Genomic DNA, 101,521 nt, shown 5'->3' with positions numbered 1-101,521 from the left:
AGGCGTTAGGGTCATCTGTTGTGAAAATAGGGAATCTCTGGATTTCCTCACTTCCACGATAGAGGGTCTTGGCGAACTCTGGGAGGGATGTCAATTGGCAGTCGTTGGGGTCAACGAGGTCCCTTTCAGAAGAGTGTTGTCAGCTTGGGTGCCACCTCCACCTGTGGATCCCGCGCGCATACTGACCATACTCGGCAGACAAAACCCCAATCTCCGGACCAGCACATGGAATCTGGTCAGCCACAATCCGGAAAATGGAGGTGTTGCCATCATGGTGTCAATAGACACTCAGGGGCAAGAGTACTTAAGGACTCGTGAGGGCAAACTACACTTTGGTCTAGGATGGATCAGATTCCGCCTAGGACGAAAGTAGTGGAGGAACGGAGGCAGCAGCCGCTTCGCATAATGCAGATTAATCTGCATCACTGCAAAGCAGCTGCTGCTGAACTTCTTCTAGCCCTCAAGAAGTCTGAAGTTGACATCGTCTTAATCCAGGAGCCTTATTTATACAAGAATAAGGTTGCTGGGTTACGATAGCAACTACACCACCTTCGCCACATCCAACGGGGACAAGGTAAGAACCTGTGTAGTTGCTAAGAAGAGTCTTAAACTAATATTCCTCTCTAATTTCAGCGGAGGTGATATTACGGCTGTAAGGATGGAATGCAGCTCCCATGGAGCCACCATATTCTCGTCCATTTACATGCCATTCGAGAGCCCTGACCCACCGGGTAATGACGTGGAGAAGCTTGTCAAAGAGATGGGTAGCACTTGCCTCATCATCCTAGGATGTGATGCCAATGCTCACCATTTCCACTGGGGCAGCAGAGACACAAATGCCAGAGGTGAGTCCGTATTCGATTTTATCTTAAAATATAATCTCAGAATATGCAACAGGGGAAATGAATACACTTTTCAAAATAGAATCAGGGGGGAGGTTATAGACATAACCCTCACTAATAAAGACGAATCTAGTATCAGTGACTGGAGGGTATCGGAAGAATGCTCCTTTTCGGATCATCGGAAGATATTCTTCCAAGTCTCTGTTAATGGCATTCGACAGCCACCATTTAGAAATCCACGGAAAACCGACTGGAACAAATTCAATGAACTAGTAAGCTCCAAGCTGGGAGTGTCACGATACCCCCAAACAGCCACAGAGGTTAATAGTGCAGTGAATCACGTGACAGAGGTTTTGGTGGACAGCTATGAGACCGCCTGCCCACTCACTTACCCAGGCAGAAGATGTCAACCGGTCTGGTGGTCGAAAGATCTGGCTAATCTCAGGAAGATTAGCAGAAGGCTCTACAATAAAGCCAACAAAACGAAGTTGTCCACAGATTGGGAGAACTACAAGGTATCTTTCAATAAGTACAACAGCGAAATAAAGAAGGCTAAACGCAGATCTTGGGTCTGCTTTAGCGAGTCTATAGAGGGAGTAAAGGATGTAGCCAGGTTTCGTAGAGTACTGTCGAAGGACCCTAAATCCATCGGCAGTATCAAGCGGGATGATGGCACATGGACTAACTCCGGTCTAGAAACTCTGGATCTCCTGGCCAAAACCCACTTTCCCAACTGCATGGATGCACCAGATCGCTCAGCCGATCCACCAATGTGTAACCAAGCCACAGGGGAAGTGAGTGTCATCGAGGAGATCATAAGTCACACAAAGATAGCTTGGGCGATAAACACTTTTAAGCCTTTTAAATCACCTGGTCCAGATGGTATTTTCCCTGCAATCTACAAAATGCATTGGAGGTGTTGATCCCACACCTGAATCACATTTATAGGGCCTATCTACGTCTATCACTCACTCCGGCTCTGTGAAGGGAGGTCACTGGGACATACATCCCCAGAGCGGGGAGTCAAGTCACACACTTCCCAAAGACTATAGACCAATCAGCCTATCTTCCTTTCTATTGAAAACCTTAGAAAGATTGCTTGATCTAGGAATAAGGTCAAAGCTTGAAAACAGTGCTATAAGTCCTGCCCAACACGCCTACATCAAAGGCAGATCGGTGGAGACTGCACTAAATGAAGTCGTTGGTTTAATCGAGAGGAATGTGATGGGCTCAAATTATACGTAAGCAGCGTTTCTTGACATAGAAGGCGCCTTTAATAACGTCAAACTCGAATCCATCCACAATTCGCTCTTGAACTTAGGTGTTTCCACCACACTGATCAATTGGATCGATGGAATGCTTAGAGGCAGGATAATTAAATCAAATATCGGTGAGACCTCCATTCGGAAGTCTGTGATCAGGGGCACGCCACAAGGTGGCGTACTATCACCACTGCTGTGGCTCCTGGTGATTAACGAAATACTTAAGGAATTTGACCAACTACATATAAAAACAGTAGCTTATGTTGATGACGTGGTCATCATGATCACCGGGAAGTTCCCACAAACGCTATCGGAACTCATGCTAGGAACTCTAGTCAAATTATCAAGATGGGCACACAACAATGGACTTGGGGTGAACCCATCTAAGACAGAGCTGATTCTATTTACGAACAAGAGAAAAGTCAAACCATTCACCCTACCAACGCTGGATGGAATAGCCCTGAAGCTCTCTATAGAGGTCAAGTACCTCGGCATTATCCTGGACTATCAACTAACGTGGAAAAGGAATGTCGAAGAACGTGCCAAGAGAGGTCTTATAGCACTTTAATCATGCAAGAACTCTATTGGCAAGAGTTGGGGATTGAAACCACAGGTCATCCACTGGATTTTTACGACCATAGTTCGCCCTATTCTTACTTATGGTTCATTGGTATGGTAGAATGCATTGAGTTAGACATCCTTTCTCCACAAAATAAATACCGTTCATAGAACGGCATCTCTTTTAATTACCGGTGCCCTGAAAAGCACTCCACTGGCTGCCCTCAATGTACTGCTGTATCTTCATCCGTTGAATCTCGTGGTGCAAGAGTTGACAGCAAATAGTGATCTCCGACTCAAGGAGATAAATTCATGGCGCAACTCCGACTATGCTCACGGTGCTATTTTACGACAATCTACACTATCAACGGGATCAGAGTTAATCAGTGATTATATATCACCACAATTACACACTACGACTAAATTGAAGTTCGGATACCTGACTGAGAGGCCTGGACCCACAACTCCACTCCTCTACTCGGTATAGAGGTATATACAGATGGCTCCAAGATGTAAAGGGGAACAGGAGCGGGCGTCTACAGCGATACCCTCAACCTACGGCTCTTGTACAAGCTATATGAACATTGTAGTGTCTTCCAAGCCCAAATCTTTGCGGTCATGAAAGCAGCATAGGTGATAAGAAACACAGAAGGGGAGATAGCTGGATCGGTGACTATCTATGTGGATAGTCAAGCGGCCCTTAAATCACTTAGATCCCACTCAATCGAGAGAAATTAAAAAGCGGATGAAATGGCGCGTCGCGGTTCTGCGTCAACCGACATTGAAATCGATAACTCAATGAAGCCACCCTTGCGTCATTTCATGCGGCATTTAGAACAAGCATACCGGGACAAGGCTGATCAGATTTGGAGCAACGAACTTGACTGTAAGGTATCAAAGTCAATCTGGCCCAACCTCTCCAAGCGGAAAACTACATCTCTACTCTCCATGAAAAAATCCGACCTGAAATTTATGGTTGGAATAATCACGGGACACTGCAAAATAAGATCAATGAACTGCAAATGGAATAGAGATGACACTACGGACTACTAAAGATTATGCGAAGATGAAGAAGAAACAGAAACGATTGAGCACTTATTATGTCGTTGTCCAATGCTCATGACCAAGAGAGTTCGAACAATGGGTGAACACACAATATCATCACTGACAACGTTCTGCCAAGCCGAACCGACAACATTGCTTTTTCTCGCCAAGGGTCTGAAGTGGCTTCAACGTGAACGAAATACTGCACCTTAATATGGCAAACCAGTGTTCGAAAAGAAACAGTACACTAAAATAACGTACCGAACCAGGTACGGTATCACTAAAAAATATTTTAGTGTACCGTACCGGTACGCAACCACTAAAAAATATTTTAGCGTACCGTACCGGAGCACAACGAAAATCGTAGTGAACCGCAGTCGGTACACTAAAAAATCGTAGCGTACCGCAGTCGGTACACTAAAATATCGTAGTGTACCACTGGTCGGTTCACTAAAAAAATAACGTACCGGTAATGTACCACACATGTGTTTTTTTTTTTTAATTATGAGGAAATATGAATTGTTATATGCTTTCTTGGGAAAGAAGGCAAGTATAATAAATAAAATTCAATAAATAAATTAATTACATTTTAATCGTTTATAAATATTGAGAAAATTACTAGAAAATATAATGTTGTTTAAAAAAAATCGTGAATTATAAAATCATTTACATGAATGAGTAAAGAATAATTTTACTATTTTGATGTCATTAGCATTTTTTGGAAAAAGATTATTCAGAAAAAATTAATTTTTGCAATACAATCCACATTAATATTACCAGTACCAATAAAAAATACCCATCTATTTTGTTTGTAGCGAACAGTACTGTTCATCACTAAGGTTTTTTTCCAAGCTATGTTTATTTACACATTTAAAAGTATTTGTAGCCAAATTACAAATTTTAATATGATTTTTTCAATATGGAATGTATTTATCATAACACCAGTATGAGGTTACTAATTGACGTCATAAGGATGTTTAAAAATCCCCTCGTGCAAAATCATTATTATTGGCGGCACCAATAACAGAAAATCTATTCATAGCAAGGTAATGTGGACGATCAACGAGACTTTTGCCTGTTACTTTGTGGTACTACTGAAAAGGACGAAGCAGTAAAAATTCGTAGTTCGTATTGTTGGAACAATGAAAATAATATACATATCTGTAATATAACATACATGTGTTTTATGAATTATGAGAAAATGTCAAATTTTTAATGGTTTTTTGTTTTATTATGGAAGACTATATAAATTGACCCCATAATTGTGTTATATACATATGTATATCCAAAATATTTGTATGTCCCGGTCCACATTAGAGTGATTTCATTGAAAAATTGCATGAAATTATGCGTCTCTAGATCGACCTCCATGGTAGAGTAAAATCATAAAATTGCTGTAGTGGGGAATTCGATTTAAGAACACCTAATTTCATGAAATTTTTTAATGAAATTCACGCTAGTGTGGACCGGGACTATAAAGTAATAAGGAACGTGTTGGTGTCACATTGATGTTTTTGGGCCAAACGAACAGTGGAAAAAATACAGATATAGCGCTCCAAAACTGAAAAAAATCACATACGCCTATGTAAAAATTATTGGTGCAGTATTGATCTAAGGTGTCCACAGAATCTAACGACAGTTAAAATAATTTGTTTTACATCAGACAAAGCGGAATAACGTTTAATTTTTTGTTCAAAATTTATGGACTGGTTTTTATAATATATTTTAGTAGTAAATTTGCGATCGTCGTATGCAGTTTTCCTACAAAGTAATTTTAAAGCTTTTCGTGAAGACAGGTGAGTAAAAAATATTTTATATAATATGTTATTTATTGTAACTCGGATTTTACACATATGTAAATCACGTGACATCCGCTTTTCTTTCAAATTCTGTGCTTTGTTAAAGCTATTTAGTAGGTTCATTTTTTATTTTATTTTTAATACATATAGTTCTTACCGAATTTGTAAAGTTTTAGCTGCAACAAAATATTTTATAATTGTTTTTATTATTATTTTCTATCTAAAATTAGCGAAATTCGGGCGGTACCTTTCTATGAGGGCCATATCAAAACATGAACCTGTGCAGAAAATTCTCCGTCGGAATATTTTATACTCCCAACGTAGACTAATAGCCAAGTTTCAACTAATTCGGTTGGATAACGTGGCTACAACCTTCAAAATAATCAATATCGGCGGAACCGTTCTATGGGGGCTATATAAAAACGTGGACCTGTACCGAAAATTCTTATAGAATGCATGTATAACCCCAACGGACACTAGATACCAAATCTAAGCCATTTCGGTGGAATAATGTGGTAGAAATCTTTAAAATACCGAAAATCGGCAGGTACCGTTATATGGGTAAAAGTAGAAATTTACTAAATATATTAATAAATGAAGTACACTTGTCAATCTATAGCTGTTCTTATCTAAATTATGGACAAACGTAAATGTATTCTACCAGCAGAAAGTTTGAGTTTTTGAGGCATTATTCTCATATTCTTACCATGACAGAACTACCAGGTAGTGGTATCACACCAGCTGATCGAATATGAAAAGTAAAATCACTTTATAAAAAAATCATTTTTGTTGTAATTTCCCCAACAACATAAAGAAAGTTTTGCCATAACATATTCAAATTTTTACGATGCCGCTACCTGTGTAATTGTGGCATGATTCTTACCATTTTTTTGTTACCTATTACAAACGGATTTTATGTTTTATGCAATTTTATTTTAATTAATTCAAACATATCAACATTAAAACTTCAACAGAATAAACATATTAAAATTTTAAAATATATTAGCTGGAGACTCAATCTTTAGTGATCCGACTGTGGCTGTTTTGTTTGTTCATGTGGATTGGACAACAAACATAACCTTTCTATGAATTGACTTTTGCCGCAAAAAAAAAAAAAAAACAACCTTATGACACCAACATATTAACGTTATTCTTTTCCATTCATAGAAATGGTTTTATGATACATGCATTATCACCCCTTTTTACTTGTAAAAACTGTCTAATTATTTAACTAGGGAACAAATAATATTTAAAAAGCAGTGTTTTAATATGTACATTGACTACAAGGACCCTAATGAGCCCATAATAAAATTTTCTCAAAGCGAGTAAATAGAAATACTTACTTACTTACTTAGCTGGCCCATTACAGAACATTTGTTCTATAGGCCGAACTAAGAAGAGATCTCCATTCCTCTCTATTTGTTGCTTTGCACTCTGGAATACCGCGCCTTGTCATCTCATCATCCACTTGTTTGCGCCATCTATTCCTTGGCCTGCCAATTCTGCGTGCACCGCCATGTGGCATGTATTCATACGCCTTTTTAGCGGGTTCATCATCGCTCATTCTTATGATATGGCCTAGCCAACGCAATCGCTGCATCTCGATACGTTTAACAATATTGATGTCGTTGTATAGCAGATACAGCTCGTGGTTCATGCGACGTCGATATTCACCGTCAACGCAGATTGGTCCGTAGATCTTTCGAAGAATTTTTCTCTCAAACACACCAAGCACTGCCATGTCTGCTTGCGCAAGTACCCAGGCTTCGGAGCCATACATCAGCACGGGTAGTATCAGTGTTTTGTAGAGCGTTATTTTTGTTTGACGAGATGTGGCTTTGTTTTTAAACTGCTTACTTAATCCAAAGTAGCATCTGTTGGCCAATACAATTCTTCTTTTTATTTCAGAACTGATGTCGTTTGTTGTGTTTACGGAGGTGCCGAGGTAGACGAAGTCTTTTACTACCTCAATATTATAGGAACCAACTTCCACAGTCGATCCGAGCTCAATGGACGCCTTGCGCGTCGACACCATCAACTTGGTCTTCTCACCGTTTACCGCCAGACCCACCTTAGCAGATTCTCCTTCGACCTTTATAAAAGTATTAGTTACTTCTTTAACTAATCGGCCCATGATGTCTATATCATCAGCATAAGCAAGTAACATGTGACTATTGGTGTAGATTGTGCCACTTCTTTTGACGTTTGCCTCTCGTATAACCTTTTCTAGCAGGATGTTGAAGAGGTCACACGAAAGGCTGTCTCCTTGTCTGAAACCTCTTTTGGTACCAAACTCTTCGGAGAGGTTCTTTCCTATTTTAACTGAGGACCTCGTGTCAGTTAAAGTCATTTTACAAAGCCGGATGAGCTTTGCGGGAATACCAAATTCAGACATGGCTTGGAATACCTTTGAACGCAGCGGGCTGTCGAAGGCTGCTTTATAATAGACAAAAAGGTGGTAGGTGTCGATCTGCATCTCTTGGGTCTTCTCCAGGATTTGCCGCAGGGTAAATATCTGGTCAATGGTGGACTTGCCAGGTCTAAAGCCGCATTGGTATGGTCCAATTATCTCGTTGACCATAGGCTTTAGTCGTTCGCACAATATCCCTGACACGATCTTGTAGGCAATAGGGAGTAGACTTATGCCCCTATAGTTAGAGCATACAGTCTTATCTCCCTTCTTGTGGACGGGGCACAGGATACTCAGGTGCCAATCGTCGGGTACTCGTTCTTCCTGCCAGATGGTGCTAACTAGCTGATGAATACACCTTATCAGCGTGTCGCCTCCGGTTTTGAACAGCTCGGCTGGTAAGCCATCGGCCCCTGCTGCCTTATTATTCTTCAGCCGATTTATTGCTGTCTTTACCTCATCTTGGCTGGGCGGTATACATTCAATACAATCTTCTGGGATTAGGACTGTGGTATCTTCGTCGTCTTCGCTGCTATCGGATATCAACAGTTTTGAAAAATGTTCTTTCCATATCCTGAGTTCACTATCTGTATCAGTTACCAAATTACCTTGCTGGTCTCTACAGGAGGATGTGCCTGTACCAAAGCCATCAGTTTGATGCTAGACTCTTGGGTAGAATTTTCGGACTTCATTCTGGCTCCTGTACATCTCGATTTTTTCACACTCGCGCTTTTCCATCTCTCTATTTTTCCTGCGGAAAAGACGTTTCTTCTCTCTCCTTTTCTCCCTGTATCTCTCTCGTGCGCTACGCGTTGCTACGGATTGTAAAGTAGCCTTATATGCCGAATTTTTCTCTTCGGTAGCAGCACGACCATGGATTCATACCATGGATTCCTTGGTGGAGGTCTCTGGTATCCAAGTATGGATTTTGCGGCTGTTTGCATGGAGTGGGCAATGCTTTGCCATTGCGCTGATATGTTATCGGAATGAGGAGTGCTTTGATTAAGCAATTGGGCTAGGTGAGTGGAATATGCTGTGGCTATCTGTTGTGATTGCAGCTTACCGATGTCTTACTTTCGTGTTGTGTCTGTTCGTACTTTGTTTGCTACGTTTAAGCTGGTGCGTACCTTTGCTGCAACAAGGTAGTGGTCGGAATCAATGTTTGCGCCTCGGAACGATCGTACATCCAACACGCTCGATGAATCTCTTCCATCTATCACAACATGATCAATTTGGTTTCTTGTTTTCTGATCTGGAGACAGCCAGGTGCCCTTATGAATATCGAGATGATTAAATCTGGTACTGCTAACTACCATGTTTTTTGCAGCTGCAAAGTCTATCAGTCTCATACCATTGTCAGATGTTTCACTGTGGAGACTGAATTTCCCGACTGTTGGGCCAAAGATATTCTCCTTTCCAATTTTGGCATTAAAATCGCCTAGAATGATTTTAATGTCATGGGCAGGGCAACGGTCATATGTTTCTTCTAAGCGCTCGTAAAATATATCTTTGGTCTGTTCGTCCTTTTCTTCAGTGGGAGCATGAGCGCAAATTAAGCTGATGTTGAAGAATTTTGCTTTTATTCGAATTGCAGCAAGTCTTTCAGCTGGATACCAGATGTTTTAGTCTCCGACTAACTACGAATCCACAACCAAACTCATGCTTTACGTCATGGCAGCTATAATACAGTGCGTCACCGTTAGGTGTTGTTGTGACGCCTTTCCCAATCCATCGTATTTCCTGTATGGCAGTAATATCGGTCTTGTACTTTTCTAGTACGTCTGCCAATGCGAAGACTGCACCTTCTCTATAAAGAGTGCGAACATTCCAGGTGTAGATTCGCAGATCATGGTCCATAAAACGTTTGCGGGGTTCGTCAACTTTAGAGGGGTTTGTTTTTCTTTTCTTTCGTTTTTTCATAGTAGGCTGTTTTTTCTAGGGGATGGTTACTAACCCGACGCCCAAACCCAAGTTTTTAACGTTCTTATGGGTGAACGCGCGGCACATGTTAGCTCACTACCTTTAACGGGTGTTAAAGGCAGTTACCCAGGTGACACCACGGGGAGGTCAGTGTGCACTTGAGATGAAAGAGGGACCAAGAGGGACAGATGGCTCCAAGATGTAAAGGGGATCAGGAGCGCGTGTCTACAGCGATACCCTCAACCTACGGCACTTGTACAAGCTATATGAAAATTGTAGTGTCTTCCAAGCCGAAATCTTTGCGGTCATGAAAGCAGCAGAGTTGATAAGCAACACGTAAGGGGACATAGCTGGATCGGTGACTATCTATGTGGATAGCCAAGCGGCGCTTAAATCACTTAGATCCCATTCAATCGAGGGAAATGAAACATTGAAATCGATAATCGATTTGACTTGTCATCTTAAATATAAGCTTAAACAACAGCGAACAAAGATACAACGCTGATTCCAGATGACTTTTAGGGTCTCCAGCAAAATATTCATCACGCCATATCGCGCAAGTTCGACTCACGGCAAATCTGTCCTTCGGGGTTCTGTATATACTCACCAAGGGCTTTCATCTCCAATAGGAATTTTCCACCCCCCAGACTTTGAGCTTCATTTTGTTGCACAGTGTTATAGATAGGATGATATTTTACCGTCTGAACTTTAAAATACTTGTAAAATACAAAATGTTGCCCAACACTGTTTCGAATTGAAAATTAATAATTGAATTGAAATTAAATTTAAATTTTTAAAATTATAAGGTTTTAACATTTTTCGTTGCAAAAAATGAATCGTGAAATATTGCCGAATGTGCCAAAACCCCATATACGTTCAAGTAAGTTAAATGCCCATTGAAAGCAAATTCTTCAAGTTCATATTAATACTTAACCCCCTCCACCCCTTTACAGCCGATACCACACCGATTTGTTCGGAAAAGACAATTGTTTTTCTTTCCATCATTATACTCATCATAACCTTTCCCCTGTCCATATGGTTTTGCTTCGTAACTGTGGCACATTTTCAAAGAATTGTTATCTTTCGTTTGGGTCGATTAAGGTGTGACATATCCCCTAGATGCTCGTGCATAAATAACACCTTTTATTTATAAATCTTTCCAGAAAAGGTGGTGTTCGTGGCCCAGGTTTGGTCTTTCTCCTGCCCTGTGTCGATGAATACATTAAAGTTGACTTGCGTACCCAATCGTTTGATGTACCACCGCAAGAGGTTTTGACACGTGATTCCGTTACCATACAAGTAGATGCGGTGGTCTATTATAGTATACGCAATCCTTTGGATTCGGTTATACAAATCCGCAATGTCCATGAGTCGACAAAGTTATTGGCCCAAACTACACTCCGTAATGTTGTTGGAACTAAGAATTTAATGGAATTGTTAAGTGCCAAAGAATCAATGTCACGCACAATTGGTGTGATATTAGATGAAGCCACCGATCCATGGGGTGTTAAAGTGGAACGAGTGGAAATGTAAGTAATAATTTTCAATACCTATGCAGGTCAAAGTCTGAGGCTAAAAAGTCAATAAAGACTAGATATGGTGAAGATCTCCATTCATTGAATAATTTGAAGCGCGTCTAAATCCAGCTTGTTAGTCTCTTAATACCGATTCAACTAAGTTCAGTGTGATATTTATAATGATTTCAAATGTTTTATAAATGAGGTCGAGGAATATATTAATCGGATTTTGTATAATAATATTTTTTTCTTGTCCATGTTTTACATAGCTTCTCTTGTATCCACGCTTGTTAAAAGGAATATCTTTGCCCTTGCCATCGGAGATTTGTAGGTATTTTATATTCTCCTGGAGACTCGTATCCTTTGAGTTTAAGATTCACGGCTAGTGTTTCCTCAGCATCTGGTTATAGTGGAACTGAAAAATGCTTTCTGTCTATAGAACAGCTTTTGGAGAACTCTTCGTTTTATACCCTCCACCGAACTACCTGTTATTAGACGTTTGAGGTTCCCAGTAGTCACAAAATATTCCCACCAAAAATTTTCAACCTAGGTCCATGTTCTGGTATAGCCCATTTATAACGGTAAATCCCGATTTTAGGTTTTTCGAGAATTTCAGCCACCTTTTTTCGCCGAACTACCTATAATTAGACTTTTGAGGTTCCAGGTGATCACAAACCATCTGCAATAAAAATGTCAACCTAGGTCCATGTTTTGGTATATCCCCTATATAACGGTCCCTCCCGTTTTTGGGTAGTTACAGTTTTTGACCGAACTGCCTGCAATTTGACATTTAAGATTCCAATTGGTCTCAAACCATCCCCACTAAAAATTTTCTACCTAGGTCCGTGTTTTGGTATAGCCCCTATTTAACTGTACGTGCCGATGTTGGGTATTTAGAGGATTATAGCTACAGTTTTTGGCCGAACTACCTGTAATTTGACGTTTGAGGTTCCAGTGGTCCCAAAACATCTCCAACAAAAATTGTCAACTTAGGTCCATGTTTTGGTATAGCCCCCATATAACTGTACCTCCCGATTTTCGGTATTCTGAGGATTTAAACTACATTTTTGTTCCGAACTACCTGTAGTTTGACATTTGAGGTTCCAAGTGATCACAAAACATCTCCAACAAAAATTGTCAACATAGGTCTATGTTTTGGTATAGCCCCCATATAACTGTATCTCCCAATTTTCGGTATTTTAGCTACAGTTTTTGATCGAACTGCCTGTAATTTGACATTTGAGGTTCCAAGTGGTCACAAACAATCTCCAACAAAAATAGCCCACGGCAGCGGGTTCTTTCGTATCGGATTGACCCGGAACAACACAAAATCATCGTTCCGGCCAACGGCTGCCACCTCAGTGTACATATGTTTGTATTTTTTCGTTTTTCTGTGTTGGGAGCAGCCTATCCCGAAATGCCGGCTCCGAATTCTTTTGGTCCGTGCCGGGACGGAGGAAACCCCAGGACCAATATATCTGTGCTCAGTTTGTAACATCCGCATCTTCACCCACATCCAACCTTCGGTGAGATGCAATAGATGTCAGGAGTGGGTGCATCTGAGGGGTTGCTCTGGATTTGTCCACGTGAGGGACTACGACAGGGACTATGTTGCTTGTGTGAACACAGTCCCCAGTGAGTCGTCGCCGGATTACGAAACTCCCTCTTCGTCTGACTACGAAACTCCCCCGCAGTCCCTCGACAAAAACCGCACACTCAACCTTTAACACCAGCCGTTGTTGTCCCAATCCCAGAGAATGCTTCCTTTTTGCAATTTAATTGCAATGGACTCCGAGGTAAGATCGAGGATATAGTAGATTTCATGAGTGGAAAGAACATCAAGGTCGCGGTGGTGCAAGAAACCAAGTTGAACTACCAACACAGCTTAGAGCATTGTGATGGTTACAATGTGCTAAGGAAAGATCGCACCAGAAGTGGAGGTGGGGGATTAGCTTTCCTATTGCACCAGTCTGTCCAATACAGACCTATCTCGCTTGAGCCGGTCTCTAATGAACCGTACATGGAATGTATGGGGGTAGCAGTCAGGTGTGGAACTGCCGAGATAGAGTTGCTGAACGTATACATCCCGCTGAGAAATAGCTGTATCTCAGATTATAGGCCTGACATTAGCCCGCTCTTGGAAGGTCATAATCGTCTGGTCCTGGGAGACTTTAATGCGCATCATGAGATGTGGCATTCGGCCCTCGGAAACGACCAGAGAGGTACAGCGCTGGCTAAGCAGATTGATAGCACGGTCAATGAGGACGCCCCTACCAGAATTCGAAGAGAGTGTCCAAGTTCGCCAGACATCACCATCGTGTCACCTGGCCTGACAAATGACGTTACCTGGCAACCCGTCATTTCCCTTGGATCAGACCATCTCCCCATAATTGTCTCCATTAGCAGACCACCCGACTTCATCACCTCTGAACGCCGCACATTCGTCAATCATAAGAAAGCTGATTGGCCGAGTTTCAGAGAGTTCACCAGTCACGGCTTCAGAGAATTGCCCAATCCTTCTGATGTTCGGGTAGCGGATAGGGGACGTTCCGATACATCATCACTACTGCAGCCGCTCGCCATATCCCTGCTGGTCGAATACCCGAAGTAAGACCAAACTTTCCAGCAGAGGCGACGGGATTAGCAAATGATCGTGATGAGCTTCGTCGTGCCAACCCCAAGGACCCCAGACTCAAGAAGCTGACACTGGAAGTTAACAGGCTGGTCGGCGAGCATAAGCGGAGCAAGTAATTAAATCATCTGAATAGCTGCAACATTGGAGCCGGTATAGGTGAATTGTGGGCAACGGTTAAGTCACTCTCGAACAGTGGAAGAAAGGAAGATAGGACCTTAGTCATGTTTGGCGACGTTACGTTGACTGACCCGAAGAGGGGCGCAAGTAATTTAAATCGACACTTTGTCGAGCACCCCGAGGGTGACAAGGCGAAGAAAGAGTATTACGTCGCATCAGATCTCTTCCTGCCGAGGATGAACCAACACAATTTACAATGGATGATGTTGCAAATGCCATCAGAAAGGCAAAATCATCCAAAGCGTTGATCCCTGATGGAATCTCCATGGTAATGCTGAAGCAGCTGGATTAGCCGGGAGAGGAGTATCTCAGTAAGGTTCTCAACTTGTCGCTAGCCACCCTAGCGTTGTTTTGGAAAATGGGCAGGGTGATCTCACTACGGAAGCCAGGCAAGGATGCCAGCAAAAGTGAATCATACAGGCCGATTTCGCTTTTGTCGCCCGTAGCAAAGACACTTGAGGCCTTACTCCTCCCCATTATCAGAAATAGCTATCAAGGTGCCGATCATCAGCATGGATTCCGTAAGCAGCACGGCACGACAACAGCGCTGCAAGCTATTACCACATATATCTGTCAAGGACTCAACCAGTGCGATAGAACAGTGATGATGGCGCTTGACTTATCAAAAGCCTTTGATACCGTCAGGCACTCTACGCTGTTTGAGGACATTGAACAGACAACCCTCCGGCCAAGCTTGAAACGTTGGATAGTCAACTATATGTGTGGACGCCAGTCGTACGTGGAATTCAGGAATAAGAAATCCAAACCCCGTGAAACAGGGAGTCCCCCAATATATATATCCCCGGAACTGTTTAACCTCTACCTCTCCTGTATTCCATCCCCTTCAGACGGCATTGAGATCGTGACGTATGCGGATGATTGCACGATCCTGGCGTCGGGTATCTATCCTGATGACATCTGTGAGAGACTGAACAACTATTTAACCGATCTTACCACCTTTTTCCATTCGAGGAATATGCAGATTTCCGCCACAAAATCTACAGCCACTCTGTTCACCACATGGACAGCGCAGTTTGGACGTGAGTTGAATGTCGTGGTCGACAGTAGCAGAATTCCGTCCACAAACTGCCCTTAAATTGTAGGGGTCACATGCGACACTACATTCACGTCGTGCGCACACGCCACAGCTATCTGCGACAAGATGAAAAGTAGGAACAAGTTCCTCAAGTCCCTAGCCGGCAGAACTCTGGGTGCAGATAAAGAAACCTTGTTGGCCACGTATAATGCGATAGGTCGGTCTGTGGTAAGCTATGCGGCTCCAGTCTGGTCTCCGAGATTGTGTGATTCGAACTGGAAACAGACTCAAACTTGCCAGAATGCCGCCCTGAGAACAGCGACAGGGTGCCTCCTCAAATCTTCAGTGGACCATCTACATGAGGAGGCAAAGATTCTTCCAGTAAAACAACACAATGAGATGCTTTCGATGCAGTACCTGCTTGGATATTACCGTGTGAGCCATCCCAATCACCATCTTGTGGGTAGGCCCGACACATTCAGGCAGATCAGGAAGGATATCCATGCTTTAGAGGTCTAACGATACAGGAGAGAACCCCTACATCAACAAGCATATCAAGCAGCATTCACACGCCTTTTCAACTGCCCCGCCAAACCTACCCATCTAACTCCAGTGGACCTGTGGCTACATCCCATCGAAGCAGCCATATTTCTGGAACTGGAGATAGACCCAGAGCCAGATTGAACAGAGGAACGAACATACAAACATAATAAAAAACACTGTTACAACAACAACAACTAAAAATTTTTTACCTAGGTCCGTGTTTTGGTATAGCCCCTATATAACTGTACCTCCCGATTTTCGGTATTTCGGTTTCAGCTACATTTCTGGGCCGAACTACAATTTGACATTTAAGGTTCCCAGTGGTCACAAAATATCTCCATCAAAAATGATCCGCCTAGGTCCATGTTTTGCCAATTTTCGGTATTTTGGCGAGATTAGCTACAGGTTTTGACCGAACTACCTGTTATTTAACGTTTGAGGTTCCCAGCCGTCACAAAACATCTCCAGTAAAAATTATCAGGCTAGGTCCATGTTTTGGATAGGCCTCATATAACAGTACCTCCCGATTTTCAGTATTTTGAGGATTTCAGCTGCCTTTTTTGGTCGAACTACCTGTAATTTAGCATTTGAGATTCCTAGTGGTCAGAAAATAGCTCCAACAAAAATTTTCAGCCTAGGTCCATGTTTGGTATAGCCCCCCTTAAACGGCACCTTCCGATTTTCGGCATTTTGGTTATTTTAGCTACATTTTTGGTTCGAACTACCTGCAATCTAAAATGTAAGGTCCCCAGCTGTCACAAAAAATTGTGAACCTAGGTCCATGTTTTGGTATAGCCCCATATAACGGTACCTCCCTATTTTCTGTTTCAAGATTTTAGCTCCCTTTTTTGGTCGAACTACCTGTAATTGAAAGTTTTTTTTTGTGTGTATGAAAGCAATTTTTGAAAGGTCTTCCGTCTAAAGAAGACCTCTTGAAAAGACCTAAGACCATTTGAAAAGCTTCTCTGCCTGTAAAAAGCCTTTGGGCAGCTTTTATCTTCATTGAAGTCTTACTAAAAGGACTCATTTTTTTGCCATCTTTTAATGAAAGATTTTTTACAAAACTCCATGACCTCTGACGGGGTATTTCTTATAATTTTCCAGAAAAGATGTACGCCTTCCCATTGCCATGCAAAGGGCCATGGCTGCCGAGGCAGAGGCATTGCGTGAGGCAAAGGCAAAAATAGTGGCAGCTGAGGGAGAGTTAAGTGCTTCGAAGGCTTTGAAAGAGGCCTCAGATGTTATGTCCACCAATCCCATAACTTTGCAGGTATATTTTGAGATTTCATTAGCTAGGATGCTAAGATAGAATCTGATTAAGTTTTTCTCATTTCCTGTTACTTTTTAGCTGCGTTACCTACAAACCCTGTCCAATATATCCAGTGAACATAATTCGACCATTATCTTTCCATTTCCCATTGATTTGCTATCCTTATCGGGTCCTGCCATTAACAATTCTCCAGCAACACAATCACCAGCATCCAATTTGTAAAATTGCTTCCTATTTGTTCCGTTACAGTAAACAAGTCCATTTACCACGTCGCATGCAAAGAGCCATGGCCGCCGAACGTGAAGCAGAACGTGAAGCCCAGGGAAAAATTGTGGCAGCCAATGGTGAATTGGAGGCTTCAAGATCACTTAAAGAAGCTTCAGATGTTATGCGTGGAAATCCAATGGCTTTGCAGGTGGGTTGGTATTAACTTTAAATTGATCGGATTAATACGAATTTGTGGGTCCGTTACAGCTGCGTTATTTACAAACATTGAATAGCATATCCAATGAATACAATCACACGATTATTTTTCCATTTCCAACCGATGTAATGAGAAGGATGTTGGGCAAGTAGCGTGCAAGGACTCGTTATGGCATGTTACGCACTCAGGATCATGATTTCAACAGGGTAAAAAAAAATTGTACATACTTTTAGGCGAGTTTTAATTCATTTCCAAACATCCATGTTGGATAATGTGGCATGTTGAAATACTCAAGACCATGAATTCAATAGTGTATAAATAAATTTGTACATAAATAAATTTGTAATTTAAATAGAACACGGACCCACATAGGAAGAGACTGCAGGGCGGCACGGGTATAGTCATGAAGATTCAATTCAATTTCACCTCTATTTAATTAAAAATAGATCAATTACGAACCTTCCGGACAAATTAAATAACAATTAATTTTTATTAACGCACACTTTTCCTTTGATAATATTGAGCTTCTATGTAGGTAAATGAACTCCCATTCCTCTCCAGTGTATATTAAAAAAAAACCGAAATACATTTTGCGACTACAAAAAATGCTTTATTTCAGAAACATAAATTTTAATTCATTCCGATTAGTTGCAATGAACTGTTCACCGTTTAAGCGAAACGGGGACTCACAGTGATGGCTGTCATAGGTTTCATTCTTATCTTAATATTTCCATTAGTCTAGGCCTCAACTTCTTCTAGAAAATCTGCATTCAGTTTAACCAACAACATATTGTTCAAAACACTCTTTGGCAAGCGGGATTTTTCTTTCGTTAAAATAGTTGCGAGAGCACTACGTGTCCTCTCAACCGATGTCTGGCTAATACACACGGACAAGACCACCTTCATAAGTACATGGATCTCGGGATCTTTAATTTGCATTTGCTGCCAATATTCTAAAATATTGGCTGAATATGGAAGTCTCGGGCCCAACGCAATAGCCTCTAATTTTTGTCGAATATCAACACGTATTTCGGCGGCTGTTGAGTTTCTTGCAATTTGTGGTATTTCAGCTTCTAAAATGTTGTAGGGATCTTCGCAACGACCAATAAGTTTGGCATTGTTTTGAGCATCATAGTCATCGGATTCAAGTCTTGTGTCCAACTCCATGGTTTTCATAAGACTTTGAATGCGCATTATATGGTCCTAGAGAAAGAAAAAGTAAAGAATGATTTAAAAAATTGCGGTATTTTGAAAAGAATATTTTCAAATATAATATAATATCAAATAAATAAAACCACGTTTTGAAACAAAATATTTTTAATTTTAAATAAAATCACGTTGCGAAAAATATTTTTAAATAAAACAGAACTTTGAATTTAAATAAATCCACGTTTGGAAAAAATATTTTTAAATAAATCCACGTTTTGAAAAAATATTTTAAAATAAATCCACGTTTTGAAAAAATATTATAAAATAAATGCACGTTTTGAAAAAATATTTTAAAATAAATCCACGTTTTGAAAAAATATTATAAAATAAATCCACGTTTGGAAAAAAATATTTTTACATAAATTCAGGTTTGAAAAATTATTTTTACATCAATTAATGTTTAAAAAATTATTTTTAAATAAATCCACGTTTGGAAAAAATATTTTTACATAAATTCATGTTTGAAAAATTATTTTTAAATAAATCCACATTTGAAAAAAAAATATTTTTAGATAAATTCATGTTTAAAAAATTATTTTTAAATAAATCCACGTTTGGAAAAAATATTTTTACATAAATTCATGTTTGAAAAAATATTTTTAAATAAATCCACGTTTGGAAAAAATATTTTTAAATAAATCCACGTTTTCAAAAAATATTTTTTCATAAATTCATGTTTGAAAAATATTTTTAAATAAATCCACCTTTTGAAAAAATATTTTAAAATGAATCCACGTTTTGAAAAAAATATTTTAAAATAAATCCACGTTTTGAAAAATGTTATAAAATAAATTCACGTTTTGAAAAAATATTTTAAAATGAATCCACGTTTTGAAAAAATATTTTAAAATAAATCCACGTTTTGAAAAATGTTATAAAATAAATCCACGTTTTGCAAAAAATTTTTTAAAATAAATAAACGTTTAGAAATAGTATTTTAAAATAAATCCACGTTTTGAAAAAATATTTTAAAATAAATCCACGTTCTGAAAAAATATGTTAAAATAAATCCACGTTTTGAAAAAATATTTTAAAATAAATAAACGTTTAGAAAAAATATTTTAAAATAAATCCACGTTTTGAAAAAAAATTTAAAATAAATCCACGTTTTGACAAAATATTTTAAAATAAATCCAAGTTTTGTAAAAAAATTTTTAAAATAAATCCACGTTTTAAAAAATATTTAAAAAAAACACGTTTTGAAAAAATATTTTTAAATAAATCCACTTTTAGAAAAATATTTTTAAACAAATCAAGTTTTTAAAAAATATATTTAAAAAATGCATGTTTTGAAAAAATATTTTTGAATAAATCCAACTTTTGAAAATAAATCCACGTTTTGAAAAAATATTTTTAAATAAATCAACGTTTTGAAAAATATTTTTAAAATAAATCCACGATTTGAAAAAATATTTAAAATAAATCCACGTTTTGAAAAAATATTTTAAAATAAATCCACGTTTTGAAAAAATATGTTAAAATAAATAAAATAAAATATTTTAAAATTTTTAAACAAATCCACGTTTTTAAAAATATATTTAAATAAATGCATGTTTTGAAAAAATATTTTTGAATAAATCCAACTTTTGAAAATAAATCCACGTTTTGAAAAAATATTTTTAAATAAATCAACGTTTTGAAAAATATTTTTAAATATATTCATTTGAAACAATATTTTTAAATATATATCCATTTGAAACAATATTTTCAAAAAAAACACGTTTTGAAAAAAATATTTTTAAATAAATCCACGTTTTGCAAAAATATTTTAATATTAATCCACGTTTTGCAAAAATATTTTAAAATAAATCCACGTTTTGAAAAAATATTTTAAAATAAATCCACGTTTTGAAAAAATATTTTAAAATAAATCCACGTTTTGAAAAAATATTTTTAAAGAAATCTACGTTTGGAAAAATATTTTTAAATAAATCCACGTTTTGAAAAATATTTTTAAATAAATTTACGTTTGGAAAAAATATTTATGAATAAATACACGTATCGAAAAAATATTTTAAAATAAATCCACGTTTGGAAAAAATATGTTTAAATAAATCCACGTTTGAAAAAAATATTTTTAAATAAGTCCACCTTTGGAATCCCCTTATGAAAAAATATTTTTAAATAAATCCACGTTTAGTAAAAATATTTTTAAATAAATTCACGTTTGGAAGAAACATTTTTAAATAAATCAAAGTTTTGAAAAATATTTTTAAATAAATTCATGTTTGGAAAAGATATTTTTAAATACATCCACTTTTTGAAAAAAATATTTGTAAATAAATTCAAGTTTGGAAAAATATTTGTAACTAAATCCACGTTTGGAAAAATATTTTCCACGTTTGGAAAAAATATTTTAAAATAAATCCACGTTTTGAAAAATATTTTAAAATAAATCCACGTTTTGAAAAAATATTTTAAAATAAATCCACGTTTTGAAAAAATATTTTAAAATAAATCCACGTTTTGAAAAAATATTTTAAAATAAATCCACGTTTTGAAAAAATATTTTAAAATAAATCCACGGTTTGAAAAAATATTTTAAAATAAATCCACGTTTTGAAAAATATTTTAAAATAAATCCACGTTTTGAAAAAATATTTTTAAATAAATCCACGGTTGGAAAAAATATTTTTAAATAAATCCACGGTTGGAAAAAATATTTTTAAATAAATCCACGTTTGGAAAAAATATTTTTAAATAAATCCACGGTTGGAAAAATATTTTTAAATAAATCCACGTTTGGAAAAAATATTTTTAAATAAATCCACGTTTGGAAAAAATATTTTTAAATAAATCTACGTTTGGAAAAAAATATTTTTAAATAAATCCACGTTTGGAAAAAATACTTTTAAATAAATCCACGTTTGGAAAAAATATTTTTAAATAAATCCACGTTCGGAAAAATATTTTTAAATAAATCCACCTTTGGAAAAAATATATTTAACTAAATCCACGTTTGGAAAAAAAAATTTTTAAGTAAATTCACGTTTGAAAAAATATTTGTAAATAAATCCACGTTTGGAATCCACGTTTGGAATCCACGTTTGAAAAAATATTTTTAAATAAATCCACGTTTGAAAAAAATATTTTTAAATAAGTCCACCTTTGGAATCCACTTATGAAAAAATATTTTTAAATAAATCCACGTTTAGTAAAAATATTTTTAAATAAATTCACGTTTGGAAGAAACATTTTTAAATAAATCCAAGTTTGGAAGAAATATTTTTAAATACATGTTTTGAAAAATATTTTTAAATAAATTCATGTTTTGAAAAATATTTTTAAATAAATTCATGTTTGGAAAAAATATTTGTAACTAAATCCACGTTTGGAAAAATATTTTCCACGTTTTGAAAAAATATTTTTAAATAAATCCACGTTTTGAAAAAATATTTTAAAATAAATCCACGTTTTGAAAAAATATTTTAAAATAAATCCACGTTTTGAAAAAATATTTTAAAATAAATCCACGTTTTGAAAAATATTTTTAAATAAATCCACGTTTGAATAAAATATTTTTAAATAAATCCACGTTTGAATAAAATATTTTTAAATAAATCCACGTTTGAATAAAATATTTTTAAATAAATCCACGTTTGAATAAAATATTTTTAAATAAATCCACATTTGGAAAAATATATTTAAATAAATCCACGTTTAGAGAACATATTTTTAAATAAATCCAAGTTTGGAAAAAATATTTTTCAATAAATCCACGTTTGGAAAAATATTTTAAAATAAATTCACGTTTATAAAATATATTTTTAAATAAATCCAAGTTTTGAAAAAATGTTTTTTCTATTCTATCGAAATTCCACTCACCACTGCCTGCTTCCTCCTTTCCTCACTAAAATACGGCGAGTCTAAGTGATTAAATCTGGGATCAAAATAAAGAGCCGCATTAAAGGCCTCATTGTCGAGAAGACTTTGCTTGACCTCCAATACAGCCTCCAGCAAATGCATGGCATATTCATTGTCGGACATTTGTTTCAGCTTGGCTTCACAAACCAACCAATCGCGATAGAAATCTCCCACAATATATTGTGCCTCGTGTTGATGTTGCAACCATTCCGTCAAAGGTTTGTGGGTATCCATAAACGACTCCAACCAATCCATTTTACCACGATAGTCTGTATCAATTTCTCCATTTTCAATGAAATCTTTAAGGGATGCCATCATGTCAAAGGTGGATTGCCAACGGCCGTTGTTATCCAAGCTGGGTAGGAAAATGTGATTAATGTCCTGCTGACGTATCTCTTGAATAACGCTGCGACATTCGTTGAGATCGCATTCAATGGTGGTGAAAAATAAACGGGCCGCCAGTTCTATAATGTAGCAACCAGAATAAACCACAGATACGAAGGGTTTGAATGCCATATCCACATCAGATGAATCCTCCATGTCGTTGATGTTTTCATTGCATAGCTCCTCAAGATCTTGTTGTATCAACTGCAAGGCTTTTAGCGTCTTGCCACGACCATCACAGGTAAGGGCATACAATTGCCGCATATCAATTCCATACTCTTTCAGAGAAATCAAAATTGCCTCTTTCATAAATCTATGATTGCGATATTGACGTTTCTTAAGTTGCACCGCTCCAATGCTGTGCGACACCAACTTATAATTTTCCACATATTGTATGTGTATACCCATTACACTCTTTGCCTGGCTGCCGCTACCGACCACATCCACCTTAAGACTTAACAATTTTTTGTGAAATTTTCCCTGCATATGGGACTTGACACGCAGCGCCCAAAAGTCCAGACCATCGAGTATATTTTTACTATTCAACTGCAGAGAATATTCCTCCTGGTAGGGTTCTATGATTTTCCTAAAATACTGCTCATCATCGAAGATCTTTAGCGGAAGATTTTTCACCGTAATCAGGCCCACACAACATTTTACAAATCTGTTTTTAGATAATCTCAATATTTGATCATCTTTGGAACGTGTCAAGGTATTAATGTGAACCTTGGCCGTTGGCAAATAGTCACGGGTAAATTTGATGTTATGCATTGTCTCATAGTGACGTTTGATGTTACCGATTATCAGACCACACAATTCCCGGTGACACAGCAGACAAGTGGATTTGTTCGTGTCCTTATTGTAACTCACATAGTTTTCCTTTTTAAATAAAGTCGGACGCATTGCTGCTGTGAAGATTTTTCGCGTTGGGCACCGTTTTACGACTGAAACAACCCTTGGTCATGATGCTGGGATTTCGATGCAAACAATTCGCAATAAATTTGTGGCAATATCACTCAATGTCGTTTCACTCAATTGTGAGTTGAATTCATCTAAGGGAAAGAAAGTTTTTGGCCAATGAGCGTAACGTAAAAATGAATTGTTAGTGAATTTATTGCGAGAGGATAAAGGGAAGTTAAACGAAATGTTTTTTAACTCCACCTCTTGTCAAAATGGAAGGAAGGAAGGAAAGAATACGTTAAAGTCGAAATTGTTTAAAAGTTTTCAATAGAACAGTAACATACATTAAATTATGTTAAAAGTGAACCGAAGTTGGGTCTAAAATCTCGCATTCGATATCAAGTTTCTTTTGATAGAAATGTCATTTACATGAAACATCTCTAAAAGACCTTCTAAATGAAAACGACTTAAAACTTTTTATAGGCAGAAACCTAATGAGAAATTTGTATTTGTTTCCTTGTTTAGTCGGCACGGAACTGCTCGTCATCAAAATACGAGAATAGCCCGCAGTGCCCCAAATAGCATTACAACGGTAGTTGCTGTTCCAATCCTTGAAAATGTATCGTTTATAGTGTATAGTGGATTCTATGAGCCGAAAGAATATCATAATCGCGGCAGTGCAGGAAACCAAGCTTAACAACAACTGCAGCTTACAGCGTTGTGATGGTTGCAGCATACTGGGGAACGATGGCTCCAGAAGTGGAGGACGAGCTTTCATATTGCACCAGTCAGTTCAATACAGACTTATCTCGCTTGTGGCCGGCTCAATGTGTTGGGGGTACCAGTGAGGCGTGGAAGTGTTGAGGTCGAATGCTTAAATATCTGAACTGCAGCTTATAGGCGCAACATTAGCCCGCTTTCGGAAGGTCATAACCGACTGTTCTAAGGGGACTTTAATGAAAATTATGATTTCCGGCATTCGGTCGTAGGTAAAGACCAGATGGGTATGGCGGAGAGTACCACTGTAAATAAGGATCCGATATAAAGTAAAGACACAAACGTCTTTTATTGTTGAATGCTAAACATGCACTATTTATTAAAAGTAAAAATGTTCTTAATAACTAAATACAAAAATATTACTTAACCTACTTAAACTAGTGTGTAGAAAAGAGAAAGTGAGAGCGCACATATGTGTACGAACGCATCTGCCATACAATCTTATGGAGAGGTCGTAAAATACTCTTATCTTACATGCGCATACATGTAGCAAGCAACCACATGGTTATTAGACTGCTCATAGATTGCCTGTACCAATCTATTTCAGACATACCACATGTGGGAATGGAAATTCTTATCTCCTTTCTACTAACGACCTCCCACGATAAGGAGGTCTGCTTGCCACATGTTTACCCTTTTCCAGTGGACTGTATTTAAACTAGATCCCTATTTAACAAAATGATCTCTAATCTACACATGCAACCCTCACCAAGACATTCACTATCTTTATTACAAAACAAATATGTTCACGTGAACAACCACAGTTTGCCAGACCTGGCAATCTGTCGTTTCTTTTTGGTCAGACCATCTCCCCATAATTGCCTCCATCAGCAGTACGCCCGATTTTATCACATCGCACTATCACCAATCATGGAAAAGCTAACTAGCCTAGATTCAGAGACTTCATCAATCACCACTTTAGAGTACCTGTACCTGCTGGTCGAATACCCAAGAAGAACAAACTTCTCAGCAGTGGCGACACAACTAACAAGTGAACGTGATTAGCTTCACCGAGCCAACCCAAGTGACCAAAGATTTAGGGAACTGACTCTGAAACATATTGGTCGGTGAGACCAAGAATAAGTGGCTAGATCATCTGAAAGTTTGCAACACTGATGGTGGAATGTGTATAGTGTGCGCAACGGTTAAGTCACTCTCGTACCCTCAAATGAGGGATGATAGGAATTCCTATACGGACTTTGTTTGCTCTAACTATATACACGGTGCTCTTGAATCAAGTTTAAATGGAAGGTGCTTACACCTGAGAAGTTTTTGCGGATTCTGAAACTACAATGTTCATAGATGAGAAAAATCAAAAAAATCGCCGGAGCGCTTTTTAAATAAAACGCGATTTAAGTTGACATTTTTAGGGGTTGTTTAGGTTTTTACGATTTTGCTTAGAAACCGCAAGTCTTATCAAAATGAAACTGAAAAAAATGTTGTAGCTATCAAAATTCTCTACAAGATTGACCTTTACGGTGTTTTCGTAGGTTTTACCATTTTTGAGATATTGAAGTTCAAATTGGGATAATGCACTGACTCTATCGCCCCCTTATAAAACAATGTCATGAAGGGTGCGCCTTAACTAACTTTTAATGAAAACCGCTTACACAGGGGAAGTTTTTTGTGAATTCTGAAACAGCAATGTTCATACTTGAGAAAAAATCTAAAAACAAGAAAAAATCGCTGTAGGGATTTTTAAATAAATCGCTGTCAAAATTCAAATTTTTAGGTGTTTTTTAGGTTTTCACGATTTTGCTTGGAAACCGCAAGTCCAATCGAAATGGAGTTAAAGAAAATGTTGTAGCTGTGAAAATTCTCTACAGGATTGATGTTTATGATTTGTTCTCAGGCTGTACCATTTTTGAGATAAAGAAACTCAGTTTACATTTTTAGGTTTTTTTTGTTAGGGTTTCGCTATTTTGCTTGAATACGGCAAGTGTTATCGGCATGGGACCTGAGAAAATCTTATAGCTGTGAAAATTCTCTACAAGAAAATTCTCTATGTAATTTTTCCTAGGTTGTACCATTTTTTTTAGATATATAAGTTTAAGTTGGGAAATTGCAGTCATGACATTGTTTTATAAGGAGACGACACAGAATTGAATTGAATTTGAATTGTCCCAATTTCAACTTCTATATCTCAAAAGTTGTAAAACCTACGAAAATATCATTCAGGTCAATCTTGTAGAGAATTTTGATAGCTACAACATTTTCTTGATTCCGATTTTGAAAGGACTTGCGGTTTCCAAGCAAAATCGCAAAAACCTAAACAACCCCTAAAAATGTCAACTTGAATTGCGATTTATTTCAAAAGCGCTCCGGCGATTATTTTTTGGTTTTTGATTTTTCTCATCTATGAACATTGTAGTTTCAGAATCCGCAAAAACTTCCCAGGTGTAAGCACCTTCCATTTAAATTTGACTCAAGAGCACCGTGAATACGTTTGGAAAAGTGTCATCTCTTCAACACTTTTGAGATTCCCTTCAATTCTTTATATCGGAGTCGTCCAGCATCCATATGATCGCCCAAATATGGACTTGTGGAGGTATTTCCCCGTATGGAATAATTGACGTTTACAAAAGCAACACCAAAACTCTTCTGATTAAGTCTCCGAGTGATATATGTAGAAATTACGTGCAGTTCTGCTGTTGCACAGCTTGCGGAAACCCTGATTGGGTGCCATTCATTTTTTCTAGCCATACTCGAAGTCAGACTTTGAAAATGCCATATTAAAATTGTTTAGTTTGTTAGAGCGGAGTTAAAGGAGAGAGAATATCTCTGCTGAACCATTAACTCAATGGCGCCCAATTATAAGCACCGTGGTTATAAATATTGCCAAGCTTCTGATTGGAAATTGGATTATAAAAATTATTTCTCTCATATAAGGCAGCGCAAAGTGAACAACAGATTTGAGAGACTTTGCCATACTTTGGCGTTGTTATTGTTAAACGGGTATTCTCGAAACGTGATGTACTAAGTTCAGTCACTCTCGAACCCTGGAAAGAAGGTAGATATGACATCAGTCAAGTTTGGCGACGTTTGGATTACTGCTTTGAATCAGTGCGCAAGTTATTTTAATCGATTTGTCGAGCACTCCAAAGTACAACGTCATATTAGATCTCTTCCCACCGAGGATATACCACCACAATTGATAATAGATGATTTTTGCAAATACATTAGGAACGCTAAATCGTCAACAGCGTTGGGCGCTAACGGAATCTCTATTGTAATGCTGAAACAGCAGGGTGAGCCGGGATTTGGCCATACACATTTGAGGGGGTAGTTCCGCTACTGAAGCCATGTCGTCGCCCGTGGTAATGATGATGCCACCAAAGGTGAATCCAAGAGACTGATTTCGCTTTTGTCGCCCGTAGCAAAGCGTGTTGGGACTTGACTACTGGAGAGGAGTCAATGATGGGTCATCATGGGTTTTGGGTTTTGTAGGCAGCACACTTCATTTTCTCTCATATTTCTTAAAGATTCAAGTCGAAAAAGTCTTGCAATAAGAAAGCGTTGGTGGTGCTCGGCTTATGAAGAGTCTTTGCAACAGTGAAGCACCGCGCACAATTTTAGGACATCGAGCAGACTACCTTCCGGCCAGGCTTGGAAAATCAATTACCAGTCGTATATAAAATTCAGGAGCAAGAAGTTGAAACCCCATAAATTGAAAAAGGCATTTCTCCAAGGTATGGTGATATGTTCGGAACTGTATTCCACTGCTCCAGAGGCATTTAAATCCTTACGTATAAGAATAACCCTTACTCCGGTCGCCAGACGTACGCGGAAGTAAGGAACAAGAAGTCAAAACCCCGTAAAGTGAAACAGGACGATCTCTAAGGTGAGCTGGTATATCCTTCCCTATATTGCCTTCCCCACGTATGCAGATGACTGTACGATCTTGGCGTCGGGTATCTTCCCTAATGTCATTTGTAAGAGGCTAAACTTATATTTAACCATCCAAATCTGTGGCTACTCAGTTCACAACACACAGTGTCACGACCGTGGCCAAAAATGGTAAAAACTAAATACTTTGTTGAACAAATTTATTGATGAGGAGTGATAGAAAACATATTAATTAAGAAGAATCTGAATTTTGGTACTGATACGTGAAGTAGTTTTTGCTATATGAGGATTTAAATCCGACAATTTTAGTTAATACGTATTTTTGTGTTTTTTTTTCTAAAATTAATAAATTATATTATGCGTTAATATTTAAAATTTAAAAGTAACGGTCGCTGCAAAAGTGGTTTCTAAGTTCTCTTGGGATGTAATAAACTTGGCTACACTTTTGTTTGCATGTAAATATTAATCATATGGTGTTTACATTTACCCAAACATGTATTACTAAGTTTATTAATTTTCTGAAGTAAATTTTAAATTGAGTGGAGTGGGGAAAAAATTGTATAAAAGTGTATATCGATATTTTTTGCTGTATGAGTAGTAAAAAGTGAGTACTTCAAATATATAAAGGTCCCAGCTGCAGAGGTTTGCAGACGAATGTGTCATTTCTCTTTTTCAGCAACAACCTCACTGAGAGGATACCTCCTTTTTTAACAAATAGTTTTGTGGTGTTGGCTATAGCGCGAAAACGAATGAACCGATCATCATATATTTTTGTGGGCTTATTAAGTACCTAATAATCTTGCTTTAAAAGGAGAGAATTTTAAAAATATCAATTTTTTAAAAAAAAATTGTGGACAGCGAAAATCAAAATTCGATTTTTTACAAAAAATTGACCGTTTTTTGACCACTAATCGGTGAAAAAATTTTTTAAAGGAAATTTCTCATATATAAAGACAAGAGTTTGATATATTCAATATGCTCACAAACAATATAAAGACTAAACACCAAATTTCAGTCATATCGGGTGGATATTGAGGCCACAACACTCAAAATACCGAAAATGAGGAGGCACGGTTCTATGGGGGCTATAGGAAGACGAGGACCTATTCCGACATATTTTTGGTGGAAGGTTATAAGTCCCCCAACGGAGACTTAATACCAATTTTCAGTCATTTCGGTGAGATAATCAGGCTAAAACCTCCAAAATACCGAAAATCGGGAGGTACCGTCCTATGAGGGCTATATGAAGGCGTGGACCTATGCAGACAAATTTCAAGGTGAAGGTATAATACCCCCTACGAAGACTAAATACCAAATTTCAGCAATTTCGGTGTAATAATGAGGCTAAAATCTTCAAAATACCGATAATCGGGAGGTACCGTTGTATGGGGGCTATATCAAAACGTGGACCTAAGCCCACAATTCTCTGTTGGAACGTTTGATACCTCTGCCGAAGACTAACCACAAAATTTGAATACTTTCGGTTGATCATTGTGTCTAAAACATTCAAAATACCGAAAATCGGGAGGTACGGTTCTATGGGGGCTATATCAAAACGTGGACCGACCAACCCAATTTTTTGTCCTGAAGATTATAAGTTAATAATAGGTACGTGTACCAAAATTGAAGCAGCTACGACAACTCCTTCTATTTTTGGCCACAGTTAATATGAACTCGCGACATTGTGCAACACGGTCTGCGTAAATAAACAGATAACTGAATGTCCTGATCGATGACAACTGAATTCCGACCACTAACTACTCCAAGTTTGTAGGGGTCATATTCAACAGTATATTCATGTCATTCGCGCATGTCACACCCAGGTGGAATAATATTCACCCTGAGAACTGCAAGATGAGGAGACGAAAACTTTTTCAGTACGGCAACACAATGTCATGCTCTAGTTGTAGTACTTGCACGTTTGTTACCGTGAGAGTCATTCTAATCATCGAATGGTTAATGGGATACGGGTATGTCAGGAGGTATCTATCTTCATGATCTAGAGAGGGAGGTCCAACCTTACTAGAGAGAACCTCCAGACCTGTAGTGCGATTCTCTAACTAATTTTTCGAGTTACCGACAGAAATCGGTAACATTAAAACAAAAAATTATGAATGAAAAGTTCAAATAAAAGTTGACAACACTGTTGCTATCGGTTGAACTTTACGACTACATTTTATTGGTAGCTAACTTACCGAACAATATCGTTAATTACCGAAATTATAAGCATTTTAATTTTACCGACATTTGTCGGTAACTCAAAAAATGAGTTAGGGAATCGCACTACTGCAAGTAGGTGGGTTTAGATAGCATTCGCAGATGCCATAAACAATGATTGTGTGTATGCGGTTTTCGGAAAAAAATACGTTCGGCATGGTGCAGTCGCCTATATTTTTATAGGGCAAGGATTTATGACACGGTGTAAAACATCTGCCCAGCATGCAGTATAGGTCTGCACGACACACTACACCTTTTCAACTGCCAAAACTACTCAACAAACTTCAGTAGATTTATGGTTTCAACCCATTAATGGAGGCACTTTCAAATACCAGGAGATAAAATTAAATCCAGATAAGGCAGGAAAACGAATCCACAAATATATGATGTTGCAACAACAACATTCTTATAGTTATGGGTGACATAATGAACCGTCATGGACTGAGATTATCACTTTTCAGCGAATCATTTACTAAGATATGTACTAAAAATAAACTATGTATAGGCGGAACTATCTTCCCACACAAACGAGTACACACAAAGGTTCATCGACAAATTCACTGGATCATTACGATCATCACGTTTAGATATAAACTAGTTCCACGTCTATTGTCGGACTGTGTGCACCTGCTTTCACATATACTTTTTGAACAAAAAAAAACTTTCAAAGTTTGTCCTGTCAATAAAATCGTCTATACAATATACATACATATGCGGCTAACATCCCAGCAAATCAGTCGTATCGACATTGTAACCAAATCGGAACAAAATTCGGACGCTACTACGTCCGATGTCGGATCCGATATCGTAACGATATCATAGCGAAAGTTGTATGAAGTAGCTGACATAATTTCGGAGCGAAATCGGATCGATTTCGGAACGAAAGCTGTAGAAACTCCTTGGGAAATTCGAAAGGGAAATTTATTCCCGACATTCGCTCCGAAAATCGGAACGAAATCGGTACAAAATCTGAACTATTTCATTTAGAAATCGGTACGACATCGGAACGAAATCTGACCGATTTTGCTTGCGAAATTGTTCAGACGTGTCGAACATCCGACATTTGGTTTGCTTGTATATCATCCTGTAATTTACAAATAAAACCTTGTGGGCGTTTTCAAAATCAACCTGCTTCACGTAACTACCAACCTCCTCAATTTTCTAAATATTCAAATATGTATTGGAATAATTTAATCTGATTTTTAACAAAAGAATAACAGATGTAAAAGGCGTCAAAAAGGTTTCATCACAAGTAAACGGATAATTATGACAAGCCGCATACATCAGCAGCGACAGCAGGAGGCTTTTTTAGACAGCCCACAGTTTACATTTGTCACAATAAGGGTTGGTCCAGCATCAGTCAGCCAGCCATTCACTTCTATTGTGTGCTATGTCTGGTATGGTCTATTGGTAGCGAATGACAAATTAGCAGCAAGTAATGCGCTCAATGTGAATGTGCTTTAGGAAATCCCACAACACCATTCTCATCTTGCAATTCCCCTGAGAGTAGAGCTTAGTTGGGAAACAGGAAAATTATTTTCTTCTTTTAAGACAATTCAATTGCATGGTTTGTCAAATGATTTTCCAACTTTGATGTTGCCATGGTAAAAGGGATGTTCTCAGTACGTGATGACTGAAACGATATTGGTTTCAATGAATGAATGAGCCTCATGAATTTATCGAATGATTTTGAGGGCAATGCGAAAACGTTTGGATAAGTTTAGTTTTATTATCACACTTGGTTCATAAGAAGTATAATTAGATCTAGTTAGATAGTGTCCTAGAAGCGGGTGCAACATTCGTTAAACAGCCCTTTGACGATAAAAACGAAATTTACATTATAGAGCTGCAAATAATATCGACATAAATCTGCTACTCACCTCTTCTGAGATGTTCTGGAATGCATCTAGATTCCTTAAAGATTTAAGTAGGAATTCCTAATGAAAAAAAATTAAATGGCGCCCAATTAAAATCTCACGAACAAGTTGAGCCAAAGTGTATGTATATGCCGCTGGACATGGTAAATAGTGTGCATTTGTAGTTGTTGTTGCAAATATAATAATTTTCTGCTCCAGATCTGAGTATGTGGATGCGTCTTAACTACTAAGCTACAGAAATTAGTTGAGTAGGTTTGGCAGGGCAGTTGAAAAGGTGGAGGGTGTCGTGCGGGCCTGTACCGCATGCAGGGCAGATGTTTTGCACTGTGTTATCAATCCATGCCCTTAAAGAATTGAAACGGCTGGATCATCACGAACGTAGTAGAGCCAAAAGTACTCTGATTTATCGTGGCAATTGACGTTCTTTAGCTGCGATAGGTGAGGGATGTACTCCGAGGACCGCATTCATACAACAGTTGTTTAAGGGATGTGCGACTGAATCTGTGTGAATGGTATTCAAATCTGCTTTGCAGGTTCTTTTGTGTACAGAAAAAAATCAAATGGCGCCCAATTAAAGTCTCACAAGGTAGATGGGGCATACATTTTCATTCCACTGGACATAGTAAATAGTGGGTGTTTGTTGTTGTAACATCAAATGTTAATTTTCCATCTTAAATTGCCTCTATCTTCAGGTCTATGAATGTTTCTGCTTGGATGGGTTGTAACCACAAAGCTACTAGAGGTAGTTAAGTAGAGTTCGCAGGACACTTGAAAAGGTGCAGTGTGTCGTGCTGGCCTGTGCCGCATGCTGGGTGTCATCAATCTGGGGTGCCCGTCTCCACACGCATGTCCACGTTCGATTACCATGCCAAACAATATTAAATTTTCAGCGGACGCAAATATACCCTTCAGTGTAATGTTGGGGATATTTCCTGAGTATTTAACTATGTAAAACTTCTATAAAAAGTGGTATTTTTATACACGCCGTTCGGACTCTGATATAAAAAGTAGGTCCCATATTAGAAACATAATATTGATATGGGAGAACTCTCTCTTGTCCCTATGTGGAGGATATTTTCATATTCCTCGCGTGGAAAGATCAGTCAAATAGGAGTTCAGTTTTTTAGAAATAACAACTGGGAAGGTACCCGACGACATGATCGTACATTCATCCTCATATGTAACCACCTCAATGTCATATGGAAGGAGATGAGTACAGGAAAGATAGATGCTTAACAGTTCCGAAGATATCAACCCACCTTGGAGAACTCCATATTTCACTCTATGGGTGGTTCCTCCTCGTTGTAAATTGCGATGTTTCCTCTGCGGCAGGAAGAAAGTTTTTAATGTTAACTAGTACTTCTTGTTGCCCTTTCACTCGCGGGGTGCTCAACAAATTGTCGGCTAAAATATCTTAAGCAACTTTTCGCATCAGTCAGCGTAACATCGCCAAATGTTCGCTTCGTTGTAAATTGCGATGTTTCCTCTGCGGCAGGAAGAAAGTATTTAATGTGAACTAGTACTTCTTGTCGACTAAAATAAGTTGCGCAACTTTTTGGATCAGTCAGTGACTGAGGTCCTATTTTACATCTTTTTAGAGTTCAAGAATGACTGAACTTAACGTTTCTAGAATAACCGTTTAGCAATAACAACGCCAAAGCCTAGCAATATAAGTACGAGTATATCAGATCCATAACTCACTTTTCGCGGCTTTATGTGAGAGAAATGATATTTATAATTCAATTCGGAATCAGAAACTTGGAAATATGTATACCCACGGAGCTTATAATTGTTGGCCACTGTGCTCATGGACAAAGTGGATAGGAAAGAGCTTCTTCGCCTTCCCCTTACTTACTTACTTATTTAGTTGGCCCATTACAGAACATTTGTTCCATAGACCGAACTAAGAAAAGATCTCCATTCCTCTCTGTTTTTCGCTTGACTTTTTGGAATACCGCGCCTTTTCATTTCTTCATCCACTTGTATGCTCCATCGAAGCTTAGGCCTGCCGTGTCTGCGTGCACCGCCATGAGGCATGTATTCATATGCATTTTTAGCGGGTACATCATCGCTCATTCTTATGATATGGCCTAGCCAACGCAATCGTTGCATCTCGATACGTTGAACTATATTCATGTCTTTGTATAGCTTATATAGCTCGTGGTTCATACGACGTCGATATTCACCGTCAACGCAAATCGGCCCGTAGATACTTACTTACACCATAGTAGCATCTGTTGGCCAATACAATTCTTCTTCTTATTTCACAACTGATGTTGTTTTTTGTGTTTATGGCAGTGCCGAGGTAGACGAAGTCTTTAACTACCTCAAAATTGTAGGTGCCAACTTACACAGTTGGTCCGAGCTCCATGGACGCTTTGCGCGTCGACACCATCAATTTGGTCTTTTCGCCGTTTACCGCCAGACCCACTTTCGCAGATTCTGCTTCGACCCTCCTAAAGGTATCAGTTACTTCCTTTACTGATCGTCCCATGATGTCTGTGTCATCAGCATAAGCAAGCAACACTATCTTATAGGCAATAGGGAGAAGACTTATGCCCCTATAGTTGGAGCATACAGCCTTATCTCCTTTCTTGTGGACGGGACATTGGATGCTTAGGTTCCAATCGTCGGGTACGCGTTCTTCCTGCCAGATGGTGCTAACTAGCTGATGCATACACCTTATCAGCGCGTCGCCTCCGGTTTTTAACAGCTCGGCTGGTAAGCCATCGGCTCCTGCTGCTTTATTATTCTTCAGCCGGTTGATTGCTTTTTTAACCTCATCTTGGCCGGGCGGCGTACATTCGATACCATCTTCTGGGATTGGATCTGTGGTGTCATCGTCTTCGCTACTATTGGATACCAGCAGATTGGAGAAATGTTCCTTCCATATCCTGAGCACGCTATCTGTATCTGTTACCAGATTACCTTGCTGGTCTCTACAGGAGGATGTGCCTGTACCAAAGCCATCTGTTTGATGTTTCACTCTTTGGTAGAATCTCGATTTTTTTCACACTCCCGCTTTTCCATTTCTCTGTTTTTCTTGCGGAAAAGACGTTTCTCTTCTCTCCTTTTCTCCCTGTATTTCTCTCGTGCGCTACACGTTGCTACGGATTGTAAAGTAGCCTTATATGCCGCATTTTTCTCTTCGGTGGCAGCACGACTCTCCTCATCATATCATGGATTCCTTGGTGGAGGCCTCTGGTATCCAAGTATGGATTTTGCGGCTGTTTGCATGGAGTGGAGTTTCTTTGATCTGGAGACAGCCAGGTCCCTTAATAAATACCGAGATGATTAAATCTGGTACTGCCATGTTTTTTGCAGCTGCAAAGTCTATCAGCCAAATACCATTGTCAGATGTTTCACTGTGGAGAAATTGTGAATTTCCCGACTGTTGGGCCAAAGATATTCTCCTTTCCAATTTTGGCATTAAAATCGCCTAGAATGATTTTAATGTCATGGGCAGGGCAACGGTCATATGTTTCTTCTAAGCGCTCGTAAAATATATCTTTAGTCTGTTCGTCCTTTTCTTCAGTGGGAGCATGAGCGCAAATAAAGCTGATGTTGAAGAATTTAGCTTTTATTCGAATTGCAGCAAGTCGTTCATTCACAGGGATGAAGCTGGATACCAGAAGTTTTAGTCACCGACAAACTACGAATCCGCAACCAAACTCATGCTTTACGTCATGTCAGCTATAATACAGTGCGTCACCTTTAGGTGTTGTTGTGACGCCTTTCCCAATCCATCGTATTTCCTGTATGGCAGTAATATCGGCCTTGTACTTTTCAAGTACGTCTGCCAATGCGAAGACTGCACCTTCTCTATAAGGAGTGCGAACATTCCAGGTTCAGATTAGCAGATCATGGTCCGTAAAACGTTTGCGGGGTTCGTCAAATTTAGAGGGGTTTGTTTTTCTTTTCTTTCGTTTTTTCATAGTAGGCTGTTTTTTCTAGGGGAGGGTTACTAACCCGACGCCCAAACCCAAGTTTTTAACGTTCTTATAGGCGAACGCGCGGCACATGTTAGCTCACTACCTTTAACGGGTGTTAAAGGCCAGTGTCCACTTGAGATGAGAGAGGGACCAAGATAAATCCTGGGCTTTGCCATGTTAAAACCGGTCAGGACCGTTCCTTGGTATCTTCCATCTCCTACGTCACCCTTTTCGCCTTCCCCTACCTCCGACAAAGTCAACAATTTTAATGTGAAATTTTCAAAGTCTACCTTCGGACATTATAAAAAATGAATGTCACCCCATCGCTATATTTGTATATAAGTTCATACATATAAAGCGATTCGACGCCAGCAGAAAACCCGAAACTTATGATTGGGCGCCATTGAGTTAATGGGCAAGCAAATATAGGAAAGAGTTCATTCACCTCCATTCTCTCCAAGAATTTCAAACATTTTAATTCTAAATTAACAAGTAAAAAAGTATCAGTCGGCTTTGCCGACAGAGATATACCCTCAGCCTGTGTATATTGAAACAATTTTTTTTTCCAAAAAACGCATGTATTTAGGGAGTTTTAAGAATTTTGGGCGTTTGAACTGACAAAAATGTTGATTAGGATTTAATATCAAAAGTTTTGCGGAGGAGATACTAAAAGGAATGGATCTCCAGCCACTACATATGGTACCATAGGGGTTTTTTAGAACTTCAGGGATGTTTGCTCAAGAAGTATGAACTTGCCCCTGAAACAACTTTTACCATCGCAATTGAGGCTGCAATGCAAGTTGCTTCAACAAAAATCAAAGTGATTCGAAAGCAGGTCTTAAAGTGAACATGTATCCGAAATGTTGAGTGGGAGGTACCGGATGGAGTGGACAAATATAGTCCATATTTGAACCTGATCTATATCTGGTAGATATATTACGATGTGTAAAGTATGGACCAATTCGGCCACTCTCTTCAAGAGTTATCGTACGCACAATTTTTCCGAACATTTTTAAACTTTTGTGGGGGAGGTACCTGAAGGAGTGGACCGATATGGCTTATCTTCGAACTTAAACTATGTTTGGACAAAATATTACTAAGGCCAAACTTTATACCGAATCGGCAGACCTGTTCGAGAGTTATTTTGCCCTCCAACCTCCTCACACGGTGTCATAGGGTTTTTTTTTTGCAACTTTCAGGCTGTTTTCTCAGGAAGTATGGACTTGCCCCTGATGAAACCTATACCGTCGTATGGAGGGCAGTGAATACAAGTTGCTAAAGCAAAAATCAAAGCGATTCGAGAGATGTTCCTAAACTGAACTTTTCCAAAATTTTGTGTGGGAGGTACCCGACGGAGTGGACCGATTGAGTCCATATTAAAACCTGATCTAAGTCTGGCACACGCTCCACGATGGGCAAAGTATGGACCAAATCGGTTACACCCTTCAAGAGTTATCGTGCGTACAAATTTTCCGAACATTTTCGAACTTTTGTGAGGGAGGTACCGGAAGGAGTGGACCGATATAGCTCATCTTCGAACTTAAACTAAGTTTGGACAAAATATTACGAAAAAGTTACGGTGCAGGGCCTAATAAACCCAGTGCCGGCGGGGACCAGTGATCTGCCTACGAGTCACACCCCGTCGATATCATGCGATCGTGAGCAATCTCCCATAGATGTGGGTGCCTTGGCATCTGTGGTCGAAGGTAATGCTACAAGCACACAACCTAGTGTAAAACCTAGTGTAAAAACGGAGGAGGATAAAGGGCAGCACAGGGGGAGGATTAACTTGACCCAACTATCTGATGATGGTAGCGACCCTGATTCCGAATCCGATAGCTGCGGCAAAACAAACACCACCGTTGTGGAAAATCCCATGAAAGAGGAAGTCCACAAGATGGTAGAAGAAGTGAGCGAGAGCATCGCAAAGCTCACGACGAAAAGAGTGCAGTGGTCTGGGGCCCAAAGGAAGAAATTTAAGAGGAACCAGGCAAAACTAAAGAAGGAAAAACAGCTGGCTGCTTCAAAGGTTACCACAGAAAGTCCCTCCACTTCTTCGGAAGCGGCGAAGAGGACAAGGTCTCCTGAGGAGCAGAACGTGGCAAAACCCAGTAAGAAGAAAAAGGGCTTCCCACCTTCAATTGCCCAGAACAAACCTCGTCAGGACAAAAGCCAAGGAGACTGCCAAAAGGATCCTTCAAATGATACTGAAGAGGCGAGTTCTGACAAAAAGAAGGTGAGCGCGACGTCGGAATCTTCTGCGGTGGCCAAGGACTCAGTAAAGAAGCCTACTACCACCCAGAAGAGGAAGATGGACGCTGAAACCGGAACGGAGCCGCCATCGACTTACGCCAAGGTAGCTACACAAAGAGTACTTACCGGAGATCGAGAAATCGATCAACGATAAAATATTGGAACAAATCCTGCAAGGACGAGTCTCAATAAAAATAAACTGCTGTGAGCCAAGGGGGGACCTCCTATTGTACCACCTGGACTCACACGCAAACTCTGCAGCTCTCGGGGAGGTAGTCAGCAGTATAGCAACTCCATGGGAAGGTGGCAGACTAAAACTGGTGAGGAAAGACGAAATTCCTCACCTAACCAAAGCATCGGTGTACGTCAAGGGGTATGGCTGCAAGCTCGAGACGGAGCGCATGCTCGAGGTCTTTGGCGTACAAAACGAGGCCCTAAAGGTGGAAAGATGGGAGGTCTTCCACAGGGAGGAGAAGGAAGACGGCACTCTCCTTGTGATGGGGATCGACGATCTCTCGCTAGCTGGGCTCGTCAAAACCAAGGGCAAGGCATTCTTCGTCTCGAACTCGGTCTACTTCAAAGTTGGAAAGGCAAGAGTTGGTGAGGAGGAGATTGCCAAACCAAACAACCAAGAGGTCAACCTACCAAAAGGCTTTCAGGAGGGAGGAGCAGACGAAATTAGCGACTCCCAAGAAGCCAACCTTCTGGAGGACCAATGATTGAGGTCATCCAGATCAACCTCCATCGGAGCGAAACGGCAACACTAGCCCTGATGGACAAAATAACTAAAGGTAATATACATATTGGTTTAATCCAAGAACCTTGGACCATAAAAAACAAGGTTTCTGGACTTAACCATATAAATTATCAACTTTTTTACGCAAATACGGGATCCCGACCGAGGACCTGCATTATGTGCCACAAAAACTTATGCTTTCTTTTTTCTCCAGAGTTGTCATCGTCGGACGTTACAGAATTGAAGCAGGGGAATGGTAACATATACCTAGCATCATTATACCTGCCGTTCGACTCCCCGACATTACCACCTTCGTCGGAATTGCAGCAACTGGTGAGAAGGATAAAGCAAACAGGTAACGAAGTACTAGTAGGTAGCGATGCTAACTCTCACCACATCTCGTGGGGTAGTACTAACATTAACAAAAGGGGACAAGCCCTTATAGATTACTTAAATACTAACGACCTAATTACACTTAACACCGGGAATACGCCAACCTTTGTTAATAGAATTAGGGAGGAAGTACTAGATATAACGATATGTTCAGAAAATTTAATAAACGAGGTACACGAGTGGAGGGTCCTGGAGGAACACTCCTTCTCAGACCATAAGTATATTAGATTTAAAATAGCTAGGCCATCGCCTAACCCGATAACCTTCCGAAACAAATCCAAAACAAATTGGACAAAGTTCGGAAAACGAGTAAAAGAAAGACTTGGGCAACCAGATGAGGAATGCCTAAGTAAGGAGGACATAGAGAGAGATGTCCTAAAGTTAACTGAGGCACTAGTAAAGTCTTTCGAGGAAAGTTGTCCCTTTCGAGAGAGGAAATCCGCCTACGAAAAACCCTGGATGACAGGGGAAATTCGGAATAAAGGCAAGGAGGTCCGCAGACTTTATAATAGGGCCAAACGTAAAAAAGCAGCTGTATTCTGGGACAACTATCAGGCAAAATTAAAGGAATACAACAAAATAACAAGAAACGCCAAACGAAACTCCTGGAAGCTTTTCTGCGAACAGGTGGATAGTGTAAATGACGTTTCAAAGATTAAAAAGTTTCTATCTAAAACCCATACACAGACCGAGCAATTGGTCGATGGAAATGGAAAAAGGATTGAAACAACAGAAGAAACTCTAGGCCTTCTGATGAAAACGCACTTCCCGCAGAATACCATGGTTAACACTGAGGCATCGACGGAATGTATTAACTCATCGGAAGAAGCACCAAAGATTGACAGCTCAATGGTCCAACAAGCCATTTTAAGCTTTTCACCATATAAAGCAGCTGGACCAGACCAGATCTTCCCGGCTTTATTACAGAGGGAAGTGGACTTTATTGCGTCCAAACTGGTCGGGATCTTCAATGCATGCTTAAAACTTGCATACACTCCTATAGCCTAGCAGGAGGCAAGGGTAGTCTTTATACCCAAACCTGGCAAGGCAAGTTATGCAACACCAAAATCTTATCGACCGATAAGTTTAACTTCATTCTTACTCAAAACAATGGAACGGACAGTCGACACCATGATAAAGAGTAAGATCCCCAACGATATGCTTAAATTCAAACAACATGCATACGTTAAAGGCAGATCAGTGGAAACCGCATTGCATGAGGTAGAACACCACATAGAAAGAACCTTCGAAATGAAAATGTACACACTTGCTGTATGCATCGACATCGAAGGCGCTTTCAATAACGTAAGCACCGAGACACTTATCCACTCCTTAGACGAGTTTCAGGTAGACAGGGCCTTAAGGAACTGGATAAACCACATGCTAAGGAATAGATGGATAAGCTGCGGGCTATACGACGTGAAAATAAGAGACAAAGTTGGACAAGGAACGCCACAGGGAGGGATACTTTCACCTCTGTTGTGGGTTACCACCATAAACAGTCTCTTGAGGACCCTAACCGAAGAAGGATTTGACCCAGTCTGCTACGCAGACGACGTTATAATACTTCTGAGGGGAAAGAATCCGAATCAACTCTGTCGTAGAGCGGAAACGGCTCTAAAAATTGTTTTTAACTGGGCCAGGCCGAGAGGTCTGAACGTCAACCCGGAAAAAACAGAATTATGTCTATTCACTTGGAAAACGAAAATGGGGCACTACGAGGAACCAGTTTTTCTAGATAAGACAATAAATATCTCTTGTACAGTTAAATATCTAGGAGTAATTCTGGATAGGAAACTTAAATGGAAAGACCATATACAAGAAAGGGCCAACAAGGCCCAAATATGTTGGTCAACCTGCAGAAGGGCGATAGGCTCAAAATGGGGGTTCAATCCTAGGATGATACACTGGCTATACAGAAGCGTAATTAGACCAATTCTAACCTACGCGTCTGTGGTATGGTGGACAGCCATGGACAAAAAATGCAATGTGGAAATATTGCAAAAGGTCCAAAGAACATGCTGCCTAAGCATTAGCGGAGCAATGAGGACCACACCGACTAGGGCTCTAGAAACAATTTTGTTTGTACACCCAATAGAGATTCAGGTAAGGTATGAGGCAGCCATCGCAGCTGTAAGGCTAAAGTCGATGAGCGAGTGGATCGAAAAGAGCCACCAAACATACCACCAAAACATATTAAAGGTCACAACGGGTGAATCTATAAATCAGGTAGTATCGGACCGTATACCTGAAACTAGTGAAGTAGCCTTGTGTGAAGTGTCAATACCTGACAGAGACATGTGGATCGAGGGAGCTCTAGCACAGATTCCCGCTGGAAGCTGTGGGTTTACGGATGGGGCTGTGCTAGGGGGGAGAACCGGACTGGGTCTTTATATAATGGAACCGGAAATCTCCCTCCGTCTGCCGGATCATAACACGATCCTGCAGGCGGAACTCCGGGCGATAACAGAGTGTCTGCTTTGGTTTGATACTCACACAAGGCCTACCACTGTAAATATCCTTACGGATAGCAAAGCAGCCATTAGAGCTATATCAACCAAGACAGTGAAATCTAGAACTGTCTTGGAATGTATTAAATCTATAAATAATTACTCCCAACACGGTAAGGTAAACATTATATGGGTACCAGGGCATACCGGGATTAGGGGTAATGAAATAGCAAACTCCTTGGCAAAACAAGCCAAGGAGCAACCAACGGTAAGTCTAGAAAACGCTAAGCCGTTTAAAGCTACGCGACTAGAACTAAAGACATGGGCAAAAAATGCACATGTATCCCTCTGGAGTAGTGGAGAGAAGGGAAAAAACACAAAAATCCTATGGGGAAACCCAGACGAGGACAAAACAAAAGAATTACTTTTACTAAGTAAAAAAGATATTATTAGACTGACAGGAATCCTTACAGGTCACCTAGGTCTAAAAGCGCACCTGCACAAAATAGGTTGTGCAGAAAACAGTGAATGCAGAGCATGCGGAGAGGACGACGAAACGTTGGAACATTACCTCTGCCATTGTCAAGCCTTCACAAATCTGAGAACCCAGTTACTAGGGAATGACATTATACCAGGACTCGACCAAATTAGGACAATCGAGTTCAAAAAGATCAGAGACTATGTAAATAGGACAGAGATCCTAGACTAAGTCAAAAAAAGGATAATCCTCCATAACCCAAAATTAGAGCGCACAACAGGCCTACTTATGGCTTAAGTGTATGTCCACATGGGCATGTGGTGATCTAGTATCACCCCTCTTATCAACCTAACCTAACCTAACCTAACCTAACCTAACCTAAATATTACGAAAGCCAAAATTTGAACCGAATCGGTTCATCCCTTCGAGAGTTATCGTGCGCTCCAGCCAGCCAGACAGACAGACAGACGAACGGACATTGCTCAATCGACTCCAAATTGTCTGAAACACATTTCGTCCAAACATACTTGGGGTCTAAAACCATTATTTCGATGAGGCACATTGTGCCCGTATGAAAGTGTATATGAAGAAAAGACAAAATTTTTTAGTTTTCCATAAAAAAAAAATTAAAAAAATTTTTTTAAGCTACATGAATGATTTTTGGTACATACATTGGGAAAAAAAAATCCATTCTTAAATCTGTTCGAGATACTAATTTTGGTTGTTGCGCGCAAAAGTTATGGCGGTTTCAATTCTGATAAAAAGAAAAAAATCTTTAAAAGACTCTAATCATTATATTGAGAAACTCTCTTAATTAGGGGCTCCCTACATACTATATGGTTACTGAGGTCCCATAACTTTAGTGAAAAAGTTGTAAATTTTCGCGGAAATTAGGAAAGCATTCAAAACAATTGGTAGTTTACAACTTGTTCCAATAAAATTCAAGCTGTTTATGCATCTGAAAAATATATAAAAAATATGTACGTAATCTAAACATCGCGAAGATTCAAATGAAACCAAAACTATACAAATCCGTTTAGCAGTTTGCATATTATAGCAAACAAAAATATATTGAGGAAATTTATAAAATTTTTGTAAGAGAAAATATTTATTAAAATTTATTTTGTGAGTTAGTTGAACAAAATGTAAGAAAAATAGGTCGGAGTTTTTCTTCTATTTTAGTTAAATTTCACGCAATAAATCACATTTTTTATTCTAATCACTTCTCGAAAACACGCTAACATCTAGCAGAAGATATTGATATCTTTCAAATAAATGTTGGGTTCCTTTAAATGGGGTATAATCTTGAAATAAAATTGTATCGGGTAATGTTCATTTTGAAATGCGTGTAAATCGCGAAATCCTCAAAATCACTTGATGCGCATGCGGTTTACCAATACAGCGAATTCTTATCTTTTAATTTGTACACATTTGTCAGGATTTACTTTGGCCGCTAAGATGTAGCATCGTCTGCAGTTTAGTGTGCAACAAACTGTATTACGCTTATATTTTGCACAAAGTGCATACAATTTTTATGCGCATCCGATTTCACTATCAACCGTGGAAAAATACATCGATCTAATCATATTTCGATCAAATCCATCAAGAACCGTGGATGTAGCATCACACAGGAAACGATCCACATAAAACGCGAATTAGTCAGCGATATTTTGAAAAACATTTTCTGCAAATTTGTCAATTTTTGCAGTAGCCATTTCCGCCGTTCTAGTAGATGGATTTTTACGATCTGTGATTCATATGATCCGGATCGTCGAAAAACTAAAATATTGCGGGATACCAGCACACTCAAAACGATATTGTAAATACTGTACCCAAAAAATAGGTTTTTTAGAAAAAAATATCGCACTAAATTTTGGCCTTTGGCAGTAGATTACTCTGCTGCTGTGTGGGCTACATACATAATATACATATCAGATTATGCGAAATCGCGAGTTCTTTAGCCCTATAATTGGTTTTTCGAAATATCAGAATGCGCGTCCCAGTTACATAAAAAATACAAAAAACACCTGAAATCCGGCTTCAAAATGTCAGCATCCATAAAAGGTGGATGCAGTGGAAATTTTGGAAAGTGATACATTAGAAGTGTAATCTTCATTTTGTATTCTCCAACTTTTACTTTGGGCAGATGTCCGTCATTTGAATGGTTTAATCAGAAATCGAATAGCAATGTAAAAAACCTGTTTAGATTCAACGTGTTTTTACCTATGGTTTTTCCTTTGCGCGGTCGTAACTACCACGTAAATTAATTTTTTTTTGCTAAATTTTTAAGCTTTTTACAAAAACATCTAAATTAATCCAGCAATAGTCATAGTTACTGGGAAACTACAATAGTTCGCGTATTATAATAGTGCAAACCTTGGCTTCATGGAAACTAAAAAATTTTGACTTTTCCTCATATACCCTTCATAGCCTAAAGGCTGAGGGTATAAAAAGGCTGACTTAGGACGTGAATAAAAAAATGAAAGATGCCCAATCTAAACAGGAAGCCGAAAACCCCCAATGACAACCAGATTTTACGATTTTTTGATATACTAAAGATGGCGCCCAATTAAAATATTTTTATTTATTTATTTTTCATAAACATTGACAAGCTTTCTGATGGCAAATCGAGCTTTCAATGAATTAAACTTGGAATACATTTCAAGAATACCTGCTTAACAATAACAACAGCAATAGCCTTCAGATATATTGTTCACTTTTCACGGCTTTAGGTGAGTACAAATGATTTTTAAAATCCATTTTTCTATTGGAAGTTTGGCAATATTTATAACCAGGCGGCTTATGATTGGGCGCCATTGAGTTAGCAAAGGGCTTCTTCAACTCCTAAAGTCTGACTTCGGACATGGCTACTTGACTAAACACTGTCTCAAAGAATTGTTTAATCCTTCTGAGAATATCGCACGCGAGACTGAGACTGAACTTTTAAGAAAATGCTCTAAAACTAGCAAATGAGAGCAATGGAGTAAGAGAAAGGGAGAGGACCTGTCACATATTTGATTCGAATAGATGTGCCAATTATATTAACCAAGAAGTAAGAACGGTGTTAATTTCGGTCGGGCCGAACTTTTTATACCATCCAACATGAACTGTATTGAGGTGTAGGAACGTTTATGAAAGTATTAAACTCTTCCTCTTATTTCAAGAGTAGTACATATATCCCAACTGATAATACATATTCCCTTTAAAAAAATTCATATGGGGCGCCATCGTTGTTCTTTCCAAAACATGGACCAATATTTACAATTTTCCGAATTTAGCAAAATACATAAAATTTGGCAATACCGACTAGACCAAAACCTGGATATTCTGGATTTGGATAGTTAACGAACATCGGGAGCACCGTTGTATGTTAGCTGTATAAAAGTTTTGTAACTCCAGTAAAGACTAAATACTAAATTTCAGTTATTCTGGTTGAATAAAGTGGATAAAACTTTCAAAATGCCGAAAATTGCGAGGGACAATACCGAAAATTGTTAGGTGGAATGTTTTATACCACCAAAGGAGACAACTAAATATTAAATTTTAGCATATCGATGGGATATTGATGGAACAACGTTCAAGATACCGAAAATCGGGAAGTACGCTTTTATGAGGGCTGTTTGAAGACATGGTCTTTTAGTGATAATTCTCTTCTGCAATATGTTATACCCCCATGGAAGTTTAAATACCAAATTTCAGTCATATCGGTGGTATATTGAGGCAACAACTTTCAAGATATCGAAAATCGTACCTATCGATTTTCTATGGTAGCTATGTGAGGCCACAATTTTGAAAATAGCGAAAATCAGGATGTACTGTTCTATGGGGGCTATATAGGGACGTCGACCTATACCGACAAATTTCGAGTGGAAAGTTGTAAACCCACAACTTTAATATTCTAACAAATTTCAGCCATTTTGGTGGGATATATAGGCCACAACCTTTAAAATCGGGAGGTACCGTTCATAGGGGCTATATGAAGGCGTGGACCTGTAGGAGTGAGTGCATCTAAGGGGTTGCTCTGGACTTGTCCACGTGAGGGATTACGATAGGCACTATGTTGCTACATGCTGCGTAAATACAGTCCCCAGTGAGTCGTCGTCAGATTACGAATCTTCCCCGCAGTCTCCTCGACAGCAACCGCACACGCAGCATTTAACACCAGCCGTTGTTGTCCCAATCTCAGAAAATGCATCCTTTTTGCAATTTAATTGCAATGGTCTCAGAGGTAAGATCGAATAAAAAGTGGATTTCATGAGTCGGAAGAATATCAAGGTCGCGGCGCTGTAGCTTACAATGTTGTGATGGTTACAACGTGCTAAGGAAGGATCGCACTAGAAGTGGAGGTGGGGGATTAGCTTTTCTATTGCAGCAGTCTGTTCAATGCAGACCTATCCTGCTTGAGCCTGCATGGAATGTATAGGGTAGCTGTCAGATTGCCGAGATAGAGTTGCTGAACGTATACATGCCGCCGACAAATAGCTGTATCTCAGATTACGAGCCTTTGGAAGGTCATAATCGTCTGGTCCTGGGGGACTTTAATGCGCATCATGAGATGTGGCATTCGACCCTCGGAAGAGGGTACAGCCCTGGCTAAGCAGATTGATAGCTCTACGTTTTGCACGGTCAATGAGGACGCCCCTACCAGAATTATAGGAGAGTGTTACAGTTCGCCAGACATAACCATCGTATCACCGTGTCTGACAAATGACGTTACTTGGCAACCCGTCATTTCTCTTAGATCAGACCATTTGCCCATTATTGTCCCCATTAGCCACGCATTCGTCAATCATAGGAAATCTGATTGGCCGAGTTTCAGAGTGTTCACCAATAACCGCTACTGATGTTCGGGTAGCGGAAAGTTCGTTCCGAGACATCATCAATGCTGCAGCCGCTCGCCATATCCCTGCTTGTCGAATACCCGAAATAAGACCAAACATCTCAGCAGAGGCCACGGGATTAGGAAATGAACGTTATGAGCTCCGTCGATCCAACCCCAATGACCCCAGAGTCAGCGAGCTGTCACTAGAAGTTAAGTGGTTAAATCATCTGAAGAGTTGCAACCTTTGAGCCGGTATTAGTGAATTGTGGGCAACGGTTAAGTCACTCTCGAACAGATCTCTTCCTGCCGAGGATGAACCACCACAGTTTACATTGGATGATGTTGCGAATGCCATCAGGAATGCTAAATCATCCAAAGCGTTGGGTCCTGATGGAATCTCCATGGTAATGCTGAAGCACCTGGGTGCGTCGGGAGTGGAGTATCTTACTAAAGTTCTCAACTTGTCGCTAACCACCCTCATTGTTTCCGAAGTCTGGGACCACCCTACTCAAGCCAGGCAAGGATGCCTTAAAAAATGAATCGTACAGGCCGATTTCGCTTTTGTCGCTCGTAGCAAAGAGGTCTTGAGGTCTTAGTCCTCCCCAGTATCAGAAATAGCTATCAAGTTACTGATCATCAGCATGGATTTCGTAAGCAGCAAAGCACGACAAGAGCTCTCCACGCCATCTCAACATATAATAGTTAAGGATTCAACCAGAGACCGCGTGTGATAGAACAGTGATGGTGGCGATTGACTTATCAAAAGCCTTTGATACATTCAGGTTCTCCACACTGTTTGAGGACATTGAGTAGACAACCCTCCGACCAAGCTTGAAACGTTGGATAGTCAATTATATGTGTGGACGCCAGTTGTACGTGGAATTCAGGAACAAGAAGTCCAAACCCTGTAAAGTGAAGCAGGGAGTTCCCCAGGGAGCGGTGATGTCTTTGGAACTCTTTAAACTCTACATTTCCTGTATTCCACCCCCTCCAGACGGCATTGAGATCGTAACATATGCGGTCAGGTACCTACCCTGATGACATCTGTGAGAGACTGAACTCCTAGTTAGCCCATCTTAAGGCCTCGACACATAACAAGCATGGCATTCTTGCTTAAGACTAAAGACCAAGTTCGACCTAATTCAAATGTGATTCTGAAATCTTTTTATTAGGTCGAACTTGGTCTATAGTCTTTTATAAGATATGACTTCAGCAAGAATGTCATGCTTCTTATGTGTCGAGGCCTTTACCACCTTTTTCCACGCGAGAAATATTCAAATATCCGCCAGTAATCTACGGCCACTCTGTTCACCACATGGACAGCCCCAAAATTCTAGGGGTCTCATTCGACACTTCAGTCAAGTCGTCCGCGCATACCGCAGCTATCTGCGATAAACAAACAAACGACAAAGTAGAAACAAGGTTCTTAAGTCCCTAGCAGGCAGCACTTGGCGTGCAGATAAAGAAACTTTGGTGACTACATATAGCGCGATAGGTCGGTCTGTAGTAAGCTATGCGGCTCCAGTTTGGTCCCCGGGATTATGTGATACGCAATGGGGAAAGATTCAAACATGTTAGAATGCCGCCCTGGAAATAGCAACAGGGTGCCCCCTCATGTCTTCAGTGGACCATCTACATGAGGAGGCAAAAATTCTTCTAGTACAGCAACACAATAGGATGCTTTTGTTGCAGTATTTCCTCGCGTGTTGCCGTGAGAGCCATCCCAATCAACTTTTGCTGGCTATGCCCGACACACCCAGGCATATCAGGAAGGATATTCATGCTCTAGAGAGGGAGGTCCAACAATGTGAGAGAGAACCCCAAGATCAACAGTCAGGTCTGAATAGCATTCACACGGACACAGTTGCTAAGGCCATAAGAAAATACAGTGTGAATAAAGTCCTCGGAGTACATCCCCAATCTATCGTAGCTGAGGAGTGTCCACGACAAACCAGAGTAGTTTTGGCTCAACTACGCTCGGGATATTGTAGCCGCCTAAATTCTTATTGAGCGGAAATCGATTGCGCCGTACAAGACATCTGCTTAGTATGCGGCATGGGCCCGCACGACGCAAAGCACCTTTTCAACTGCCCCGCCAAACCTACTCATCTAACTCCAGTGGCTATATCCCATCGAAGCAGCCACTTTCCTGGAACTGAAGATAGGCACTGCGCCAGATAATAAACACTGTTACAACAACAACAAGTAAAGTTTGACAGAACAGTTGTGCCAGCTATTTTCGCCAAGCACTTCAAGAATCGCAAGACGAAAAGATAGACAAAGCAGTACATCGTCGTTTATAATGGATGTTATTGGATACTAAGGAAGATGAAATTTACCGACTTCGAATGAACCGTAATCTCAATGGCTCATATCATCCAAGATTAAATCAGAAGAGTTTTGATGTCGCTTGACTTAATGAGTGGTCCAGCAGTCGTTACCAGGAAAATTCAATTAAGGAACTCCGACAACTTAAAATATGCACCTCACTAAACAATTTGGGTTTCAATTAAGATTATTTGTTGTATCTTTTTTCTTTTTGTTTTCCTGATTTTATTTGAACTTCTTTCTTCCCATTTCAGAAAAGTCTGGAACGACGTATTGGCAGCAAGTACCTTCCAAATGAAATAAAATGAACCTAGGCAATTCCGATCAACAAGCTGTTGGCGTGTAAAATTGAATGTAGGAAACATTATTCTTTCTGAAAATAATTGCGAAAGCTTCATTTATTCTTCAAATTCAACTTAACCTAACAATTTAATAAGTTCAATAAAATTCTGGTGTAAATTTCGATGCCATGCAAATAGACATCAGCTTTGAGGTATTCATCGTGGTCGTGTAACAAAACCGGAGTATTGGGCATGGGTGAGAAACCAATTGAGGGTATGCCAATGGCGCGCAAAAACTGGCTATCAGTGCCACCGGGAAAGACATGGGTCTCCAAGGTGAGATTCCTGCAAAGAAATGTAAATTGATTAGCTATCTTTGAGGCTTCCTAATGCCACGCTTACATTTCCTGAAAGGCCTTTTCAAAGGCCAACCAATATGGATTGCTGGCATCCACCTTAGTTTTGGGTGCAGTGTCAATCCTCACTACCCATTCCCATTCGATGTCACCACCTGCTTCATTACACCATTGTTTTAATTGGTTTTCAAATTCCTTTAAATCCACGTCAATGGCAATGCGCATATCGAAACAGGCCTCCAACATGGCTGGCACCACATTCGATTGTACACCTCCCTTGACCATGGTTAGGTTAATGGTGGTAACATCTCCCACATGTATCGAGGGATTTTTGGCCATAATATCCTGTTGACTTGCACGATATGTCATCAGTTTATCCAAGAGATAATTGAATTTCTGGCCCGCAGTATTGGGCAAAAGCAGGGAGCCATGGCCAGCAGAACCCTTGAATTTGAAATTGATTTCTGTCAAGGAAAAAAAAGAAAGAATTGGAACTTTAAAATGTAAAAAGAAACCCATTTTATGGTAACACTTACGCCACAAACTCCTTTCCGCATAGAATGCCACATACTTGTCCGCCTCTATGGCCATACCCTCGTCCAAAGCAAATCCCACCTTGAGATCATTGAATTCTTTACATTTTACAAATTCTTGCAGACTTTTATCGCCACCAATTTCTTCATCCGGCACAAACATGATGTGCAGAGTTCGCCGTATTTTCTCATGATTTTTCTTGAGTTGCCGTAATGCTGCCAAATATTGGGCGCCAACACATTTCATATCCTGAGAACCTCGGGCATATATGCGACCCTCTTCATCCATGTGGGCTGAGAATGGTGGATATGTCCATTTATCATTGTAGACTGGAACAACATCCATGTGAGAATTGAGTAAGATTGCTGGCAATTCAGGTTCTGATCCCAGCCAGGTTCCTATGAGAACTGGTTTGGTAGTATCGCCAGCAATGTGGTGGACTTTGTAGGGAATTTTTAGAGATTCCAATTGTTGAGAGAGGAATTTGACACATGGTTCTGCAGAAGAAAAAAGAAAGAAATGGGAATAGTACGATAAACGTTTAATTTGACAATTTTTGAAAATTTTAAAAAATTGCGGATCCATCTAGCTGATGGCTTCTCTATTAATCTTCACAAACGGTATCGGAGAAGATGCTCCATCTTTAATAATGTTTATGTCATATTATCTGGAGCACCATAGAGTGACCATAGGTGAAGCGATGAGTCTAACTTTGTATACCATATCTCCCAAGTGGAGCAGTAGAATGGATTTGGATTGGATTTCTAGCAAAAATCTTTACGTAGAATCAATCCTCTTATGAGAATTAAAACCGAACTAAAGTTTATCAAGACTATCTCCAAATTTCAAGAGGTGAAGCGAAAAGTATAGCTTTTCATACGATATCTTCCAAGAGGAGTATTACAGACCGATTTGACTTTTGTAGCCAGGGGAAGACCTTGGAAGCAATAAATCTCAGAGAAAGCTATCTAGTCTTTACCTAGAGTCTTCTGTTTTAAGAACTCTATACATTGGGACACTCTGAAGAGAATTAACATGAACTAAAGTTTATCATAACATGGAAAATCCACAACTTTGTAAAGTTTAAATGAGTAGAGGGCTAATGGGCATTCTAAATAAAAAAATGCTACCATGTTCCAAAAACGCCTGAAGGTATGCTATAGAAAAACATCAAATGTGCTGACAATGCTACAAAACATGTTTTAGCTTAGACACCAACTAAAAAGATTAATTCGAATGTTCTTGTAGATTTTACCAGATGGAGCTAATTCCAAATAGCGTAGGCACAATCCCAGAAAGGTGAATAATCTTATAGTTAACCACCAGACTGTGGTTACCATAAATTAACAATACCATCAAGATAGCGATCTTCTACCCATAAGAGATCTCCAAATGTCACGTTACGACTATGTGCCCAATAAGAGTTCTTCAAGATAAACAAAGTATTGAATCGATGACGATTCGATTCTGTGGAGAGAACGGTAGATCTGTAGTAAATGTCAGCTGGACAGAGCAAATACGGCAACTGATACCCCTTCTTTAAAAGTCGATAGTCCTGCGGACTTACAACAACTTGTTACAGACCATGATTTCACTATTATCATCATGGTTTCCCCTTCAAAAGTCTTTGTTTACACCAATCCTAGAATCCTCCGTTATCAGAACTCTAGATGCTGGAAAACTCTGAAGAAAATTCCGACTGAACTAAAATATTATTAAGGCAGCGATCTCCCACCCATAAGAGACCTCCAAATGTCATGGTGCGACTATGTGCCCAATAGGCGTCGTTCACCAAAAATATAGTCTATAATTCGATGGAAATGCTAATGTTAGATCTGTCGGAAATGATAGCTGGATAGACCAAAGACGGCATTTGCTAGCTTTTCTGGAAAAGATGATAGTGTGCTACTTACGACTTGCAACAGTGGTGTCTGTAGTAACCCATTCTTATCCGATAACGAAATTGATTTCATCATAATGGATTCCTACCAAAATCTTTTACAAGCCTTTACGATTCGATGCAAAGGACGGTAGATTTGTTGTAAATTATAGCTGGACAGAGCAAAGAAAGCAACCGGTCAACCCTTCGATAGTCCTGCGTCTCCTGACTTTTAAAACTGGTTTCTGCAATAACCTATCCTCATTCGAGCGCGGATATGATTTCACCTTCATTTAAGAGCTCCCAACTGAGATTTCCTGGTGGAGAGTGAAGAGAGAGAGTGAGAGAGAGAGAGAGAGTGAAGGTGAAGACTATACAGAAGAATTATTCGTCGACCAATGCGGATCGCTCATGACTTCCAAGCCAATATGACACGGATGCAAGGAAATTACCGGATTAAAACATCTGACAATCTTACCACAACATCCATATGCACTGAAACCAGGAAAGCGAAGAAAAAGGCATTTAGACAGACGTTACACTTTCTTAAAAATTCTGTAGCCTGGTAATGTTTTTTATAACTGAGAGGGAAATCCAGTTGAATAGCTAGAAATACAGTTGAGGTGTCAATTTAATAGCGCAAACGTCAATTAAATCCTCATAAAGAAGGTTAACGCGGCAAAAAGCTCTAATGCAAACGCCGTTTAAGCTACTTAAAGACCCCTTGGGATAACCAAAATTCCTATTTCAAACGTCTTTCGCCGGTGAGAAGACGATGTAATCCATTACACAGCCTCAAAAGAGGGATATACCTACCACTCACAGTCCAACCTTTTGGGTACCACAGTTCCAAGCCGAGAGATTGTCGACTTATCAGATGTTAACTCTAGAAATACACATCGAAGGGCGAGTTTGTAGAAGCAAACGGTTCGGTGAGTCTGCACGTAACCTACAATAAGTCTAATCACACTTGAACCTCCTTGAGGTCATGGCATAGGGATCAGTCGACTCGTTCGGTCAGACTCAACTATGAGTTCTACATACAAGGTTGTGAAGCTGAAGCGAAACTCAACTTCTCGCCAGCTACTACAGGTCAGCAGAAAAGCCAAACCCAATCTCAAAAATGAAATGACCGAGTAAGAAAGCCAACCGCTCTATCCATTCCGTCTTTTTGTTAAATGTTTCCTTATAATTATGTAAAAGACTCAATAAAATATATCTTGAATCTTATTCTGTCTAGACGGTTTCAAGAAACAAGAGGGTTGTGGGTCTGACACAACGGTGGATTCCTATCCCAAACTCTTCTACCGGTGAGAAGAGAAAGATAGAAGTTAGTTACATTCAAACAGCCTTAAAAATATCACACTCGACTTTTAAGGCTGTGTGAATGTGTACCTATATGTATATATGTGTACCCAAATACGATGGATTGGGAAAGGCGTCAGAACAACCCCTAAAGGTGACGCACTGTATTATAGCTGCCATGACGTAAAGCATGAGTTTGGTTGCGGATTCGTAGTTAGTCGGAGACTAAAACATCTGGTATCCAGCTTCACCCCAGTGAATGAAAGACTTGCTGCAATTCGAATAAAAGCTAAATTCTTCAACATCAGCTTTATTTGCGCTCATGCTCCCACTGAAGAAAAGGACGAACAGACCAAAGATATATTTTACGGGCGCTTAGAAGAAACATATGACCGTTGCCCTGCCCATGACATTAAAATCATTCTAGGCGATTTTAATGCCAAAATTGGAAAGGAGAATATCTTTGGCCCAACAGTCGGAAATTCAGTCTCCACCGTGAAACATCTGACAATGGTATGAGGCTGATAGACTTTGCAGCTGCAAGAAACATGGTAGTTAGCAGTACCAGATTTAATCATCTCGATATTCATAAGGGCACCTGGCTGTCTCCAGATCAGAAAACAAGAAATCAAATTGATCATGTTGTGATAGATGGAAGACATTAATCGAGCGTGTTGGATGTACGATCGTTCCGAGACGCAAACATTGATTCGGACCACTACCTTGTTGCAGCAAAGGTACGCACCCGCATAAACGTAGCAAACAAAGTACGAACAGACACAACACGAAAGTTAGACATCGGTAAGCTGTAATCACAACAGATAGCCACCGCATATTCCACTGAACTAGCCCAATTTCTTAATCAAAGCCCTCCTCATCCCGATAACATATCAGCGCAATGGCAAATCATTGCCCACTCCATGCAAACAGCCGCAAAATCCATACTTGGATACCAGAGACCTCCACCAAGGAATCCATGGTATGATCAGGAGTGTCGTGCTGCCACCGAAGAGAAAAATGCGGCATATAAGGCTACTTTACAATCCGTAGCAACGCGTAGCGCACGAGAGAGATACAGGGAGAAAAGGAGAGAGGAGAAACGTCTTTTCCGCAGGAAAAAGAGAGAGATGGAAAAGCGGGAGTGCGAAAAAATCGAGATGTACAGGAGCCAGAATGAAGTCCGAAAATTCTACCAAAGAGTCAAGCATCAAACTGATGGCTTTGGTACAGGCACATCCTCCTGTAGAGACCAGCAAGGTAATTTGGTAACTGATACAGATAGTGTACTCAGGATATGGAAAGAACATTTTTCAAAACTGTTGATATCCAATAGCAGCAAAGACGATTGGAACCTGAGTATCCTGTGCCCCGTCCACAAGAAGGGAGATAAGACTGTATGCTCTAACTATAGGGGCATAAGCCTACTTCCTATTGCCTACAAGATCGTGTTAGGGATATTGTGCGAACGACTAAAGCCTATGGTCAACGAGATAATTGGACCATACCAATGCGGCTTTAGACCTGGCAAGTCCACCTTTGACCAGATATTTACCCTGCGGCAAATCCTGGAGAAGACCCAAGAGATGCAGATCGACACATACCACCTTTTTGTCGATTATAAAGCAGCCTTCGACAGCCCGTTGCGTTCAAAGGTATTCCAAGCCATGTCTGAATTTGGTATCCCCGCTCATCCGGCTTTGCAAAATGATTTTAACTGACACGAGGTCCTCAGTTAAAATAGGAAAAAACCTCTCCGAAGAGTTTGGTACCAAAAGAGGTTTCAGACAAGGAGACAGCCTTTCGTGTGATCTCTTTAACATCCTGCTGGAAAAGGTTATACGAGAGGCAAACGTCAAAAGAAGTGGCACAATCTACACCAATAGTCACATGTTACTTGCTTATGCTGATGATATAGACATCATAGGCCGATCAGTAAAAGAAGTAACTGATACCTTTATGAAGGTCGAAGGAGAATCTGCTAAAGTGTGTCTGGCGGTAAACGGTGAGAAGACCAAGTTGATGGTGTCGACGCGCAATGCGTCCATTGAGCTCGGACCGACTGTGGAAGTTGGTTCCTATAATATTGAGGTAGTAAAAGACTTCGTCTACCTCGGAACCTCCGTAAACACAACAAACGACATCAGTTGTGAAATAAAAAGAAGAATTGTATTGGCCAACAGATGCTACTTTGGCTTAAGTAAGCAGTTCAAAAGCCACATCTCGTCTAACAAAAATAACGCTTTATAAAACACTGATACTACCCGTGCTGATGTATGGCTCCGAAGCCTGGGTACTTGCGCAAGCAGACATGGCAGTGCTTGGCGTGTTTGAGAGAAGAATTCTTCGATGACGGTGAATATCGACGTCGCATGAACCTCGAGCTGTATCTGCAATACGACGACATCAATATTGTTAAACGTATAGAGATGCAGCGATTGCGTTGGCTAGGCCATATCATAAGAATGAGCGATGATGAACCCGCTAAAAAGGTGTATAAACACGGACCGCTTGGCGGTGCACGCAGAATTGGCAGGCCAAGGAATAGATGGCGCAAACAAGTGGATGATGAGATGATAAGGCGCGGTATTCCAGAAAGCGAAGCAACAAATAGAGAGAATTGGAGATCTTTTCTTAGTTCGGCCTATAGAACAAATGTTCTGTAATGGGCCAGCTAAGTAAGTAAGTAAGAATGTATACCTATGATTAGGGCAACTCACAGGAATCTCTTGGGATAACAGTTTCAAGCACGACGGAGAAATAAATGCATCCGATAATTCTTTAGTTAAAGAGGGATCAATTCTCTTTAACTTAAGAATTATCCAACGAAACACGATTTTGGAAGCATACGAATGGCTGAGTCTGGACACGACGTAAGGAATCTATCTAAAATATGTAAGTCTACCCACACTAGAACCTCCTCATATCTGTAAGCACGGCAAAGGGATCAGACGACTCGGGAAGTCTGATTTAACGATGGATTCGACCTGCAAAGTCGTGGAACTGGAGGGAACCTCAACTTTTCACCATCCACCACAGTTCAGAAAACCAAATCCTCTACTTACTCCGTCAAGACGATTTTCAAGAAACAAACGGGTTGGCGGTCCACCGTTCAGGGATTTCCCTATCAATATCTTTCAAAGATAAAAACATGTATGCGAAAGTTTAATCCATTGACAAGCCTTAAAAGGCCAGAGATATGTCTACGATTAGGCCAACTGAAAGAGGAATCTCCCTGGAATTCCAAGCAAATTATCGGTTGTAAACTCTGAAAATACCCAACGAAAGGCGATTTTCTGAAAGCACCAAGTGGGTGAGTTTCGATATAGCGTGAGAGGGTCATAGCTGTAACCACGGTTAAGAAATCGGACGACTCGGGGGACGTAAACGGGTGGGTGAATTTGGATGGAACGTGAGGAAAGTACCTAGTCTATATTCACTCATAGTGAAACCTATTTGGGGTCATAGCTGTAAATTAACGCTGGATTGATTTTACGAGCATGGTCGCGGACCTGATGGGAACCTCAACTTCTTACCACTTACCACGGTGAAGAGGGCCAAGTCAGCTAAAAAAACTCACGCGATTTCAAAAAGATCACTGCATTAGAAAGTCAACCCCTCCACTTCATCTGTCCAGATTTTCAAGGAAAAAATGCGGGTGAGTAGTCTGATTCAACGGTTGATTCTACTTGCAAATATACGTCTGAATCAGAAAGCCAAACCCCTCATGCTCTTTCGTTTGCTATCCCAAGTGCTAAGGTCACCTCTTTCTAACTGTACAAACTAGTCCTGAGCATGCAGGAGCCAACCACCGTCAAGACAAGAAACTGTCTTTGGGTTGAAATAATTCACGGAGTCGCCATTGACGAAAGAGTCGGAGAAAGTCAATGGCTGCTGTTCGAAGATCGTTTGTGAGACAACCTAGCGATCTCACATGTGGCGAGTATTCTGTCTAAACTTGTTTATCAGCCTGCATTGCATCTCATAATCTAAGGTTCGGTAACAACAAACTCCCTCTCAATGAAGATTAAATTATGGTTGTGTACTATCTTCACAGGCTCGCGAGCCGCAACGGTGCCGTAATCTAATTCAGACATACCACATGTGTCAATGGAAAATCTAATCTCATTTTAGGAACCTCATACCCAGAGAAGATCTGCTCAACACCTATGATTATGTTATTTTTGTGGACGGTTAATTTAAAAAATAGATCCCTGTTTAACTAAAAAATCTCTCTTCTCTACACAAGAAAACCATTTCGTACAAAAAAGCTATGTTTGCTACGTGAACACGCTAAAATTCCTTGCCAGGACAGTAGATGGCCTCGCTAGTCGTTGGAAAGGATGCAATGAGGGTCGAATAGTGATTATTTTTTGAATCCAAACTGAGTAATCGAGGAATGAAATTGTCAGGAGATGCCAAGAGGCAGAAATATTTACGAACGTGTTAGAGCAAACTGCACTTTGAATGGAATTAGATTCAAAATCGTAGACAACAATCACATGGGGTAATGCAGTTTAATCGCGACGCAGTAAATTGGCTGATCACTCGAGAAAGTCTGAAGTTGAAAGTTTTGTTCAGGGGCTCAATTTACAAAGAATACAATTGCTGCGCTACTATGTGATGGGAACAATATGGCATTTAACAACTTTAATGGAGATCAGGTTGAGGCCTGTATAGTTAGGATTAACAAGTTCCTAATTCCTGAAATATTTACGGACACTGCAATCGAAATGTATCAGATTCAGAAGGAAGTAGGATGACGTAGACAACAATCACTTCGAATAATGTCGATTAATCTGCGTCGTTGTGAAGCGGCTGATGCTTCTCTCAAAGTCGGAAGTTAGAATTGTTTTGCTCCTGAGACAGGGATATTTTTCAGGCTAGTGAGGCCAAACTGCACTATGTGTCGGGATAGTTGTGAAGCAGCTGATGCCTCTCTCAAAATCTGAAGTTTTAATTGTTTTGCTCCAGAGACAGAGATATTTTTCAGGCAAGTGAGGCCAAACTGCACTAGGTGTCGGGATAGATCAGATTCCTCACATCACCAAGAAAGCAGGAGGACGTTGAAAACCAACACTTCGTATAACGTAGATTAATATGCGTCGCAAATAAAGCGGCTGATGCCTTTCTCAAAGTCTGAAGTTGACATTGGTTTGGTTCAACAACCACCAGGATTTTTTTCGCGTCCGTTAGGTCAAATCGATCGGAATAGATTAAATTTCCTACCTCACTAATTAAGTAGAGGAATGAAGACAATAATACCTTGTCCCGCCTGGGATGTTTGTGGAACAATTATTATTAGATTAACCTGCGTCGTTGTGAAGCGGCTGATGTCTCTCTCAAAGTCTGAAGTGGATATTGTTTTAGTGCAGGGGTTTAATTTACAAAAAAATTAAATTGCTTGGCTGCTGAGCGATGGAAACTATATCTCATAGATCAACTTAAATGGAGATCAGGTAAGAATCTGCTTAGTTCCGATTTATAAGTTCTTAATTCTGTGGTATTTCACAGAAGTAGATGTGAAGACTGTGAAGATGGAATACCGATCTCATGGAGTCACTATCTTCTTATCGATTTACATGTTTTTCGAGCGCCCAGCCTGACAAAATTTCTAGAGGTTACTAAATGGAAAATCGGTGAATATTTATTCTTCGACTTCCCTATGCAGATGATTGCAAGATCAGGATCAGATTCTACATCAAATCAATCCAAAAGCATGTAGGCGCAATTACTTCGGATAAACCACAATTTTCAAATGTTCGCGGCAAAGCTATGCCTGTCAAACTCCTTCTAGCTCTCACGGAGTCTGAAGTTCACTTTGTCTTGATCCAAATGCCCTATAATTATGTGGCACCTTAGATATGCCATAGATTTGTTTTTTTTTTTTTTTTTTTTTTTGTGATGGGTATATAATACAAACCGTTAGCAACCAATGGAGTTGGAGTTAACCTCGTGTGGATGAGAGATCTGTAGTGGAGATTTGTAGTGAAAATACCAATAGAAAGTTTCTAAGTTAAATATCATACTTTCCGGTGACTATGTGGCTGCGAATGTTTAGCTTTTTTTGGTTTAGATCAAGTGTTTCTTCCCAAAAATTCTGCAATGTATTCATTCGACGGTACGTAGAGTATCTATACTCTTTTTAGGCTGATCAATTCGGTCTATGTAATTCCAAGATTTTGAGATAGTCCGATAATTCGATAACATCTCAAACTATCATTCAAATTACATAACCTAAAAAAATTAAAGAACCACTCTACAAGGTCTGTAATCCTTCTTTATTTCTTTTTTTGTATAATTACATAATTAACAAAGCTATTAGCGTTAGAAAAAAACAGTCAGGTATCATGTTATCAGGAATAAAATCAAATTCACAGTCCAGTCCACACTTCAATTCATTCTCCTCCAATCCACACGGCATTTAGGCATTCAATACAGCTGGAATCAATTTCTGATAGATCTCCACACCACGCAAATAGGTATCAGCCTTTAGGAATTCATCATGATCGTGCAATAAAACTGGAGTATTGATCATGGGTGAGAAACCGATAGAGGGTATACCAACGTGACGTATGTGACGGCTGTCGGTGCCACCGGGAAAGATTTGCTTGCGGATTTTCAAGCCCCTAAAATAAGGGAAAGTTTAAAAAAGGATTGATTACATGAGAATTTCACTAACTTACAATTCCTTAACCAAACACTGTTCAAAGGCAACCCAATAGATATTGGAAGCATCGATTTTTGTGGGTTCAACTTTGGGTTCCTTTTGTTCGAAATGTAATTCAATGCCGCCACCAGCTTCTTCACACCATTTGCGAACCTAAAGGACAAATGAAAAAGTAAATTGAAATAAAAGGAAAAAAAAAATAAAATTAAGGAAATGAATAGAAATAAGAAAGTCGAAGTTGTCAAGTCGAACGAAAACAAATTTATTGAAAGTTTCTTATGGAGAAAAAAAAATAAAAATAAAATTTAAAAAAAAAGTTTAAGAGAAATAGGAAAGATGTTTCGCTAAGTCGGATGAAAATGCATTTGATCGAAAATAATGTAATTGACAGTTTTCGTTCGAGATATTGAACAATTAAAAAAAATATATAAAATTTTGTATTGAGAAAATTATGAGGTAGCTTCTATAAGCCGAACGAAAATATGGCATTTGGACGTTTTTTGTTCGAGATATTGAAACATACATATCTAATAATATATTACTGTTTCGACTTGTCGAATAGTACGAAAGCTTTGGTTTGACTTATTGAAATATATAAAAAAATTGTTTCGCTAGATCCAAAGGAATTCTATTGAAAGAATAAGAAGCCTCGCTCTCCGACTTAAGTCATTGGCTGGCGTATTACTACATGAATAAAAGGAAAAAGGTTACATAGTTCGAAAATTTCGGTGGGTGACGTAGGGGATGGAAGATACCAAGCAACGGCCCTGACCGGTTTTCACATGGCAAAGCCCAGGATTTATCTTGGTCCCTCTTTCATCTCAAGTGGACACTGACCTCCCCGTGGTGTGCCGCGCGTTCTCCCATAGGAACGTTAAAAAACTTGGGTTTGGGCGTCGGGTTAGTAACCCTCCCCTAGAAAAAACAGCATACTATGAAAAAACGAAAGAAAAGAAAAACAACCCCCTCTAAAGTTGACGAACCCCGCAAACGTTTTAAGGACCATGATCTGCGAATCTGCACCTAGAATGTTCGCACTCTTTATAGAGAAGGTGCAGTCTTCGCATTGGCAGACGTAATTGAAAAGTACAAGGCCGATATTACTGCCATACAGGAAATACGATGGATTGGGAAAGGCGTCACAACAACACCTAAAGGTGACGCACTGTATTATAGCTGCCATGACGTAAAGCATGAGTTTGGTTGCGGATTCGTAGTTAGTCGGAGACTAAAACATCTGGTATCCAGCTTCACCCCAGTGAATGAAAGACTTGCTGCAATTCGAATAAAAGCTAAATTCTTCAACATCAGCTTTATTTGCGCTCATGCTCCCACTGAAGAAAGGACGAACAGACCAAAGATATATTTTACGAGCGCTTAGAAGAAACTTATGACCGTTGCCCTGCCCATGACATTAAAATCATTCTAGGCGATTTTAATGCCAAAATTGGAAAGGAGAATATCTTTGGCTCAACAGTCGGGAAATTCAGCCTCCACAGTGAAACATCTGACAATGGTATGAGGCTGATAGACTTTGCAGCTGCAAAAAACATGGTAGCAGTACCAGATTTAATCATCTCGATATTTATAAGGGCACCTGGCTGTCTCCAGATCAGAAAACAAGAAATCAAATTGATCATGTTGTGATAGATGGAAGACATTCATCGAGCGTGTTGGATGTACGATCGTTCCGAGGCGCAAACATTGATTCGGACCACTACCTTGTTGCAGCAAAGGTACGCACCCGCTTAAACGTAGCAAACAAAGTACGAACAGAGACAACACGAAAGTTAGACATCGGTAAGCTGCAATCACAACAGATAGCCACAGCATATTCCACTCAACTAGCCCAATTGCCTAATCAAAGCACTCCTCATCCCGATAACATATCAGCGCAATGGCAAAACATTGCCCACTCCATTCAAGCAAACAGCCGCAAAATCCATACTTGGATACCAGAGGCCTCCACCAAGGAATCCATGGTATGATCAGGAGTGTCGTGCTGCCACCGAAGAGAAAAATGCGGCATATAGGGCTACTTTACAATCCGTAGCAACGCGTAGCGCACGAGAGAGATACAGGGAGAAAAGGAGAGAGGAGAAACGTCTTTTCCGCAGGAAAAAGAGTGAGATGGAAAAGCGGGAGTGTGAAAAAAATCGAGATGTACAGGAGCCAGAATGAAGTCCGAAAATTCTACCAAAGAGTCAAGCATCAAACTGATGGCTTTGGTACAGGCACATCCTCCTGTAGAGACCAGCAATGTAATTTGGTAACTGATACAGATAGTGTACTCTGGATATGGAAAGAACATTTTTCAAAACTGTTGGTATCCAATAGCAACGAAGATGACGAAGATACCACAGTCCCAATCCCAGAAGATGGTATTGAATGTATACCGCCCAGCCAAAATGAGGTAAAGACAGCAATAAATCGGCTGAAGAATAATAAGGCAGCAGGAGCCGATGGCTTACCAGCCGAGCTGCGACACGCTGATAAGGTGTATTCATCAGCTAGTTATCACCATCTGGCAGGAAGAACGAGTACCCGACGATTGGAACCTGAGTATCCTGTGTCCCGTCCACAAGAAGGGAGATAAGACTGTATGCTCTAATTATAGGGGCATAAGTCTACTCCCTATTGCCTACAAGATCGTGTCAGGGATATTGTGCGCACGACTAAAGCCTATGGTCAACGAGATAATTGGACCATACCAATGCGGCTTTAGACCTGGCAAGTCCACCATTGACCAGACATTTACCCTGCGGCAAATCCTGGAGAATACCCAAGAGATGCAGATCTACACCTACCACCTTTTTGTCGACTATAAAGCAGCCTTCGACAGCCCGCTGCGTTCAAAGGTGTTACATGCCATGTTTGAATTTGGTATCCCCGCAAAGCTCATCCGAATTTGTAAAATGACTTTGACTGACACGAGGTCCTCAGTTAAAATAGGAAAGAACCTCTCCGAAGAGTTTGGTACCAAAAGAGGTTTCAAACAAGGAGACAGCCTTTCGTGTGATCACTTCAACATCCTGCTGGAAATGGTTATACGAGAGGCAAACGTCAAAAGAAGTGGCACAATCTACACCAATAGTCACATGTTACTTGCTTATGCTGATGATATAGACATCATGGGCCGATCAGTAAAAGAAGTAACTGATACCTTTATAAAGGTCGAAGGAGAATCTGCTAAAGTGGGTCTGGCGGTAAACGGTGAGAAGACCAAGTTGATGGTGTCGACGCGCAATGCGTCCATTGAGCTCGGACCGACTGTGGAAGTTGGTTCCTATAATATTGAGGTAGTAAAAGACTTCGTCTACCTCGGCACCTCCGTCAACACAACAAACGACATCAGTTGTGAAATAAAAAGAAGAATTGTATTGGCCAACAGATGCTACTTTGGTTTAAGTAAGCAGTTTAAAAACAAAGCCACATCTCGTCAAACAAAAATAACGCTCTACAAAACACTTATACTACCCGTGCTGATGTATGGCTCCGAAGCCTGGGTACTTGTGCAAGCAGACATGTCAGTGCTTGGTGTGTTTTAGAGAAAAATTCTTCGAAAGATTTACGGACCAATCTGCGTTGACGGTGAATATCGACGTCGCATAAACCACGAGCTGTATCTGCTATACAACGACATCAATATTGTTAAACGTATCGAGATGCAGCGATTGCGTTGGCTAGGCCATATCATAAGAATGAGCGATGATGACCCCGCTAAAAAGGTGTATAAACACGGACCGCTTGGCGGTGCACGCAGAATTGGCAGGCCAAGGAATAGATGGCGCAAACAAGTGGATGATGAGATGAAAAGGCGCGGTATTCCAGAAAGCGAAGCAACAAATAGAGAGAATTGGAGATCTTTTCTTAGTTCGGCCTATAGAACAAATGTTCTGTAATGGGCCAGCTAAGTAAGTAAGTTCGAAAATTTCGGTAGTATGTTACCCTTTTCCTTTAAGGCCTGGGTACATAAGCTGCCTCGCCTGATTGCCTTGTTTTTCTGCTTCATTTCTGACATAATAAAAATAAAAGAATAAAGAAGGCCGAGAAAATTTCGAACTGGGTTGCCCTTTTATTTTTTATTCTTTTATCAGAAGCAAGCAAGGTAAGCAGGCAAGGCAGCTTATGTAGCTAGGCCTTTACGAATAAGCCAGCCAATGACTTAAGGTAGAATCACAATCAGCTCGTTGCTAGCTTTGCTTGCTTTCCAAATATCAAAATTAAGGACTGAGTACATATGCTACCTCGCTTGCTTGCCTTGCTTCTCTGCTTAATTCCTGACGTAACATAAAATAAAAGAATAAAGAAGGCCGAGTCAATTTCGAATTAGGTTGCCCTTTTCTTCTTTATTCTTTTATTTTTGTTATGTCAGAAATGAAGGAGGAAAGCATGGCAACCAGGCGAGGCAGCTTATGTACCCATGCGTTTATTACTTCACCACGCCGCATTTTTTGTATCACACATCGAATCATGACATTTTTGGCGCCGGCGATCATATGTTTTGGGTAAACAAAAAAGTATTTTTTTCAGTTTATTAAGTTTTCCTTAAACATATGCTTTGTTCCCGTACTTTTAAATAGTAAAACTCGTAAAAGAGAGAAAGAGAAAAAGTTCGGGAACGCAAAAATGGAAAAAACGTCAAAAAAGCTGGAACAAATGTCAAAGTCGGCGTACCAGCCAGTCAGACGCCGGCATCCATGTTACTATTTTTTACACGCTTAAATTTGTCGAGTAAAAAGGTTTTAAAGAGAGCGTCATTCACCGCCATTTTTTTAAAAGAGAAGTGAACATTTTACAACTTTTTTGTGTACGGGAACGGGGTTTCGGGTAAAATATGTAAAAGTCGTAAAAATTGTAAAAACTTTTTAGTTCTGGAACAAAGCTATATTTTTTTATTATTTATCAAAAAAATTTAATTTAAAATGAAAATAAGCCAATTGTTGTTGTTTAAATTGATCGTGTTGTGTTAAATGAACTGTCAAAATGAAATGTCAAACATCAAGCCGAATATGAATTCCAAAGTTAAACAATTGTTAACTTCGGTGCCTGAAATCTTGCTTTGTTGTGGGCTGTTCTATTGAAAACAGTACAATTTAATTTCTCGCTTTCACGCCAAGCAAGCGGAGCAAACAACAAAAATCCATTGTGTTTGTACCTTTGAGCCAGAGAGCGAGGCTTCTTATGTACCGAGGCCTTTCGAATACTAAGTCATTAAGACCTCTTCTGTTCAATACAATTTGATGAACTTTCCGCCTTACCTGATTTTCAAATTCCTGATGATCGACAGTAATGGCCAAGCGTATATCAAAACAGACATCCAAAAATGGTGGTACAACATTACTTTGGACTCCACCCTTAATTGTGGTTAAATTGACAGTGGTAACATCACCAATCGACAAGGACGGATCATTTTCTAAACGTTTGGATTCGTGTTCTCTAAAGGCCATCATTTTGTTCAAAATGAAATGGAGTTTTTCGCCAACGGTATTTTTCAACAGCAGGGAGCCATGACCAGCATTACCGGAAATTTCGAAGTGGATTTCTGAAAAAGGAATGTAATAGAACATATTTAAAAACTTTCTCTTTTTCAGAACTGAGAACAATTTACTTACGCCAAATAGATCTTTCAGCATAGTACACCAAATAGTTGTCATCTGTGGCCGCAACACCCTCATCCAAAGAAAAGCCCACATTCAACTTTTTAAATTCCTCGGTTTTGACAAAAGCCTCCATACCCAAGTGGCCACCAATTTCTTCATCTGAAAAAAAGGAGAAACATAAAGGAATTAGTTGTGAGAGAACACCTCCCCGACTCAAACTACTTTCAAATTGATTTCAAATTCTCATTGCATGCTGAACTAACCCTTAATTGTTAATTGAAGTGCATTAATTGGGAATAAAAACTCTTCAGTTCATGTCGTTGAATTCAATAGAGAGAGAGAGAGGGGTGGTAGTATTCCATTAACACCATTTGCCTGGCTTTTGAACAATTTGTCAATTTCATTATCTAATTACAGTGACGTTGAATTGAAAGTCCTTGTCCGCATACATTAATTGCTGAAGGATAATTGCCGTATGGAAACATTTAGTGCCCAATTTTCAAAGGAAACTCCTTTGACACGGAATGCAGATGTAATAAGAAGGGGGAGGTAAATGCTTCCTTAATTTGCATAGCAATTTTCATATGCGTTATGGGTGACATGAGATAGATTTTTTAAGGTGGAGGGTAAGAAAAATTTCTACCTCTGGTCTACACTCTCGACTTTTGAAAATTTCGAGAATACTTTCCTCCTTTCGAGTCTTTGTAGCCCTAGGTAATCATTCAAATGAGTAAACTGTAGTCTAAATCCCGTGGAGTAATGAAAGGAGTTCTTCAATAAATCCACGCCTTGAAGGGCCAAGTAAAAATATTCTTTAATAAATCCACGTCTTGAAAGATATTCTTTAATAAATCCACGTCTTGAAAGATATTCTTTAATAAATCCACGATATGAAAGGCCAACTAAAACTATTCCTTAATAAATCCTAGCCTTCAAGGTCTCCTTTAATATAATTTTGTAAACGGCGAAATCAAAATATATATTTACATATGGCTTGTTCCAGAACCTGCAAGAAGCTACTATTTTTTACTACGATAACAATTTTTCCTTTATGATATCGAAAAAATAGTAAAAATTAGTAGATTCTTGCAGTACTGGAACAGACCAATTGTTATTCATTTCAACTTGAGAAGAGCATCGCTTACGATGTCGCTCAACTTGCCACCGGAGGTGGAAACGAGTTTACTGCGAATCTATGGGGCCCGGTTTTCTCACATGTTTTAATGTTGTGTCTACCTTGGAGCTTTTTGCCGGATTAACTTCCTTTATGTGGAACCCATAACCCACAGTTTTATGTAAACGTAATAATAGATTCTCTCCGAAACCGCTATTCTCGGCTTAAAATCACCTACGTGAACAAAATCTCTCGCAGGTTTCGCTGTTGGTAGCAGCTCGTTAGACATATCGGCTATGAGGTGGCTTCTCTGTCATCGAACTTTTCATTTCTTAAATGCAAGTTCTTTTTTTTACAGTAATGAGCTTTTTGCTCATTGAACCTGTATGGATTCCACGACAAACGCTTTTAGATCAGCCTTCGAAACTTTTTCAAGTACAGGTTTAATGAGAAAAAAGCTCATCACTGTAAAAGAAAACAACTTGCATTTGAGAAATGAAAAGTTCGATGACAGAGAAGCCACTCCACAGCCGATATGTCTGATGAGAAGCCACTCCACATCCGATATGTCTTATGAGCTGCTTCCCACAGCGAATCCGGTCACATAATGGTGGTTGTGTGGGTTCGAATCTTCAGCTTTCCTTTTTTACTTGCAAGAAATCTTAGGTCATTAAGCTCGACTCTAAAGAGAAATTAATTAAAAATGTTTTTGTTTCAAAAATGTTATTTGCTCGAGTCAGTAAATAAGCGGGTGCGACACCGCCGGGAAAATCTTTCGACTTCTTTGTCTGCTAGCCACGGATCATCGTGAAATATATATGAGATGGCGTAAAAAGTCCAGCTGATTTCACCTAATCTGTCAAATTCATTATTATTTTGAATTAATCGCCTGAAAACCTAAATAAAATATTTGACAGCTGAAAGAAGTTCCACTCAAAATTGTATTGTTGTTGTACACATATTATGTAACCTTATTAAATACACCTTGCCACCCGCGAATAGCGCGATACATTTGTAAACATTCATCAAGGAGGGCTCTCTCCAAAGTATTTTCAATAATCTTAACTACAAATAATCTCCACTTACATATGGAAAGAAGTGAATCCTTGGGTGTTACGGTATATATCGTCCAAACGATCAAATAGTGGCCTATGAGTGTCAGAATTAACATGATCGGGGTAATAAGGTTTAAGCTAGAAGATCAATAAGCTTTGTAATCTTATTCCTTAGGAAGCAAACGAATTTCCATAGCTTGTGAAAAAAATCATTACAGCAGCGCCCAAGCAGGACACGAGCCAGAAGTAAATATTAGTCATTCAAAGTGAGTCAATAAAACTGAGTCCCAAATCAGTCGTGAAAGGTGGCATGATCAAGGCGAGTTAAGTGCTCGTAAAAAACCGTAACCTAATCTCAGCATACGAGAGATTAGTTTTTCATTACAGTGGCGCCCAAGCAATTTTAACCATTCAATGTGAGTGTGTTCGGAGTCCGAACTAAAAACTGTAATGAAAAACTAATCTCTCGTATGCTGAGATAAGGTGGATAAGACAAGGAACAAATCGTATAATCAAAATCATTCAAAGTCAGTTAGCGGAAACCGAACAGACTAGAAGTGTAAATAAGCCCAGAGTCAGACCGTGAAAAGTGGAGTTGCTATGGCAAGCTAAGTGATTTTACAGTGCGTGAGAATAAAACCCCGAGTTAATAAGATGTACTAATGCAATACTTGAGGATTCCATACCATTCAGCTTCCGGTCACCCTAGAATAGAAGTGTGAATGCAATCTAAGCACAGAGTCAGATCGTGAAAAGTGTCAAAGTATAAGGTAAGTAAGTAAGTAAGTAATAATAATAATTGTTCCACAAACATCCCAGGCGGGACAGGGGAGACTTCTCTCATATCAATGAGTGCACCCCGATTCATATTAGTTCAATGATATGTGACCTACTGTTTATCGCCGAGTCCGAACGGCGTGTCTAAGACACCTCTTGTAGAGAAGTTGTACAAGGCTGAAATACTCAGAAAATGTCGCCAGCATTACTGAGGGGTATTTTGCCACCGTTGAAAAGTGTTTGATGTTGACTGGCCGGGGAATCGAACCCACGACCTTAAGCGTGCAAGGCGGGTGTGCATACCATTGCACCACGGTGGCACCCAAGTAAGTAAGTATAAGGTAATGCAATTCCACCGTCCTTCTCCTCTATAATTTAGCTTCGACAAGCGAAAAGCTGACTGACTGAGTTTTGGCCAGATAGAAGTTTATCTATAAGATCAGGAAACTAAGCATGGTGCATTCGGAAAAAAAAACAAAATTATAGAATCAATGGAAATCAATCTTTCAAAATGAATTAGTGAGTGAGTTAAACTTGAGATGTGAATGCAGTCCAAGCCAGCCCATTAAAAGAAAGGAGTCGTCGAGTGATTTTACAGTGTAAGAAAGTGTATTAATTCGAGGTATAGAGAAGCGCTGAGGAATATAAATATTAACTGCTTGGCCGTACACTCTACTTGTGAATTCTAGCTTATCCAGCAAGTTTCATAAGCCACTATTTGTCGAACTTGATAAGAAGATACCATTTCAGAATCAACTTGACGTTCCCTCATCTTCGTGAATTCATTGAGTTTCTTAAACCGCTGGCATCGTTCTTATTTACGGACTAGAAATGTGAATGCATCCCAATCCAGAAAAGAAAAGACTCGTCAAGTTAATCCAAGTGATTTTACAGTGTACGAAAGTCAATTACTCGAGGTAATTAGAAGCGCTGAGGAATCAAATTTTAACATTTTTTGGAAGTCGAACCCTAAATGTGCATTCTACCTAATCCAGCAAGTTTCAAAAGCCACTATTTGTCAGATTGATAAGATAGAATTTCAGAATCTAATAGACGGCCGTCGATTTGTGAATTCAAACCCAGTGAATTTGTTAAATCGCTGGTATCTTTGTCCTTTGCAGACAGGAATGGGTTTTCGTATAAGTTTTAGGATGAATTTCAGTCTAGCTATAGACCACTATTTGTAAGACTCGTAAGATTGCATTTCGGAATCTGCTAGACGGTCGCCAATTAGCGAATTCTAACCCAGTGAGATTTTTATACCCCACAAAGTATATATATTTTTGATCAGCGTGCAATTCTACATCGATATAGCCATGTCCGTCCGTCTGTCCGTCTGTCCGTCTGTGGAAATCACTCTAGCATCCGAACGGATTGACGTAGGTTGATGAAATTTTGGGAAAATATGTTATATTTACGTAGGACTTTTGGTATTGAAAGCGGGCTATGTAGGTCCACGCTTTCGTATAGCCCCCATACAAAATGACGCGTGACGCGTCGTCGTTTTAAGGAATTTTTAAGATATTTGGCCCATTTTACCACCGAATTGATTGTAATTTGGTACTTTGTGTCTCCAGAGGCCAGAAAATATTCCTACCAAAGTTGGGTTATATAGGTCCACGTTTTGGTATAGCCCCCATATAAGGCCCCATATAAAGTACGCGTCATTTTAATATATTTTGAATGTATTAGACCCATTTGACCACAGAATTGGTTGTAATTTGGTATTTTGTGTCTTCAGAAGCCAGAAAACATTCCTACCAAAGTTGGGTTATATAGGTCTACGTTTTGGTATAGCCCCCACATAAGGCCCCTTATAAAGTACACGTCATTTTAATATATTTTGAATGTATTAGACCCATTTGACCAAAGAATCGGTTGTAAGTTTGTATTTTGTGTTTCCAGAGGCTAAGAAACATTTCTACCATAAAATGTTTATATAGGTTCACGTGTTGATATAGCCTCCATAATACAATATCTTCCGATTTTCAATATTTTGAACGTTTTAGCCTCATTATCACACCGATATGGCTGACATTTGGTATTTAGTCTTCTTTAGGCGTAAAACTTTCCCCCAGAAATTTGTAGGTATAGGTCCACGCCATCATATAACCCCCATAGAACCGTACCTTCCGAATTTCGGTATTTTGAAGGTTGTGGCCACATTAATCCACCGAAATGGCTGAAATTTGTGGTGGAGGGTATAAAAAGTTCGGCCCGACCGAATTTAACGCTTTTCTTACTTGTTTATTCTCAGAAGCAAACAAGGCAACCAGGCGAGGCAGCTTATGTATGTAGGCCTTGATTGCCTGGCTTTCCTGCTTCATTTCTGACATAACAAAAATAGATGAATAAAGAAGAAAAGGGCAACCCAGTTGGAAATTTGATCGGCCATCTTTATTCTTTTATTTTTATTATGTCAGGAATGAAGCAGGAAAGCAAGACATTTAGGCCAGGTTGCTTATGTACCAAGGCCTTTAAAAGTTGCGTGTGGAGATTCTTCATTTCAGACTTTGTCGTTGTAAACCCATTAAGGCCTCGGTACATAAGAAGCATGGAATTATTGCTTAAGAAATTTTTGGTAAACGAAAAAGGAACGGCCGAGCTACATTCGAACTAGGTTGCCCTTTTACCAGAAATGTCTTAAGGCCGAAACTTTATGGATTTTTTGATTACGTCGCTTTCATTTCTAGTAAAAGAATAAAGGTTGCTATTTTTTATTTATTCTTTTACTAGAGCAAAGCGAACAAAGCAAGCAAATATCAGATTGAAATTTGCCCTTTACGGCCTAGAATAAAAAAGGCCGAGCCAATTTCGAACTAGGTTTCCCTTTTTTATTCTTCAACCGAAAATACAGTAAACGTTTGAGTAATATTTAGCGTCATTGTTTGTTTGGCTTTATGTACCGAGGTTTTTATTCTGTCACTGTTCAGTTATATGAAATAATTATTTTGAGATCCTATGACCCCCAAATTGGAACATTTTTTACAACTGTAGGAAAATCAATAAAGATCTAAGCTTAGAGAAATATTTGGGCTTAAGAATTAAAGGTAGAAAGAGAATCAGCTCGTTGCTTGCTTTCCAAATGTTAAATTATATGGGGGAACGCCGGCGGAATTGCGAAGAGGCCTGGCATTCCTTTATAATTTGACATTTGGAAATCAAGCAACGAGCTGATTCTGTTTATACCTTAAGGCCTAAGCAGCATGGCATTTTTCCTTAAAGCATTTCTGGTAAAATACTGAAAGGCAAAGGGCATCCCAGTTCGAATTCGTCTCGGCCGTTCTTTATTCTTGTATCAAAAATTATATCCCGGTTACACTTAACGGGATTAATAGTACGTTTATATATAACCGGATTTAACAAACCCACTGGGTTTCAAATGTCAATTTCATTGCTTACATTTCAAATAAATCCTCATAAAGATGGTTAACCCTGCAAAAGGCCATAATATAAACATGGCCTAACCCAGTGGGTTTCGGTTTCAAATGTCAATTCCATAGCGCAAACGTCAAATAAATCCTCGTGAAGTGGGTTAATGGCACGGTTACACTATAGCTTTTTGCCAGGTTAACCTACTTTAAGAGGATTTATTTCAAATTTGCGCTATGGAATTGACATTTGAAACCCAAACCCACTGGGTTAATCCGGTTAAGTGTAACCGGGGTATAACCCGGCAAATAACTCTAATGTAACCGTACTATAAGTTAAGAAAAAATGTTATAATTCTTGTGTAACGAGACCTTTAGATCAGGATGAGTATAAGTATATTTAAATTTATCTAACGATAAAATTAGCTACGCCATGATCTCCTTACTCATGGCAATTTTTTTAAACCCCAGATTGATTTATGAAACTTTGGCATGAACAGTAAGATTGTACTCCGATTCTAAAAATTGTAATTAGGTGTCATAACTGTCACACATTTTCATATTTACTTTTTTTAGTAAACAAACAATGAATTAACTTATCACTCCTACACACATATCGCGGATCCATAAAAAAAACTTATCTTTAGAAAAGATTTTCTCATTGCTAGAGAGGAGGTCAAGAAAGCAACAAATTAAGAACAAACTTATCACCGGCAAATAAACACATAAAGATTAAAACTCTGAACAAAAATACTTAACTCCTGGTAATAAGAGATAACGGGTTGTAGAGTCGGACTCATCAAATCTTATTTAAACTGGCACCTAAAACAAGTGTTTTGGGGGAAATATGTAACTCATTTACTTGACAAATATTTTATGGAACTGGCAAATTATAGGTGTCTTTTAATCAAGGCTGTTTGATGTAAGTTTCTCTTCCCGTAGTATTTGTATTGAAATAATTTTGGAACGTAACTTATGTATGTTTAGAAAATTGGTCAAATATCTACATACCTGGCACAAAGGTTATATGCACGGTGCGCTTCATGTGAACTCCTTGCTTCTTTAAGGCACGTATGGCAGCCAAATATTGCATGCCAACACATTTCATATCTTGGGAACCGCGGGCAAAGATGCGACCTTCTTCATCCATTTCAGCAGCAAATGGAGGATGAGTCCATTTATCGGCAAACACCGGCACCACATCCATGTGAGAATTTAAGATGACGGACGGTAATTCTGGTTGGGTACCCTGCCATGTTATGATGACAACAGGTTTTGTTTTATCGGCAGGATGATAAATGTTTAATGGAAGACCCAAATCATTGGCTTGTTTTCGTAGGAATTCTATGCAGGGTTCTAGAACAATGGGAAGAAAGAACGGGATTAAGTGGCAGTGAAGAGAGTCTTTGATCAAATTTTGTGCGATGTTAGAACAATTTTTGGAATACATACATGTTTTTTTTTCAAGCAGTGCAGTTTTGTTAATTTGAGGTTAGTTTTCAAGCACAAGGTTAAGGAATGATTTATAGAAAAGTGCACAAGTTTTTTTTTACACAAAATGAATGCAGGACAATTTTTTTAAGCACAACTTTATACAGCAAGGTATGTTCACATTATGAAATATGTATTTAATAATTAAGTTAAATCTCTTTTTCACACAATGATTTTGATGGTGGTCACAAAGAGGCTACGAAATTCCACACATTAAATTTAAAAAAAACCGATAGCCATGTTTATTGTTGAAATTTTGCTACTTTAGGCCAAAATAAAGTCAGTGATTAAATTATAAATGGCCTCGGTACATAAAGAGCATGGCATTGTTTCAGGTAAAAGATAAAAAGGTAGCATAGTTCGAATTTGGCTACACCGATCTTTAAGGTCTTGATACATAAGAAGAATGACATGCTTGCTTAAGTAATTTCAAATAAAGGACTAAAGTACGGCCGAGCCAAATTCGAACTAGTTTGCCCTTTGCCTGTTAGTCTGTTACCAGAAATGACTTAAGAAAGAAACGCAACCGCTTATGTATCGAGCGCTTTTTTACCAGATTCTTAAGCAAGAATCACGAGAACTTATAGGACTGGGTACATAAGCTGCCTCGCCTGCTTGCCTTCTTCATTTCTGACACAATAAAAATAAAAAAATAAAGAAGGCCCTGCAAATTTCGAACTAGGTTGCCGTTTTTTTATTCTTTGAGTCCATATTTACATTCAGCAATTTTCCTTGAGGCAATTGTCAGTTTGTCGGTGAGAGAGGGTGTTGAGAGGCAAAGCGTTACCATATGCCTCACCTCTCACTCCATCGAACTGACAATTGCCGCAAGGAAAATTACTTACTTACTTACTTAGCTGGCCCATTACAGAACATTTGTTCTATAGGCCGAACTAAGAATAGATCTCCATTCCTCTCTATTTGTTGCTTTGTACTCTGGAATACCGCGCCTTTCCATCTCATCATCCACTTGTTTGCGCCATCTATTCCTTGGCCTGCCAATTCTGCGTGCACCGCCATGTGGCATGTATTCATACGCCTTTTTAGCGGGTTCATCATAGCTCATTCTTATGATATGGCCTAGCCAACGCAATCGCTGCATCTCGATACGTTTAACAATATTGATGTCGTTATATAGCAGATACAGCTCGTGGTTCATGCGACGTCGATATTCACCGTCAACGCAGATTGGTCCGTAGATCTTTCGAAGAATTTTTCTCTCAAACACACCAAGCACTGCCATGTCTGCTTGCCCAAATACCCAGGCTTCGGAGCCATACATCAGCACGGGTAGTATCAGTGTTTTGTAGAGCGTTATTTTTGTTTGACGAGATGTGGCTTTGTTTTTAAATTGCTTACTTAAACCAAAGTAGCATCTGTTGGCCAATACAATTCTTCTTTTTATTTCACAACTGATGTCGTTTGTTGTGTTTACGGAGGTGCCGAGGTAGACGAAGTCTTTTATTATCTCAATGTTATAGGAACCAACTTCCACAGTCGGTCCGAGCTCAATGGACGCATTGCGCGTCGACACCATCAACTTGGTCTTCTCACCGTTTACCGCCAGACCCACTTTAGCAGATTCTCCTTCGACTTTTATAAAGGTATCAGTTACTTCTTTTACTGATCGGCCCATGATGTCTATATCATCAGCATAAGCAAGTAACATGTGACTATTGGTGTAGATTGTGCCACTTCTTTTGACGTTTGCCTCTCGTATAACCTTTTCTAGCAGGATGTTGAAGAGGTCACACGAAAGGCTGTCTCCTTGTCTGAAACCTCTTTTGGTACCAAACTCTTCGGAGAGGTTCTTTCCTATTTTAACTGAGGACCTCGTGTCAGTTAAAGTCATTTTACAAAGCCGGATGAGCTTTGCGGGAATACCAAATTCAGACATGGCTTGGAATACCTTTGAACGCAGCGGGCTGTCGAAGGCTGCTTTATAATCGACAAAAAGGTGGTAGGTGTCGATCTGCATCTCTTGGGTCTTCTCCAGGATTTGCCGCAGGGTAAATATCTGGTCAATGGTGGACTTGCCAGGTCTAAAGCCGCATTGGTATGGTCCAATTATCTCGTTGACCATAGGCTTTAGTCATTCGCACAATATCCCTGACACGATCTTGTAGGCAATAGGGAGTAGACTTATGCCCCTATAGTTAGAGCATACAGTCTTATCTCCCTTCTTGTGGACGGGGCACAGGATACTCAGGTTCCAATCGTCGGGTACTCGTTCTTCCTGCCAGATGGTGCTAACTAGCTGATGAATACACCTTATCAGCGTGTCGCCTCCGGTTTTGAACAGCTCGGCTGGTAAGCCATCGGCACCTGCTGCCTTATTATTCTTCAGCCGATTTATTGCTGTCTTTACCTCATCTTGGCTGGGCGGTATACATTCAATGCCATCTTCTGGGATTGGGACTGTGGTATCTTCGTAGTCTTCGCTGCTATTGGATACCAACAGATTTGAAAAATGTTCTTTCCATATCCTGAGTACACTATCTGTATCAGTTACCAAATTACCTTGCTGGTCTCTACAGGAGGATGTGCCTGTACCAAAGCCATCAGTTTGATGCTTGACTCTTTGGTAGAATTTTCGGACTTCATTCTGGCTCCTGTACATCTCGATTTTTTCACACTCCCGCTTTTCCATCTCTCTCTTTTTCCTGCGGAAAAGACGTTTCTCCTCTCTCCTTTTCTCCCTGTATCTCTCTCGTGCGCTACGCGTTGCTACGGATTGTAAAGTAGCCCTATATGCCGCATTTTTCTCTTCGGTGGCAGCACGACACTCCTCATCATACCATGGATTCCTTGGTGGAGGTCTCTGGTATCCAAGTATGGATTTTGCGGCTGTTTGCATGGAGTAGGCAATGTTTTGCCATTGCGCTGATATGTTATCGGGATGAGGAGTGCTTTGATTAAGCAGTTGGGCTAGTTGAGTGGAATATGCTGTGGCTATCTGTTGTGATTGCAGCTTACCGATGTCTAACTTTCGTGTTGTGTCTGTTCGTACTTTGTTTGCTACGTTTAAGCGGGTGCGTACCTTTGCTGCAACAAGGTAGTGGTCCGAATCAATGTTTGCGCCTTGGAACGATCGTACATCCAACACGCTCGATGAATGTCTTCCATCTATCACAACATGATCAATTTGGTTTCTTGTTTTCTGATCTGGAGATAGTCAGGTGCCCTTATGAATATCGAGATGATTAAATCTGGTACTGCTAACTACCATGTTTTTTGCAGCTTCAAAGTCTATCAGCCTCATACCATTGTGGAGACTGAATTTCCCGACAGTTGGGCCAAAGATATTTTCCTTTCCAATTTTGGCATTAAAATCGCCTAGAATGATTTTAATGTCATGGGCAGGGCAACGGTCATATGTTTCTTCTAAGCGCTCGTAAAATATATCTTTGGTCTGTTCGTCCTTTTCTTCAGTGGGAGCATGAGCGCAAATAAAGCTGATGTTGAAGAATTTAGCTTTTATTCGAATTGCAGCAAGTCTTTCATTCACTGGGGTGAAGCTGGATACCAGATGTTTTAGTCTCCGACTAACTACGAATCCACAACCAAACTCATGCTTTACGTCATGGCAGCTATAATACAGTGCGTCAACTTTAGGTGTTGTTGTGACGCCTTTCCCAATCCATCGTATTTCCTGTATGGCAGTAATATCGGTCTTGTACTTTTCAAGTACGTCTGCCAATGCGAAGACTGCACCTTCTCTATAAAGAGTGCGAACATTCCAGGTGCAGATTCGCAGATCATGGTCCTTAAAACGTCTGCGGGGTTCGTCAACTTTAGAGGGGTTTGTTTTTTTTTCTTTCGTTTTTTCATAGTATGCTGTTTTTTCTAGGGGAGGGTTACTAACCCGACGCCCAAACCCAAGTTTTTAACGTTCTTATGGGTGAACGCGCGGCACATGTTAGCTCACTACCTTTAACGGGTGTTAAAGGCAGTTCCCCAGGTGACACCACGGGGAGGTCAGTGTCCACTTGAGATGAAAGAGGGACCAAGATAAATCCTGGGCTTTGCCATGTTAAAACCGGTCAGGACCGTTGCTTGGTATCTTCCATCCCCTACGTCACCCTAATCTCGCAAGGAAAATTGCCTAATGTAAATATGGACTTATCAAAAGCAAGCAAGGCAAGCAGGCGAGGCAGCTTATGTACCCAGGCCATAAAGGCTTTCCTGCTTCATTTCTGACATAATAAAAATAAAAGAATAAAAAAGCCGAGCAAATTTCGAACTGGGTTGCCCTTTCCTTTTTTATTCTTTTATCAGAATCAAGCAAGGCAAGCAGGCGAGGTAGCTTATGTACTCAGGCCGTAAGGGCCAACGACGCACAGTGGTTCAGCATCGTTTTTCCCTGGTCAAAAGTCTGTAAAGGCCTGGGTACATAAGCTGCCTCGCTTGCTTACCTTGCTTTCCTGCTTCATTTCTGACATAACAAAAATAAAGAATAAAGAAGAAAAGGGCAATGTAGTTTAAAATTGGCTCGGCCTTCTTTTATTTTTTGTGCTGCTTTTGTAAGGTCTTTAAGCCGAAAACACATCCAACGTTTCAGTAAAGTTGGGCGTCATTCCTGATAAAAGAATAAAAGAGCAAGGGTAACATAGATCGAATGTTTGTTTATAGTTTTTTTGCTTTGCCTGGCATAGCAAGTTATGCAACACCAAAAGCTTATCCCCTGATAATATTAACTTCATTCGTACTCAAGACAATGGAACGGACGGTCGACAGCATGATAAAGAGTAAAGACCTGGGTACATAAGCTGCCTTGCCTGATTGCCTTGCTTTCCTGCTTCATTTCTGACATAATAAAAATTAAAACAATAAAGGAGGCCGAGCAAATTTCGAACTGGGTTGCCCTTTTCTTTTTTATTCTTTTATCAGAAGCAAGCAAGGTAAGCAGGCGAGGCAGTTTATGTACTCAGGGCTTAAAGGCCTCGACACATAAGAAGCATGGCATTGTTGCTTAAGTCATATCTGGTAAATGACTAAAGACCAAGTTAGACCTAACTCAAAAATGATTCTGAAATCTTTTTATTAGGTCGAACTTGGTCTTTCATCCTTTATCAGATATGACTTCAGCAAGAATGCCATGCTTCTTATGTGTCGATGCCTTTACATTTCCAACGAAATGCTCAAATACAAACAACAGGCATATGCAAACGGTAGATCAGTGGAAATCGCATTACATGAGGTAGTACACCATATAAAGAGAACTTTCGAGAAGAAGTTGTATACACTCGCAGTATGCATCGACATCGAAGGCGCTTTCAACAACGTCAGCACCGAAACTAATCCACTCCTTAGACGAGTCTCAGGTAGACCGGGCCTTGAGGCACTGGATAAACCATATGCTAAGGAATAGATGGATAAGCTGCGCTCTACAAGACGTAACAAAAAGAGACAAAGTTGGCCAGGGGACGCCACAGGGGGGATGCTATCACCTCTCCTATGGGTCACCACCATAAATAGTCTATTAAGGACCTTAACCGACGAGGGATTTGAACCCGTCTGCTATTGCAGACGACGTTATAATACTTCTTAGAGGAAACAATCCAAATATACTCTGTAGAAGGGCCCAAACGGCTCTAAAAATAGCTTACAACTGGGTAAGACCGAGAGGTTTAAATGTTGACCCGAAAAAAAAACAGATCTATGTCTTTTCACTATGAAAACGAAAATAGGAGCTTACGAAGAACCCGTTTTCCTAGATAAGAAGATAAACATTTCTCCAACAGCTAAGTACCTGGGAGTAAATCTGGACAGGAAACTTAAAGGGAAGGACCACATTCAGGAAAGGGCTAATAAAGCCCATAGATGTTGGTCATCCTGTAGAAGGGCCATAGGCTCAAAATGGGGTTTCAATCCTAGGATGACACATTGGTTGTACAGAAACGTAATTAGACCGATTCTAACTTGCGCTTCTGTGGTATGGTGGACAGCTATGGACAAGAAATGCAACGTGAATGTAATGCAAAAAGTCCAACGAAGTGCTGCTTAAGTATTAGTGGCGCAATGAGGACTACACCAACCAGGATTCAGGTAAGGTATGAACCAGCCATCGCAGCCATAAGACTTAAGTCGATGAGCGCTACGGGTTACAGCGGGTGAGTCAATAGATCATATTGAATCAGACCGTATACCTGTAACAACTGAAACCGCCTTGTGTGGAGTTTTAACACCGGACAGAGGCTTATGGATCGATGGAACCCTAGAACAGATACCAACTGGAAGCTTCGGGTTTACAGATGGGGCTGTTCTAGTGGGAAGAACGGGGCTGGGTCTCTATATTGAAGACCAAGAAACGAGGATCACCCTGCCGGATCATAATACGATCCTCCAGGCCGAAATCCAAGCGATTACAGAGTGTCTGAACTGGTTCAAAGCTAACAAAAAACCAATCGCTGTCAACATCCTAACGGACAAAAACGGTCTTGAAGTGTAAAAAGTCAATCAACGACTACTCAATTTATGGGTACCAGCACATGCGTGGATAAGGGGTAACGACATAGCTAACTCCTTGGCAAAGTACGCCTGGGAGCAAACTACGATAAGCCTAGATAACGCTAAGCGGTGCGTCTAGAGCAGCCAAGATCACCCATATACGTTAATGTGACTACAACAACAACATATGTTCTCATTTTTTCTCATCTGCCGTGGTTTAGCAAAGGAATGGCTCGCTTAGAGAGACTAATGCACAAAATATTTTGAGCAGCACCGGTCTAGAGTTAAAAGTATGGGCAAAAAATGCCTCTTTATCCCTCTGAAACACTGAAGAGAAAGTGAAAGCAGAGCATGTGGAGAGGACGACGACACGTTTGAACACTACCTGTGTCATTGCCCAGCCTTCGCGACACTAAGAAATCGATTTCTCGGAAGTACCACAATACAAGAACTCAGCCAAATTAGGGCAAGCGAGTTCCAAAACCTAAGAGATTACGTCAATGGTACAGAATTTCTAAACTGACAAATTTATTTTTAATAAATTAACCAAAAAAAAAAAAAATATCCTCATTTAGGCTTCCGAAATAAGAGCGCACAACGGGCCTCCTCGGCTTAAGTGTATGTCTATACGGGCATGTGGCGATTCCTATATCGTCTCTCTTTTTCAACCTAATCTAACCTTTATCAGAAATGACACTCAACTTTACTGAAACGTTGAATGTGTTTTCGCCTTTAACCCTCTCTTTCCCATACGAAATATTGTATATCTTCCTGAGGCCAGTTGAATTCAAGAAAATACATATCCTGACATTTCTATTTGTAAATTGAAATCAAAAGCTAACTGTCAGACTATTAAACGAACAATGGTCCATAATTGGAGGCGACAAAATGCTTCAATTATTCGTCAAATTACGCTTCCGTTTCCGGTAAACGTTTTAGCTTAAAATAATTTTCACTTTAAATTTCCTAAAATAAAAGGTAAAGGCCTTGATACCATTGTCTACCACAGCTTCTCTCTCCCCTCTCACTCTCTCTCTCTCTCTCTCTGCAACATTTTAAATGTCACATCATAATTTTGCTCTGCAGTAAGTAACGAACAAAATGAAAAAAGGTGGTTGAAACCTTTCAACAATGCATTTCAATTGAAAATTAGCATCATACACGTGCACGTGCATGCCAGTCTCCCCTTTGTTGTTGTCCTGCCAAAGGACATTGTTCCATGCCTGATGGATGTAAATTGTTCAGTTTCAGTTCAACGCTAATAATAATAGTGGTATAACATTACTAAGGTTTGCTGCTGCGTATGCTTCTTTAAAGATGTTTGGTGGTGGCAGTGGTGTTTGGGTATAAAGCTTAAGGCAATATTGACTTTAGGCTGAATTAGGAAAAGGATAATTGTTACATGTAATTGTTCGACGATTGTAATATGCAAGAAGTGTAAGCTCAAAATGCTAAATGGCTTTGCGTGAGATTTTGAATGGCTGGACAATTGATTGTCAGCTCAAATTATCGGAAGGTAATAGGGCTCTTTGAGTTCCAGGACAATTATCTGCCATAGATTTGCTTTGTAATTGTTTCCTTAACGAGTGTTGCATGTTGTCAAAAGGATTTCATGGTTATGTATGATTTTGATAATTATCCAGGACGTCGATCATGTATCTACATTATCCACATAATGTGGATATAAAAAATTCAAATTACAAGTGAAAAAATTCGAATTACAAATGAAATAATTCGGATTACAAATGAACAACTTCAAATTATAAATGAAATAATTCCAAATTCAATTGGAATTCTCCAATTAAAAGTGACCCCCAGTTTATGTATTTCGAAACGAAAATGTGTGCGCATGAAAGACACCCAAACTTCAGTTTTTGAAATATTATTTCATTTGCTTTTGCTTCAAAACAAAAAACAAATTTGAAATACACACTCAAATTTGGTAGTTTTTCTTCCGCATTCGTTTTCTTATCGACATACATAAACAGGCCCTGAATGTTTCGAATTAAAACTGAAATTATTCGAATTACATGTGATTAGATAACCTGAGTAATAATGTATCCATATTATCCAAATGACGTGATAATGTTCCACATTATCTAGATGACGTGGGTAATGTATCTACATTGCCCAAATGAAGTGGATAATGTATTTGCATTATCCAAATGAAGTGGATAATATATTTATATTATCCAATTGACGTGGATAATGTTCCACATTGCCCAAATGAAGTGGATAATGTACCTACTTTATTTAAACAAGATAGATAATACAACTACATTATCCCGATGACGTGGATAAAGTATCTACATTATTCAAATGAGGGGTATAATGTATCTACCTTATCCAAGTGATGTGTATAATGTTTCTTCATTATCCAAATGACGTGGATAATGTATTAAAATTATCTAAATGACGTGATAATGTTCCACATTATCTAGATAACGTGGATAATGTATCTACATTGCCCAAATGAAGTGGATAATGTATCTACTTTATTTAAACAAGGTAGATAATATAATTACATAATCCAGATGACGAGGGTGACGTAGGGGATGGAAGATACCAAGCAACGGTCCTGACCGGTTTTAACATGGCAAAGCCCAGGATTTATCTTAGTCCCTCTTTCATCCCAAGTGGACACTGACCTCCCCGTGGTGTCACCTGGGGAACTGCCTTTAACACCCGTTAAAGGTAGTGAGCTAACATGTGCCGCGCGTTCATCCATAAGAACGTTAAAAACTTGGGTTTGGGCTTCGGGTTAGTAACCCACCCCTAGAAAAAAACAGCCTACTATGAAAAAACGAAAGAAAAACAAACCCCTCTAAAGTTGACGAACCCCCCAAACGTTTTAAGGACCATGATCTGCGAATCTGCACCTGGAATGTTCGCACTCTTTATAGAGAAGGTGTAGTCTTCGCATTGGCAGACGTACTTGAAAAGTACAAGACCGATATTACTGCCATATAGGAAATACGATGGATTGGGAAAGGCGTCACAACAACATCTAAAGGTGACGCACTGTATTATAGCTGCCATGACGTAAAGCATGAATTTGGTTGTGGATTCGTAGTTAGTCGGAGACTAAAACATTTGGTATCCAGCTTCACCCCAGTGAATGAAAGACTTGCTGCAATTCGAATAAAAGCTAAATTCTTCAACATCAGCTTTATTTGTGCTCATGCTCCCACTGAAGAAAAGGACGAACAAACCAAAGATATATTTTACGAGCGCTTAGAAGAAACATATGACCGTTGCCCTGCCCATGACATTAAAATCATTTTAGGCGATTTTAATGCCAAAATTGGAAAGGAGAATATCTTTGGCCCAACAGTCGGGAAATTCAGTCTCCACAGCGAAACATCTGGCAATGGTATGAGGCTGATAGACACAACACGAAAGTTAGACATTGGTAAGCTGCAATCACAACAGATAGCCACAGCATATTCCACTCAACTAACCCAATTGCTTAATCAAAGCACTCCTCATCCCGATAACATATCAGCGCAATGGCAAAGCATTGCCCACTCGATGCAAACAGCCGCAAAATCCATACTTGGATATCAGAGACCTCCACCAAGGAATCCATGGTATGATGAGGAGTGTCGTGCTGCCACCGAAGAGAAAAATGCGGCATATAGGGCTACTTTACAATCCGTAGCAACGCGTAGCGCACGAGAGAGATGCAGAGAGAAAAGGAGAGAGGAGAAACGTCTTTTCCGCAGGAAAAAGAGAGATATGGAAAAGCGGGAGTGTGAAAAAAAATCGAGATGTACAGGAGCCAGAATGAAGTCCGAAAATTCTATCAAAGAATCAAGCATCAAACTGATGGCTTTGGTACAGGCATATCCTCCTGTAGAGACCAGCAAGGTAATTTGGTAACTGATACAGATAGTGTACTCAGGATATGGAAAGAACATTTTTCAGCTAGTTAGCACCATCTGGCAGGAAGATCGAGTACCCGGCGATTTGATCCTGAGTATCCTGTGCCCCCTCCCAAAAGAAGGGAGGTAAGACTGTATGTTCTAACTATAGGGGCATAAGTCTACTCCCTATTGCCTACAAGATCGTGTCAGGGATATTGTGCGAACGACTAATGCCTATGGTCAACGAGATAATTGGACCATACCAATGCGGCTTTAGACCTGGCAAGTCCACCATTGACCAGATATTTACCCTGCGGCAAATCCTGGAGAAGACCCAAGAGATGCAGATCGATTTTTGTCGATTATAAAGCAGCCTTCGACAGCCCGCTGCGTTCCAAAGTATTCCAAGCCATGTCTGAATTTGGTATCCCCGCAAAGCTCATCCGGCTTTGTAAAATGACTTTAACTGACACGAGGTCCTCAGTTAAAATAGGAAAGAACCTCTCCGAAGAGTTTGGTACCAAAAGAGGTTTCAGACAAGGAGACAGCCTTTCGTGTGACCTCTTCAACATTCTGCTAGAAAATGTTATACGAGAGGCAAACGTCAAAAGAAGTGGCACAATCTACACCAATAGTCACATGTTACTTGCTTATTCTGATGATATAGACATCATAGGCCGATCAGTAAAAGAAGTAACTGATACCTTTATAAAGGTCGAAGGATCTGCTAAGGTGGGTCTGGCGGTAAACGGTGAGAAGACCAAGTTGATGGTGTCGACGCGCAATGCGTCCATTGAGATCGGATCAACTGTTGAAGTTGGTTCCTATAATTTTGAGGTAGTAAAAGACTTCGTATACCTCGGCACCTCCGTAAACACAACAAACGACATCAGTTGTGAAATAAAAAGAAGAATTGTATTGGCCAACAGATGCTACTTTGGTTTAAGTAAGCAGTTTAAAAACAAAGCCACATCTCGTCAAACAAAAATAACGCTCTACAAAACACTGATACTACCCGTGCTGATGTATGGCTCCGAAGCCGGGTACTTGCTCAAGCAGACATGGCAGTGCTTGGTGTGTTTGAGAGAAAAATTCTTCGAAAGATCTACGGACCAATCTGCGTTGACGGTGAATATCGACGTCGCATGAACCACGAGCTGTATCTGCTATACAACGACATCAGTATAGTTAAACGTATCGAGATGCAGCGATTGCGTTGGCTAGGCCATATCATAAGAATGAGCGATGATTAACCCGCTAAAAAGGCGTATGAATACATGCCCCATGGCGGTGCACGCAGAATCGGCAGGACAAGGAATAGATGGCGCAAACAAGTGGATGATGAGATGAAAAGGCGCGGTATTCCAGAGTGCAAAGCAACAAATAGAGAGGAATGGAGATCTCTTCTTAGTTCGGCCTATAGAACAAATGTTCTGTAATGGGCCAGCTAAGTAAGTAAGTAATCCAGATGACGTGGATAATGTATCTAAATTCTTCAAATGAGGTGTGAAATGTATCTACCTTATCCAAGTGATGTGTATAATGTTTCTACATTATCCAGACGACGTGGATAATATATCCACATTATCCAGATGATCGAAATGTGATGGCTAATGTATTTACGTTATCCAAATATATTATCCAAATGTCATAAATAATATATCCGCACTATTCAAATGTCTTGGAGGATGAATCTACACTAGTTTTTATGCCCTTAGCCTTAAGGACAACGAGGGTTATTTTTTACACGAAGAAATTTGTCTGGTAACCTGTGGTAGAAGAGAAAGGCATTTTTGCCATCTTTTCTCTCCCTCTCTTTTAAAAATTGCTTCCAGTTTTACCATGTTTTGGGCTAAGGAACGCTTTGCAGGTGGAGAAGACGACGGAAATGGAAATGGTAACAAATGGTAACCTCAGGTAAGTAAATGAACACAACTATAATTTATATACGGCATAATTATTGTGTTTGCTCTTTTTTTGGGTCAGATGATACTTTCTTACTTGTTATCGAGTAAATAAATTATCTGCACTATTTTAGGATAGTAACAAAAAATATATCTACCCTATCCATTTAGTCAACATAATATATCGCGTATTACTTTATAAGCTATATTTGCGATTTGACTGCAATTTAATTTTAATTGCAGTTCGCTTTTAGCCTACTTGCCTTTATAAGAGGCTTCTGTAGATTTTTTTTACATTGGCACAGCAATACGTAAAGGCCACATTGATTTTTTGTTTGTTCTGAACTATTAGCGTATATACGAATTGGAAATTGTTTGGGGGAATTTGTTTAGTTAAATGTGATTTTATGAACATTAGGGCGTATTATGTTTAAGGTGAGGTATGAGTATTAAAGTCAGAAATGCAGTGAATCTATTTTGCTCTTCAAACTAACTTCAGTGAGAAATTAAAATCGTTTAGTCCCGGTCCACACTAGAGCGATTTGACATTTCATGAAATTTGGCGTTCTTAGATCGAGTTTCCCACTACAGCTACTTCATGATATTACTCTACTATGGAACTCGATCTAGGGACGCATAATTTAATGCAATTTTCTAAATGAAATTACTTTAGTGTGGACCGGAAGCAGCCAAGATCACCCATATACGTTAACGTGACTACAACAACAACAACAACAACATATGTTCTCTTTATTCTTATCTGCCCTGGTATAGCAAAGGAAAGACTAGCTCAGAGAGACCAATGTACAAAATATTTTGATCACCATCGACCGGGAGTTAAAGTAGAATTAGACATCTCATAATTCTACCTTTAGAACGCATATTGCCTACTGTTTTGTTTGCAGGCAGATCAAGTTTGACGATGGGCTATATCGGTCCACGTTTTGGTATAGCCTCCATATAACGGTACCGCCCGATTTCAGGCATTTCGACGTTTTTAGTCACATTTTCAAACCGAATTAGCTTTAACGTGACATTTAGGGTTCCTAGTGATAAACAAATGTATATTCCAAAAACTATGGTCATAGATCCATGTTTTTGTATAGCCCCCATATAACTGTACCTACCGATTTTCGGTATTTTGAGGATTTTAGCTACAATTTTTAACTGAACTAGCTGTAATTTGACATTTGAGGTTGTCAATGATTACGAAACTTCTCCACCAAAAATCGTCAACATAGGTCCATGTTTTGGTATAGCCCCCATATTACCGTACCTCTCGATTTTCGGTATTTAGAGGATTTTAGCTAAATTTTTTAACCGAACTATCTGTAATTTAATAGTTCAGGTTCTCAGTGGTTACGCAACTTCTCCACCAAAAATCGTCAATATAGGGCCATGCTTTGGTATAGCACCCATATTACCGTACCTCTCGATTTTCGGTATATAGCGGATTTTAGCTACAATTTTTAGCCGAACTAGCTATAATTTGATATTTCAGGTTCTCAGTGGTTACGAAACTTCTCCAGCAAAAATCGTCTACATAGGTCCATGTTTTGGTATAGCCCCCATATAACGGTACCTCCCGATTTTCGGTACTTTAAGGATTTCAGCTAAAATTTTCTAACCGAACTAGCTGTAATTAAACATTTAAGGTTCTCAGTAGCCACTAAACTTCTCCAACAAAAATCGTCAATATAGGTCCATGCTTTGGTATAGCCCCCATATTACCGTACCTCCCGATTTTTGGTATTTAGAGGATTTTAGCTACAATTTTTAACTGAACTAGCTGTAATTTGACATTTAAGGTTCTCAGTAGCCACGAAACTTCTCCACCAAAAATCGTCAATATAGGGCCATGCTTTGGTATAGCCCCCATATTACCGTACCTCTCGATTTTCGGTATTTAGAGGATTTTAGCTACAATTTTTAACCGAACTAGCTATAATTTGATATTTCAGGTTCTCAGTGGTTACAAAACATTTCCAGCAAAAATCGTCTACATAGGTCCATGTTTTGGTATAGCCCCCATATAACGGTACCTCCCGATTTTCGGTATTTTAAGGATTTCAGCTAAAATTTTCTAACCGAACTAGATGTAATTTGATATTTGAGGTTCTCAGTGGTTACGCAAATTCTCCACCAAAAATCGTCAACATAGGTCCATGTTTTGGTACAGGCCCCATATAACAGTACCTCCCGATTTTCGGTATTTAGAGGATTTCAGTTACAATTTTTAACCGAACTAGCTGTAATTTGACATTTAAGGTTCTCAGTAGCCACGAAACTTCTCCACCAAAAATCGTCAACATAGGTCCACGTTTTGGTACAGGCCCTATATAACAGTACCTCCCGATTTTCGGTATTTAGAGGATTTAAGCTACAATTTTTAACTGAAGTAGCTATAATTTGACATTTGAGGTTCTCAGTGGTTACGCAAATTCTCCACCAAAAATCGTCAACATAGGTCCATGTTTTGGTACAGGCCCCATATAACAGCACCTCCTGATTTTCGGTATTTAGAGGATTTTAGCAACAATTTTTAACCGAACTAGCTGTAATTTGACATTTGATGTTCTCAGTGGCCACGAAACTTGTTCACCAAAAATCATCAACATAGGTCCATGTTTTGGTATAGGCCTCATATAACGGTACCTCCCGATTTTCGGTATTTTAGGGATTTCAACTAAAATTTTTAACCGACTTAACTGTAATTTGACATTTGAGGTTCTCAGTGGCCTCGAAGCTTCTCCACCAAAAATCGTCAATATAGGTCCATGTTTTGGTACAGGCCCCATATAACGGTACTTCCAGATTTTCGGTATTTAGAGGATTTAAGCTAAAATTTTTAACTGAACTAGCTGTAATTTGACGTTCTTAGTGGTTACGAAACTTCTCCACCAAAAATCTTCAACATAGGTCCATGTTTTGGTATAGCCCCCATATAACGGTAAATCACGATTTTCGGTATTTTGAGGGTCTTAGTTACACTGTTTAACGGAACTGTCCATAATTTGACTTTTGAAGTTCCCTGCAATCTAAAATTGTGAAAGGAAATTGTTCCATTTTAATTATGATTATTTTATGTTGGAGGGTATAAAATGTTCGGCCTGGCCGAACTTAACGAATTTTTACTTGTTTAAAAGTTACTTCCTCCTTCTGCCATAACAAAATGAATTTTAGCAAATATGCCAATATGTCCTTATATGAACTCCAATCCATTCGCTCTTTATGTGTCCACCGAAATAAAACTCTCTGCTATATAGCAACGTGTTGGCAAGTGAAAGGTCAAGGAAGTTCTTGAGTTTGGCATAGATGGAACTAAAAAATACTATGAATGTACATATGCATGTAAAATGTGAATTGTTTGCCGGCTCAACAAACCCCCCCCCCCCCCCCCCATCAACATCGTTTTAACTAATGTGACCTTGTCTTGGCTTGTGGACTGTCTGCCATGCAGGATGCCTATATTATATGAATGTGTGTGTGTATGTGCCCTAGATGGAGAGGGCAACAGCATTATATCTTAGTCAGCTGTTGTTTTTCTTGTTGCAAATAATAGACATCAGCTGATTTATAATTATTTGAAATCAATAAAATTGCCAAGAAGGTGTGCCATAAGGTCGAGCAAAAAATGGAAAAAAGTAATAGATACAAACGTATTCGACCCCCTATAACAATGGTTAGAATTAATTTCATTGGCTTATTGAGGCAATGATATTGATAGAAATAAAAATAACAGTAAGGTAAGGACATGAATGGCTGGAACTTATTTACACTGGCACCTAAAACTTGAGTTGGAGGAAAATATGAGATTTATTTGACGTATAATGTATATGCTAAGAAATTAAAATCCTGAGCTTATCTAAGGCCTGAAGAAGATTTTTAAAGGGTCTTATTTTACTCATAGAAGAACTTTAGACGGGCTTTAAAGGACCTTCTTATCATAGAAGCTCATTAAGAGACATTTTCCCTGTAAAGTACCTTTAAGAAGATATTATTCCCAGAGAAGCCAGGAATCACTAAGTTTCATCTAAATCCGTAACTTTTAATACCTTATCCTGAAAATGTATGACCTAGGGGTGTTTGAAAATTGCTACACTACCGGAACCCGTCTGACTTTCATCTATCTCGTTAAGCCAAGAATATAATTAACTAGAATATTGTCTGAGGCGATCATCCGCCCAGGTCTCTAGGTTGTTGAGAATACTTGTCTCTGGTCGGTCATCATAAATTGATGTCTTTACAGTTCGAAATAAATGGACTGTCCGATTGATTTCACATTGTGATCATAGAGTTTGAATGTGACTTGGAAGACCTTTTTGTGCGAACTTTATACGACTGACTTTGAGTTACAGTTTGCTCAGAGGTCCCACGTCGTCCCAGCCGTTTGGGGTTTCGCAACACTACACACCGCCCCTCCTTTCCGATCCACGACTTTCAGAAGATCAGTCCTGCGGAGATTTCTTTTACAGTTCCCTTAAGTTTCAAAGATTTTAAACCGGAGATGAACACGGTGAAAGTTTGACTGTGGGGAATGTTGAGTTTTGTTTTAAAATAAATAACTCGGGCTTTTCTTTCCCCCAACGATCTGGGAGACAGATGCATACGATACACTGACACTCAATGACTCAATGCGACTGATTAATCGGCGTTTGTTCTATTTACTTTGCCGATATTAGTGTGATGGACACTTTAATAGGTACCAGCCGTATTGTATTCTACGAGGGTGATGAGACTCAGTTAACCAGCCCAGCGTATACGATATACGATTGATGTCTGCAAGGAACTCGAACAATTCGAAGCTAACTTTATCTTCAAACCCGTTTGTTGTTGCGAAGATCTGAACTGAAAATTGAAATTCGTTCGAAAAGTTTCTGTACATAAACTTAAGTTTCAACCAAATCTAAGCTGTGGCTGTTTGCGACTGATTCGTGGACCCCTTCCCTTTGACTTTCCTTACATCATTGCGGTGTTCAATTTGCTAGGTGTTGCTAGGTCATATCACAATAAATATTGATGTCAGCAAAAGGAATCGAACTATTCGAAGCCAATGGGTTTTTTTAGCTTTTTTTCGGTATCGGCCCATTCTTAGGGTTGGTGACTGTATCTGGACTGGAGAATGAAATCCGTTTGATAGAGAGCAGAAGTTTCTCTACGTGAGGGTATTTTCTTTTTAATTTCCTCAAGAACTTAAAATTCAACCAATCTTACTGAATTCAACTCTTTTGGGGATTTGTCAAAAAATATCAAGGCTGAAGATTGGAACCAGTTCGATAAGGAGGTGAAATTTCGCTGCTTGAATTTCTTTTAAATCCTCTCCCAAATTTATGTATGTCTCAACAGAATCGATCGAACTATTCGAAGCTGTTTTTTTATTATTGGCGGCAACATCCGAGCTGCAGACTGGAATCTGCTCGATACGGAAAAACCGTTTCGGTATGTAAGGTCCAGCTTACGTTGGGAACCCTCTGAACAACAGTGCTGCAGTAGTAAACTGCCCTTCTGTAGGATTTTCCGACTTCGCGCTCGACCTATTTTTAGGGTGGATGGTGTCTTTATCCAGATAGAGGGACAAACTCAAGTTTTAGCCGAATTTCTTGGAGTTCAGCTTCTGAAATCTCGTAAGTGGTCTGATAACAAATTTTTTGTAGTCAGTCGTCGAGTTTTTATTCTTCCTTTTTCTTGGCCTTATCACTTTTCCTTGGTGGGGTTTAACTTTTACTCCTAAACCTTGTCCACAAGAGCGTCCTGCCCAGATATGAAGGACTATTGAACACGGTAAATTGCTTATCCCTTAAGAAGACACATTCTTGCCCAATTATGCAATGTGTCCATAATATTGTCAGAAAAGAAAAGTCTTCCTTCGCTGGAGCCCTCCTGACTGAGCACAAGGTGCAGCCGTACCCGCTCAGATGTGTGCGCGTTTTTGGACTGGGTGTTTCATTTCACCTTCCAATATCATACATTTCAGAACGATTGCTTTAGATACCGTAAAATAAAAGGATAGCTCGAATCGCGAGGCTAAAATAGAATATGACCGCACTGTTCTTTTTCGTAATACATATGTGGGATGTTAAGTGTGTGCGACCAAAAATGTGTCTCATCGAAATAATGGCTTTGGACCCCAAGCATGTTTGGTCTAAATCCGTTTCAGACATTTTTGAGTCGATTTAGCCCTGCTACGCGCGATAGCTCTCAAACGGATCAACCGATTTTGTCAGAATATTGAACTACGTAATATTTTCTCCAAAGATAATTCGAAAGATCGAAGATGGGGCATATCGCTCCACTCCTTCGGGTACCACTCGCACAAAAGTTAAGAATTTTTCGCTAAAATGATAATTCTCGATGGGAGATACCAATTTGGTCCAACCTTAGTACACATAAGACCTTTTAAAGCCTTCTATAGTAGACAGAAGACCTATTAAGGTCTTCTATAGTAGACAGAGGAGATTTTAAGGTCTTTTCTGGCAGACAGAAGTCCTTTTAAAGCCTTCTATAGAATAAAGAAGACCTTTTAAGATCTTCTCTAGTAGGGAGATGACCTTTTGAGGTATTTTATATAAGACAGAAGACCTTTTAAATAATGTCTTTCCCCAGTAGACAGAGACCTTTTAAGGTTTTCTATCGTAGACAGAAGATCTTTGAAGGTATTCTCTAGTAGACAGAAGACCTCTTACTGCTTCTCTAGTAGACGGAAAATCTTTTAAAGTCTTCTCTTGAGGATAGAATACCTTTTAAGGTCGTCACTAGTGAACAGAAGACCTTTTATGGACTTCTACAGGAGAAAGAAGGCAGAAGATCTTTTAAGGTCTTTTCTTGGGGACAGAAGACCTTTTATGGTCGTCACTAGAGAACCGAAGACCTTTTATGGACTTCTACAGGAGAAAGAAGGCAGAAGATCTTTTACGGTCTTCTCTAGTTGGCAGAAGATATTCTAAGGTGTTCTCAAGTAGACAGACGACCTTTAAAGGTCTTTTATAGTAGACTGAAGACCTTTTGAGGTCTTCTTTACTACACGGAAGATCTTTAAAGGTCTTCTAAAGTAGACAGAAAACCTTTTAATGTGTTTTATTGTAGACAGAAGACCTTTTAAGCCCTTCCCCAGTAGACAGAAGACCTTTTAAGGTCTTCTATCGTAGACAGAAGATCTTTTAAGGAATTCTCTAGAAGACAGAGGACCTCTTACTGCCTTATCTAGTAGACGGAAAACCTTTTAAAGTCTTGTCTTGAGGGCCGAAGACCTTTTAAGGTCATCACTAGTGGACAGAAGGCCTTTTAAGAACTTCTACTGTTGAAAAAAGGCAGAAGACCTTTTTAGGTAGAAATAAGACATTTTGAGGGTTTGTAACTCCTGTCTGTAACTCTTCGAAATAATAGTTTAGTATATGTATTCTTGATCAGGGTAGAATTCTGACTCGATTTAGCTATGGCCGTCTTTCACTCTAACGTCCGCAATAATTAAGCTAAAATGCTATATTTCTGCACCTGAATATATTTTTTTAAGTTCGAATATTACTTATATCGGTTTACGTATATAGGGGGACACTTCCATATAACGGCACTTCCGAATTTGAATTATTTTAAGGATTTTAGCTGCATTTTTGACCGAACTTGGGGCAATTTAACATTTGAGATAACCATTGGTCAACTTCATATAACGGTACAACCCGCCTTTAGGAATTTTGAGGATTTTAGATACAGGATTTGACCTGCAATTTAAAATTTCTTAGTGGTCACAAAACTTTTCCACCAAAAATTGTCATCGTGTGTCCATGTTTTGGTATAGCCCCCATATTATGAATCGCCCCGATTTTCGGTATTTTCAGAATTTTAGCTACAATTGTAAACGGAACTAGCTGTAATTTGACATTTGAGGTTTTTTGACCGAATTACCTCTGATTTTACATTTAAGTTTCCCATTGGTCACAAAACTTCTCACCCAAAAATTGTCAACGTACCTCCGGATTTTAGGTATTTTGAGGATTTTAGCTGCATTTTTGTCCACACTAGCTGTAATTTGACATTTGATGTTCCCAGTAATCACAAAACCTCTCCACCAAAAATTATCAATATAGCTCCATATTTTGGTATAGCCCCCATACAACGGTACCTCCGGATTTTAGTTATTTTTAAGGATTTTAGCTATATTTATTGTCCGAACTAACTGAAATTTGATATTTGAGGTTTCCAATGGTCACACAACTTCTCCACCGAAAATTGTCGACATAGGTTCATGTTTTGGTATAGCCTCCATGTAACGGTACCTTCCGATTATAGGTATTTTTGACGATTTTACCTAAATTTCTTGGCCGAACTAGCGGTAATTTTACATTTGAGGTTTCTAGTGGTCACAAAACTTCTCCACCAAAAATTGTCAACGTGAATGGATGTTTTGGTATGGCCCCCATATAGCGGTACCTTCGGATTTTAGGTATTTTCAGGATTTTAGTTGCATTTTTTGGCCGAACTAGCGGCAATTTTACTTTTGAGGTTTCTAGTAGACATAAAACTTTTCCACCAAAATTTTGGACCCTATTTTGGTATTACTCCCATACTGTTTGAGGATTTAAACTCCATTTTTTTACCTAACTAGCTTTAATTTTACATTTGAGGTTTCCAATGATCACACAACTTTTTCCCCAGAAAATTGCCAACGTGGATTCATATTTTGGGTTAGACCCCATACATCGGTACCTCCCGAATTTATGCATTTTTAAGGATTTTAGCTATATTTTTGTCCGAACTAGCTGAAATTTAAGATTTCAGGTTACCAATAGTCACAAAACTTTTCCAACAAAAATTCTCGACGCGGGTACATGTTTTGGTATAGTCCCCCTATATTGGTACCTCGAGATTTTAGTTATTTTGAGGATTTTAGCTGCATTTTTATCCGAACTAGCTGTAATTTCATATTTGAGGTTCCCATTGGTCACAAAACCTCTCCACCGAAAATTGTCAACATAGGTCCATGTTTTGGTATTGCCCCCAAATTACGGTACCTTCCCATTTTTTTGTATTTTGAGGATTTTAGCCTTTCTCACTTGTTTAATTTTATTTCAATTTTTTCATAAATATGTACGCTGTGAATGTTTTACAAAATGCTACATAATTTTGCTCCTTACTGTGCAAAGTATTCAATGGGCAAATGATGCTTGATGCTTTCTTGCCAAGTCATTCAATTAGGAAAAAACCATTACAGAATTAATTTATTATTTAGGAGATTAAAATATATCAAGCCAAGCAAGTGTTAGACGAAAAAAGTTAATATTGGAGCTTTTTTTTATAAAATTAAAATAAAATTAATTTTTTAATGAAATGAATTAAATGGAAATTTTGAAAATAAAAAAACTCACCATAATCAATATTGGGATGGACACTAGGAATGCGTAAATATTCACGGAATAATTTAATTTCTTCATTATTTTCCCAAGCACTCATTTTGTTTTTTGTTTTGTGAAAGCCTATAAAGAATAGTAGAATATTTTTTGTGCTTTAATTTCAATTTCAATTCCAATTTCGTTTAAGATTTTTTTTCACAATGAACATTACAAAAATTATTGCTGACTCTTGGGCATTTTTTGTTGGCTTTTGTGGTTGTTGTTGGCATTAATTGAAATAAATTAGTCAATAAAAATTGACAAACAGAGAATATTTATTTATTTATGTAAAGCAGGGTGGCAGGGTGGCAGTCCGACCGCAGCAGCAGCATCTTCAATTGATGGATGCAAATGCCATCGTTTACGTTTTGTTGTATACACCTTAGGCTGTCACAAAATCAGCTGTTTACACATTGTATTACAACAAGGAGAGCAACCAACAACAACTTTATTATCATCAAATGTTTTTGTTGATTTTTTTATTGGATGAACGAATCAACCACCCCGCAATCAAGGAGTATAGACAGCAAAGTATACACATAAACACTTCTTCTTCTCGAAAAAATTCATTCACTTCAATTTCATTTTTTTCCAAATTTCGTTTTCTTACTTTTTATTTCTTCCTTTATTTTCTACACTTTGTTGGATCTCGACCGACAACTCAGAGCAAACTGAATTATGCCACTCTTAATCGCCAGGTATTTAAACCGTTTACCAAAACAAACAGCTTGCTGTGCGAGTGTGTGTGTGTGTGTAAGCTACATCCAACAGCTCCAAAATACTCTGTGCCAGAGAGAGAGAAAGAGAGTTTGTTTGATAGTAAAATGGGGGGTCTGATTGTGGGGCCATATAACAGAATAACTTCTCTTACCACTTCATTCATTGATAGGAGATCCAACCGAAGTTCTTTGTTTGAAGAGTATTGAATGCGTGGAGGACGTTTGATTCAGTTTTTTCGTTACAGTGGAGGGCAAAAATTAGTGTCAAATTTTTTTTTTCGAAAATGGTCTATAGAAGCACCCTTTCATTCCGAAATGGTCTATAGAAGCACTCTTTCTTTCCGAAATGGTCTATAGAAGCACTCTTTCTTTCAGGAAGGGTCTATAGAAGCACTCTTTCTTTCAGGAAGGGTCTATAGAAGCACCCTTTCTTTCAGCAAGGGTCTATAGAAGCACCCTTTCTTTCAGGAAGGGTCTATAGAAGCACCCTTTCTTTCAGGAAGGGTCTATAGAAGCACCCTTTCTTTCAGGAAGGGTCTATAGAAGCACCCTTTCTTTCAGGAAGGGTCTATAGAAGCACCCTTTCTTTCAGGAAGGGTCTATAGAAGCACCCTTTCTTTCAGGAAGGGTCTGTAGAAGCATCCTTTCTTTCAGGAAGGGTCTATAGAAGCACCCTTTCTTTCAGGAAGTGTCTATAGAAGCACCCTTTCTTTCAGGAAGGGTCTATAGAAGCACCCTTTTTTAAGAAGGGTCTATCGAAGCACCCTTTCCTTCAGAAAGGGTCTATCGGAGCACCCTTTCTTTCCGAAAGGGTCTATAGAAGCACCCTTTCTTTCCGAAAGTGTCTATAGAAGCACCCTTTCTTTCCGAAAGGGTCTATAGAAGCACCCTTTCTTTCAGGAAGGGTCTATAGAAGCACCCTTTATTTCAGAAAGGGTCTATAGAAGCACCCTTTATTTCAGAAAGGGTCTATGGAAGCACCCTTTATTTCAGAAAGGGTCTATAGAAGCACCCTTTATTTCAGAAAGTGTCTATAGAAGCTCCCTTTATTTCAGAAAGGGTCTATTGAAGCACCCTTTACTTCAGAAGGGGTCTACAGAAGCACCCTTTATTTCAGAAAGGGTCTATAGAAGCACCCTTTATTTCAGAAAGGGTCTATAGAAGCACCCTTTATTTCAGAAAGGGTCTATAGAAGCAACCTTTATTTCAGAAAGGGTCTATAGAAGCACCCTTTATTTCAGAAAGGGTCTATAGAAGCACCCTTTATTTCAGAAAGGGTCTATAGAAGCACCCTTTATTTCAGAAAGGGTCTATAGAAGCACCCTTTCTTTGAGAAAGGGTCTTTAGAAGCACCCTTTATTTCAGAAAGGGTCTATAGAAGCACCCTTTATTTCAGAAAGGGTCTATAGAAGCACCCTTTATTTCAGCAAGGGTCTATAGAATCACCATTTATTTCAGAAAGGGTCTATAGAAGCACCCCTTATTTCAGAAAGGGTCTATAGAAGCACCCTTTATTTCAGAAAGGGTCTATAGAAGCACCCTTTATTTCAGAAAGGGTCTATAGAAGCACCCTTTATTTCAGAAAGGGTCTATAGAAGCACCCTTTATTTCAGAAAGGGTCTATAGAAGCACCCTTTATTTCAGAAAGGTTTTATAGAAGCACCCTTTCTTTCAGAAATTGTCTACACAAGCACCCTTTATTTCAGAAAGGGTCTATAGAAGCACCCTTTATTTCAGAAAGGGTCTATAGAAGCACCCTTTATTTTAGAAAGGGTCTATAGAAGCACCCTTTATTTCAGAAAGGGTCTATAGAAGCACCCTTTATTTCAGAAAGGGTCTATAGAAGCACCCTTTATTTTAGAAAGGGTCTATAGAAGCACCCTTTATTTCAGAAAGGTTCTATAGAAGCACCATTTATTTCAGAAAGGGTCTATAGAAGCACCCTTTATTTCAGAAAGGGTCTATAGAAGCACCCTTTATTTCAGAAAGGGTCTATAGAAGCACCCTTTATTTCAGAAAGGGTCTATAGAAGCACCCTTTATTTTAGAAAGGGTCTATAGAAGCACCCTTTATTTCAGAAAGGTTCTATAGAAGCACCCTTTCTTTCAGAAATTGTCTACACAAGCACCCTTTATTTCAGAAAGGGTCTATAGAAGCACCCTTTATTTCGGAAAGGGTCTATAGAAGCACCCTTTATTTCAGAAAGGGTCTATAGAAGCACCCTTTATTTCAGAAAGGGTCTATAGAAGCACCCTTTATTTCAGAAAGGGTCTATAGAAGCACCCTTTATTTCAAAAAGGGTCTATAGAAGCACCCGTTATTTCAAAAAGGGTCTATAGAAGCTCCTTTTATTTCAGAAAGGGTCTATAGAAGCACCCTTTATTTCAGAAAGGGTCTATAGAAGCACCCTTTATTTCAGAAAGGGTCTATAGAAGCACTATTTATTTCAGAAAGGGTCTATAGAAACATCCTTTCTTTCAGAAAGGGTCTATAGAAGCACCCTTTATTTCATAAATGGTCTATAGAAGCACCCTTTATTTCAGAAAGGGTCTATATAAGCACCCTTTATTTCAGAAAGGGTCTATAGAAGCACACTTTATTTCAGAAAGGGTCTATAGAAGCACTATTTATTTCAGAAAGGGTCTATAGAAGCACCCTTTATTTCAGAAAGGGTCTATAGAAGCACCCTTTCTTTCAGAAAGGGTCTATAGAAGCACCCTTTATTTCAGAAAGGGTCTATAGAAGCACCCTTTATTTCAGAAAGGGTCTATAGAAGCACCCTTTATTTCAGAAAGGGTCTATAGAAGCACCCTTTATTTCAGAAAGGGTCTATAGAAGCACCCTTTCTATCAGGAAGGGTCTATCGAAGCACCTTTTCATTCAGAAAGGGTCTATAGAAGCACCCTTTATTTCAGAAAGGGTCTATGGAAGCACCCTTTTCTCAGAAAGGGTCTATGGAAGCACCCTTTTCTCAGAAAGGGTCTATAGAAGCACCCTTTATTTCAGAAAGGGTCTATAGAAGCATCCTTTCCCTCAGAAAGGGTCTACAGAAGCCCTTATTCCTTCAGAAAGGGTCTATCGAAGCACCATTTCCAGCAGAAAGGGTCTATAGAAGCACCCTTCCTTTCCGAAAGGGTCTATAGAAGCACCCTTTCTTTCAGAAATAGTTAATCGAAGCACTCTTTCAGAAATAGTTTATCGAAGCACTCTTTCAGAAGGGGTATATCAAAGCACCCTCTTCTCAGAAAGGGTCTATGGAAGCACGCTTTTCTCAGAAAGGGTCTATGGAAGCACCCTTTTCTCAGAAAGGGTCTATGGAAGCACCCTTTATTTCAGAAAGGGTCTGTACAAGCACCCTTTATTTCAGAAAGGGCCTATAGAAGCACCGTTTCTTTGAGATAGTGCCTATAGGAGCCCCCTTTCTTTCAGTAAGGGTCTATCGAAGCATCCTTTCTTTCAGAATGGGCCTGTGGATGCATCTATTATTTCAGAATGGGTCTATGGAAGCAGCCTTTCTTTCAGAATGGGTCTATAGCATGGGAGTTATATCCCGGAATGTCTTACTCCGAGATCCTTGGGTGCACTTCCAGCTCTGGCCTAGCGATAGGAGTTATGTAACTGCTTGCTGCTCCAGAACATCTTCCAGCGTGCTTTAAACTTCGTTGTCGTCGTTGTTGCCGTAATAGTCCGCTTTGGTGGGCAATAACTTTCTAGGTCTAGGGGATTTTAAGGCTCATCATGAGCTCTGCCATTCCGTCCTTGGCAATCCACAGATAGGTACAAGCTGACCGATAGCTCCACATTCAGCATGTGAACGAAGACGCTCCTACAAGGATAAGAAGAGATTGTCACAGCTCACTGGACCTCACCATTGTCACACCCGGTCTGCTAAATGACGTGTCCTTGCAACCCGTAATTTTCCCTTGGCTAAGACCACTTCCCTATCATCGCCTCCGTTAAAAGACCACCCAGCGTTATAACCCGTCACCACCATGCTTTTCTGAACCATGGAAAAACTGATTGGCAAAGGTTCATAGAATTTACCAATCACCGCTTCAGAGTGCAGTCCATTCCTACAGATCCTTAAGTAGATGAAAGAATTTTCCGGAATATCATAACAGCTGCAGTGGCTCGCTACATACCTGCTGGTCGAATAGTCGATGTTAGGTCGATTTTCCAAGCAGAGTGGTACTAGCAAACGGGCGTGATGAGTTTCGTCATACGAATCCTGACGATCCAAGAGTTAAGGAACTTACTCTTGAAGTCAACAGTAGTCCAGCAGTCGGTCCAGGAACGTGTAATGCTGAAACTCTCTGCTCAGGAACTCTGGCTGCCGTTCAGATCCCATGTGGAATATTAAATTCAGTTTGGGCGCCAAATACAAATACGGATGTGAATAAATTCTTAAATTACTCGAAAAAGCTGGTGGTGCGTGGGACACACAAAAAATAGTCTGTTCCAGAACTGCAAGAATGTACTAAGCCTGGCTGGGGTTTGAACCCACGTCCATAAAACACAAGGAAATCATCAAGCTCGATTTCAAACGAGAAATTAATTAAGAATCTACTAATTTTTACTATTTTCTTCGATAACATAAAGGGAACATTGTTATCGTAGTAAAAATTAGTAGATTCTTGCAGGTTCTGGAACAGAGCAAAAATAAATTTCTCCAAAATGTTGATAGTTGCTGTCGGTAAGTAGAAAATTCAGTGTTGCCATAGATTTAACTCTGATTAGTGGAAACGTGCACGATAATGCAACACTGAGGTGATCCAAATTGGGACCCTTCGTTGGGCGCCATATTGTTGCATACCGACTAATGCTGTGCTATAGTTGGGTTCTAACTGCTCAGTCAGGAAGAAA

The 101,521-nt window shown here is 39.4% G+C and overlaps 3 protein-coding genes across 5 annotated transcripts; 1 reads left to right on the top strand and 2 right to left on the bottom strand.

The window, feature by feature from the left end:
- Nucleotides 1-8,494: 8,494 nt before the first annotated feature.
- LOC141396904 (band 7 protein AGAP004871-like) lies at nucleotides 8,495-50,198 on the top strand. 3 transcript variants are annotated; one of them, XM_073972629.1, is made up of 6 exons: nucleotides 8,495-10,715; nucleotides 10,789-10,936; nucleotides 10,999-11,364; nucleotides 16,848-17,013; nucleotides 17,092-17,428; nucleotides 17,488-17,608. In XM_073972629.1, the coding sequence occupies exons 1-5, from the start codon at nucleotides 10,667-10,669 to the stop codon at nucleotides 17,233-17,235; spliced, it is 873 nt and encodes a 290-aa protein (XP_073828730.1). In that variant the 5' UTR covers nucleotides 8,495-10,666; the 3' UTR covers nucleotides 17,236-17,428; nucleotides 17,488-17,608. The 3 variants fall into 3 exon arrangements, with proteins under 3 accessions (XP_073828730.1, XP_073828732.1, XP_073828731.1); XM_073972631.1 differs by lacking the exon at nucleotides 16,848-17,013 and adding an exon at nucleotides 50,158-50,198 and having other exon boundaries at nucleotides 10,550-10,715; nucleotides 17,263-17,428; nucleotides 17,488-17,643; XM_073972630.1 differs by lacking the exon at nucleotides 16,848-17,013 and having other exon boundaries at nucleotides 10,550-10,715; nucleotides 17,263-17,428; nucleotides 17,488-17,794.
- Nucleotides 18,176-23,811, bottom strand: LOC141398140 (uncharacterized). Its single transcript, XM_073975372.1, has 2 exons — nucleotides 22,472-23,811; nucleotides 18,176-18,640 (listed from the first exon to the last, which is right to left on the bottom strand). The coding sequence occupies exons 1-2, from the start codon at nucleotides 23,795-23,797 to the stop codon at nucleotides 18,176-18,178; spliced, it is 1,791 nt and encodes a 596-aa protein (XP_073831473.1). The 5' UTR covers nucleotides 23,798-23,811.
- A 72-nt stretch (nucleotides 50,199-50,270) lies between the features above and the next one.
- LOC141398139 (aminoacylase-1A-like) lies at nucleotides 50,271-96,615 on the bottom strand. The gene is made up of 11 exons (XM_073975371.1): nucleotides 96,550-96,615; nucleotides 95,916-96,023; nucleotides 73,857-74,201; nucleotides 66,541-66,687; nucleotides 66,187-66,470; nucleotides 60,942-61,078; nucleotides 60,686-60,884; nucleotides 59,521-59,530; nucleotides 51,077-51,571; nucleotides 50,587-51,004; nucleotides 50,271-50,529 (listed from the first exon to the last, which is right to left on the bottom strand). Exons 2-11 carry the CDS (start codon nucleotides 95,998-96,000, stop codon nucleotides 50,325-50,327), a joined length of 2,325 nt encoding a protein of 774 aa, XP_073831472.1. The 5' UTR covers nucleotides 96,001-96,023; nucleotides 96,550-96,615; the 3' UTR covers nucleotides 50,271-50,324.
- Nucleotides 96,616-101,521: the final 4,906 nt, after the last annotated feature.

This window comes from Musca autumnalis, unplaced genomic scaffold, assembly GCF_047663935.1.
Source record: "Musca autumnalis isolate F117 unplaced genomic scaffold, ASM4766393v1 scaffold_3, whole genome shotgun sequence".
Lineage (NCBI taxonomy): Eukaryota > Metazoa > Arthropoda > Insecta > Diptera > Muscidae > Musca > Musca autumnalis.
This window is presented reverse-complemented; position numbering and strand designations above follow the sequence as displayed.

Coding starts and splice junctions, on each gene's coding strand:
- LOC141398140 (XM_073975372.1), bottom strand. CDS start 23,797: ATGCGTCCGACTTTATTTAAAAAGGAAAACTATGTGAGTTACAATAAG. Junction 18,641..22,471: donor AAAGGAGGAAGCAGGCAGTG/GTGAGTGGAATT, acceptor TTCTTTCTCTAG/GACCATATAATGCGCATTCA.
- LOC141398139 (XM_073975371.1), bottom strand. CDS start 96,000: ATGAGTGCTTGGGAAAATAATGAAGAAATTAAATTATTCCGTGAATAT. Junction 60,885..60,941: donor CAGTGTTTGGTTAAGGAATT/GTAAGTTAGTGA, acceptor CCCTTATTTTAG/GGGCTTGAAAATCCGCAAGC. Junction 50,530..50,586: donor GAAAAGGCCTTTCAGGAAAT/GTAAGCGTGGCA, acceptor ATTTCTTTGCAG/GAATCTCACCTTGGAGACCC.
- LOC141396904 (XM_073972629.1), top strand. CDS start 10,667: ATGAATCGTGAAATATTGCCGAATGTGCCAAAACCCCATATACGTTCA. Junction 10,716..10,788: donor AAAACCCCATATACGTTCAA/GTAAGTTAAATG, acceptor ACCCCTTTACAG/CCGATACCACACCGATTTGT. Junction 17,014..17,091: donor CCAATCCCATAACTTTGCAG/GTATATTTTGAG, acceptor GTTACTTTTTAG/CTGCGTTACCTACAAACCCT.